At 50.7% G+C, this 101,401-nt stretch overlaps 7 protein-coding genes across 10 annotated transcripts; 3 read left to right on the forward strand and 4 right to left on the reverse strand.

Annotated features, from left to right (window-relative positions):
• The first annotated feature begins 18,280 nt into the window (after positions 1–18,280).
• Positions 18,281–32,190, forward strand: PMFBP1 (polyamine modulated factor 1 binding protein 1). The gene is made up of 15 exons (XM_063313285.1): positions 18,281–18,408; positions 19,608–19,765; positions 24,291–24,761; positions 24,863–25,066; positions 25,470–25,592; positions 25,706–25,826; positions 25,925–26,082; positions 26,177–26,381; positions 26,765–26,921; positions 27,005–27,149; positions 28,497–28,609; positions 28,740–28,814; positions 29,032–29,125; positions 31,674–31,746; positions 32,061–32,190. Exons 2-14 carry the CDS (start codon positions 19,658–19,660, stop codon positions 31,740–31,742), a joined length of 2,043 nt encoding a protein of 680 aa, XP_063169355.1. The 5' UTR covers positions 18,281–18,408; positions 19,608–19,657; the 3' UTR covers positions 31,743–31,746; positions 32,061–32,190.
• On the reverse strand, positions 32,010–42,531 carry DHX38 (DEAH-box helicase 38). 2 transcript variants are annotated; one of them, XM_063313284.1, is made up of 26 exons: positions 42,164–42,531; positions 41,902–42,068; positions 41,691–41,828; positions 41,412–41,583; positions 41,163–41,281; positions 40,995–41,071; positions 40,370–40,525; positions 40,033–40,194; positions 39,841–39,948; positions 38,703–38,821; positions 38,484–38,621; positions 38,018–38,204; positions 37,682–37,867; positions 36,051–36,191; positions 35,837–35,947; positions 35,645–35,761; positions 35,041–35,148; positions 34,847–34,959; positions 34,488–34,696; positions 34,247–34,401; positions 34,011–34,166; positions 33,797–33,931; positions 32,878–33,003; positions 32,674–32,769; positions 32,293–32,414; positions 32,010–32,209 (listed from the first exon to the last, which is right to left on the reverse strand). In XM_063313284.1, the coding sequence occupies exons 1-26, from the start codon at positions 42,514–42,516 to the stop codon at positions 32,125–32,127; spliced, it is 3,756 nt and encodes a 1,251-aa protein (XP_063169354.1). In that variant the 5' UTR covers positions 42,517–42,531; the 3' UTR covers positions 32,010–32,124. The 2 variants fall into 2 exon arrangements, with proteins under 2 accessions (XP_063169354.1, XP_063169353.1); XM_063313283.1 differs by having other exon boundaries at positions 35,645–35,947.
• Positions 42,532–43,543: 1,012 nt separating this feature from the next.
• On the reverse strand, positions 43,544–47,243 carry DHODH (dihydroorotate dehydrogenase (quinone)). Of its 2 annotated transcripts, XM_063312829.1 has the most exons (9): positions 47,179–47,243; positions 46,854–47,063; positions 46,567–46,766; positions 46,395–46,477; positions 45,879–46,066; positions 45,421–45,534; positions 45,097–45,250; positions 44,861–45,020; positions 43,544–44,256 (listed from the first exon to the last, which is right to left on the reverse strand). In XM_063312829.1, exons 1-9 carry the CDS (start codon positions 47,194–47,196, stop codon positions 44,202–44,204), a joined length of 1,182 nt encoding a protein of 393 aa, XP_063168899.1. In that variant the 5' UTR covers positions 47,197–47,243; the 3' UTR covers positions 43,544–44,201. The 2 variants fall into 2 exon arrangements, with proteins under 2 accessions (XP_063168899.1, XP_063168900.1); XM_063312830.1 differs by lacking the exon at positions 45,421–45,534.
• A 1,763-nt stretch (positions 47,244–49,006) lies between these two features.
• On the reverse strand, positions 49,007–54,744 carry IST1 (IST1 factor associated with ESCRT-III). Of its 2 annotated transcripts, XM_063313095.1 has the most exons (9): positions 54,483–54,741; positions 54,001–54,181; positions 53,771–53,858; positions 53,372–53,455; positions 53,041–53,151; positions 51,367–51,549; positions 51,102–51,194; positions 50,379–50,430; positions 49,007–50,014 (listed from the first exon to the last, which is right to left on the reverse strand). In XM_063313095.1, exons 1-9 carry the CDS (start codon positions 54,568–54,570, stop codon positions 49,815–49,817), a joined length of 1,080 nt encoding a protein of 359 aa, XP_063169165.1. In that variant the 5' UTR covers positions 54,571–54,741; the 3' UTR covers positions 49,007–49,814. The 2 variants fall into 2 exon arrangements, with proteins under 2 accessions (XP_063169165.1, XP_063169166.1); XM_063313096.1 differs by lacking the exon at positions 53,372–53,455 and having other exon boundaries at positions 54,483–54,744.
• A 227-nt stretch (positions 54,745–54,971) lies between these two features.
• ZNF821 (zinc finger protein 821) lies at positions 54,972–58,383 on the forward strand. The gene is made up of 7 exons (XM_063313097.1): positions 54,972–55,532; positions 55,627–55,689; positions 55,946–56,083; positions 56,188–56,307; positions 56,837–56,943; positions 57,170–57,336; positions 57,591–58,383. The coding sequence occupies exons 1-7, from the start codon at positions 54,986–54,988 to the stop codon at positions 58,243–58,245; spliced, it is 1,797 nt and encodes a 598-aa protein (XP_063169167.1). The 5' UTR covers positions 54,972–54,985; the 3' UTR covers positions 58,246–58,383.
• Positions 58,384–63,011: 4,628 nt separating this feature from the next.
• Positions 63,012–68,167, reverse strand: ATXN1L (ataxin 1 like). The gene is made up of 2 exons (XM_063313279.1): positions 68,077–68,167; positions 63,012–67,994 (listed from the first exon to the last, which is right to left on the reverse strand). The coding sequence occupies exon 2, from the start codon at positions 67,963–67,965 to the stop codon at positions 65,977–65,979; it is 1,989 nt and encodes a 662-aa protein (XP_063169349.1). The 5' UTR covers positions 67,966–67,994; positions 68,077–68,167; the 3' UTR covers positions 63,012–65,976.
• A 1,005-nt stretch (positions 68,168–69,172) lies between these two features.
• Positions 69,173–90,106, forward strand: AP1G1 (adaptor related protein complex 1 subunit gamma 1). The gene is made up of 23 exons (XM_063313023.1): positions 69,173–69,296; positions 74,960–75,163; positions 76,772–76,896; positions 77,393–77,534; positions 77,867–77,963; positions 78,053–78,129; positions 79,216–79,311; positions 79,408–79,488; positions 79,570–79,668; positions 79,944–79,999; positions 80,304–80,417; positions 81,474–81,614; positions 82,973–83,027; positions 84,955–85,077; positions 85,174–85,263; positions 85,397–85,524; positions 85,818–85,922; positions 87,067–87,208; positions 87,439–87,568; positions 87,651–87,740; positions 88,352–88,512; positions 88,720–88,818; positions 89,075–90,106. The coding sequence occupies exons 2-23, from the start codon at positions 74,963–74,965 to the stop codon at positions 89,174–89,176; spliced, it is 2,454 nt and encodes an 817-aa protein (XP_063169093.1). The 5' UTR covers positions 69,173–69,296; positions 74,960–74,962; the 3' UTR covers positions 89,177–90,106.
• Positions 90,107–101,401: the final 11,295 nt, after the last annotated feature.

The following is a 101,401-nucleotide window of genomic DNA, read 5'->3' on the forward strand; positions in this document are numbered from 1 at the left end:
GGACAGAGGAGAGAGGCCTCTATGCCGGAGGTGCCCCACGTTGGCAGCAGGCAGCATTCCCATCGTGGTGTTGGGGGGCATTGACCAGGCTCCTGCCCTGAGCCAAGCCAGGGTCTACCTTGTCTGGGGCATTGGAGGGGCTCACAGACCCTTGGGAGGAACAGGCAGCTACGCTAAATCATGGCCTCCAAAGAGGGCTGTGCCAGCACTCGAGGCGGAGCTGTCTTTCCCTAAACCAGCCTTCCCTCTGAGCCCCTCTCGAGAGGCACAGCAGCTTCTGTCTGATGCAAGAATCCAAACCAAGGGGAAGGTCAGAAGTGGTCTTAACCAACATTGCTGTTGATGCAGATGGACATGGCTGGGTCTGAGATAGTGCCCAGCTGGCCAGCAGAAATGGCCTGCTTAGGCCTAGGCCTTAGTCAAAGTGACCTCGGGTTGCGGGGGGCAGGTGGCAGGACACGACAAAATGGAACTCTTGCTGGTTGGTTGGTTGGTTGGTTGGTTGGCACTGAAAATCCTGCCCACTGTGAAACAGAACTTTTGACTATTTTTCATTTCTTTGGTTGGGGGGAGGGGGACAAGTCTGGATAAAACAGAAAGCATAAATGAGGTGAGGTCTCTAAACAGCCTTTGCAATGTACAAAAACTAGAGCAAGTGAAACCAAAAATGACGTTCTTGGTGTTTTTCTATAATGTTGTCTTGTTAGCTTTTTTGTTACTGTAATAATGCTGATCTCGAATTGTACCAAAATACATAGAGATGGACAAAAGCAGAACCACACAGAACTCTAAAGAAACCAAACAGATTTTGTCACAAAACACTTTGTTGTCATAGTTAAGTTGATTGTAGATGGTAATTGAATATACTCCTTTGAAAATATTTCATCAAGTATGTTTCCTGCTCATTGTGGTACATTAAAAAAATGAGCAAAAGCTCTCGTCTCTGCTGTGCCAGAGTATGCGTGAATGCAGGGATATATCTGCCCAATGGAAGAACCGCTCTGTGTTGGACAGAACAAGGCAATGGGGAGGGGTGCCTGTGGAGGCCAGCCTCTAGTTAAATGCACAAGAATTTCCAGGGTTTCTGCATGGTGGGGTGTGCATGCTCGTCAAAAGGCATGCACTCTGCATCTGTGGAACCCATGTAAACTGTTGGCCAGGGCTCTTGGATGCCTGGTTTTGGGGGAGGAGCGGTAAGTAGCACTGCTCAAAACTAAGCTGACTGTCTGAAAAGTGGGCTTTCCAAAATCAGAGTTTGCCAAATAGCTGAGCCAAAAACCTCAGAGCACTGAGACCAGCACTGGGCAAGTTGATGAACTTTGAATTGTGGTGAAGCAGCCCATATGCCACTGCAGTCCCTTCCTGTAAAACAAATCAGGGGACACGTAGTTCCCCTGCTGTGGAGCACTCCGTGGCTCTGTGGCCAGTTTGGCTGCATGCGCACACAAATGCACACGGGAAATAAAGAGGGAGACAATTGGATGCAGGGTGGTATAGCTCTTCCCAATTCTCTGAGGATTTCATACTCCAATTTCAGTGGCAGAAAATGGGGAGGGAAGTGGCAGCTTCCTTGGTGAGTTTGGAAGCAACAAAATTTTATTTATTTAATTTTCATTCTGTCTGTATTATTTTTATAAATAAGGTGGCGAACATACCTAATGCTCCTTCCTCCTCCTATTTTCCCCACAACAACAACCCTGTGAGGTGAGTTGGGCTGAGAGAGAGCAACCGGCCCAAGGTCACCCAGCCGGCTTTCATGCCCAAGGTGGGACTAGAACTCTCAATCTCCTGGATTCTAGCCCGTTGCCTTAACCACTAGACCAAACTGGCTAAAGTCAACTGAGGCATCCCAGAATAACCCATAGCGATGGGGAGGAGCCTGTTAGGAAGCCTGTGTCAAGGGAGCGGGGTGATTGTATGGAGGGGGTGTGGCTTGAGAAAGAATTGCAGATTCTTTGCTGGGTCCAGGGAGTGTCCCACAGGAGACCCCTCCACCTGGCTGCTGGACCCGTTCCAAACTGGGTTCTGTTGTAGCCCATGGCTTCTCATTGCTGGCTGCTCTGTGTGTATGTGGGAGGTGTTTGGTGGGAGGGAAAAACCAAAACCAAAACTACTATTTTTTTTTTCCAAATTGGGGGCAAAGGGGGCACTGTGAGACCAGCAAATCTAGATCCAAGGGAATATTGTTGAAAACTTCTCAAGGGCTTTCCAGAAGTCAGCATTCAACTAAAGCAGCTCTGGAATGGAATGGAAAACAGCTGCCGCTCCACTCCAGCCAGTGTGGACCCAGAAGCAAGCAGAGGCCTTTCGTAGCTAAAGCTGCAACTGGGCTTGAGGCTGCCTCCAGTTGTTTTTCTCTGTCCTGGGGCAGAAACGGACAAAGGCCATGAAAGAAGAACCGTGATCGACAGTGCTGTACTTAACTCCACGCATCGTGACCTGAAGGACTCTCCCTTTGGGTTCCTCCCATCCAGCAGAGAACAGAATGGCAGCTCTTTGGTGCTGCCCCTGAAATGTGTTTGTGCATGTTTTTCAAATACACACAGATTCCTCTTTAGGCAGCCCTGGCAAAAGATGCAAAAATTCATGGAAAAAATGAAAAGCCTCTACACCTGTCAAGAAACCATTATTATGCTGATCTGTCCAAGGTATGAGTTCCTCTGAAAATTAAGTGTTTCTTCACACCTGACTTAAACATTCTTAGCAAAGAGTGTGGTTGGGTAAGAATTGATGGGGGGAAGAGGTCTACATATTTAACAATCACAAGAATTAACAGCTCGTTTGTTTCCCTGGCTTCCTCCTCTTCCCCCCTCCCCCTGGCATCTGCAGGGGAGCAAGGGGGAAAGTGATGTGGGTGACATCATCATGCAGAAATGCCATGGTGTACATACTTGAGTCATGTGCTGGGATGCAAATACATAATGGTATTTGTATGGAGATGTATATATGTCATTGTAATTGGCTACACATGCAGCTGGTTTTGGCTCTTGGTAGATAAATCAGATTTGGAGTGGGGTGGCCCTTCTGCATGACCCAATTTCTCTTCCCCTGAAATGAATGCTACTTTCAGGGCAGTGGTGAGGAACAGGTTCGAGAGGGATCCTCCATGTGCAGGCACATTGGCCAGGAGGCAGCATGTTTTCCAGGGTGGGTGTGGACACACACTTATGATACGGACTGCACACAAACTAAAAGGTGGAATTGCTGCTTCTAAATTGGGAAGAATTCAGCCAAGCAACATTCAATGAAGAAAAATAAATGTAAAATAGGACAGTTTGCTGCACATTCTCACGCCCATATGTGGATTGCCATACTACTCCTAGTGCTCTTAACACAGATGGGCAGGAATTGGGAAAGTCCATAAGAAGTGAAAGGAAGACAGGGTGTATGTGGTGAGGTTGCTGGGATGCTAGTGAAAGTGAAAGGCAGTAAGAGCATGGTGGCTCTGTTCATACAGTACTGTAGTTTGCTTAACCAAGTTTAATGAACAGACTAATTTTGCAATAAACCATAAAACCTGGTTTAACAACCTGAATAGCTAAATCTGCACAGTGTGCTCAACAAAATTCAAAGTACATTATAAATTAATGTGATGCATAAATGGAACCATTAACTGGGAAACGAGTTAAATTTAGTTTGCTGCAGAGTAAAGAGATTATGTTTTATTTCCAGGTTGGTTACAGATAGTTAGAAAAATGCCACACGTACAAACATCCAGCCTTTAATTGCCAATTTAAACCTGACAAATGCTTCAAGCCACAATAATTTATTACATAAATAAATTCTAACAGCTGAATGGCTGCACTTGTCTTTAGGCATTCAACAGCAACTTTCCATCCAGCTCCAAAGCCTGGCCTGACAATGACAACCACTTTAAAGCTCAGAACTCATGTATATGAAAAAACACTACCAGGCATGAAAGCTGGAAGCTTAAACAGGAGTGTGCTTTGGATTCAGATAGTGGTGATGATTTGTTCTGATAAGCAAGGTGAAAGGACCACAAGACTGGGCTTTGAAACAAGGGTGTGGCAGGAGTGGCCATGAGAACAGAGTGGAGGCAGTGCTGAGTCAAGATTCTGAGGAGCACCCTGGGAACCTTGAAGGCAGCCTTGAGTTCCTCTGGAAACTGAGCTGAGCTGAGCTGAGCCTGCTCATGTCCCATGAAAAGGAATGGGAAACCGGGCCCCTGATTTCAAGTCGCTCAAGTTATGAGGCTGTTGTCCAGACGAAGCAGAACAGAAAATGAACTACCTCTGAAGAAAGAAAAGGAACCTTGGGAAAGAGCAATTTTACTGGGCCAAAACAGGTAAATGTGTAAGAAATGAATAGTTATTGTACAAAATCCAAAGTTTCTGTGAGGTAGATGAGCGGTGACACCGGGTCTGTCTTGGATGACGGCATGCTTCTGGATTGGGCCAGGGCTCAAGACTAGCAAATTTAGGTCAGTTGGACCAGCATGATGTAAAACACATTTTTGTATGATGAATCTTTTGCATCTTGAACCTCTCTGTGGCGTCCAGGATGCGTGGGTCCCAAAGTTTGGATCTTTTTGCATCTGGAAGGTAGGGTATGCAAGGGGCAAAACGGGTGACCTATGCCTTGCAGATGTGCCAGGCACCCACTTCGCCCCTTAGCACTCCGGAATGTGCTGCCCCAAGTGGACGCTGGTCTCGTCCAGTGTGGCCCTCAGGCCAACAGATCTTGTGTCTCTTGCTCGCTCTCAGCAAGGGAGAACGCGCCTCTTCATCCTTAAATGAGAGGGCTCCAAGCGGGGGGCTGCTCCCCGGGGGGGCCGCCGGGGAAGGGGGCGCCTCCTCCGCTGCGGGCGGGGCCCGGGCCGGGGGGGCGCGAGCGCGCCGGCTCCCCCAGCTGCGCCCCTGCGGCGGAGCGCGGCGGCGCGGCGGCGCTCTGGGGAGAGCCGCGCGACCCGCCCCCACCTGGCGGCTGGACCCCGCCCCCACAGCGTCCTCCCGCTGCCGGGCAACGGCGCTCCGCCCTCCCGCCGAGGCCTCCTTTCCGATTGGTTGGTGCGGACGGCGCCGCCGCCCAGGCGCTTCTGCGCGGCCCCGGCCGTTGGGCGCGTGCCCCGTAGGCGGCTCGGATTGGCCGGGCGCTGCGGGCGTCCGTTCTCGGCGCCGCCCCCGAGACCGCTGCCCGCTCGGCTCCCTCCGGCGGGCGCGGCGGAAAGGCAGGTAGGCCCCTCTGGCTCCGCGCCCCGGCCCGGGGACGGGCTGGGTTTCCTGGATCACCTTTTGGGGCGGGGTGCAAGAGCCGGTAGCTTGTGCGTCACTCCCTTCCTAGAATGGGCGTGCGGGGGTTGCGGGCTTCGGCTCTTGCCTTGGAGCAGCGCGGGTCGGCCTTCCCGCTCCTGGCCCGCGAAAGGGGCCGGGCTCTTCGGCGTCCCTGCCCGGGGCTCTTTCGGACTTCGTCGTCTCGCGACTGCCCAGCCCCGAGGCGCCCCCCTTGGCCAGCCGCGCGAGGACGCCCTCCCTCTCCCACGCCGGCGTCCGCCTTCGACGCCTTCCGGACACGCCACCCGGCCTTTAAAAGGCCTGGTGATCCCCGCCGCTCCGTGGGCCTGCCGCAGGACCTCCGCGACATCAGCCCAGCCCCGCGCGGGCGAGCAGCGGCGGCGGCGTTTCAGGTGTCAGACCGCTCCTGGTGCCGGCAGCTGCTGCTGAATCCGTCCCGCTGTTTTCGGGTCTGCGTGTCTTGCCCACGCGCTCTGCTGTTTCACGTGTGCAAAGAAGAGAATAGCGGTCGTGCAAATAGTCAGAGACAAATCGCATGTCATCAAGCCTGGGGAGTGCTCCCAGTTTCACAGAAAGGCTTGATGACTTCCTCTCCTGATTCCCGGAGAAAAGTTGTAATTCCGGTGGAACTCAAGTCAGCTGAGTTTGGTCTATGGATTTTGAGGGGAAACTTTTATCCCTGGTGTTGGGAAAAGGAGCTCCTGCAGACGGAGTTTTCCTGGCTGAGCCCAGAGTGGGGTTGGCATTGGCTGTGGCAACAGCCGGTCTGTGAGTCCTCCCGCCTGAATGCATGTGTGGATGAGGGAGCATGTTGACTTCCCACCTTTGTGGTAACTGCTCACAAGGAAGTAGACCTGTGTTTGGGTTCTCCTGGCTTGGGAGTTATCTGTCCCAAAGGCCATCTCCTCCCTTGGCACTGGGAGTTCTGTTAAAAACAGTAGCGGTTGTGCCTAATTGTACAGTACACATAGTCGGCTTCGGAGGCACAGTTGATGCCAATACCCCCAAAAGCTTTTTATTTTTTTTGATGGTGGCACTCACTATAAGGAACTCCCTTTACACTAGAGGTTGGTCTTAGTTTTCTTTCTCTGTGATCCACCAGCAGCTGAAGATTTTTCAGATGTGCATTTGGCTGTCTTACCACTTTGTTCATTTTTGATTCAGATTCAGTGTTCTTTCTTTGCTTGTTCCAAATGTTTAATGGTTGTTTATCCTAATAGCTTGCTGTCCCTGTTGACTGCTCCTTGCAGAGGAGGGGTGGGTGGGTCTGGCTGCTTTTAGTTTTGCCTTTGCTGCATAGTGTGAGGGCCAGGCAGAGTGCCTGCTAGTGACGTCCTTCTGAGGCTTGCCCTCTCTTGCTTCCTCTCTCCACCCCCTGGGCACTCCTGTTGAAAAGATCTGCAGGAGGAAAGCAGAGCCAGCAGCCTGGCTCCCCCAAGGGAAGGCCTAGAAGGCCAAACAGCTTGAATGGCAGCAGGCGAGCCTGGTTTTCAGGTGGTGAGCACACAGGGTTGCGCGTTCTTGGTGGCTCTGCAGAACACAATAACTTTTTTACATTAAGGATATAGCACTAATGAATACTAAAAATACTTGCAGCTTTTGTCTCTCTACCCAGCAAATAACATCCTTACTCTCTTGTTAGCTGTCTTTTTTCTTCCAGAAGCCTTGTTCATCTTCTTTCAAAGATTCTACAAATATTGCTAGATTATTAGAATAATACTATTTTTCCAAAAGTTGAGGAAGTCAGAAACTATCTATTCTGTGGTCTGAAATGTGCATTTGTAGGAAGCATTACTCAATTTGATAGGTGTATAGCAGAACAAGGCTTGCACCCCAAAAAAAATCATCCTGGATTTTTTGCAAAAAGAACTGTTTCACTGACCATTTTGGATTCCTCCCCTGCACCCGCCCAGTAGTTCTATTCACATAAAGGTTCCTTGTTGTGGCACCCCAGAAAGGTTAGGCAGTCACTGAGGAATATTTCCATTAAAAATAAATCCCAGTAATATGTCCATTTCCTTTGCAAGCCTTTTGGCTAACTGTCCTAATAATTTTTTTTTTAAAAAACTGCTGCTTTTTCATTTTATGCAGGTGTTTTATTATGCTTATTATGTAGTATGACTGATTCAACGTCAACTGTTTTGATATTTTTAGGTATTCACATTTGATAGACAAATAAAGATAGAGAAGATCTAGGGAATGCTGGGATTGGACCCTCAGATATCTTTTTGCACAGCTCACCATGGATATCCCAGTCTGGTTAGAAAGTAGGAGGAAGGTGTCTATGGGCAAATCTCCAAGCTCTGGAGGTGCGGAGGGGCCAGGTGGGCAGAGGCTGCTTGCCAGCTGTGCTGGCTTCATTTGGGGAGCACGTCAGAGAGGGAGGGAGAGAAGCCAATGCGGGGAGAGCAGGAGGCTCCTCTGGAGAGGCAGCTGTGGAGGGCCAGGGGTGCTGGCCACCACCCCTCTGGCCTAGCCCTTCCCAAGCCAGCCTCCTCTGGCTACCCTGACCTGCCACCCAGGCCTTTCCTCCGCTGCAGGATGGGGCGGGGGCAGAGAGAGGCCTGGCTGGCTCAGCCTTTCCCATTCTGGCCGCCGGCAGCCTCCATGGGCTGAGGCCTGCAAGACCTGCAGGTGTGCTGCCTCCCCATGATTCCACAGGACAGCTCCCTTTCCTCCCCTGGTTCCTGCTTCCCCCCCTCCCCTCGCCGCCCTTGCCCTGAGCTTTGGAGGTCCTTCTGAGTGTTTCCCTTTCTCCTTCTGAGGACAGAGCTCTAGGCCCCAGGAGAGGGTGCCAGAGCCTCTCCCATGGCTTGGCCATCTGCTTTCTCATCCTCCTGCAGAAAGGGGCTTGCTGAGGGGCAGCTGGGTCTGCTGCTGTCTGTCAGAGGATCTCTGCAAGGATGGCCCCCCATCGCCCCTCCACCATCAGTCGGACTTGACTCCTAGATTTTGCAGTGTTTCTTCCTTTTAAGTTGGCCTGAAGCAGCAGAATGGGCTGAGTCAGAGAGAAGCCAAGGGATCCAGCTTTAATGAATTTTCTCATAAGCATCTTTAAATGCTCTCTGTGCCCAGGAAGACCTTGTTCTGCAAGGGAAACGGTGCAGTTGCACCACCCTCCCCCTTCCAAAGGGATCCCTGCCCATAATTAAAGGGTTGGGGCGATTCAAGGTGGTTGAGCCGGAAGGGAGCAGGCCCTCTTGGAGCAGCAGGCAGGAGATCCTCTTCGACGCATGCTCCTTCCGGTCCAGGTGGTCCAGGACAAGTTTGTGGGCTGAGCCAGCTGGCAGGATGCTCTGGGTAGCTCTCTCCAGGTCTGCAGCTCAGCCCCCCAGCTGGCAGGCCCAGAAGTCATGGTGAGAGAGCAGCCGGATCACCCCTGGCTCGCAGCCCAGTGTTCTCTGGCCTGTCATCCAGTAAGTTCCTTGAGGGCCCGCTGCTCCCGACTGCCAGACACCAGGAGCTCCCTTGCTTAGCTCGGCTGCCCTCCCATGGTTAGAGGCCGAACGCCAGCCTAGGTCCCTCAGATCTGGTGAAGGAATTTGGTGAGCAGCCGAGGAGCAGGAGACCATGCACCACCTCCCCGAGGGCAGTTATTGGGGCCTCTGGGGTTACAGGGCTGTTGCAACACTGTGTGAAGGGAGGAGCCATCCTCCATGTTCCAGACGCCTGGGGTGGGGCTGGGGGTGGCCTGCCCTCTTTCTCACGCCAGGCTTCTGCCCTGTGATCTCTTCCCGCTTCTGAGTCCCCTGAGTGGAGGGCTCATCCTCAGTGATCATGTTAGGAGAAGTGGGTTCCGGGCCAGCTTGCTGCCGAGGAACCATTGCTCCCCCCATCAGTGCAACGGTCAGCCTGCTGGTCAGCAGGCACTGGAGGGCCCTTGTGAGTAGCAGGGCACACTTGTGTTTTGCCTAAAAGATTAGTTCTTTTGGTAAGGAATTTGGAAACAGCCCCTGTGCTCAGTCAGCAGCTGAATAATATGAGCTTTCATAACCTGTAGTTCACAGGAGTGTGTTGCCAGGCAACGGAAGGTACACAGCAGTGCATCCCGCGCCAGTCTCGAAAGCACATCATGGAGAGATGCGCATCTTCCTTTTCTTCACCTCCCCTCTGGGAATGATGGCTCTTCTTTCACACGCTGGTCTTGTGATCGTGTGGAAATAAATGTGGTTTATTTCCATGTGTCTACTGATGGCTGATTTGTGGTTGTAATAGTCTGTTGGTGGTTTCTGAGATGTTTTTCCATACATCAAAAACATCACAGAAACAACCAACAGACAACCACACGGCATCACCATAGCACACAAACCAACTAAAGCCCTCCAAAGCAGCTTAAGTACACCAAAAGACCAGCAGCCCAAGAAGAAAAAATGGGAGTCATCTACAACATACAGTGTAGGGACTGTCACAGCCACCGTGTAGGACAGGCAAGCAGAAGACTGGCAGAGCGCATCCCCAAACACCAATGAGCAGTCAGAAGGCACGATGAAAACTCCTTAATCTCACAACACATGGACAGACTCAACCACAGTTTCAGTTGGGAAACTGAGAGCATCCTAGACCAGGCTAAATGCAAAAATGCTGGGGAATTCCTGGAAGCTTGGCATTTAGATGTCAGCCATCAATAAACACACAGAGATAAACCACATTTACACACCATTCAAAAGAGAAAATAAAAAAGCTGAGGAGGAGACAAAAAGACCAGAACACATCCTCTCCAGCAGCCAACACCCAGATAAGCAGGGATTAACACCAAACAAGCAGAAAACAATACCCTAATCAGGAACTACCAAGGAGAAAACCACACTCCACCAACACTGGCAGGGCAAGCTACTAGATATAGACAGGGAGCAAACCCCACCCTCACCAGCACTGATGATGTCACCTAGTTGGGCAATGAAATGTCTGCAAGCAAACAACCAAGTTCAGAGAGCACCGAGGACTCCACAGTTAGTAATTCAGAATACACAAAATCTTGGTATGAGATGGGATTTGCTGCCAAGGATTGTGATGGCCACCGAGTTAAAGTCACCCTCAAGTTGGTCTTGATTCTTGGTGACTCTGTAGATGCATCCATGCAGTGTTCTTGACAGTAGTGGAAGTGGTTTGCCATTGCCTTTTTCTGTAATGGGTATTTTGTTTTGCCAATGTAATCTATAGCCCTGGAACGTCTGAGTGGTCTTCCATTCAAGGTATCAAGCCTGAGTGTGTTTAGCTTCCAAGCTCAGACAAGACCCTGATACATGAGACACCTTTGTTGACTGTAAGATTAAAGGACTATTGGTGGACATGGGTCTCTGTGTCCTTCAGTGCCAGGGAGGAGCTTTGGCTGGGTTGCCTTACCGGTCATGGGCAACACAAGGGAATTCTGCTTGTCTCCTGCTTGTGAGCTTCCCACTTGAGCCTCTTTTGGCCACTGTGAGAAAAAAGATGCTGGACTACATAAACCTTTCGTCTTGATCTAGCATACCTTCTATTATAACTAAACAGATGAGGGATCTTCATCCTATCTTTCTCTTTCTGCTCAAACTAAACAGACTTTTTTTTTACAGTAGAAGTTGTGAAGGATTCTCTATCTCCCTTAACATCATGAAGATCTGAAAACAGTAACTGTCTTGTAGAGCATTTTTTCACAGGAATTGAAGACGTTGCCATGAACCAGATGAATTTTTACATTCAACCCATGTCTTTACATGGATAAATCTGGCTCAGAAATTGCGATGTGATCTTCTAGTCTGTGCAGTAGAGAGATAACTGTTAGATAATTGTTCCAGATCTGGAAAGGGCATGCCTAGTATCAAGCCATGCATTTCCAGCTACCAGTTGCATGGTTTTCCACCTGACATACCTTTTTGCATTCCAAGAAATGGGGAGAAGTGGGATGGGAATCAGCCATTCAGCTTGAGCCTCCTGGGGCAGTTCTTAGGCCCAGCCATGAGCAGTGTTCTTCTGATGTTGCTGAGAAGCCACAGAGAGTGTCAGCCTGCCTGCCAGTGGCTGCGTCCAGTGCCCATTTGCCTCCAGGCCAGGCTGGAAATGGATTGCATGTAAAATTGGGTGGCTTTGGGCTATTTCAGGGACCAGGAGGCTGAAGACTAAGGCTGCCACTTGGCCCCTACAGATGCAGGACTTTTTCCTCTGACCATTTGTCCCTCCAGGACTGTTGGAGTAATGCCATGGCAGGCAGCATCCTTCCATTTCACCAGCTTGCTCTTTCTAAATCTTCCTGGGCTGAGCTTGAAAAGCTAAGCAGGGTCAGCCCTGGCTAATGCTTGGTTGGAAAACCACTTGCAAACATCAGGCTGTGGGCTACAGTAGTTTGGGAAGCTGAAGACGTATCCAAGAAGATTGCAATGGCAAATCACTTCTGGGTTGCTGAACGGATCCTGTGTCCAGGAGGAGCTGAACTCAAGGTGGAGGAGACTTTACATTTTCTTTCTGAAGGTTTTTGTCCTAGACTTTGCTACTATAATATATTTATTTTTGTTGTGAGTTAGTAAGCCTGCCTCCTTTGTGGTGGACAAGCTGCAGCTCCATTCCTAAGGTTGGAGAATTGGGGATTTGCTCTTCAGGGGTTTGTGGGACTGCAGTCATGATTCTTGCTGCAAGCGTGAAAGGCCCCGAGTCTGATTCCAGATAAGCCCAGGAATGGCAAGGAGAGCACAGCAGTGCCCCTGAGAATTGCTAGGAGGGAGAAGGAGCTTCCAGGCATCCTGGAAGGAGCTCTGCCCCCCATCCCCCATTTCTTGTGGGCCCAGGCCAGCCCCTCTCCATTGGGGCAGCTCTGTTTTTTGTAACCATCCCTGATCTTGAAGCATCTACACCTAAACCAGATTTTCCTGGCCTTTGCGGTGCTTGGGGGAGCTGCAGGTGATAGCATTTGATTCCCACCCCCCCTCAGGGAACAGCGCTTGAAAAGGCCAGCAAGGAGCTGCCTGATGCTTTGGCTTCAGTGAGAGAGAATCTGCTTCACCTGGAGAATTCCCCCCCCCCCCGCATGACTTACGGCTTGCCAGCTCTCCCCCACTCCGTTTTGGGCGAAGAAAGGTAACGCCGCTTACTTTCCCGGGGCTGGACCGCCTCTCCCTTTAGCAGCTGATTCGGCTTCTGGAAGAGCAACAGCGACACCTGTGTGTTCCGCCGCTGCGCCAGTGGCTGCCCGGCCCAATCCCTCCTCTCTAAAGTTCTCCAGTGGGGGGGGGCTTTGTTCCAATCCCCTCGTTTCCTTGGAGGGGCCCAGCCACAGGGCAGGGCCGTCCTGAGCGCCTCTGCAGGTGGATGCCCTCCGTTGAGGAGCTGAGCATATCCAAGAGCCCCGGAGGTGCCCCGTCACCCGCCTTCTTTTGCTGGGGCCAGGTCTTAGCCAGCTGGCAAGGAATTGCTTGGCAGGAGCGCCCAAAGAGAAGCAAGCCAAAGGAGGGAAATGAAGGGCCAATGGTTTGCTAAGAAGGTGGGCCAAGAAGGAGGGTCCTTGACACCTCCTTTGGGTCTGCTTTTGGTGTTTCCTGTTCTTCCAAAAGGGAGGCATCTCCGCCAGAACCCTCCCCCAGGAGCTGCCCTTTTCATTGTCCCGGAGCAGATACTCCTCCTCCCGGTATGGTGTGTCCCTCTGTTGATGTTCTGCTGCAAGAACTGGGGCCCTCCTGCACCATCTGATGCCTACAGACCTGCTGGTCACTGACCGAATAAATACCTACAACCGCGTGCCTGTGAACCAGAGGTGGAGCAAAGCCCCCGGCATCTGCCCTGTTCCGTTGCCTCCCATGCCTGCTCGGCTCTCCATCCCATGGTAGCTTGCCTTAACGTGACAACGTTTACAAGAGAGGAGGAAAGCCATTCGGCTGCCCGATGGTTAGATATCTGAGCCCTGCTGCCCTCGCTGAAGGGAGGGCAGACATCCTCCAACAGACGCTTTGCAGAGCACAGGAAACCAAGTGCTGAAGAGCAGACTGGCAACGAGGGAGCCAGTGCCCCCCTCCTGCCTTGGTCTGGTCATCTTTTGTAATCCATCCGCACAGCAGTTCGCCCTCTCACAGGGTTTCAAGAGGGATTGGCAAGACGACTCCTTATTAACAGAAAAGGTTCATTTGTTCAAAGAATGTTCAAAGGTGTTCCAAAGATGCCAGTGCCATCGATCCTGAGCAGTGCTGCTTGGCAGTAAATCCTACCCAGCATTTTCAGTGCAAAAAAAGGCACACCAATCCTGGCTTTTTTTCTGTTCCATTTTCTTTTCAGATAGAGAGAGAAAACCCTGGCTTTTCTGCTTTGTAAATTCCTGTTAAGCGAAGAGCCAATTAATATTCCCATGGCCTGGTTTTATTTTGGGGGTTTCCTCTTGTCTCCGGCGCTCGTTCCTGGCGCAGTGTTGGATGCCAGCTGAATGCCTTCTGGGATCAACAGCATCCGCAACATGAGTAAGCAGCTGTGTTTTTCTGCTCAACGACTTCAGAAATCTTGGCATGGAGGGGCTCTGGAGCTGGCTCCCCTCTCTCGTGTGCCCAGCATGCCTCCCAGGCACTGTAAAAAGCACCTTCCATCGTTCTCTGCCTTTTTGTTGGTGCAGATCTGAACACCATTCTTCCTCCCCGTATGCAGACATCCTTCGTGGTGGATGTTACAAAGGGCTTCCCATAGCCCCATTCATCTCCCTGGTGATAGCATTGCCTGGAAATAAGCCTGCAGCCATGGGGGCTGCTGGAAGGTGGGTGGGATCTTTGTAAATCTTCACCGTGTAGATAGAAGTGGGTCAAAAGTGGCAATCCATCTTTACAGGCAACTGACTGCCTGTGGAACTCCTCTCCCTTTTACACACAAAACTAGGTATTAATGTTTGCACAAGTGTGAACAAGTGCAAAACCTGAGTGCATGCTCCCCAGGTGGGTACACAAGTGTGCCTGTCTGGTACATACCTCATCTGTATGTTTTCATGCACGTGTCCACGCATCGGCTCTCAGGCACTATTGCAAAGCAGTCCAGAGCATCCTTCCCCCAAACGCTTTTTCTCCAAAGATGATGTGGCTGAGTTTCTAGCTGGAAAAGTCGTCTTTGCGGACTTGGCGTTTTTCTTGTGGGTCTGCTAGCTGCTAGTTATCAAGCTGGCATACCTGAGACTTTTGGCATTTCTCCATCAATGTTGGCTGCCTTGGCGCAAGTTTGTGTCCTTTGTTTTAGTGCCAGCTGGAAATGGACCTGCTAGGCAAAGAAGGCTGTACTTTCAGGAAGGAATCGGCTGGCATTCTGCCTTCTGCAGCTGTGTCAGGCGCCCAGGTGCCCCAGCCATGGCTGAAGAGAAGAGGCAAATGGGCAGGGCTGCTGCTCCTCTCTTGCTGTTTCAAAGGCATCGGGTGCCACCCTGGGCTTGGGAGCTGCCTCCTGGTAGAGATGGCGGCTTTTGTCTTCTGTTGCACTGGCTCCTCTGCGCTGTGGGATGCTGAAGGGGGTGGGGCTGGTGCGGAAGATCCAGTTGGTGCCTTGTGTGAGATCTCAAGAGCCAGGATTGATCCGGGGTTGTCCTCCTGGCACCTGTGCCCTGGGCTGCTGCTTACTGCCCACTCTGAGTTCTGGGCAATCTCCCTGGGCCCCTTCATGGTCCATATGCAGGATTCTGGGATCCTCTGCCCATCGCTGCTATTGCTATTACATGAAAGTGTGGCGTTGCCACTGAATGGATGGCACTGTGCCAATGAGTCTACCATCCATCCATCCGCCTGCCCTTGCAGCTCTGTGCCTCCCTTGCTCCCTCCCTTGCTTTAGATCCCCTCCTCCTCCTGTCAGCTCGACTTTAATTAACATGTGGATTAATTGATTTTTAAAGCTGAAGAATTACAGACATTTTGCGGGGGGTGCAGCCGCCTGCTGCTTGGCACCATCCTGTTGCTGGGGGGCGGGGCTGGGAGGATGGTGCAGAAGCACAGGCGCTGAGGAAGGGCACCCCCTCTTGCTGCCCATTAAAAATGCAGCCCCTTTTGGGGAGGCCAGGAGAGGAAGTGTCCCAAGCCCCCCTGCTGCTTGGCTCCTTCTCCATCTCTGGGAAGGGGGAGGGAGGGAGGGAGGCAGGGGGCAGTTCCTGCTGGGGGTCCCCAGCAAGTGCCATCAGGGTGACGGTGCCAGGAAGCGCCAACTCTTTCACCCTGAGGCTTGGGGGTGCTTCTTTCAAAAGACAGAAATTGGGGTTACCAAATGTGATTGGCCTTTCCATTTCGTGCTTCCCTTTTATTTCATTTGTGTATTAAAAAATGCAAAGCACCTGCAGCAGTGAATCAAAACTGTTGCGTGAGTCAGCCCAACATCTCATGAAATGTGAGCTGCCCACAGGCCTTTCTGCCACACGGTCACCCTGCTGAAGCTGGTGCCCGGGGCTGCCGACGCCCCTCCCTGGCCCTGCTGAGGCTGAGGCTGCGGCGCAAGGGCCGGTCCAGAGCTTTTCTGCTGGCTGAGGAGCGTTTCACCCTCTAGCCAGCACCTTGGGGTCCCTCCCCAGGGCCGCAATGGGGGGGGGCAAGCGGGACATGTGCCCCAGGCACCGTGCTTGGGGGGGTGCCAAAATGGGCGCGGAATCCATGTTTGCCACAGACCCTAGTTGCAGCCCTGTCCCTCCCAGAGGCAAGGATGTAGGCAGGGCAGGGCAAGGGGTTTGATGGGCGCAAGGCAGAACCTCTTCTGCCAATGGGCCCTACCACTGACGTGGGGCCCAGGAAGATGGTAGTCCCATGACTCCCTGCCCTGGGGGACAAGGCTTCCTCTGGATGTGCTGTGACAGAAGCCGCTTTTGATTGGCCGACCCAACAGAATGGCTCTGCGACACGGTCGGTATCTTTTAATTTATGAGATGTTTTCTGTCGGAAACCCTGTCCCTATGGGTTTGCCGCTTCTCCTTTGCAAAGGAAGAAGAAAGGGTCCCTGAGCCATTCAGTCCTGAAAACTGTGGCTGTGGCCTTTCACAGCCATTTCCAGCAAAGTGGCAAAGAGTGAGAAATCCTTCTGAAATCTCTGAGTAAGCTGCTCAGTGGATTAAATCTGGCTACTTGCTTTTAGTGGAAAGAATTAGCTCGGCTTCTGGAGAGGGAGGGTGGCACGTCTTGTTTGCCCCTGGCTTTTAGCCCTTCCTGCCCAGGAACCGGGTCCCGTGCGTGCTCATGGCTGGCCAGGCTGGGGAGCCAGAGGACCGGAAGGCAGGCGTGGTGGAGAGAGCGCCCTGGGGAGGCCTCTGTGCCTGCTGCACCCGCCTCAGCTCTTCCTGGGACTTGACCAGCTGCTCTTCATGCAACAGGCTTTTTGTACCTTTGAGCACATTCTGTAGCTTACAGGCAATGGGTCATTCTCTTGGACATCGGTTATCCTCTTGTTAAACTGGAGTTTTCTGGTCAGCTCCGATTGTCAACTGTGCTCATTTCTCCATACGGTTTCTTTGTTTGCAGCATTGTGGCTTCTCTCTTGCCCATTCTTTGGCTGTCCGATCCTTCAGGCAGGCTGCGAAACGCTCACCCTGCTTTAATCGATGAATGCAGATAAACATGCGTACCCATCATGCTGTTCCTTCTGGGGGAAAGTGGAATTATGCAAAGCACCAAAAGGGAGTTAGAAGTGGTAAGGGAAATGAATTAAATGGAAGAGACCAGAGAAAATGGATCTTTCTATGAAAGATCATCAACTGGGATTATTCTGCTTGTGATGGATCAGGAGAGAGATGGTGGGGGATGCCAGGTGGGCTGTCACAAGAGGCGGGAGATCAGCTATTTGGTTCTGCCTGCAAGCTGCACTGGCCTGTCTGCCTGGGTCTTGGTGGGCGGTTCACTCGTGCCTTAATCTCAAGTTGTTGATGACTGTGACAGGCCTGTTTGTCGTAAAACTGTTAATCCACGGCTGGTTGTGGATGAGTGGGCAAACCTAGTTCTATGAGGGTGGTGATGCCACTCTGTCTGAGATTGGCTCACCCAGCTTTGGGGTTTCTTGAGGGACACCTTATCTTTGAGTAGTGGCCCTGCTGTTAAGGTGACAGCGTACGAATGCCGGCACGTTAAGCTGGGCCTAGGAGACAAGGCGAGGCATTTGGTGTAGCATCCACCCTGCTGCCCAGCAGGACCTCTTCCCAAGTTCCTTGGCCTCTCCCCAGGCTGCTGTGGATGCTTCCTTACCTGTTGGTGTTAAGCAACCTCTGTCTCCACGTCCTGGGGACCGGGTTAGCAAAAGCGATGGAGCGCAGAGCCTCCAGGAAGACCATGCTTGTCCCGAACAGTCCCTGGCCCAGCAAGTACCAGCAGACATAAGCTGGGCCTTGTCTCTTCCTCGAAGCAGCTGCGCTATGATATGGATGGTGGGGGGTGTATTATGCCTGGCCATTTGCCGCCGTGAGAGCATTTCCTTGTCCGGCTGGCCTGGATTGCCACCCAGCGCCTCCCAAGAGGGGAGGGATCTGCTAGAATGGCCTGCGGGGCATCTTGAGTTGTGTGCAACCTGCCAGGCAATCTCATTGCTTACCTGGTCAATCCCTGGCATCAGGAGACAGCTTGGGCTCTTGAGGAGATTGCTTCCCGGCGGCCTCTTTGCGCTTGGTGATCCCAGGGCACCCCGTGGCATTGTGAAGTGCTCCAGCCCCGGGCCTCGGCGCCCTTCATTCCATGGCTGGAGGCCTGCATGGTGACCCCATCCAGCCCCATGCAGTAGGTGAAAACCCAAGGAGGAAGCACAACAGAGCTCTGGGCAGCACCTTGTCCTTCCCAGCAGTCCTTAAAAGGAAATAGAGGTGTGTGACACAATTATTTTTATTTTATGATCCATCCTCAAAATGCCAGGCAGGGCCATGGAATCGGAGCACCCCAATAAAGAGAGACGAGTCAGAGGCTGCCCAGTTGGCTGCCAGAGTTTTACAGGCCTGTTCAGTAATGGGGGAGGTGGAGGCCACCACGCTTGGGATGGTTTTCTGAAGGTTGGTGCTTGATGTTATATCCAAAGCTGGTCTCTTGCCCATCTCCTCTCCTGCCCTGTGCGTCTCATCCTGCTCAGACGTTTGGGTGTGTTTCTGCCTTGCAGGTTCTGAAGAACAACACTTGAATTCAGGAACTGGTACGGGCCATCCCAGATCACCACAGTGAAATCTCCTGGAAAGACCTGGAGGAGAAGCACCTTTGGGAAGCTCCTTTGCGTTCTCTGTGAGGGGCTAAAGGTGCCTGTGCTGTCCGTGGGGACAGGGCGGGGCGGAGTGGGGTGTGAGTTAGTCTGGGCCTTGGTTGAAAGGCAGAGCAGGCCAAGGAGGAGCAAGAGGCCCTTCCCGTACATTTGTCTCTAGGGTAGGGGGTGGGGGAACAGACTTGGGCTGTTCTTGTCTCTCCAGGCAGGTGGAGAAGGGACACAGTAACTGCACAGGGCAGTGGCTTCTTCCCGAGAGCCCAGTCCAAACAAGTGTTTAGATTTGTGCCTGTCCACATCCTCGTTGGCCAAGAAGGCCTTGTAAGAAAGATGCCAGGGAGCTGGGGAGGAAAGGAAGCGCCTGGGCACCTGGCCTCATGTTGGGCACCTGAAGCTTCTCATCCCTTAGTGTCCCCTTGTCTGGCTCTCTGAGACCTGGCCCTCTTGCAGCAGCTTGGCCCAAAAACAAGGAGGTTAAATCGGGGCTTGGCCACATGGCAGGAACAGGCAAGGAGAAACTGAACTGGACAGACTGAATGCCGCCCAGAGAGCTGCACCTGGACAATGGCTTGTTTGTGCCTCTGGAAATCTGTTACTGGCTTGGGCAGGACACAAATCAAAACAGGAACAGGTCAGGGAAGCTTAAACATACCATGCTGTTCTTGTAACCCATAACTCAACACCCAATTAGAGTAACAAGCTGCCCTCAGATACGCCTAATTCCAGCCTTGTGGCCCTGGCTGTGTGATTCCTGCCAGACAGGCTCCTTCATTCCCTCAGGATTCCCTGCAGGGTGTGGCTCTCCAGTCCCACCAGCCAGTACGGCCAATGTCAGGGATGGTGGGAGTTGCAGCCCGAAAATGGCCACCTGCCTCCGCTTGAGCCTGGAGACGGCCTGAGGCTGGGTCAGGCCTTGTGGTGCGTCTTCAAGCTTCCAAGAAACCCATCAAGTTTCATCTGAGCTGAAGGACGGGTGCCTTTCCTTGGAACTCGACCCCAGCCCTGCAGGCAGGCTGGGGCAGCAGCCAGGATCCACAGGCATTGGTCTGGATGCCTCTGCCTGGTCCACTCCTTGGATGGGGTTGTAGGACTGAGAAGTGGTGGCTAAGGCACTGTCCTCCTCGGCAGAGGCCATCTTCTCCAAAGAGGCTGCCGTATGGATCAGGGTGGAAGAAGCTTGGAGCTACAATACAAGGCCTGCTGACGGCCCCTTTTTTTCTGCCTTTCCACAGACTGAAAAACTTCTGGCTGGCCAAAAAGATTGCAAGAAGAGCCCAGATATGGAGATAGAAAATGCACATCCAGTGGGAGAGGAGCCAGCTGAGCCGTGTGGGAATTCGGTGGAAGGGCAAGCTGTGTGGTCAGGGTTCTGTGGCACCTGGTGGCAGGTAAGGCAGTTGCCCAGAGAGAGGCGGCCTTTCACATCTTTGACTCCCTGCTCTGAAAAACTCTGAAAGACCCTGTTGCTCTGTTGCTTGCCCCACATGGGGGGGCGGGGGGGAGAGGTTCCTCCAGCATGACTGGAAGCAATGACAGGAAGCCAGAGACCCTGTCCCTCCAGCACGAAGGCAGCCCTGCAGGCCCAGGCAGCCAGCCCACCGAGCACCGGTGCGGCCAGGGTGGCGCTGCCTCGCCTGTCTGCCTCAAATGCAAAGGGGCCTTTCCTGCCCCCTCTCATGCAGCCTCTCCAGGCAATTCACACGTGGTTTGGGAGGCCTGCTAAGAGAAAGTAGACCTGAGCGGCCATTGAGGCTTGCGATGGGTCCTGCCCACCTTTTGCACTTGTTATGAGGACAGCAGCGGGCAAGATCAAGAAAGCCGCCTTGGTCACAGCAAGCGCATCTGGGGAGGCCCTTTCTGGCCAGTTCGTGCCTTGGCTTCTGCCAGGCCAGTCCCCATGCAGGGAGCACCCTGTTCCCAGAGACTGATGCAGGTCCACTGGAGTCTCTGGGTTTTAGCTCCTCTCTAAGAGGTGCCCACTTCTCAGCTGCTCTGCCAGTTGGCAGAGGGAGCTGCTGTTTGTGAAAGCAGGGCCTAGTAGATACTTCCAAAGAAGCATTACAGGGGACCCTCTGTAGGTTGGATTCGGCAGTCAGGAGCAGGGCTTGGGGACAGAGGGCATTGGGGTGGCTGCTGGAGATGCCTACCTCCCACTTTTCAGGGTGGGACGCAAGAGGCAGCAGCCGCCTGCAACGTCGGGGTCTGCTGAGCAAGTTTTGTTCGGGCAAGAGGGGAAGAAGTCTGGCCCAGGCCAGGCCTTGTGCTCTCCGGAGCCCGAACCTGGGTGTTCTGTTGAAGAAGATGCCTCCAGACGGTCCAGAGGGGATGCCTCAGTCATGAGACTGAACTGCCCCCATTTTCTCTTCCTTCTGGGACTGCAAAGCCTTGAGGGTTGATGATTTATTTATTTCGATTTTGGCCCTGCCCAACTCTGTGGCTCTTTCTGAGTTCCCAGCCACGTTGCTTGCTCTTTTGTGCCTCTGTCCAGCATTGCAGCATCTCCCCAGAAACAAGGCAACTAGAACCACCCAGAGAACCCCAAATGTGTCCTTCCTCGTGCCCACACCCATCTTGGCACTGCCTTTGGCATGGCACTGCTGCGTTCACAGTTTTCTCTGGGTGCAGCAAGGGAGAGCTCCCCAGGCGGCCTGGGCTGTCCTGTGCCCTCGAGCGGTCAAAGGCCACGGCCGCTCTCTGGCTTGCTTCATTTTGAGCACTTCTCAGGCTGCGAAAAGTTTTGTGTTGAACTGTTTGGCGTCATTTCCAGACTTGTCGACTTCACTGCTGGCCTCGGGCTTCAGATAGTACCTGGATGTTAGAACAGTCCAGTTGTGTATAAATCTCTACTGAGGCAATTCCCTGCATGGGAAACACGTTGCTCTGCTTCTGCTTCTTGTTTTTTGACTGGCTGCTGTCTGATCCAAGTAAGAGTGCCCCATCCCAATGACCGGCTTCGCCAAAGGCTTTCTGAAAGTCAAAACTTGCCAGCAGCCCAAGCTTAACTTTAAGACCCGGTGCAAGAAATCAGTTCAAACTCCTAGTGAGAAATGCCCCTCTCTTCTTCGCAGCCTCTGGATTGGCAGGGAGTGCTGGAGGGGTGGTGGTTAAGGGAGAAAATGAAGTAGGAAAAAGGAAACATCACTGTCATAAATCCAATGTGAGCCTCAAGTATTTTTATCTCACGTTCCACCCATGGCTTCTTCCCACTCTGTTAGTCTCTGGCTTCCAACAGAAAGCAGCTGCTACCCTTCCCAACTCATGGTGTCCTCTCTGTGCTGTTGGCAATTTGCCAGCCCTCAGATTTGGAGTGAAATAATTCACCCCTCCCCTCCCCTCCTCTCCCTTCTTCATCCATTTACCCCCTTCCCTCCCCTTCCTGGGGAACTCCAGTGTTTGGTGATTATATCTGCACTGTTGTGTTGCCTTCATCCAGGATGTTAGTTAGATACTGGCCTTGTACTTGATCTGGGGCTTGTCAGGTGTGGGATGCACATTGGGAGGGAGTGTAAATGGGGATGAAGAGATCTACGAGGGTTATGGTCAGGATTGTGGCAACTGTGACCAGGGAAGGGGGAGAAGGTTGAACAAATGAACCTCACCCCCCCAGATGGCCCTCCTGCCCACAGCGCCGAGAACAGCCTGGTTGCTTTGGTGGCCGCTGGCCATGGCGCTTTGGAGGTCCCGAGGTGCATTCCGCACTCCCTTCCCCAGCTTGACCTTTCTCTGGCCACCTTGCCTTGTGGAGGACCTTCGGGGGCGGGTTTCCTTGAGGAGCCGGCCCAGAGCCCCCGGTGGGGAAGGGAGATCAGGGGCGTGTTCTGTGCCTTTCCTTCATTTCTCCAGGTCCTTGGATGGATCTCAGGGTGTGGACCAAGAGCAGGAGTGATGAAAGGCCTTCGGGCAACCCCCGTGGGCACTTCCCCCCCTCCCCAGCTGAGAGGCTGTCCCTGAGGCTTCAGGAGGGCCTCTCTCCCTGCTGGGTAATCCTCTCCTTTGCAAAGGCCTTGAGTGGCAAATGATGATAGGCTCTCAACAGAGCAAAGGCATTTTTAAGGGCTCTGGAGCAGACACTTAATGCCAGGCTGTCACTGCACCACAAGTAATCCATACATTTTCAAAGAGCTGCCATTTTGGGATCCCTCCACAGTGGCTGGCTGGGGAAAGGAGGGGAAAGGCACGGCCATGGGCGCCCCCTGCTGCCCTTGTGCAGCGCTGCAGGCCTCCAGCGTTGCCCAGTGGATGGACCCAGCAGGGCGGGGCTGCTTGGCCACTCCCCGGCAAGCAGAAGATCTCAAGCTCACCAGCTCCTTGCTTGGACCCCTTGCCCCCCATCCTGTCCCTGGGTTGCCGTCAGGGTTGAGGCCGGAAGCAGCCGGAGCTGGAGCCATGCGTTGCTAGGGACGCTGAGATGCACTGTGGACGTTGGGTCCAGCCTGAGCCACAGCCTCCTTTTCGGAAGAACTCTGAGCAAGAGATTTTGCCAGCCGATGTACCACCTGCGATTGGCGGGAATGGATCTTCCATTGCAAAACTGAACAAGCTGCTTCTTCCAAATGGTGTCCTGCCTGGGCAGAAGCTGGTCAACGAGCAGGTGGCGACTCCACGGCCCCTTTGAATAATAATCTGAAGGTGCATATTTGGCCCCTTCTCCAGTGTTGCTGCTCCCTTGATGCCACTCAGAGCCAGACTTTTGAAAGGGCGTGTGGAGGCTGCGGAGCCCGAGCCCCCCTCATAAGGCATTGCATTGCCAACAGGTTTTCCTTCAGCTGCCACACGAATGTGCCCCCCCGCCGTGAAGGGAAGCCCACTCCCCTCTTCCTTCTGAGGGAATGCGGCATCTGTGCAATCTCTCTCCTGCCCGTCTCCCCAGCTGGGTGCCACCAAGGAGGGCTCCCTACACTGGCGCTCTGCTTTTCAGGCATCTTCTGCCAGTGGAGTGGGAAGGGGAGGACTGGTGCCAGGGGAGGGGGAGTTCTGCCCACTTCCTGGGATGGAAGTGCGGCTGACATAGGCCTGGTTTGGCAACGCCTCTGAGACAGAAACCTTGCTGGCTTCTGACATCCTGTGATGTTCCCTTTGTGTCCTAAAATATGCACTCTGAGTTCTGCTCGACAGACAGCCCTAATCTAATCTTCATGTCTGCTTTCTAATTTTCATAGTCAGGGTGAAACAAATTGGCCCGCATTAATTGTCTGCACAGCAACCCAAAGCTTCGAGCTGTGATTTATGAGCTCAGAGCAAGCACTCTGCAACACATTTTTCTTAATTTATTTTTAATGAGTCTCTCAATTAATTTTCTGGGAAACATCTTAATGATGTTGGAGACGGATGTTAATAAGGTCTGTGCCCATGCGCCTTTCAGGCACTGAAGAGCCTCCTGTATGGCGGGTTGCAAAGGGATCCTGCCTGTGGTGGGATGGCAAATGGTTGCATCTGCTAATGGTTACTGATTTCGGGGTCCAGCACTTTCTTCTGGAGCTTATTGAGCAAAGCGGTGGCTGACAGATTTCCAGTGAGGTAAAGATTAAAAAGGACAGTAGCTCTAGAGCTGGGTCCATAGATGTGTATTATTTTTTAGCTTTATGTGTTTGGGTTTGTTCCATACATTTATTATGTATTATTGTTTGGATGGACATTCTGCTGGAGAGGCCCTCGGTTTTCCCTACCAGCTTCATGCCCACTGAGCAAACACTGCCTCCTTCCCTTCTCCAGCATTCTCTGCGACCCTGCATGTTGGACTTATACCAATGAATCATGGTTCCTGGGGAGGTGATCTCCTTCAGCCCGCTTGTGAGAAGCAGATGCCCTGGTGGGAGCCTTTCCTGTTGCTCAGGGAGGAACTTTGGGGTTCCCCCTCCATCCCAGAAGCAGGAGGCTCCCCATCTTGACCCCTGGATTATGCTGTTTTCACAGAGTCTCCCAGAGCAGCTGCAGGGTAGCCAGGTGGCTGTGGAGCAGCCACACAACCAGGTCTGGCCACAGCAGAAGAAGCCAAAGAGGGATGGCCTGAGCCAGACACAAAGCCTCGAGTCCATGATGGAAAGACAGCATCTGGCTCCGGAGAGGCTGCTCCAAGAATGCCAAGCTCTCAAGGCCCAGGTGAGCTTTGGAACGCCCCTCTCCCTCCCCTCAATACAGGTGGTGGCGGCATTCTCTGCCTCTGCTTACTTACAGCTCTGGCAATACAAGGCGGTGACCTGGGAGCAGGAACGAGAGCGCTCTCTTCGAGTCGAGCACGATCAGCACATGCGAGAGCAGTTTTGTCAAGCAGAGCGCTATGTCTGTGTTCTGGAAAGCAGCTTGGATCTGTATAAGAAGAAGTACCAAGCTGCCCTGGGCCGCGTTGCCAAGCTGGAGAGTCGAGTGCAGCATCTGGAAGAAGAGGTGATCCTCGCCAGGGCCGCCCCTCTTGGCAATGAGCGGGTTGAGGGCAGTGGGAGAAGCGAGGACCTTTCTGCTGTCCTCCTCATCCTGCTCTGTTGTAGGCCGGGAGGAAGGCCGCTGGGTGTGCAGAGAAGCAGAGCCTGCCGGAAGGTCCTCAGGGCAAAACCCAAGCAGAGGACAGCCTGGGGCAGCTTGAGGGAGAGCAGCACAGAGCGTGGGAGGTGGGCCAGGGCTGGCAGCTCACCTGCCAGCAAGACCGGACCATCCAAGAGCTGCAGGTACAGCTGGCTGCTAGCCACACCAAGGTAAGCTTGGCCTCAGCCCTTCTACTCTCTCAGTAAAGGGGAAGCTGGCGAGGTGGGAATGAACACCAGGTGGCACTCTGGTGTAAACGGCAACAGATGTCAGGCTTCAAGTCTTTTGTGAGAAAAGGACCTAGGGTTTAAACCCTGGGTCTGAAACAGAAAAATACAGGTGGCATTTGATTCCTGTGCTCTACAATAGGCTGGTCTTCTGTGGGTTCATAACTTCTTACCTGCAGTAAAGTCACATGACCTGTCTGTGAGGCTTTGGCAGTCTGCTACTAAGTGTGGGGAGGGGTTTGGGGAAGGTGGTTTATGGCCATGTCTGGTGGGAGACCTGGCATACTGCTGCATGCTGATTGTACCTCCTGAGAGTAGGGGATGCCTGATATAGGCTCTGCTTCAGCTGCTACAGCAAAAGGACGCCCTGGCCAGCTTGTGCCGAGAGTTTGCATCCTACAAGTTGACTCACGGCTGCTCCAACACACGACATAGAAATCAGCTGTTCAGCTGGGAGATGCTCCGGCAGGTAGGCCACGTAGTGGTGCTACGAAACGGGTGGCCTGGTAGAGCAAGGAATGGCGGACCTGCCACAGCAGGCGCAAAGGCCTAGCTCCATGTGTCTCTGTTGGACTTGCCTAGAAGCCGCAGCAGAGGGAAGAGGTGGGCTTGTGGTGGCAGGCGGAGAAATACCGGGCCTTGGTGCAGGACCTGAAGCTCGAGCTGGCCAGGGAGACTGAGCAGAGCAGCAGTACCTTGAAAGGTGGGGACATGGCCCTCTCCAGCCCCCCTCAGCCCACCCTTTTGCTCTAAGCCCAGCCTGGGGTGGCAGGAGTCCCATCTGGTTGGGCCTCGTTTCAGAACTTGCTCGCCTGGAGCTGGCTGCTCAGGGCCTGTGCAGGGAGGCAGCAGCCGAGCGGAATTGGCAGCAGCAGGAGCTGGCCGCACTGCAGCACCAGGTCCGCCGAGCGCAGGCACTGCTGGGGCAGAGCCACCGGCTGTGTGCACAGAAGGAGCGGGTAAGTGTGGCTGCTGACACTGCCCAGCAAGTCCGGCTGGGGAGGGCTTTGCCGGGGCACCTTGGAGCTCTCTCATGCCCCTCCTCTCCCCCAGGCAATCCAGAAACGGGACAGGCTCCTTCGAAGGGCATGGGCTAGCCACAGCATCTTTCAGGAGCAGGCCCAGGCCCAGGCCCATCCCTTGAACACCATCTCACAGGAGGCAAGGCAAGGCCGAGCAGCATGTGCCTTTTGGTGTGTGGGGGCACCAGTGCTGCAACAGAGGGGGCCCAAGAGCCCAGAACAGCAGCGGCAGGCTGGTAAGGAGACTGCCTTCTGGTGACTTTGTGCCAGGAGGGGCCAAGGCGACCAATTGGTCCTTCCCTCCCACCTTTCCCCTTGCTTGTTCACCAGCTTGCAGGCAGAAATTCTGTTTCATTCTTATTGATGCAGAGACATCTATCCCATTCTAACGCCAGTGCTATGTGCCCTCGAAGGGTCAGCTGCCATCAGTGGCAGTAATAAAGCCCAGCTTCTAAGATTCTGTCAGTGCAAAAAAAAATCCATGATTCTGGCCCAATCAAAGCATGCTAGCACATGGGCATCCAAGGGCCTGGGACCCATCATCCACCCTTCCTGATCCCTCTTGGCTCAAAACGCTTTAACTGCCTGGCCTGCCTGAGCCTTTCCTTCCACTCCACAGTGCAGGCACTGGGCCAGGAAGATGCAGCAGTGAAGATGGCCCAGGAGCAGCAGGTGGAATGTGACCTAGAGCTCCAGCATCCTGGGCGGGTTGGCTGCCCGCTAGAGGCTCTCCATAGAAGAGGGTGTAGAGCTGAAGCAGAACTGGCACAGAAAGGGTATCTTCCCTTGGCTAAAGTAGGCCGGGATGGGGAGGGATCTCACTTCTGGATGGGGAATGAGCTATTTGCTTTGTTCTTAGTGTCTTGGGAGGAGGTGGTCCTGCTGCTGCTGCTGGTGCCTCTGCCAGAGAATTACTGAAGGAACCAGTGCAGGAGCTGAGCAGGTCCACATGGCAACCTGTGCAGGCAGCATCTATGCCGGAGCTGGAGATGCTGCAGCGGCAGGTGAGCGGTGTGAGGTATAAGGAACGTGCCCTCCTCCCAAAGAAGCAAGAGCATGCTGATCTGTCCTGCCTCATCTGTGGGGTGACCAGCACTTGCAGGGCCAGGACGCAGGCAAGAATTAACGGCCATCTTCCCATGCAGTTACAGGAAGAGGGGTGGAGAGCACAGGGCCTGCAGGCCTGTGTGATGGAGCAGAAGGCAGAGAACTGCTCTCTGCAACAGCAGCTGACCAAGCAGACGGCTGTGCTGGGGCTGGTGTGTGGAAGCTTTGGGCAGGCCCGGCTGCAGCTGGAGCAGCAGGTGGCAAAGGTGAGCAAGCCCAGAAGGGTGAGGCACCAGGGCTGGGCAGCTGCCACATCCTGGCAGCACACAGACACCAGCAAAGCCACCACACGTCAGCCGATGTCAAGACCAGAGATCTCAGAATCCTCAACAAGGGCTCTGGCCTCTCCATTACCACCCCCAACCCATCTCTCTCCCAGCATGCAGGGTGGGGGGCGTTCTGTTGCCAGGGAGGGAGAACTGGGTCTAGGAGGGCCAGGTGCTGCCTGCAGTGCACAACTACTACTTTTTTGGCAGGCCCAGTGCTGGCAAATAGGACATGAGGCAGCCCAGCTTGTACTGGGTGGAGGGCAAGGGCAGGTAGGGGCAGTCCCAGGCCCCCTCTAGTTCTGTGTGCAGTGTGGCGTCTCTGCCCTTCATGGAGACACTCAGCTTTCACTGGCTCCTTGCAGGCCAGAAGCAACCCCGTTGGCCTTTCTAGCACCCCCAAGTCCTGGCTGCCCACTCTCCACGACTTCACCCCTTCTTCACAGCTTAGACTCTCTTCTAGTCTTGCTTCCATGTTCTGCCTGGCCTCCAGGAGGGCAACCAGGGACTAGGGAGGGAAATGGCCCCTCTCCTGGCCTCTGGGCTGGCCTCTTTCAATTTCCGCATTTCCCCTTTCCATGCCTGCTGTCCCACGCACACTGCTGCCAAAGAGGTCGGAAGGGGGAAATGGTGGCGATCGACCAAGGATCTTGTCACTCCCCAGTGTTCTTCTTGCCACTTGGGCTATGCAGCAGGCCTGCCTGGGTGTGGCCAGAAGTCAGACCAGAAACTTTCTGCAGATGGAACTCTAGCCCTTTTGTGTTCCTCAGAGGGTGGCGGAAGGGGTGATGGCCCTGAGGAGCAAAGAACAGCTCAGGCGCCTGACGGAGCCTCTGACCTTCCCCAGTGTCCCTTGGCTGGCCAATTGCAGCGGACGCCTCTCGTCTTTGGTGTGCTCTCATTTGCAGGGTCCTTTGTGGGAGTGCTCTGGATCACAGCATGGCAGCCCTCCTGGATTGCTCTCTCTCCTTCGCCCAGCAGATAGAATCCTTACAAGTCTCCTTGGAGGCATCACGTGCTGGCCACTGCTGGCTGCACCGGGAGAGTGAATTGGTGGTGGCCCATGTTCGCCAGTGGGTAAAGGAGCAAAAGTGCGTGTCACCCAGTCGCAGCAGTGTGGCGGGCAATCCGAGATTGCTGCTCTTGCTGAATTTACTAGGGGTGAATGTGGGTCAAGGGGGAGGTCTTTTTGGCTTCTTCAGCACCATCCTTTGGTTACAGGCAGGTGAATGAGGAACTGGGCCATAAACTCCGAACGCAGGTCAAGCAAATTGCCCAGCTCACTGGCGAGAGAGAGTGAGTGAGAGAGAAAAGCTGCCCTTTGGTGCTGGGGGGTGGGGGAGCATTTGTAGGATCCCTCTGCCACCTTGGTGGAGTTGGGCCACATGCATGCTTTCTTAAGGACGGATTGAAAAGTGGCTACGGGCACCTTTCCTTTCAAAGGCCTACATGGATCATGAGGGCCAAGGCGGTCCTGGAATTCTTTGCACCCTGCTTCCTCTTCCTCCCACAGCCTTCTGCATGAACTAGTGGAGAGACTCCAGCAGGACAACCAACGGTTGAAGAATGAAGCCGATGAGAAGCGCATTGTATGCGAGCGCATCAAGGTGAGTGAATGGCATCATCTGCTGAGAACCCACCAAAGAGACTGGCAGGCCATGCTTGGCCAGGGCAGAGTGGAGGATAACCATTTACAGCCTGACCCTCTGATTTCCTTGATTGGCCAAGCAGCAGAGGGAGCACGGTATGGCCTAAAGGAGGCATACTTCAACACGCTCCTGTGGAACCCTCTTTATTGCTGCTGGCTCTTAAAACACCCCACTGTGTGCTAGAAATGGCGAGGGCTGCAGTAACCAGTCGGTCCAATTCACCTGGAAGGAAGGGAGCCACCAGAGGGGACAGCGGCTGTCTCCAATTCACTGAAGGGTTTACCTCAGTGCTGATTGAGCATTTAAAAAATCCCATATTGCCACGTGGCCTTGAACACTCACGCATTCTGACTCTGTTGTTGCAGCAGCTTGGAGGAGTCCAGCCTCTGGTTTTAATTTATGAGTTTTTTTTTCTTTAAAATAAAAGGCCAATTGCTATTACTCAGGAGTGGATGAACCATCTTGGAAGCAGGCTCACACCTGCTCATTACTGCTCTGTAATTGGGTTACCATTCTTGAATTAGTTTATAACATTACTGTTACTTTTGTTAGCATATATAAACCTCCAGAAGCAAATCCATCCTCAAGAAACCGGCTCAAGCCGGGACTGCATGAATTGGAAAGGGCCTGAAAGTTAGCTGTTGCTGACAGACAGCCATCAGCCCATCTGAAAATCTTCAGCAAGGAGGCCACCATCATTCAGGCAGACTTGTTTCCTACTTCACAGCTGTGTCAGGAAATTCCTAAGAAAGCTTAAATGTCATTTCTTTTATTTACAGCCAGTCAGTCCTCATCCTTCGAGAGCTTTGCAGGGCCCTCTCATTGCTCCCCTCAGTTGTCTCTCTGGCAAGGTGCAGGTGCCCAGCTCCTTGAACTGTTCCTCATAGGGCTTGGTTTTCAGACTGAAGCATCCTGATAGCTCTCCTGTGTCCCAAACTGGGCATGGCATTCCAAGTGCCATCTAGCCAATGCAACATAATGCAACTATTATCTGCCTGTATTCCTCAAGTTGTCTTGAAAAATGTTATATGGCCACTTTCCCTAAAGGTGGCTGATGGATAGAACACATGCCATCAACTTGGTGTCAGCTCTTGGCAACTGCAAAGATTTTCTCCATAAGGTGGTGAACCCCTTCTGAAAAACAAACCCAATTGCCCATTCCTGGGTTATTTTCTGAGCAGATATTGGGGTAGCTGATATCCCTCATTCACTATAACCCAACTTCTTCAGCGCTCAGTTAGCTAATTTAGAAATGCATTGTTTACATCCTCAGCAAGTAATAGTAATATTCCAGAGTACTACTACATTACTTATTTTAGTCTTCTCCAGATGTTCTCAGCAGGATTTCCACATTCAGGGACATGAACGTCTTCACAGACATTATGGATTCTTTACATACGTACGCTTCCCTTTTAATTGTATCTATTGCCTCTAATCAAGGAATAGCTTCTCAGTTCTGCATTTCAGTTGACTGGGATACTGTTATCTGCAAGGCCTATTTGATTCCTCATCTCTCCAGTTTGTTACCTATGAGCCTGTTTGTACCATGGGGACTGTTTGCAGGACTCCCTCCTGCCACAGGATGAGGACTTCTGAATATTCTTCCCTCCATTGCTGTCGATGCCCAGCACTCCTCTACCTTCGTTCTACCCCCACCCAAGGTTTAGTTTAGCTTTCCTGATAAAGGTGGGAGCGTGCCAAAGAGCCCTTTCTATTGCTGATACAGACCATGGCCGAGGAGTCCAAATCTTTCTGGATGATGCTTCTAGAATACTCCTTTTCCTTCTTGTTATCCTCTGAGGCATTTCCTAGTTCACCATTGTAGGAGTGGAAGTGACTGGCTGCTTCGATGAACCCATGGCAATCCTACCACCCTGCCCAGTAGTGCTCCTCTCCCAGAGGTCTTGAAAAGTCACTGAGGTAGTGCATTTGAAGGCCTGCAGCAATCTGAGGAGACCAGAATGAAGGTTGGAGTATACTGAACAGGTCAGCAGCAGGGCTACCCACTGAAATTGGGAGCCTGCCACCGTTCCCTCCAGAGAGGTTTGCTTCAAATTTTGGTCTGCCAAGTAGCAGGCTGAGCATCTCCACTCTTGTGTGGACAGGTCATCCCATGAAGCTGACTGGAAAATATGTACAGCAGATGGTATTTCTTCCCACAGTGCACAACTAATCTATGGAACTATCAAAAGCACAAGATGTAATTGCCCATAAGCGGATGGCCTTAAGGGGGGATTGGAGTAATTTAGGGAGGGCAGGTCTATGAAGGAGCTCTTGGTCTTGACAAAGCCTGTTACTTCCAAATCAGGGGCAGCCTGCATCTGAAAAGGGGTCGCAAGGTAACTGGTGGGAGAGGAGCGTGTCTCCAGCTCCTGTTTGCAAGCAGAGACAAGCTGATTAGCCAACCGGGGGAAATAGGATGCTGGACTAGGATGGGTCTTGATCTGGGCTATGAGCACCAGTTAAGTATTGTGCCAGTATAAACATGAAGTCTCTTTGGTTGCAGGCTCTCCACAATAGTGATTTGGAGCCACGTGCTGTACTGCAACAACTCTGGCACATACTTCTGTGGTGAGCAAGTGAGTGCTTTTACTCCCATTACTCTCCCACACATGCCCAGGGGCCAAAGCCAGAGAGGGCAGATCTGTGGGTAAAGGTAAAAGATGGCCACAAGTGCTGGTGTGCAGCCAGCAGTGATCCCTTTGTGCAGACTATGAACAGAACACGTAAAAATGCCTCATCCTTACCTGCTATTGTGGCACGCCGCTTCTACCAGAGCGCCACCCTTGTTTGAAAAAAAGACCCATTCTGCTTCACACCAAAACAATAGCCATCAAAAAGGTCGAGGAGCAACAATGTTTATATAAACAATAAAACTGTATCTTGATCTCAGCTGAAGAAGGGCCCTGCCAACCGAGCCCAGCAGGAAGTTATGTACAATGCAGAGATGGCAGCAACTACAGGCCAAAGCGAGCTGGTGTGTGGCGAGGTGTGGCAAGCTGGCCTTGCTCCTTGCGACCTGGCGTGTAGATCTTCGTGGACCTGCAGAAAGGGATGCAGACGGACTGAGCAAAGCAGGCTACCACAGACGCTGGACTTCCCCACTGGAGCCCAAAGTGCCGTACCTGACGCTGCCCACCGGGTTACAACGCTCCTGCTCTTCTCTGCGGGCACGGAGCTGCTCTTCAGCTAGAGCCATCTCCTCTTCCATGGCAGATGCCTCCTCCTTGGCTCGCCGCCTGCTTTCCTAGAGCAGAGCAAGCAGCCGTGCAAAGTTTTCATCCACCTCTCATCTTCCATCCTGCTTTAAACTTACTAGGACATACGATCCAATGCAAACACTGACACTGGCCTGCTGTGTATATCTTGGTTGATGAGCAAGTGGCATTAATAAAAAATAATAATAAATCTGAATTGCCAAGCCAAACCTGCAGCTTGCCTCACCAGAGCTGGCTTTCTTCCTTTTGGAGCAACTAGATGCTGCCACCAGCAGCTTACTCCCTCACCTGGCGAGACTTGCCAGCATGCTTGATACTGTAGAACATGGGCCCCAATTCAGCCAGCCATTCACCATCCACAGCTGTGACACACTGCATGTATTCCTGCAGGAAAAAGGTGGGGGAGCTGGTAACCACATGAGGGAAGCTGGGGCCCTCCCACACCTCCCAGAGCTGTCAGCTATAGACCCTTCCTCCAAAGCATCCCCTTACCTTGGTGGTCATCACCAGTTCATGGTAAACAATATAGTCAGGAGTGTAGCCCATTCCAAAAAGTGAGCTGGTGGGGTGCAGGTGACAGCGCATCCCTGTGCGGATGTTGACATACTCCCCAATGCCCTGCAGCAGACAAGGAAAGTTAGCCTTGCCTGGCCCTTGTTCCTCCTTAGGTGCTTAACATGCTTTAGGACATTGGTTGGAACGCAAAAGCGGCCTGGAACAGCCAGAAGAGAAGCAGAGAAAAGGGGCAAAGGGCCAGATGCTTGGGTGGCAGTGAAGTGGAAAACCTGATGCAGTTAATCCTTCGTGGTGGGAAGGGCCCCTGGTTCTGGGAGGAGAACGCTCCTATTTTGGGCCTCCTTGGTGCTGGTGTGGAGCAGACCCCAGACTTGGCCTGCCCTGCTTGCCGCCCACAACTTAATCTGAGTGAGGACTGTGGGAAGGGAGATGTGGATTTCAGCAGTTCCGCTGGTTCTCAGGAAGGAGGGAGCACGTTCCAAGAAGGGAGACAAGAGGAAAAATAGTCCAGAAGGCAGTTGTGGGAAAACTAAGAAGTTCAGAATAGCCCCACCCTAGAGCTTTCCAAGGTTATTTCCTCTTACATTAGGTAGAGTAGCTTCAGTCTGGCAAAATTCTGTCTACACAATGTTAGCAAGTAAAGAACTGGAGTTTGGCTGGACTGATTCTTTGTCATTCTTGGGCTGGGCCTGACAGGAAATGAGCCTGGTATGTCTTCAGCACCGCCTAGCAAGTTGCAGGGCAGCCTTGGGGGGAGGGAGGACAAAGCTGGTACCCCAAAGGGAATAGATGGAGCAGGCAGATGTTCAAAAGCCCCTGCCCTACAGCCCAGCACTGGTCCAAGGGTTAGGGTTGGAAGGGGGAGAGAAGCGGCAGGAAACTGAGAGCCCCTCACCTTCAGTTTTGCAGCCTGGTGGAAATAAGCTGCACAGATGCACTTGCGAACCACGTCCCAATCAGTGCCGCAGGAAGCCAGGCTCATGTGCTGCTGCACCATAATGTCCTTCAGCTGTGCTCGCACCTCCCGCACCTTGAAGGGCAAGAACGTGGTCAGCTCCATGAACCAGTCATTCAGTGGTGGGTTTCTCTTGGGGCCACCCCATACCCACCTTGCGCATAGCCTTCGCGTGGATGAAGTGTTCATTGCACCAGAGTGCCGAATAGCTGTTGTTTTTCCACTGAAGATAAACATTCAGGTAGGTTAAGTGGTCGCTCTCCGGGACAGCAAACTTCTCTCGCACCTGGTCGCTTTCTTCCTCTCGGCCCTGCAGAGAGACAGTGGAGAAGAGCAACAGACCATGAAGTCCATTCCTGGGAGCCAAGACCACAAGAACCCCCAACGCACCTTTGGCCGGTAGAAGATGGCTGGGACGGAGAGCATGGAGACAATCAGCAGTATCTCGGAGCTGCAGCCCATGTCGCAGGAGACGATCAGCATCTTGGAGAGGGCCGGATCGAGGGGAAATTCCACCATCAGGCGCCCAGTGGAGGTCAGGCCACCTGAAGGGAAAGTGGTCTTCTCAACCAAGCCCCTGCAGGAGATGCAAGAGCCATCCATGTGCAGGGCAAGGGTTGCTCCGCCCTACCTGTGTTATCGAGTGCCCCGAGGATCCACAGCTGGTACATTGAGTTGAGCATGTTGTCTTCAGGAGGGGGGTCCATAAAGTGGAACTGCAGCAGGTCCTGCACCCCCAAAGACTTGAGAAGCAGCACCACATTGGCCAGATTGGTACGCTGGATCTCTGGGACAGTGGTGGTCAGGAGCTCGTTCTTGTACGCGCTCTGGGTGTACAATCTACTCAGGAAAGATAGCAACTGCCTCAGTGCAGCAGCCCAGACTGCCGCCTTGGCTGCAGCTGGAAAACAAGATTGCACAGCTGCAGCCAAGCATTATTGTGAGCCCCACCCACTGGAAAGAGACACCTTGGATACGTACAACTCCTACCTGAAACACTGACCTGGGCCTGTTCTTCCAGCTCGGCCAGAGCGCTGGTTTGCATTAGCCTGGCTGATTGGATAAATCTGCAGGGCATCCATGCCAATCCGTGGGTTGAAAACCTGAGACATAACGGGTAGGGTATGTCAGTGCTTCAGTTGCACCCCTAGAACATTATGCTTTCCATAAGCAAGCTTCCTCACCTTCAGTTTGCAATACCCGGAGTCGATCACAAACATGATCCCATCGACCGTCAACGAGGTCTCTGCAATATTGGTAGCCACAATACATTTCCTGACTCCATCTGGTGCCTGATGGGAATCCAAGTTTCAAGATGCAGCTGCCACTCCTCTCCACTGGCAACTTTGAAACACTATAATGAAAAGCATGCAGCTTCCCCAAAGGAAAGGCTATGAGGGAGCGGCTTTTGACTCTGCATCTTTGCTTTCAGAAGCTCACCCCTGCAAAGGCTTGAATCAACAACCCCTTTGATTGAAATGGCCTGTAGCCACAGCTCCTGAAAAAAGCTTCTAGTTCTACTTCCTATGAATAGAGATGCTTGACTTCTCAAGCCATGGCACAAAATTCATCTCTACACCCAAAACTCACTCCTGCTGCACTTCCTCCCCCTCCCTGTTCTGTATGGGTTGTCCTTGGTCCTGATTCAGCTTGCTGCAGATCATGCTGCTTGCCAACTCTTCTACTAATCTTTAGCTTGGGAAAAGTTACGATATACGCTTCAAGGTTCTAGCTAACACTGGCAAGTAAAACTAAGCCCATCACTAGTGGAAGGGCAGCAAGCTATACCTTCTGGAAGATCTTGGCCTGCAAATCTGAAGGCAGCTGAGAGTAGATGGGTAGCACAGCTAGAGCAGGTGCATTTTCCAGCTCTTCCAGATGTTCCACAATCTGCTCAGACGTGACCTGCAGGGTGAGGTGAGAATATATGCGTACTAGGAGGTTGACTAGGGCCTCAAAAACTCCTGCAGCAGGACTCACCTCAATGTCCTCCTGGCCTGGCATGAAAATGAGGATATCCCCAGGGGCGCTGGAGAGATGGACTTGCAGGGCCTGCTTCACTGCTGCCTCCACGTAGTCTTCCTGTGGAGTCTGAAAGGGCAGAAAGAAGGCAGATGCACCCATCTGGCTGTCATCTATAGTGGCCCTAGAGGGGAAGAGGCAGGTCAGGTCCAGGCCTCTGCTCACCCCATACCTTGCTAAAGAGGACATCAACAGGAAACGTGCGGCCTGGGATGTGGAAGATGGGCACATTTCCAAAGAAAGCTGCAAACTTCTCTGCATCCATGGTGGCTGAGGTAACAATCAACTTCAGATCTGAGCGTCGGGCTACCACCTATGAAAGGACAGTATCAGTGTCAAAGAGCAATATAAACATATTACCTTGCTTCCACAGTCACTCGTTTTGCATTCTTTCTCCATTTTGCCACATGAGAAGGTTTCAGTGGGAAAGCATTTGCCTCTCAGTTTTCAAAGGGCTCACAATTTCCATTCATCAGAGCTCCCTATGTAATAGTCACTTCTGCTCAGCTGCCTCTTCACAACCCTCATTTAACATTAACAAAACGTTGAAACGGGCAGCCAGTGCCAAGTCCGGGCAAATCTGCTCACCAATAAGCCTGAGGTGGAAGTCTAACCAGAGAATGGAAGGAGGGTGTTTCTACCCGAGCAGCGCTACAGAGATGGGGTGCACTGAGGCTGGCCTCGTTTACTTCACATGCACTTACATAGCCAAGAACCTCCTAGTCATTGGCTTAGAATAAGCCTACCGAAAGGTACAGCGGCCTGAACAGACAGGCAAATCTGCATCCTTCAGATGTTCCGAAGCACAGGTCCTGCAAACCGAGGCTGTTAGGAAAGGCATCTCTAGAGGGCACTAGGTTACTTACCTACAGCAATGTGATGTATACCTGCTGAGCACACTTCTGAACGGGTGATGGTTAAGGGAGACTGGCAATTACAGTCTAAGTAGGTAATGGCCCGGTGCAGACCCAGTGCCACTTTCATTTAAACACAAGGAGGAAAGCTCTTGATCGCTCAGCTCTCTAAGCCCTCAAAATGGCGGATGACGCTTCGTGTTAGCAGCTTTTTCAACAAGAAGCTGTTGGCCCTCTTAGGGTGGAATCAAACAGACTTCAGATATTCAAATGGGAATCTGCAAAATGGGCGTCCCTTTCAGGCAGCTCTGCACATCACAAAACTAGGTGGCGTGCTTCTGGGAGCCAATGAAGTGCTGGGATGCACGCTCAGCCCACAGCCCACCGAGAGGAAGAGCAGCTTGCTTGGCAGGAAAGCCAGCGCTGTCCCTCACAACTGCCTGGCAGTCTAAGCTCTACCGCCACCGTAGAGCAAATCCACACCCATGATGCCTAAAGGGGCCCCTACAAGCAGCGCTGGAGGAAGGACCCTCTGTTTCAACCAACTGCTCCACGTCCCTTTCCTTTAGTTCAAAAGCACGGCTCTGTTTATGCATTTTGCCTTTTTTATTGACATGACCGTTATTGCTGCATGGGGATCTCTGCACACATGACCCCCTACATCGATCTCAGGCAACGCAGGCTGAAAGAACGTAACTTGCCTAACATTACCTACTGAGTTTTTATGGCCTAAAGTCAATTTCAGTCTGGGTCTTACCTAGTCCTGTGTTCCCCTTGCTGTCTACTCTTTGATATGTCAAGGGAGTTTTATAGTAACACGCACACCAGTTTTAGGTTGTGCTGAACACAAAAAGTGAATGAGCCTCAGGAAGCTAAGTATTTTTTCACCTGCTGCAGGGACCCCCACCCACCCTGCAAGAAACCCCAGGCAAACCCACCAAGCACCTACTTCTCGCAAGAGGCCAAAGAGCACATCTGTGTTGAGTGAGCGTTCGTGCGCCTCATCCATAATGATGGCACTGTAGTGGTCAAGGTCAGCTTCACGCAGAGACTCGCGAAGCAAGATCCCATCAGTCATGTACTTAATCACAGTGCTCTCCGACGTGCAGTCCTCAAAGCGGATGGCGTAGCCCACCTGGCACAGACCCAAGGCCAACCAGCTGAACTCACCTGCAGGCTAGAGAGGGCCCAGCCTCCCCTGCCCCTCAGCCAGCCTCCAAGCAAAGGAGGCTGACCCCACAGCCCTGCCCAGACCGCTCTGTCTTTCTTGGTCTGCCATGCTCACCTCCTCCCCAAGGACAACGCTCATCTCCTCGCTAACACGCTTGGCCACGGACATAGCTGCCACTCGGCGTGGCTGCGTGCAGCCAATCATGCCATAATCCGTGTAGCCATCTTCATGCAGGTACTGCGTCAACTGCGTTGTTTTGCCACTGCCTGTCTCTCCCACCACAATCACAATGCTGTTGTCTCTGTCGGGAAAAGGCAGCAAGACCTATCGCTGACTGGAACAACACTGTGTGACCCCCCACCTCCTGGGATTTCCACTTTGTAAAATGCCCTGATATTTCATATAACATTTAACGCAGGCATTCTGGGCCTCAGTAAAGAAACCAGTACCCAGAATCGACTGGATTAACATCCGCATAGAACTGACTTCAACAGGTCAGCTACCCTCCCACCCCCACAAGCTCTCTGTTGCAAGAGAAGCCTTTGCGAAGGCTGGATGAGGGAGAAAGGGAAGCGCAGACCTGATAACTGTCAAAAGCTCTTGCTGAACAGCAAAGATGGGCAAGTACTGCCTCTGCTCCACAATTGACTTCTTCTTGGCAAACTCGCTGCTCGCCTCACTCTTCTCTTTCACGTGTCCAGCGAACTTCTGTTCTGTCCTGCAAGGAGAGGCTTCAGAGCTCTTCACCTCTTGTCAGGCCACTTGCCCCCCTGCCCTTCATCACCGACTTCCACCCTACCTGTAATCCACTGTGCCATCCTCAGCCAGGGCCTGCCCTGATTCATCCTCCTCCTCCTTCTTTATGCCCATTATGTTCCCAAGCTTTGTACCTGCCAGCTCCCAGTGCCTATGCTGGGCCTACAAGAGCAACGTCAAACATTTGTTTTTTTCTGGTCTGTTTTTGCATCATCATCTTTCGCGAGGATTCACAGCAGCATGCAATGAAAATCACAAGTCTAATAACAAAAACTAATGCAAGAGCCAAACCCAAGCAGCAATAGAAATCCCTTCTCAGACAAGATGAAATGAATAGACACAGCTAATGTAAATCTGTCATTTAAATGAGCGGTTGCTAGCCAGGTAGAAGCCCCAAACGCCTTTCTAAACAATGGTTCTGTTTTCAAGGCAAAGTGGGTCAGTAAGGTCAGCCATGTGGGCGCCTTCTCCAGCAGGAGGCGCTATCAGAGAAAAACGTTCCTTTCTTGCTGTATGACCGATCTGAAACAAATGGGCCTGCAGGTACCTGGCTGCCAAGCCCGGTGCGGCTCTGAAAACCAAATATGAGCCCTTCAAATTCTGTCTCAAAGACTCCTGGTAACCAATGCTGCACTCATAACATACGCACTATACAGACAGCAGCTCTTGCCTACTGCATCCTGTGCCATACCAAACGCAGAAAGTGAGCAACCTGCAGAGGCTGCCCCTCGCACAGGGCATTTGCAGCACTCTCACCAGAAGGTGGCAGAAGCACGACTGACTGCGGCCTAGGCTGCCTTCCCCAGACAAGGCTTTGGCTGAAGCCAGCAAAGGCTCCTCCAGCCCCCGCCTCTGCCAGCAGTGGCAAGCCCGAGAGAACCACCACGGCTCCACCGCTCCTCCTGGAGAGGGCTGTCCCACCTGGCGCAGGGGACGGTTTCCAGGCTTCGACCTGCCTCTCAGGCAGCAGAGCAGAGCTTTCCCATCCCTCAAGCGGGCCCCAGCTCCCTGCTGCAGCCTCAGCCTCCAGTTAAGTCACGTGGACCCGCTCGGACCGCCCCTCGTTGCTTTGAGGCGCAGTGTGAGCCGCTAGAGTGCTGCACTGCCTTCCCTTCTGTTTGCGGTTTGGGGGAGAGAGCGACCCGCAAGCATCCCGATGCAGGAAGAAACTGAGCGAGCACCTTCTTACGCTCTTTTTGCTCCCGGTGCTTCCGCACCAGCAGGCTACCCTTGCGGGCGATGATAGCCAAGTCGGAGGTGGCATCTTTGACAGGGATGACAGGCTCAGGCTGGAAACAGTGAACACAGGGATAGTTGTCAGGCAAAAAGGGGCCCCCCTTCTCCCCGTCCCCCCCAGCACCACCTCACCTGACCTGCTTGGTGAAAACAATGCGCCCGTCAAGGAAGGGAGGCACCAGGTTATGCACCAGAAGGTGCACTCTAGCAGCATTATCCTCTTCAAAGTCGTCCTCCACCTCCAGCCGGTGCACCACACCGCTCGTCAGCATGCGGTTGGTCTCCCAGCGCTCATTATCCTGCCAAGCAGAAGGCCAGATCATGCAGCAGCCCCCCATTCTGGGTGAAGCAGAAGCCTGGGGGCCCCACCAGCAGTGGCAGAGAACAAGCAAACCTGTTGCTTCTGGGTAACAGCCAGGCAGCAGGGGCATTTCACACCTGCCTATGCCCAGGATGCGTCTCCCCTCTTCTAACCTCATTAATCTGCCTGCGCTGAGCCGAGATGCGCTTCTGCTTTTGCTTCTGCAAGTGCTGCTCTCGCTTCCTCACGTATTCCTCTGAGGAGGCAGCCAGAGGGTTGTGGAACTCATCGTAGCCCTCGTCCATCATATACCAGTCCCGGTCCGCTTGCTAAGCACAGGCAGAAAAGGGTTATGAAGCCACCCCAAAAAACATAAAGTCTCTTTTACTGCACTGATCCAGTTAAGTGCCTCCTTGTGGCTAAGCCATTTTTTGGACCCTAACCTTAACCCCAACCTGGAAGTCCATCTCCTGACCTCACTGACGCCTCACCCTGAACAAGCAAAGAGGGATCTCAAGCTCCCACAGGGTAGGTCTCTTCTCAAGGACTTGTCATTCCGTAACCAGTCCCAGCTCAGGCCAAGGCAATGAAAACCCCAGCAGCCTAGTCAAGGAGCACTGCCCCACGCCTCCTGCTTGCAGAGTGCAAAGCAACATCAGGCACCTGGGTTTGGTCAGCCCGAGGTTTGCTTTGTGCTCCTTCTGTAGCTGCCCGCTTCGTTTCTCCCCCTTCAGCCGTTTTACCTTGAACAGCAGAGTAAGCATGCTGGCAGCCCCTGGGGACAACGCCACCACTCACCCGCTGATCGTCCTCCCACTGCTGCCGTTCCTCCTCCGTTTCAAATGTGATGCCATCTTCGCCATCCTCACACCTCCCTAAAAACGAAGCCTCGTGAGGCCCCAATTCTGCCTTGGATGAAGAAAGCCCAGGCTGCTCCCCGCTCCTGAACCATTCCACTTGTCTTACCCCTGCCTCTGGAGAGCCAAGGTGGTCCTGCCAGCCGCCTCTGACTATCGGCCCATTCGTTGTACTTATAAGTGGGGGTGGGCAAAGGAGTCTCTTCCGGGCATCTGTTCCTCCCAGACCTGCGAAGGCCAACCGCCGGAAAGGTCACACTCGCCATCACTCATGCCACCTCAGGTGACAAAAAACCGGACCTTGCTTGGGCTGCCTGTGCAGCACCATCAACCCTCGCGTGTGTTTGCCCCACCGTACCGTTCCGGATGCCCCTGCCTCTCGCCGTCACGTGGGGCAGCAGGCGATCGGCGGCTTCGCTCGGAGTCCCGGCAAGATGGGGCAGGGGAGGGGGATTCCCACTGGGAGCGGCGGGAACTGCTGTAACCGCTGTCTTCCTCCTCCCAGCCCGAGTGGGACGGCGTTGCTGCATCTGAACACAGGAAAGGGAAAGAAAACCACCTGAGCGAGCAAAAGCCACACACCCTTTGCCAGGGCTGAACCCCCAGCATGAAGTGCAGGGAGAAGAACCTGTCAAACCTTTGGGTCGGTGACGAGGACTCTCCAGCTCGCTCCGCTGGCTGCTGCTGCTGCTGCTGCTGCCACCGCCGCCCCTGCTCCTGCTCCTCTCCGAAGAGCCTTCATTCTCGGCGCGACTGCTGCGCCGGCCACGGTCGTCTATCGGAAAGGCGCCGGTCAGAGCAGCGGGCAGAGGGCCCCCACTGGGCTCGGGATTCGGGCTCAGACTCACCTCGGTCGCGCCGTCGCTCGTGCTCCCTCCGGCGCTCTTTCTCCTTGGAAGACGCGTAGACGCCCTGCTCCCGCCGCTCGCGCTCCCGCCGCCGGCTGCGCTCCCAGAAGCCCTCGCTGACGCCCCCCGGGTGCGACGGCGTCTCCGCCTGGGCCAAGCGATACTGCCTGCCGGGGGGAAGGGAAGGGCGGAGGGGCTCAGCCGGTCTGCCGGGCGGCTCGCGGAGCCTCCCCAGACTGGCGGCGCCCCCCGCCCCGCTTACCTGTCCCTGCGGCGACGGCCGCTCTGCCCCGCCCCGCCCCCCTGCTGCTCCGGCGACTCCCGCTGCGGCTCCGGCTGGCCGGGCTGCTGGTCCGCGGTCTCCTCGGCGGCCCGGCCGCGCAACCTCTTCCCGGGCCGGTCCTCCCGCTCGCGGCGCTTCTGGGCGGCCAGCAGGTCGAGGCCCAGCAGGGAGGTGCGCGGCGCCGGGATCTTGAAGACGTGCTGCTCCTCGGCGGCGCTGCGGCGCTTGACCAGCACCAGCCCCCCAACCTGCGCCTCGGGCGCCAGCCCGGCCAGCCGGTGCAGCGAGGCCTCTGCTGCTGCCGCCGCCGCCGCCGCCGCGCGCTCCTCCATGGGCCCGTGCGCAGCGCTTCCCCTTCCGGACGGAGCGGGGCAGGAAGCCACGGCCCAGGCCCGCCGGCGGTCGCCCCAGAATTCCCCGCGGCAGAGCCCCTCTGGCCCACCTTCCGCCATAGAGCCTCGGAGGGCCGCTCTCCTAGACGGCCGGCGCCTGCGCGCGGGCTTCGGGTGGGCGGAAGCCGCCTTCGCTGATAAAAACGCGTGCTTCCGTCTTTCCTAAAGATGCCCGTTTTAATAGTTCTTAGTAGCTGCTTGCCCTCAAGTTGAAACGCATGAAGCGCCAATTGAAATTGTACACACTGTTGCATCTTTAACTTTTGATAATATGAATTCTCTCGGTTGGCAACAGAGTATTTCCAGTATGTTCCAATAAGTGCCGGAGTCACTTTTGTGAGATGAACAGTTATATATAAGTATGAATAAATGAATGTTACTAAACCTTAATCTTGTTTTTTTGCATTGGACAACTTGCCTGGTTCTAACTTCGTACTTATGCACGCAGTGTAGTCTGCTAGTTGAGGTACTGGACTAAGAGCAGGGAATCCTGAATTCTAGCTCTGCCTTGGACATAAAGCCAGTTGGGCACCTTGGGCCAGGCCCTCTGTTACCCCTAGGAAGAAGACAGAGACAAGCCACTTCCAAAAATGCTACCTAGAAAACTGCACAGACTTGTCCATGTACTTGACAGGAGCCAAATCTGACTCAAAGGAAGAAAGTAGCCCATTATCGTTTACGATCTATTAAATCAACTAAAAGACAGTGATACTAAGATTTTTTGGTCCCAGGCCAAAATTCAGTTCAAATAAGTGTTTTGTTACCACTACCCCCAAAATAAATCCATATGTATTGTTACCAACCCAAGAAAATAGACAGATTAGCTTCTGAATCATTTTATCTGATGCAAAGAACACCCCCTTCACATTTGAAGGGGACTAGGTCACCAACTGCTGCTGCATAGACAGACACTGGGTGTGTGTGTGTTTCAAAACAAAAAAAAAATAAGCAAGTTCCAGAGGAAGAAAACCTTAATCAATAACTTTATTTTTAAAAAGCCAAAAGTACTGTCTGCTCCAAAACAATTTCTGCATCTCCCGAGTGGCAAAAAGCTGGTTTCCTCTACTTAAGTGTGGTACAAGCCTCCCAAGCTTTTTTGGGGGGGGTGGGGTGGGGGTGGGGAAACAAGACTGAGATTCAACAAAGGGAACATCAATATTGTGTTCCTTTCAGACTCTGTTATCCATATCTAACTTCTTTGTGCTGGAGTACTGCCTGTGTCAGTCTCAAGACATCAGGAAAGCTCTCTAGCTTCTACCCTTTCTCAGTGGAGGATATATGCCAACAACCAACCATTTCTCCCTTGTTACATGTTAATTTTTTTTAAAAAAGGTTCAAATCCAGCTTGGCCTACTGGCTGTGTCAATATTTGCTCATTCTGTGGCAGGGAAACAATGTTCTGGGTTGCAGAAGGACCAATTTAGAAAAAGGCCCTAAAATTGGGAGACGATGTGCTCCTCCTCCTCCCATGAGAGAAACTGTAGCTCAGTTGACATCAGAGAAGCACCCTTCATGAAGGGCAAGAAATAGCTAGCTGGATCTCAAATGACACATGCCCAGTCTTTCTGCTGGTCCAGGGCATTCAGAGGGTCCCTATTGTCACACTAAACCTGGGCCAGGAATCCTCAGAGGCAGTGATCGGCTCCCACAGCATCCTGAACACACTGGAATCCTTGTTCTCTGTTCAAGGCAAAGAGAATAATGTGAGGTCTTCCTCTGTACCTTGGGGATAAGAAGGAAAATCTCAACTCAAGTAACCTCCATAGATGCTGAAAACACCACCAAGCCCTTGGTATGGTTCTCTTTAGAGGACAGATCCTTCAGCTTCTGGGAGAAAGGAGTCCTGTGATCAACATCTACAAAAGCTCAGGAGGCAGCACCTCAATAGCAGAAACAGTATTACCTTGGCTTTTCATTTGGTCTATTATTCTTTGCTTGTGAGAGAAACGCACAAAAAGCAAGATGTGTCAATAAAAAGTAGCTAAAGTGAACTGTATATAGCAATCACCACCACCTGCTACAAGAGTGTCCTTGAATGACAGGGGGAGTGTAGATTTTGCCAAGAGAAGCAGCCAGAAGGAGGAAAGCCTGCTTTTCCGTTGCAAAGAAAGGTATCATGTGACACTGTTGATGTAATAATGTATTGACTTAGTCATGATAAAAGCTTAGTTTAGGAGTAACAGAATACATAACTTAAAATAATTGTGGTATTATTAGAGCAAATCATGGAGCTTAATATTTTAGTTCTAAACATGGGCTGAAAGGAACTTAACCTTCCACTCACCTCAATAGAACCTCAAGCTCCTGCTTTACGGCACCCACAACAGGTGGTCCATGGTAAGTAAGGGCTGTGTACATTTGGACCAAGGAGGCACCTGCCCGTATCTTCTCCAAGGCATCCTGGCCGGTGCAGACGCCACCCACGCCAATGATTGGTATGCGCCCTGGGAGAAAGAGCATTTACAGAAAGGGAAACCAGTGCCTCTTGCTGCCTCTCCCTCCTCCCCTTGATCCCATTACCTTGGGTTAGAGAATACATCTCGCTGACCATCTGGGTGGAGAGCTGTCGTAGGGGAGCACCACTCAGCCCTCCTGCTTCACTGCAAGAAGCCCCACGAAGGGTCTCAGGACGGCTCACAGTGGTGTTGGTCACCACCAGTCCATCGATGCCCAACTGGAAAAGGAGACAAAACACTGAATTAGAGCAGTGGCAAACCCACGGCTCCTAGTCCCTTCCAATGCTCATCTGCGTGTGAAGAAGATGGTCTCCAGCCAGCAGTGGCTGCTGGAGTGGGGAGCCCGTGAGGGAAACGACAGGCCCACCCTTGTCCTGGGGCTCAGTACCTGGCTCACAATGCTGGCAATGTCCTGTTTCTCTTGGCTTGTCAGGTCTGGTGCAATCTTCACCAGCACAGCCGGTTTGTGCTTACCTGGGAGGGAATCCCGCTCAGCCAGGACCTGCCAGAAACAGAGATGCTGCTGTGGCTCCAGGCCAAGGCCATCTCTCCAATGGGCAGAACAGGACCAGCCACGGAGTGACTCACACTAAGGTGAGATGCTCTTGCTGGGGGGAGCAGGAGGACAATATGCAAAAGAAGCTGCTTCCAATGCTCAGGAGACCAGATGAAGACAAAGACTGCCAGGCTGGGCAATGGGCATTCACTAACCACGCATGACCTGTTCCCTAATTAGGTTTTCTTTTGCACAGCTCAAAGCGTGTGCCAGGCTGCTGGGCACAGAACACGCCAGCAGGGTGTTCTAAGGAAGAGAACAGCACCGCAAGGCCCAAGTAAGGACCCTACCTTTGTAAGTAGGAGATGAAGGTCTGCTCTGCTCTGCAGGGCCCGCAGTCCTGGCGTGTTCGGGCTGGAAACATTCACCACCACGTAATCAGCCAGCGGACCCAGCGTGCGCACTCCTGCAACGTAGTCAGCAGCTGCATCCACAGAATACTTGTTCTTTCCCAGATTTATTCCAAGGGGCATCCCCGCTAAAAACAAAGGAACCACAATGGAGTGAGTATCCCTGAAGCCAGAGGCACCCTACTAGGAAGAGCAGCATCAAGGGAGCACAACAAAGAACTTTGCAGGTTTTTCAACTGATGATGGGCAAGAGCCTGGGAGCACTCAATAATCCTTTCTTCGGAACAGCTATAGGTAACTTCTTTGTTCTAAAGGCTATTCCAGCAGGCAGACAGGCTTTGGCTCCCAGACAGCAGCAACGGTGGCTTTGCAACAGCAACAAACCTGTAACCTCGGGGCAGCAGCAATTGGGGTAGGGGAGACCCAGCTGCACTGCAAAGGCCACTGCTGCCTCACCTTTGCTGAGCTGGTGCTGAGTGACTTGCCGGGCTCGAAGCCTGCGCTCCACCACAGCGTGCCCATGGCTATTAAACCCATACCTGCGAGGGAACAAGAGCTTCAGTGGGCCTTTCCTCCGCTAGCAGTTTCCTCCTCCCCCTCCCGCCTCTACCTCACCCGGAGCCCCCACCTGTTGATAATCGCCTGGTCTTCGGGGAGCCGGAAGACCCGGGGCTTGGGGTTGCCTTCCTGGGGCTCGGGCGTGACGCTCCCCACCTCCACAAAGCCAAAGCCCATCTTGTAGAGCCCGTCCACGGCCTCTCCGTGCTTGTCAAATCCAGCGGCCAGCCCCAGCGGGTTCCGAAATCGCCGCCCGAAAGCCCGGACCTCCTAAGGGGAAGTCCCGGGAAGGAAAGCTGACGCCCTGGCCGAGCGGCTGCGCCCCCCTCCCTTCGCCCGGCCGCCTCCCCTCCGTACCAAGATCTCCGGGTCGGCCGGGCCGGGCCAGGGCACCACGCCCAGAGCAACGAGGCGCACCGCCAGCCGGTGGGCGGTCTCGGGCCCCACCACGCGCTGCAGGCCCGGCATCAGCCACCGGCGGTAGAAGCGCTCGTCGCCCCTCGCGGCCAGGTGCGCGGCGAAGATCAGGCCGCCGCCCCCGAGAACCACGGCGGCCTCCTTCAGGCGCTGCGGGGAGAGAAGCGGAGCGTCGCTGCCCGTCCCGGCCCCCCGCTCCCGTCCCCTCCCCCTCGCTGCCTGGGGTGGGAAGGGCTGGGCGGAGGGGGCGCCCGACCTCGCTCACCCGCAGCTCGCCGGCCATGGCGGAGGCGCGAGACCAACTTCCGGCGGGGCAGGAAGGCCCGCCAAGTGCTCCGGCGCGTGCACTCTGGAGGGCGGGCCGGGGGTGGGGGCGCCCGAAGATCCCTGGCGAGGCTGGCCGGGCCCGCGCCCCGCTGGCTTGGCCGGGGTCCCCTCGCTCCCCCGCGGCGGCCGTGCCCGCCTTTCCCTTCCGCTGGGCCCGTGGCGATGCCCGGCGGAGCCTCAGCTGCCGTTCTCACCCCCCGGGTAGCGCCGCGAACTGCTCCTCCTGCCGCCGCCGCACCCCCCCCCCCTCACGGTGTCCCAGCGGGGCGGCGGCCGCCGTTCTCCAAAGCAGCGCTGGTGACTCCCCCGCACGCGCGTGCCTGTCCGAGCCGCTGTCAGGGCAAGTGGAGCATCTCCTTTTCCCCCGCCGCGCCCCTCGGCTGGACGGCCGTGTGAGCACCAGCTTTGCCTTCCCGGGGCAAGACGCCACTAGCCTCCGGCAGGCGAGCTGAGGCCGTCGGGCTGGGCTTAGGAGATGGGTGGCCCTTAGGCGGGGACCGCTTCCCTTCCCACATGCAGGACAGGGCCAGGTAAGTTCCTTCTCAAGGAGAGCAGCGCCTGCACAGGGCGAGCCGCCAAGCACGGCTCCCCTCTGCAGGCCAGCAAGGACCGCGTCAATAGAGCTGACGCAGGTAAGCTTCCACAGCAGACCCTCTGCCCATCAGCTGTACAGCCCCAGCGGAAGCGCGAGGCTGATGCCACTTACGCCCCACAGAAACACCCTTCTTTTCTGTGATGCTCCCAAGCATAGTGCATCCTCTGCTTCATAAAGGGATCTACGCCCAGCCAAGACTAAGGTTGCCTTTTTTCTGCATGTGAAGGACATGCAGGCTACCTACCCTTTTCTGATCCAGCATTTTCACCCATTTTTGCTTTAGCAAAAGGTGGCATTTGCTACTGTACCTTGTTTTCCTTCAGTTTTGGCTTGGTGATTCATTTTTCAGTTAACAATATTAGCCTCAACCAAAGCTATGATTTCAATTACCCACTTTCAAAACTTGCCTACAAGTTGACTACAAACACAAGACAAAAAGCCATGCTCTTATCCAATTTTACCACCTTTTTCTCTTTCTGAATGCTATGAAAATCTGGTAAAGATGGGCTGGCTCTTGACCTCTAGCCATTCTGAGACACTCAGGAGTTCAAATTGTGGAAAAGTCTAGCTTTGGAAAAAGAAATAAGCATCTCCATAAGCTCTCATCCTTGAGTTAAAACATCACACAGAGAGATCTGAGAAAGCATCCTTAATGTAAATGGGATGACTAGAAAGGCTAAAAAAGGAGTCCCAGATATGATGACAGGTATTACATTTCTCCCGTTCTTTAAAGATACGTAAGCTCTCGCATAAAGTAACTTCAGTTCGAAAAGCCAACAATCCCGAGATCTGTGCAGACTCTGAGCAAGGACCTCTCGTGTGGGGAAGGGCTTGGCTTAAACCAATCTGAAGAATACTTCCCCCCCCCCACTATTTGTGGGGGGGGGCATCATTATCTCCACTATTGTCCACAATAACATGGAACAAGATTATAGGGAAGCCCCTGAAGTACATTGCAGCTATTTCAGCATCCAGTTCAGTCTCTAATCTTGCAGCCATATTCTTTTCCTCAACTTACACATGAGTTGTAAGAGAATACAGGTGAGCAATGGATAAGGACCAACCATTATACCACTTGCACTGGAGGTCAGAAGGAACCACTGGAAAACAGCACAGCCTTCTCTAACAGCCCCTTTTATCAAGCAGATTGTACTCTCCAAGACAGACCCAGTGAAGATCACACTCAAGTTTATTCAGAGCAGAGGAGGCATGAACCATCAAAATTGTCCCAGAAAAGCCATGTGAACAAATTACATAAAGAGGCATTTCATGAGAGAGCAGAAGTTTCCTCTGGGCATCATAGCAGATGGTGCTGTGGTGGTGCTGCCATCAATGGCTTTGTCCCACAGGCCAAACATGGACAAGGTGGGGGTTGGAAACCTAGATGTGACACCCACCGAGCAATGGTCCCATACCCAGCCTGCTGGACCCTGCTGAGGCAGTCTCTTCCAGTCTCTCCGAGCCAAGCCTGCAACTGGTTTGCCTCAAGGAGCGTACCTCCGCCTGCCCACCTCACGCACACAGGCTGCTGCATCAGCAGGACCCTCAGATAGTCTTGGCTCTGGCTTCCCTCCCAGAGAAAAGCAGTGACTGCACTAAGGGCTCCCTGAGAACACACCAGGCAACATCAAGCTAGCAGAGGCCTTAAGGCAGCCCTTTCCACAGTATATATGCCCAGGAGGTAGGGGAGTGTGCCCCTGTTCCACCAAGTTGTCTAGACTCATCCAGCTACAGTTGCTGTCCTGTCTTTTATCCAAAGGAGCTGCTACTCACATCACCTCCACGCCGCCCCCCTGAGAAGAGATTATCTAGGGCCACCGAGGCAGCACAGGGGAATGGCTTCTTGCTCCCATCTGGGAAGGGCTCCAAAGCACCCACAGAGCAGCACAATTTGGTGTAAGTAGAGCAAGAAGAAAGGCCAAGAGGAAGACAAGGAAGTGAGGAAAAAGCACCCATTACAGCAACAGGGTATGCAGCTCTTAAGTTTTCTTTTTCAGCTCCTCGAACCTCCGGGACAGATCATCAAAGTCAATCTCGTCTGAGGCAGATGTGCTGGTGCCAGCAGAAGCAGCAGGCAGTGTATCTGGCACAGATGGCAACTCTGGCAACACAAAGCGATCGCCCGAACGGGGCATGGGGACTGGTGGCTGCCCCTTGGCTTCTGGCTTCACATGTGGACCTGTGGCAGAGAGGGCAGGTGAGGAGACATTACAAGCCCTGGGCAGGCCCAAGGCAACACAGAACAGGAGCTGCTGCTCCTAGGCCCAGTGGGGACTGGCAGGAATAGTGCCCAGACAGCAGGAGATGCATCCCTGCAGGCCAACAGCCTGCCCAGTGTAGGGAGCTGAATTCTGTCTCGCATCCAAGACAGTGAATGAAAGTGCTGGTGCTCTTGTGAGGCCTCCCAGGGCTATGTTGCACGGTGCAGGCTTTTGCAGCTCTTGGGGAATCAAGTCGCTGCCACTTCTTCCCAAGCCAAATGCAGCAGCTCAGCGTGTCTTACCACAGGATAAGCAAGGCTCCCTGACCTCCTCTGGACTTACCAGTCACAACATGTAAGGATGGCGCTTCCTTGTCAGTATTCTCATCATACACCTGAAACAGGCACAAATGGATTTGGCACATGGTCCTGGCATACGCTGCACGAAATACTTCTTCCAAAGGCTCTGCTGTAAAGCCATGTGGCTTTTGTCTATCTCCCCAGGCTGGGAGGACTGAGGAGCATATTTTTCTCCAGCTCAGGAGTCAAAGCCCAAAGCTCTGCTGCTGGGTGGGACAGAAAGGCAAAGTTTCTGCAGAACAGGATTATCTTTGGGGATGGAGAGAAAGGGAGCAGGGAACACAGACTTTCTCTAGGAAAGTATTTCATCACTATTGGAAGGGAGCAAAGCATGAAGGTAGGTAAACATAGCAAGTAAGGGGGAAGCCCTGAAAAGCAGCTTTGGTACCTCAACAAGCAGAAAAAGCACCTCTCACAGCCAGCGCTTGACCACAGCCCTAACCCAAAATTTCAGATGAACAGTTCCTCATAGGCATTGGGAAGGTCAGGGATATGCGGGGGGGGGGGGGGGGGGGGACACGACAATATGCCCCAGTTTTCTCCGCCTGGCTCAGATGCCGAAATTTAGTTTCTGCCAAACTGTGGCCATCTGTTTGGTAGAACTTGTGGAATGTGACAATTTTTCTCAGTTGTGAAATGTATTTTTCATTTCATGCACCATCTTAGAGGACACACATCACTGACATTTTCCTTGGGTGACACTTACAGATTCATATGTTGGAGGAATTGCTGGAATTGGAGGAGGATGAAGGCCAGTGAATGGTTGGTAAGTACCCACGGGTAGCCCATTGAAGCTCTCCTGCAGAGATTAGAAAGGTCCATTAGACCCCAGTGCCTAAGCAGATGCAGCTCATTGAGAGAAAATGAAGCAGGCCGCATCTTCAGAAAGAAACGCCGCTGCAAACTCTCACATCCCCAAGCAAAACTACCTGCCTCCACAGTCCTGTACGAATCAAGATTTAGTTAATTACCGGCCCCTTTGGACGTGGGTAGGAGAAAGGAGGAACTGGAGACGGCATCGGCAGGGGCAAGACTCCTTCGGGTCCAGGTAATGGGGCCATGAAGCCACCGCTGCCGCCACCACCACCTTTCTTGATGTCATCCACAAATCCTACATCGATCAAGTCTGCTTCTACACCTGCAGGAGCCTCAGCCTGAGAAAGGAAATGGCTCAGTCTCACAAGTGGGAAAGATGCTAATAATATACAAAGTCACTTGCTGAGATGGGTAGCTATGCAAACTAATTAAATAAATAAAAAGAAATACAGCTCTGTGGCAAAGTATTCCCCCCCTTTTCTTTTTTGAACATTTGTGTTATCTTTGCTACTGAATTTTAATAGAACTTCATAGGTGTCCTAACCATCCATGAATGACATCTTAAATGGAGAAATAAAACCAACGCTTTTACTTGTTTCCTTGATTACATAAAATCATCCAACATGATATACCACTGTGAAACAGTAATTGCCCACGTGACTCAGTAATTGGTTGCCTTATTCTTAGCTGCGGTTTCTGCAATCAAGCACTTTCTTAACTGGTGATCCATTTCTCTGTGGTGAACTGCTTCAGCCCAGTAACAGTTGAGGTTTTTCTAGCGTGAATTGCTGATTTTAGTCCCACCACAATGTTTCTGTGGGGCTTAGATGTGGCTTTAACTTGGTCACTCCAAAATACTAAATTCGTTCCTTTTCATCCATCATCTTGTAGACTTGCTTCTACAGATAACTGATTCGGTATGACCCATGTGCTTCAGATGTCAGAAAAATGGCCTGAAATTCATAGAATTTCTCATAGAATTCTGATATGGACAGAGTTCATGCTTTCCTCAATGATGTAAACCATTCAAGTAGCAAAACATCACCAAACCTTGACACCTAATAACTAGCGTAAGATCTAACTAGAAAGTTTGGATTCCACCAGATGTAATACTTGCATAGCCCCAACATTCCATTTCTGCCTCATCTGGCCATAGAGAGTTTCTCCAGAAGTCTGGAAGGTTATTGAGAGGCATACAGATCCCCCAAAACTGTTTGAGAGTGAGTTCCTGAACGATTTTATGTTGTACATTTGGGGAGGGATTTTTGAAGGATAACCACTCTCAAGGAAGAATTATCGTCTTCTCCAGTTCAAGGCTATTTCTCTAACTGCAGGACTGCTGGAACCCTCATACTTCAGAAATTATTTGGAAATCTTTTCCAGACCGATTGATGTCATTTTAAGAAATTTGTTTTCAGCAGAGCATGAACATGTATAGTGAAAATTTCACTGTGATGGGGCAAGCACAGGTTTTGAGATTTCTCTAGGACAAAGCAGTCCTGATTGTACTCACACAACTAGCTATAGCCTTCACCTTTAATTAGGTTGAGTGAAAGGAAGTACAATTATTTTTCTATCCTGACACGTTTATGAAAAAAATGAAGCTAGAATCAAATGCTGGTGATATTTGTTCACTCAGAGTCCATTTGGATATTACTAACACCCAAATGAAGCTCCAGAAATGTTCAGTGACAAAGATATTAAGAATCAAAGATATTAAAAACACAGGAAAACTGAATTTTTCACTCTCTTCTTCACAGAACTGTGTCAGCTGAGAGCAGACCCTCCACATCACACTGCAGTGAGAAGCCTACTACACTGCCACTTACCATGACCACAGAATCCGGTTCATAGGGCACATTGTAGTTCTTGGCAATCTCAATCAAGTACCTCTCCACCAGGATTTTAGGAGGTGCTTCTACGTTCAGCTTATGCATTAACTAGAAGATAGAGAAGAGGAAACGTAGTCAGTCTGTTGAGCTAAGCAGGGATGGCAGCTTTTACTAGGAATCACCCAAGGGAAAAAAAAATCCAAGGATAGACTCATTATCACCTCTCCGTATGGATCACCACAATTCCCACCCTGTGAAACTCCTTTCTGAGATACCCTTCATACAGCCATCTCACCATCAATTACATTACCCTCCCGCTTCTTCTCACCCTGTCATTAACCGTTCCAATCTGGTTGCTTCGGCATAGCTTGCCATATTCCTTGCTGTATTTAGCACATAGCTGATCAGCAACCTAGCACAGAAATAGCACATTTAAGAGACAAACCAGAACTCATTGGCCATCCCCTAAAGCGGAGCAGAGAAACACTATGGCTCTTTTGTGGTTAGAAGGCTTAAGCTTATAGACAGAGGAACCAGCTTTAAATCTCAAGCAAATCAAGGAAATTCTCAAGTGGTTTGGAAAGAATCACATCTGCTTAACTTCAAAGGAAAATTAAAAAAAAGCAAACTGTTTTGCCAACTAATGCCAACAAACTGTGCTGAGCCTTCCAGGAAATTGGGCAGCAGCCCAGAGTCCGTTTGTTCTCACATAGCTGGTACTACTCACAATTTTCAGCTCAGCCACCTCTGACTGCAATCGAGGAGCTGCCCAGATGAGGGTAGACACTGCTTCTGCCAGGCCAGAGTCCAGCTCTCTGCAGAAACAGCATAAAGTTATGGAAGAAGTCACTCCAAAACACCTTATATCTCTCAAAAAGCAGATCTTCATGTGAAAAGCAAAAAGTCTGCCAGAACACTGCCTTTCCCAGAAGCTTCTTTCTGCTACCTGGGCCTTACTTCATTGAATGAATGAGGCCAAAGCGAGCTAAAAGCAGGTCACAATACAACTCCAAGATCTCCATGGCTTCCACCAGGTAATCCTCCCGAATAATGTGCTCCACACGGATACGAGCCCGTTCATCCTTGCCAGCGGAGAGATAATCAGCAATTTCCTTCCGGGCCTTCTGGGCCAACTCAGCTGTAAAACAAGGAAGCAGGAAATAATCTGCTCGCCTGCTCTGGCCCTCTATTCTGGAGCCGGGATTCTGCCGCGGGAGAGGGCTAGGCAGGAAGTACCATAATGCCACGGTTTTTACCACAGCTCCTTCCGCTTTTCAGCACTTAGCTTCCCTCGCTTCAATTTCAACGCATAAGGAACCGTTTCCCTGGTTAAGACGGGCATCCCCAGACCCGAAGCTGCAGGAGCGGGGAGAGGCACTCGAGCACATAAGGGACGGGAACGGCAGGCTTCGGCCCGCCACAGACGCGCGTCCGCTTACTTTTCTTTTTCTCCAACAATTTCAGACGATTAATGACGAGACGGAGATTAACGCGCAAGCGCTCAGCCTTGAACCCGGAGCCCAGCATGCCGTCCAGGTCCCGTAACTTGGGGGCGAGGCAGAAACCGTCCGTCAGGTGCGCTCGAGACCGGCGCCGCCCGCCCCACCCGGCCAAGGACGCGGCGAGCCCCACCGCTTCCGGGAATGACCCGAAGAGGCGACTCCGGTCACTTCCGGCCTGTTTGGGCCCAGGCGTCACCCGAGGCAAACTCCCAAGCCCAGGGCCTGGGCCCAAAGCGGCCTCCGCCCGATCCTTCCCTCCCGCTCCGGAGATCTCAAACAGGAAAGAAGCCGGGCTAGGCCTAGCGGCGCCCCGGCGGAAAGAGAAGCTGGCGCCGGGGCTCAGCGAGCGCAGAGGCAGCGAGGGTATACGCCTCACCTCCGTCGGGTCCACTGCACGGAACTACGTCAAGCCGACGCAGGAAGCTGCAGCGCGCGCGTCTATGGCACTACTTCTCGGGCGGAAGGACCCGCCAGCAAGGAAACGGAAGCAGGGACGCTTTTCCGGATGGGCAATCTGCGTTACCGTCCTCGCGGCCCCACCGACTCCCGCGGCTCCGGATGCGAGGTTCCGGCGTCGCGGACGCCTTTACACCTGCCCCGCCTGGGGCGCTGTGCTGGGCCGGCGCCCTCCAGTAGATGGTGCGGCGGCGGCGGCGGCGGCGGCGTCTGCCGGGTCCCCCCGAGCGCTGCCGGAGAGCAACCGTGACCCCCTTCGGCTCCGCCCGCCCGGGCTTCGCGCCAGGCTCTCCGCGCCCTGCCCCGGAGCCCCCCGGTGGCTGCGGGACGGCCGGGCCGGAGCTGCGTCCTGCCGTCGGAGGGAGGATCCAGCGCGGCGCGCGCCCGCCGGCCGGTCCCCGTGCACGAGCCGGGCGCTCCCGCCGCCGCGCCGCCATCTTCTCCTCGGCGACCCGCCGGGTGGTTCTTTGTCCACCGCTGCTGCCACGCCGCGGGCCGAGCGCGGCAACGGAGGGCGGCGAGTGCCGCCAGGTGAGGGCCGGGCCGCGACGGGCTCCCGAGCGGGCGGCGGGCGGGCGGCGGCCCCTCGCGGCGCGGCGGTGACGCGGGGCTCTTCTCTCCGCAGGGGCGCCCCCGCGGGGGGAAGCCATGTCCCGCCGGAAACAGGCCACCCCCAATAAAGTCCGCTGTGAGTAATGGGCGGGGCTGCGGGGAGCGGGGCTCCCGCCCGAGGCGCCCGCTGTCCGAGGAGGAGCGCCCGTGGCCGCGGAGGGCGAGGCGCGGGCGGGCACCGGGCAAACTGGGGGCGCGGCGGTGCTCGCACGAGGAGACGGCCGGGGAGTCCCCTCTGCGCCTGACGGCGAGGGCCCGGAGTCCTTCCCGGGACTGCGGAGCCTCCGGGCATGGAGGGCGGTTCGAGTGATGCCCCCCGCTTTTGTTTTCAGGGGAGCAGGTCTTGGCTGGGCTGGAGGAGCACAAGCGGCGGGCAGTCATGAGGAAGAGCCTTCCGGGGCTGCTGGGGGTCCAGCCTCCCGTCATGGGGCAGGAGCTGCCACCGCCCCCAGGGAAACCATCCAGCAGCAGTGAGTTGCCTTTGCCAGCGGGCGAGGGGCACCAGTTTGTTCCTGCAGCGCTGGGTTCCTGCGTGCTGTTGGACATGCTCCAGAGCCATGGGTTTATGTTCCAGGTGACAGTGAGGAGGAGACCACCCAGGACGAGGCCTCTTCTCCTGCTTCTGAGGAGGACAGAGCAGGAGCAACTGTGAAGAAGGAACAGGGATCTGCTGAGCAGCTTGGGCACAGGAAGCCTGGGAGTCCAGGCCACGAGGCAAGTGCTTCTCCTGAACCTCAGTCAGGTTTTGGCAAAATGAAACCATGGGCCTTCCCCAGATATTGGCTAAGGCAGGTCCTTTGAGGGAGTAGCCTCAGTGCTCCATCTTGCTCTCACTGGGCAAGCTTAGCAGCAGCGTAGGGAGTATAGACTGCTAAGCTGGACGCTTTGGTTTTTGGACCTTAGTTTAGGCTACAGAATGAGAAGTCTCCTTTAAGCTATTAGCGCTAGATGGAAGAACTCGGGTCACGTAAGGTTGGGAAAAAGAACACTCTGGATTTCAAAGGATCCTTGTGAGCGGATGTTCTAGGGAACATGCAGTTGATTGCTATGGGACAAACAGCACAGATGAGCCTCTTTTATCCTGTTCTTACAATGCGCTTGATTTTCCCACAGAGCCCCACAGAGTCCAGACAAGCAGCAAAAGCACGTGTTGTGCTTCTTTGAGGAATAGCCAGAAGATCGCACGGTCCTGCCTTTTTTTCATTGGCTTTCTCTCTCTTTGTAGATGGGGTTACATGCTAACCCAGATGCCTCGATGGGACTCTCCCGCTGTCCTCTTTGCCAGCTAGAATGCGGCAGCAGGGAACAGCTTGTGACTCACGTGTATCAGGTATCTATCTGGAGGGGTGCCTGAGGCTGTTCTGCCAGCTGGACTGCCCCTGCCCTTGCTTCTCTCCAGGCTGAGCTTTCTCACTCTGGCTGGGGAAGATGTAGCATACGCGGGATGCCATTTCACCAGCCGTCCCAGGGAAGGCCTTGTGGGTGTCTCTCCTTCAGTCCCTCCCGTAGGGACAGGGCAGTCGAGCCTTTACCTCACAGCCCGGCCTCGTTTGCAGCACACAGCGGCTGCAGTCAGTGCCAAGAGCTACCTGTGTCCTGTCTGCAGCCGAGCACTCAGCTCCCCAGGGTCGCTGGGTAGGCACCTCCTCATCCACTCTGAGGACCAGCTGTCCAACTGTGCAGTATGTGGGGCGCGTTTCACCAGCCACAGTACTTTCAACAGGTGAGAAACTGCGGCAAAAGGCGTCTAGGAAGAGTTAGTATTGATTCTCCTTGGCCAGTGTGACCCAGGTTGCTTTAGGAGGTCCTAGTGGGGTCTTGGTGGGAGGTGCAGGAGAGGCTTCAGCTGAGGGAGCCTTTGGCTAGCTGCAGCAGGTGCTTCCCTCGGGGATTCGTGGTTGTTTAACAGAGGACGCACGGGCCATGAGGCCAACTCAGGGATTCTTCCTGCCCTTGCCGATTTTTGCTCTTTTGTAGTGAGAAGGTGCCAGAGGTGCTGTCTGGAGATGCTCTGCCTGTTCCTCCCCAAGAGGGTTCTTCTAGTGCCGAAGAGAAAGCTGCCACTCTCAGCCCTGCTGTGTATCCTGCTGGCATCCTCCTTGTGTGCAACAGCTGTGTGGCTTACCGCAAACTTCTGGAAGCTCAAGCCCCTGGGGTGCGCAAGTGGGCCTTGCGGCGGCAGAACGAACCCCTGGAAGCAAGGCTGCAGCGCCTAGAACGAGAACGCACAGCCAAGAAAAGCCGCCGGGACAACGAAACCCCAGAAGAGCGGGAAGTGAGGCGCATGCGGGACAGGGAGGCCAAGCGCCTGCAGCGGATGCAGGAGACAGACGAGCAGCGTGCACGGCGTCTGCAGAGAGATCGTGAAGCCATGCGTCTCAAACGTGCCAATGAAACCCCCGAGAAGCGGCAGGCTCGCCTCATCCGGGAGCGTGAAGCAAAGCGGCTGAAGAGGCGGCTGGAAAAAATGGACATGATGCTGCGTGCTCAGTTTGGCCAGGACCCCTCAGCAATGGCGGCACTGGCTGCCGAGATGAACTTCTTCCCGCTCCCTGGGGGAGGTGTGGAATTGGACGGCCCATTGCTCAGCAAAATGTCCTTTGAGGAACCAAGCCCCAGCACGCTGCACTGAGCACTCTGGGCTGGGCTTTTTGTGTGCCAGTGCACCTGGAATGTGGCCAGCACACCGTTCCGCTCTGTGGGTGCTACAGGTCGCCATGGAAATGGCTGGTTGTGGGGAGGAGAAAATAAATCACCTGTATGTGTCCCACGCTTTTGGTCTTGTGTGCTGGTTGCATCGCAGCCTGAGGAGGGAGACTTCAGGCTCTGGTGAGGCTCCAGACTACACCCCCCTCCTCCCCCAGTCTTAGCTGAGGTAGATGGGAACTGGAATTTAACATCTGGAGGCAGCCACTTCTTCCCTGAATAGTTTAGCCTAATGCTGGTGCCAGCCGAGTCAAGGGGAACTCTTGGAGGAGGATTAGGAGAAAGCTGCATGACCTGGTAAGCAAAGAGCAACCTGTGAATCAGGGAGCGCGCTGCTGCTTAGCACTGGGGCTGAAAGCGGTGAAATGGGGAACAGCCAACAGAGCGGAGCTGGCTTGACGGTCTCTCACTGCCCAGTGAACAAGAAGAAAAAGACTGACAATGCTGGATAAAATCCTAACCTGGGCTGGATCTCCCCCTCCCTACCATTGTTTTCCTCTAGGCCAAGCAAAGTGGCAAGGGAGGACCAGACCAGCCTCTGCCAGAGAATCCAATCTCCTCTTGGAACTTTGTGCTGGATTGGACAGAGCTATTTGCGCCACAGAAAAAGATGCCTCAACTCAGCCTGCTCTTGTGTTTTCTTTAGGAAGGGCAAATTGGATAGGAGGGAGGGGGATCCAAGGGCTGGCAATGACAGAGGCCCTAAGTCTTCCCATTTTCTGGAAGCGCTAGAATGTCCTGTGAATTTAAAGGAGTTAAATTCTAGGGCTGTAGTTTCACCTTTGTAAAATATTTGGCATTCAAGTTTTCGAAAAAGTATGATTAAGATTGCAACCTCTATTGTTGCATTCTTTAAAAAAATGTAAATTAAATGGATACTGGATGTTTCAAAAGGTTTTTCCTTGGAGGGATGGGTCATTTTGTGCACCCCAGTCCCCTGTAAAGGGTCAGGGCAGTACCACTATCCTCTTCCATCTCACATGCATAATTAAAGTTTGACCATGTACCATCAAGTTGGTATCAACTCTTAGCAAGCACATAGGATGATTGGTCTCCAGGCTGGTCCTTCAGGTCTCCCAATGGTGCACCCATCACCACTGTAACCAAGTCCATCCACCTTGCTGCTAGTCATCTTTTTCCGTTTTCTTCTACCTTTCCCAGGGTAATGGTTTTCTCAAGGGTGGTGATTCTCTGCATATGTCCAAAAAACAATAATTTGACCCTGGTCATTTGTGCCTCAAGTTTGACTGATTTCTTCTATGATCTGTTTGTTTTCTTGGCTATTTCAGAAGTCTCCTCCAACACCAAAGTTCCAGACCACCAGTACTCTTTGTAGTCTGCTTCTTCAAAGTTTATCTTTCACATCCAGAGTATCACAGGGATAAATAAATACTGCTTGTACAATTTTTTTTAATCCCACCTTGAGAGGGAGGTTCTCAACTCAAGGCAGTGAATACCTAGTACTCCTGCCTATTTTCCCCACAACCACCCTGTGAGGTGGATTGGGCTAAGAGAGTGACTGGCCCAAAGTCACCCAGCCGGCTTTCAGTTCTGATCTTGGTAGGTGCATCGTGGCATCTGAGTATCTTTTCCAAAGCATTCATTGCTATCTTACCAACTGCTACTTTGCAGCATATTGTTTTTGATGCTTATTCCTTTATTGTTGACAGTCAATCCTAAAAAGCAAAAGTAATCCACTACTTCAGTATCTTCATTGTCAGTTCTAAGGCTGGTTATTATACCTATGGTCGTTAGCTTGGTGGTCTTTATATTTAATTGCAGTCTCATTTTTTTCAGAGCTCCTTGACTGATTACTGAAGCTTGCAGAACATTTCCCTTTTTGGATATCCGAGTAGTGTCATCAGAGCACAGGTTATTGATGTTTCTTCCTCCAGTTTTAAAACCATGTTCATCTTCCAATCCAGTCTCCCTCAATAGATACTCAGCATATAGGTTAAATAAGGGGAGAGTATACAGCCCTGACTCCTTTGTTGACCTGGAGCCAGTTTGTCTCTTCATGTCCAGTGTGTGGCTTCCTGACCTGCGTGTAAGTTTCACATGAAGACAATACAATGTTCTGGGATTCCCATTTTCCTAAGCACATCCCACAGTTTAACATGGTCAAAGGCCTTTCTGTAATTGGAGAAGCACACGATTTCTTTTGGTATTTTTTTGTTTTCTCAATTATTCAGTGTGCATCAGAAGTTACTCTGGCTCTTGTTCCTCTGCCTTTTCTAATGTCAGCCTGAACATCCGGCCTTTCCCTTTCCATTCAGGGCTCTAATCTGTGTTGGATAATCCTAAGAATTATTTTGCTAAGTATGAAATTAAGAATACCGTGGGATAGTTTGCACATTCTATTGACTCTGTCTTTGGTACGCAGACTGACCTCATCCGATCTTATTCACTGTGTTCTTCAAATTTGCTGGAATAGTTTGATTAGAACATTTACTAATTGCTTCCGACTTGGTAATGATCAGAGTGCTAATCTAACTTAATCAGTACTTCTAGAACTTGAGGTTCTTGGAAATAGAGGGTATCTTCTAAAGTTTTTTTTATTGTTAATATCCTTACTGTACAGAACTTCATACACTCTTTCCATCTTTGTTTGGTATTCTTTGAATTGTTATTGTCAATTGCATCTTTAGCGTACCAATTTGAGGTTGAAACTTTGAGGTCAGAAATCTTTTGGAAAACATTCCTTGTTTTTCCATGTCTGTTTCCATCTTCAACGTCTTTACAGACATAATACTATCTTACCTCTTCTAACAACTCTCTGAAATTCTTTGTTAAATTCTTTCCTGAGATCTCTCAGGTTCAATTTCTCTTGGCAATTTCCACTGTCTGCTCTGACATCCAGGTTAGTTTCTTCTGTTTCTTTTTTTTTATAATAAATTTTATTAAATTTCAAGAAAAGAATAAAAGCTACAAAGAAAGAGGAAACAAACTAAAAAAGTGTAGAAACACAAAAGAAAAACAAATTACAGAGAGATAACGGCTTCCGACTTTTAACAGCAAGGATACAGAAAATTTTCATAATCTCTTACTCTATATTAAACCAAAACACTTTATTTCTATAGGTCATTCCACTTTTAACACATAATAAAAATCACTAAGTACAGTTGCTCCTCCCCCTTATATTAAAATTAAGAAAAAAGAAAATTCATATAAACCTCTTAAACATCTTTCTCCCCTCCAAATGATAAAACATTTTATTATTCCCTCCTACCACTATTCTATACATTTCTCTACTATAATAACAAATCAAAAAGCACATAAATTGTCTATTATATTCAATACAATTATAATAATCTCAATATTCAAAACAGTGAATCCAAATCTTTAAAGGAAAATAGCATCAGTCAAATCCTTAAAGCAAACCAAATAAACATTCGTCAACCCTCATCCCATTTCAAAATAAATCAGAGCAGTTACATGCTTCCAAGAAAATCAAACAGCCCAGCTGCCCCTCTCAAAAATTCCAGGTTCTTTTCACGGCATTCCACCAGGAGATCAACCCTATTTATGACTTGCAGATCACTCTCTCCCTTAGATTTCTCCAAGTTCATTATCCAATCTTCACCCAGCATTTTGATAAAGATCCCAATCTCAGTCTTTAAAAAAAAACCTATCACTCTTAAATTCCTCAGTTTCATATCCTCAACCTGATGGCACATTTTAGATCTCGTATTTTCCACACTGTCCTGGATGTCTTGCATAAAAGTTTGATAGAAGTCGGAAGAAATTAGTTTAAGATCCTGGTGAAGGTCAGAAAGTATCTGTTTCAATTCCTCCATGTCTCACGCAGTAGATTATTGCACCCCCTAAGGGCTTAGTCAGCGAAAGTCAAAGATATTAAAAAGTTGTTTACTTGAAGTGAGAGTGAATTCTCAGGGGAAAGTGAACAGAAAGCTGAAAGTTCAAATCAGACGATTCGACACGCAGGAAAACACCTGGCTTCTCCTCACTGTAAAAAGCCTCTCTTGGGATAATTTTTTTTTTAAAAGCAAATTGGTGATTTAGAAATGGGGTGGTTGTTCTTAGTGTCCTTTTAGGGCTACAGCGTGGCTTGAAAATGATGACGTCCATGCCTTCCAGGAGCTCTTAACCATCGACCGTGAAACGCTGTTTGCGTTCTCCTGGCTACAAACCACCGTTCCGGAGGACAAATGGGATGATTCTGTGAGTTCCCCCCGATCTGGAGAATGGTTCCGGGCTTCAAAAAAGCCTGCCTGAGCCTGAAAAAAAGCCACTGTGCTGCCTGCTCCACCCACCAAAACAGTGGGCACAGCCGCTCAGAACACCATTCCCACCGGAAGCCAGTTTCTTCTGTTTCTTGATCTTTGACAATCTTTTTTCACATTAATCTTTAATAACTTCTTTGATTTCATTATACAGTTCCTCTGGGTTCCAATCAATGAGGTCTTCAAAGCAATTCCTGATGTTCTCCTTGAAAATGGTGGGTATGTGGTCAAGATTAAACACAATACTCTTTAAAATATGAATTCTACTGTCTAGCATGTTTCAGTTCACAATCTGGGATTTAAACCTTTTATTCTCGGGTGGTTTTTTGAATCCCAAATGCTTTGACATTAGCTGTCTAAAAAATCCCAAAACAACTGCATGAACCAACTTGAATCTCTGATAGTCTTTTAAAACAGCCATGTTGGCCATAAGAAAAATCCCAAAATCCATCTTACAGGAATGTCTTTATTAGACCATCACACAAATATGCAAGCTTTTAAGAACATGGTTTAAAAACTCAGTTGTTTGGGGGCAATCCTAAGTGCTGTCAGTCTAAGATATTACCTGCTGTGTGCTAACAGAAAAATAAGCTCAGAGAACTGCATAGGTTTTGATGAGCTGTCCATCTTGATCATGTCAACACTAGTCTTTCCTCCTCCATACTGAGCATAGGATGTATAGTCAGATGACAGCAATAACCAGTGAATGTCTTTGGCATCCATATGTTGCATTTGGAGACTGGCTATACTAACAACATGGGGGAAACTAATGCAAAATTGGGGAAGGAGAGCTCTTCATCATCTTTCCCTGTGCAGCAGCACCCCTCTCTCCATTCATGAAGCTACTGTGAATATTGCTAACAGCCGCATTAAATTATTAAAATGATGCTGTTATAGTTGGCTTTCCAGTCCTTACCTTACCTGGGTAGAATTTGTTCCACAAAGAAAACAACAGACAGACATAGCAAAAGAAAAACTATTGGCATATAATTAGATATATGTGTGTGTGTTTGCGTGTGTGTGCATGTGCATATATACGTGTATGTTGTTTACATAGTCAACAAGTTAAATGCAGTACTTGTAAGAGCATAACAATAAAAATACAATCTGTGTTTACAGCAATATTAAATCGTAAAACAGGAAGAAGGATCTCACCCAAAATACAAATATACAGTACACATGGATTTATTTAAAACAGATACAAAAAAGCACAATAAAATAGATTATCCTCCTCAGACTGCAATGTGGCATTAAACATCAGGGAAGAGAAGAGCAGTTGGGAACTTGGCTAGTCCTAAGGCCTAAGTAAAAATAGTGATTTGTTGTAGGGCTGCACCATGTACAACTCTGGTGGTACATGGCATCCAGTCCCTGCCAGCCTAGGTGCTATCCATGGAAGGGGTTCCAGGGAGGGACCCTCAGAGGAGTTTATTTTGGGCCTGCCCTGGTCCCATCCTGATTAGTAGCAAAAGGCCTCCTCCCTTCATAAGCCCTTCAAGGAGCTCTCCTTTAAGGCTAAGGTGCCCTTTGAGAAAGGGGCAACAGAAGCAACTGGCAAGGTGAGGAACTCCCAAGGGCATCTGACAGATGCCCTGACAGAGATGAATTGCTCCTAGGGCTCATGGGCAACAGGACAACCAGGGAGATGCCAGTCCCACAGCATTGTGTATTAGGAGGCCTCCCCTGCAATTGCTAGAACTGGGCAAAATGACTTTTTGTAGTGTCACATGAGAGAAATAGCTTATTGCTCTAAGCAGCTGGCCCTCTCAGGTCTCCACGAGCCTCAGATGGAGCAACAACTAAAGATGCTTCTGCAACTTGTAACTGTCTTGTCAACTCAGAGACTGCCTTTGAAAACAGGAGGGTGAGCAGTCTGCCACATAGAAACAAAACTTTGGACCCACATGGGTGAGTTGTCCAAAACTGAGCAGTTAAGTTTCAGCAACAATGGACAACCAGCACTGCAGCCTAGAGACAGCTAGACATTTTGAGAGAAAGAAAGGATTAAGCTTTCTTGCAGCCATGGAACTACTGCCCATCTATCTGGCATCAGACAGAGGAGAACTCGGCACACAGAGATTAGTCAGGAGGCACACAAAGGAAATTCAGGGGACCCTGAGAGGAAGTTAAGAAAGGCAGGTATGTTGGACAAAAGGTGGCTAGGAATAGTGCAAAGTGCCAGGGCCTTTGGGAGAAAACAGCAAAGAACCCAGCAGAGAAAGCAAGGTCACCTTTCATCTAGAGAGTTAGGGATGGGCTGATGTAGAAACCCAGCACTCTGACCCACCAGAACTGCCAAGCAGTGGCACTGAAGCAACACTGGATCAGAGAACACCCATGAGAAACAAGCCAAGGTATCCATTTAGAATGATTAGAAGCGGTTGTTGTAATGGCTGTTTTGGAGGGAGATTTTATCACAATTACACCCAAGAAAATAGACAACATAGCAAATCTCTGCCTAGTTCCAGAGGTTAGAGCACAGTAACAAGACAGGAAGATGCTCAGCAAGGCACCGTGAAATGAGGCAATTTTGCATCATTTTCAGTGCAACAGACTTAAAATTGTTAGCCACTTGCAATTTTTACTCATCGCTTGCTAAAATACAAAAAGTCTAATACCTACTGCCCCTTTTGAGTCTCTGTTGAAGCTGGCAATTGATAAAGATGGGCAGTTTCCCCAAAACATAGCCTTTGCTATGCCTGCAAAAGCAGCAGCCGTACATTTGAACCCTGGCTCAGTGGTGGATGTTTCAGAAAGCACTGGCAGCCAAAACAGAAATGGAACACAGCTTTTGTGGAAGAAGAGTATTACCTGGGTGGGGATGTTACAGCAGAATGGATGCGGGCAGAGCCACCAAACTAAGGTGTCTGCCAATAAAATTTACACTGCACAAATCCTTGTTCTGCTTGTATCTACCTCCCCTCTTTTAAAAAAAAATCTTAGCTCTATGTGGCAACAGGGTTACAAAACTATGCATTGGGTAGCAGGTTTTCTGAACAGGGCTGCTAGATATTTCTTCTCAATACAATAAGGTATACAAATATCTCCCTGAGGAGAAGCTGAGACTCCCCAAACTGGACTACTGCAGTGCCCAGACCAAAATGTCTTGACTAAGACCTGAGCAGAAGACTGGACAATTCTCTTAGCCCCCACGCCGACTCTCTCTTCTGGTGAAAGCAGCTTGCTACATATGAGCAAGTGTCCAATTAAAGTGCTTGCATCTTAAGGGACCCTGGTGACCCCTTTCTTCATCTCACCTTGCAGAGCGCAGGGGGAGGATGGGAAGAAGTTCTGCCGGTAGAATGATTTAGGCACACAGCTGGGGGAGGAGCTGGACATCTCTTGGGTGTCAAGAGAAACTGATTAGTGGCCAGACTATCCAGCATGGCACTGGTTCGCCCTCCACCAGAGGTTCATTTCCCTGCATTCGAACGACCCTCTATGGACAACTTGACTTCCTGGGGAATAAATGATGGGCGGAGCAGGGATATACGAGGCTCCTCCATTAATTTTTGGAAGCTGGGACCTGCCCAGCCATATACAGAAATGGGTTCTAGATAGGGAGATTCTTGGGGCAAGCCTAATGCTGCTATTCTCCTCTGAAATGGACTCTTCTCCCTCACCTGACCTTGTGCCTCCCGAAGGATTTGCCCACTTTGCTCTGGTCTCTCTTGGATGGTGCCCTGAGAACTACTTTGTGGAACCAACTTCCCATTCAGGCTTTGTAAACTGATGGAAATACAAACATCTCCCACCTGAAGCTTATGACAAGGGAGGGAGAAGAGCAGAGCTGTCCTCTCTGGGCTGCATGATGACCAGCCCTGACCATACACAAAGAAAGGGTGCTCAGGGGGGACATCAATGCTCACTTTGCTCTGCTGCTCTCCAACTACAAAATGCAGCATTACAAAGCCCTGCCAAGGGCTTTCCTGAATGTCCACCACTGTGCTGGAATCGATCTTGAGGCCGCCACTCACCTCTGCACTACGCACAAAGTCCTGGGTTTGCAAATCCTCGACTCGCTTGAGTTCCCCAGTAGCCAACTGAATAATGGCTCCTTTCATGAAGTGGGAGGGCAGATGGCCCTGGGAGCGGGCAAAAGCTGCTTCCGGCTGCACCTCTTGGGGTAGCACGTCAGAGCTCTCTATTTCCAGGCCCTCCTGAACTGTAGGCTGGAGGGGTCCTAGGACCGGCTTGCCATTGACCAGGGTCAGCCCTCTGAGATTTTGCCTAGAGCAGAGTTGTTCCTCAGGGGACTTTGCAGACAGTCTTTGCAAGTGACTCTTCTCAGCAGTAACGTGTACTGGGCTCCTCCCTGATTCCTCTTTCTGCTCTGCAGCATTACGATGGGACAGGTTAAGAGGGCTGAAGTTGTCCTTCTGCTGAGCAGAACAAATAGAATATTCTGAGGAAGACAGTACCCCCACTACTCTCTGTACTTCTAGATCTGGAGTACTTGGCTGAGATGGCACTGAGACCTCCATTCTCAAGACTGGAGTACCTACACCATACTCCCCAGCAGTCCTTGGCCACTGCCCTTCAGCTTCGCTCTCTTTTGCCCCCACAGCAGACCTTTGCAGCCCATTCATTGTAAGTCTTTTGGGATCAAGCTGGTTCTCCCGCAAAGGTTGGTCTGAGTTCAGACCAACAACAGAAGCCTCAAATGCTGAATAACCTGCTGGCAGACGGGACATCTGGTAATAAATTGGAATCTGGCCCTGTGAAACGTCCAGAAGCTGGCCTCCAATATGAGGTTGCAGAGGGCCTGAAGGTGAAACTGAGGCAGAAGTCTTGCCAAAATTGTGGGTTGTCTGTGAGGGAGCAGAGTCATCGGACAGGAGATTTGGTGCGTAGGGCACAAAGTGAGGGATATGAGAGGCGGTGAGGCCAGCTGAAGAAGGCAGCAGGTGGCTGGGGAGGAAGCCAGGGGGCACAGCATAGGGCACTGAGTAATGCGACCCCACAAACTGTAAAGGGGTAGTAGGGAGCTGCGTGTAATGGATAGACGGATACGGGATTGCTGGATGCTGCTGCTGCAGGAGCTGCGAGGTCACGCTGTAGGCGGGGGAGAGCGGGCTCACGTTCACCACCGGGGCGAAAGTGGTCGGGGGCACAGTCACCTTGTACAACAAGCCGTACTGGTCCACAGTCAAGCTGGCCAGAGTTTCGCTGGGGCTGTCGCTGGTGTCGCCACCGCCGCCGGGCTCGCTGTAACGCGAAGGCGCGCGGCTTTGTTTGCCCGCCGCCGCGTGAGGCCACTCCGCCAAAGCCTCCCCGCCGGCCGCCGCATCGCGCTCCGCCGACCTACCCGGCTCGTCGCCGTCACCACCGCTGGCGGGCGCGGGCAGCTCTCGCTTCTTGGGCGGGAGGCAGCCCTGGCCGCGTTCCTGGGCCGCCCGCATGGCGCTCGCTTGGGGAAAGGCGGCCTCACCTGCGGAGGCAAAGAAACCGGCGCGTTAGAGGGAGAGGGCGGGGGGGCGCGGCGGCCGTCCAGCACCCCTCCGCTCTCTCACCTGCCTCTTGGGCGTCCGCCTCCCACAACGCCGCCGCCGCCGCCGCCGCCGCGACCGGGCTCCATCCCGCCGCCGCCGCCGCCGCGACCCCGCCCTACGCCTCCCTCGGCGCGCCGGAAATGCTTCGGACGTGATGCCAGCGAGGCGCGAGAGGGCGCGCTGCGATGACGTCACGCCCCAGCCGGCAGTCGCCGTGGCAACGCCTCAGGAAGCAGCCTGGCGACGTGACGCCACCGCCGCGCGCAGGAGCCTCCCTTGTAAGGGCCGCACTTTGCTTCGACCAGCTGGCGAGCCGCTCTGGTTCCCCGCGGGCCAGGTCAATCTGCTCGGCCGCACGGCTGTCATGGCTTAGGCTCTGGTCTTAAGCTCAGCCACCTTTTCGTAACAGTCACGCGCCGTCTAGGTTCGCTGCGAGCGCTCCCCGCCCCGGGGGAAGGGCAGTCCCGGACACACCCTACGTGCCAGCGGGAGACACGCGCACCCGCCCGCCGGGGTCGAAGCTGTGTTGGACATTTACCCCGCTTTCCTCCCGGAAAAGGCCCCCGCGGCGCCTTGCCTGTGACGGAGGATTCGGACCCAGGATTTCCTGCACCTTGTCCAGCGGGCTGGTCCGCCGCGAGGCTGCCGTTCAACGCCCGAACTTTTAACAGTAACGTGGTCGCCCCCCCTCCTCTGCCAGGCGCAGAGGTACCTGCCCCGGAGGAATCCTGCGCGGGCCCGGGGGCCCAAGCATTCACTGGCGGGGCCATCCGCAGCGCTTCGTCATACTAGCGCCGCTCCCACCCCTCCCGCTTCTTTGGAAGCCCGGGAGAGATGCATCCCCGGGCGGAACCTTCACGCTCGCCGGCGAGTTCCAGACGGACAGACATCGCCAGCACAACGGCCGCGGTGACTCGGCAGGCGTTTGACGTCATCACTGCCTGCCGCGGGGCGGTCGTCGTGTTCCCCACCTTGGATGCCTCCGCTCGAGAAACGAGTCCTGCAGGCGGCTGTTAGTCGCGCGCGCAGCGAGAGTTGCCGGCCCCGAAAGGGGGTCCTCCCGGGGTCTACCGCGTCGAGCAGTCGCAGTGGGTAACCGCCGCGCCCAGAGGGAGAAAAGCCAGCAAGTCCCGGCCGCAGGATTCCTCCGCCTGCGGTATCGGTGCTGAGGTTCCGCCGCCGCCATTTTGGATGCCAGGCTCCTGCCGCTGTCGCCGCCATCGCCGCAGGGACCCGGCCCGGTGAGTGCGCGCTCGGGAAAAGTTAGCGGTCCGGCCCGCCCCCTCCAAGGACGACTGGCGCGTCTCGATTCCCCTCCCGCGGCTGACTGAGCCTTTCCCGTCCGCCAGGGCCTGGCCGTTTCCCGTGGGGGAGGCGTGGGGCCCGGGCTTGGTTTCAGTGCCTGCCTCTCGGGTCGGGGCTGAGCTCGGCCCATCTGCTCCCTTCCGTCTCTGGGCCGTCGTGCCCCACAGAGCCGGCCCGGCCCCGAGGACGCCCGCCCAGGCCCACCTTCGCTTTCCTGATCGGGGAATCCTGAACGGCCGGCGGACCCACCACGGGGTCGACGGCCTCGCCGGATGGGCGGGCGAGTGGCTGGCTCTCCTCCGGGAAAGTCTGATGGGAATGAGGCCGCCAGCGACTTTCGACATTGAGACCGGCCTCCAGGGGTTGTCCTACAGAGGAAAAGCATTTTATGTCCTCTTCGATCTTGTTCGTCTGAGTGGCCTTTTTGCAAGCTAGAGTCCTTAACGTTCTGGCCTTTTCTCTCAGGCAAGGTGGTTCAGCCTTCCCCTCCCCAGTCATTCTGGTTGCCTTCTTCCAGCTCATGCCCTTTTCCGAAGTGGTGACAAGAGCTGTACGCAGTATTCCAGAGCAACCGATGAGCTGTGAACCTGAAAAGCTAAGACCCACAAGGAAGTGAGGGGGTCCCTTCCACAACCCTGAAGATAAGGGGAAACAAACAGGGAAACTACAAGAGCTCTTTCAAGCACACCTATAAAGTTAAATAAATTAGGGTTAATGTATTGGCCATGGGTAAATGTGTCATGCCTTTGGTTAGTGCTTTTGTTGGTGTTGCCATGTGGAAGCATCTTGTGACAAAACTTAATTTTAATTGCAATACTGGATGTTGTGATGTGAATATTAGGATGTGATTGTACTCCTCAGGTTCAGGTCTCTGACTTGAGCATTCTCTTGAATTCACAGCTCCCGTTAGAGTAGTAGGTACAGCCTGTGGATGGCGGAGCCTTTGCCCAGCTTCAGCTCGTTCCCCCAGTTGCAATTTTTTGGGACAGTGATAACTTACTTATATCACCTTGTGTTTTTATTACCACAGCACAGTCTACATGGGGCTGCCTTTGATGATAATTCAAGAATTGAATTAGTCCAGAATGTGGCAGCCTAGGTGACAGCAGGACCTAGCCACTCTGGCAATATAACACCAGTGCAGAAACTTTCCAGGACCAATTAAAAGTACTGACCATAACCCATAAGGCCTGGACTTCTATGTACTTTCAGGGCCATCTCCAGTTAGAATCAGCCTGACTGTGTGTTCATGCTGATGGGGAATGCTTAGGGACCATACCACATACGAAGGTAAAACGTTTGGGGGGCCCAGAGGCAGTTCGCAGTGGTGGCTCCAGTATAATGAAACAGTCTGCCCCCTCAGGTGCATTTGTCCTGCAGAGCCATAAAGACAATGTTGTGTGTTGCTGAGCAATTCAGACATTAATTCCTGCTTTCATCTCTCCTCCTGCCTGATGCTGTTGTCTGTAGCAGATCCCTTTAATCCGTTCCTTCACACAACTGTCCCTATGGTATTATGTTGTTATCTTTGCTTTGTTCTCTGACTCAGCTGTAGTGTAGTGTCATGTAACTAATCCTAAATTAACCACAACAGAATAAGTCTTTAAATTTCCATTGGGGGTGGGGAGGTCCTAGAAATGTGCATGATATTTTTCAGGAGCAGGAAAAGAGGCTTGTTGTAAGGAAACTCCTCTGAAAAGAATTTGTACTTGAAAATTTGCCTGTGCATGTGAACATGGCTTATGTAAAATCCTTCGTGGGTTAATTCATCACAATACATTGCTGGCTTTTAGCAATGGTTTAGTGAATTTACAACATGCTACAACGACACCAAATAACCATAGCATAACTTACTACATTGTGTGAAACATCCTGCTGACTTTCTACATAGGATTCCCAGTAAATCTTGTAGAAGCAATCAAGGTTGCCACTTTTGTGTATCTTCAGCAATGCTGCATCTGCTGAATGGCTTCCTAAGTCATACACTGGACCTAAATAATGAAAATTGTTTTGAAAACTTCTAATACAGATGCCTTTGAACAATACATTTTGACTGGGGTTAGCAGAGCCTTGTACATGAGCAATTTGCCATCTTAGATTTAAGATTTTGGAAGCGTTAATCCTAACCCTAAAAAAAACTTGCCTCTGGTAGCTGTGGGAGGACGGGTTGATAAATAGCAAAGCTTTTAGATCTCATGTCTGTCTTCCCTCATACCAAAAAACAAGCAGCAGTTTGATGAGTTTACCCTGATGATATGAGATCTGTTCACAGGAAGTGTTGAGGATGCAGCTATATGTAAAGAAGCATGGTTGGAGAATATGAAGTAAACAAATGAAGCTGAGCAATAAAAATATGTACTTTTAGATTTCAGACAAGACTTCTGTAGTTTGGTATTGCTTTCTGGTTTAGGAAAATTGCTAAACAAGATAGTCACAGCTAACTGGTAATAACCAGTATAAACACAGAGAAATAACTTATCCATTGAAATAACCCTAACTGTGGATTTAATTTATAGATACCTTTAAGCTGTATTCACACAATATGCTTAGTCATAAAGTATCCTGTCACCATTAGCCTGGTGTATTGTGTTAACTCAGCCTGGGTGGTTAATTTATGGTTCAGTGTACAGTGTCTTGAACCATAAAATTAAGTTAATGCGGTAAGCCATTATTCAGCTGATTGTGGCTTAGCATGTTGCAGGCATCCTGTATTGGTGATTGTACTATGTTAGAGGTGATTACAGGGGTGTTGTATTTTGTTTTAAATCCCCACTTACAAACAGTTATTTAGGATATTTGGTTCAAAAACATTGTAGTCAGAGGTAAAGTTGTACTAATAAGCGGTGATTCCTGCTGTCTCTTCAGCCCTTGGGCTGATTCTGAGCAGGGCTGGGTGTCTTCGGTTAGCAGAGCTTCACAGTGAAATTGAATACAGATGGCAGGAGTGGAACCTCTCATTGAACATGTTCTAAAGCAAGAGAGAGGAAGGATCTCCAAGATTTCTCATAGCCGATGTATGAATATAGAGTTGGCTATGGAGAATAAGCTTTCTCTTCTTTCTGTGTGATGGTCCCTCAGATGTTTGAAATCTGCTATCATATCTCTGCAAAGTCATCTTTTCTGTAGGCTAAATGTGCCCAGGCATTTAACAATTTCTCATAGGGTTTGAATTTCTGACCCTTCACCATCACCAGCTACATGTCATCTGCATCTATTACAAGTGACAGTTAACTCTCTTGTCCAAGACATTGATGAGAATGTTGAACAGCACAGGGTCCAAGACACAGCCCTATGCTCCTCACTTGATACTTCCCTCGAAACTGAAGTGGAGACAATAATGAGGACTCTTTGGGTGCAGCCATTCAGCCAACTATGAATCCTTCTGACTGGAATAATCTAGTCCCTATTTTATCTTTTTATTAAGGAGAATATTCTTAGGCACTCTGTCAAAGGCTTTGCTGAGGTCTACGTATACTCTGTCTATAGCATCCCCCTGAATTTCCAAGTTACTAACTGTCAGGCGTTGAGAGTAGTCTGGTATGATTTCTTTGTAACAAACTCATGTTGGTTTCTGTTAATTGTAGCATGCTTATCCAAGTGCTCACAATCACGCTATTTTTATTTTTATCTTTATATCATCATCATCCTTTTTTATGTATAACTCAAGGTGGCGAACATACCTAAAACTCCTAATTGTTATTATGTTCAAAGATTACCCAGTCTAGGCATCAAGTTGACAGGTCTATGGTTTCTACAGCTCTTCACAATGTGTGGAGTTCTTGGTGCTCTCTGAGCTTGGTTGTTTTCTTCCAGACGTTTCATTGCCCGTCTAGGCAACATCTTTAGTGCTAGCAGGGAGTGGGGTTTGCTCTCTGTTTATATATAGTCGTTTGCCCTGACCGTGTCAGGGTTAGGGTTGTCAGGGCAAACACACTGTATATAAACAGAGAGCAAACCCCACTCCCTGCAAGCACTGAAGATGTTGCCTAGTCGGGCAAAGAAATGTCTGCAAGAAAACAACCAAGCTCAGAGAGCATCAAGGACTCCACCGTTCAACCTTGAGCTACAGAGATTCTCTTCGATTGGTTCTTTACAATATATCCTCTTCTTGGCAGACTCGCTCTAGAAACACAGGAGTCCATTTAACTGGCATTCATGCACTACAATTGAGCCATGCATTTGGCTGGGATGTTGCTAGGAATCATTCAATTGTTCCTTTTAACGGTACAATAGATTTGACTTCTTGTGCTGTTTGATTGCTCTTGTTTTTGTGAGGTTGTAGAAAAAATAAACATGGCTTATGTTGTAAAATACAACTTTAGAACAGGTTGTGTTAATGTTTCCTTTAAGACATTCCTAATGGCTCTGTAACAGCCCTTGAAATTGGGTGTGAGGAGGATCTTATTAAATCAACTTGGGGAACCAATGGTTTTGCTGAAGAAGGAATTGGAATTAGTAAGGATGGGACTGGTGCTAGCTCTGAAGTTTCTTTTTTAATAAAGTACATCAAGCCAACAAGACATGTTGTAGAATTATAGAAATACTTACTTGAAAGGATTAGCATTTCTGGCAGCTTCTTGCACAATTTTAAGAAATGTATAGTCTGACATTTCATGACGTCACAATTACGTTATTTCCAAACCTATGGTATCGTGACTTGTATTATTAACATAATTTTGAAATGTATCTATCTGGAGCTTTTCGAGAGCTGCTTAAAAAAAAGTAGCATTCCCCCTTATTGCTTCCCATCCCAATAGCATTTATGTTATTTTTCTGGGGACAGCTCATCTCCCATAGGAGAATCTCCATTACTTAAAAAGTTGTGTGTGAAGTTACATGGAGTCATTCAGGATTACAGGTAGTCCTCAGCTTACAATGGCAATTGGAAGCAGAATTGCCATCACAGAGCAGCGTGGTCATAAAGCATGATGTCACATGACCACACCGGCTTACGATGGCAGTTCCGGCAGTCCCTGATTAGCGTCATTAAGTGAGGACTGCGTGGGTCATTGCTTCCACATTGACTTTGCTTGTAGGAAGCTGGCAGGGAATGTCAGAAATTGCTATCACATGACCATGGCTCACTGTGATGTAATCTCGAGCCACACGCTGAGTGCCCGGATCACAATCACATGACTTCAGGGACAGTGCAGTGGCCGGAACTGCAAGGACCGGTCATAACTATCACTCGTTCAGCACTTTCTTAAGTTTGAATGGTTGCTGAATGAGTGGTCATAACCTGAGGGACACCTGAGCATATCCATATTTTGGGTTGCCATGAGTACAGAAGAGTGCATTGCCTTCTACTTACAAGTAGGAAATACAGCTATGTTTTATTTTAATTCTAGGTGTATTCATAGTCAGCAATAGAGTTACTGTTGTTTCCACACATCCATGGGGTTGCACTCTGTACAGTACTCCTTTATATAGTAGCTTGAGACTGCTGGTTTGGGATGGCAACCCTGGATTAACCATAGGAAATACTGGGAATGGAGTCAAGATTAGCAAAGAGATTCTTATTTGGGAAATTCTCCTGCAGGGTACATTGAAGGTCTGCGTCCATTGATTTCACCTGTTCTTCTGGTCCTCCTTTTATTAGAGGATGCCAGCCCCCATCAGACTCCGGGAGTTGATCCGGACCATCCGGACTGCACGTACCCAGGCAGAAGAAAGGGAGATGATTCAGAAAGAATGTGCTGCTATCCGATCATCCTTTCGAGAAGAGGACAACACATACCGCTGCCGGAATGTAGCCAAGTTGCTGTACATGCACATGCTGGGCTACCCTGCCCACTTTGGACAGGTGAGCCACCTTCTTTTGGGATGGTAAACAGGTGAGCACCCTCTGCCCTTGAAATCCAGACTTTGGACATACAGCATTCGCATTTGATGAGCAGCCAAGTGCCTTACAGTCTTTACCCTTGTGAGTGTGGGAGAAAGCTTCTGGAAACTCCTGCAGGAGAGGGATACTAGAGAGGAAGAGGATCTCACAGTTTCCATTGATGGCCAAAGAATATTTCTCCCGGTTATATGACATGGATTTCGTTTTGTGGCAGCTAATGTTACTTCAGAAAAATAGGATGGTGTGTATTATTCAGTCAAAAGGCTCTTCCCCAGGTTGATAGTCTCCAAATAAGACTTCAGGTGTTGAGTCAGCTTTTATCTGACTTGGGACAAATAGTAACCTCTCCTGCCCCAGGTGTGAGATGCTGCACCTTTACCTGTTCCTCGTGCTATACCATTGTGCAGAGTTTGTCTAGCACATTGAAACTGGCTTGGAGTTTGTATAATGGGAGAAGCAGAGGCAGCTGCAGACTCCTTCCATCATTACACAATTTTTCCCTGATACGATGATCTCCTATTGCCTGATTGGTGTGGCTGCTCCTCAGGTAGCTCCTTCAGAACTGCTCATGGAGTGCACAGTGAATCCAGCTTTGCAATGTTTCTATAGCAACAGCTACTGCAGGTAGAGAAAACCAGTGTTGTGGCTGCACATTAGGCCTTTAAGCCCCACTTGCCTACTCCTGCCAGCCTCAGTTATGCCAAAACTGCATCCGTATGCAGTTAAGGTAACTTAAAGCTTTCTCATTTCACCAAATCCTCCTCTTAGATGTCTCTCAAAGTGCTTCCAGAATAGTTGAGATCCTGTGAGCCCAGGGGCAGCATGGGCAATTCACATTTCTGAGTTAGTAATCTCTATGTGGATATAATCATTGTGTTGTGTGATTTAGATTTTTCTTTTTGCTTGTTTGGTTTATCTGGTTTTCTTATATCCTATGGGGTTTTTTGCAGGGGGGGATTTGGCATTCATGCTTGTTTTTTCTTTTTTGTAGTTGTGTATTGAAAACTAATAAAAGTGAGCTTTTTGTAATGTTGCATACTGTACTTGGGCTAGGATGGGGGTTGAACCAGAAAGTTTATAGTTGGTTGGTCTGGTGCCTGGTGGGAAGGGTTGTTAATGCTGTTTTTATTGATTGTTGCGAGCTGCCTAGGAGCTCTGTGTGAGATAGGTGGCCATATACAGTAAATCCTATAAATACATACATAAATACTACAGAAGTCTACAATTTTTATTGGCTTGCCAAGGCAAGTGGGGAGTGTGCTGAGTTGGAGATACCTTGAGCATTTCCATACATTTGCAGCCCAACTGCCACTCACATTATCCTTTTCTAAGGGGAATGCTGTTTTTTTGGTCACCACTGCCCTATGGACGCAGATTTTATTTCTCCTACAGCAGCCCAGGACTGGCCTGGGCATTTGAAGCACAAGTATATCAGGCAGCTAATGTTCTCCAAGCTTCTTTCCAGCCTTGAACTGGGCAGGGATCACTTTGGTCATGTAGGGACCTTCATGTAATGAAAGTGCCAAAGCTTAAAAATGGCTCCCACTGACTTCTCTGTCCCACTTGCAGCTGGAGTGCCTAAAGCTGATTGCCTCTCAGAAATTCACAGACAAGCGCATTGGATATCTTGGAGCCATGTTACTCCTGGATGAGAGGCAGGATGTTCATCTCCTCATGACCAATTGCATCAAGAAGTAAGTCTGCTTGCTTTCCTGGGATTGAGGGTGGAAGTAAGAAATCTTTATCTAGTGTTTGGAACCTGATTCTGAGCAGTGTTTGTTCTCCTACTTCTTTGAGTACCTTAGACAGAAAGGAGAAGTATGCTGTTCCTGCATAGTCTGTAAGAGACAGCCAAGTAGTTGAGGAGTTGAACTGGGCCTATTGGAGATGCTAGTGAATTGCCTGTCTGCCTGGGACAGAGCACAAACTTCCTACTCTCTATCTGTAGTCTTCTGGAGTATTCATTATGTGCACCAGGTGACTTGGTGATTAAACTAGGGATTCCAGAGGCTTCCAGAGGCTTTAACCCTCTCTGTTGGTTGAGAAGCCATTTTATTTGCAATGCGCACATTGGCAGGTGAACATTCACAGCTGAGTTGTGTTGTCCAGAAACAACATCTGATGCACTTCCTCCTCAGTTCTTGGCTTCTTCCTGGCAGTTCCTGAACCTGTTGCTTTCTTCATCTGCAGTGACCTTAATCACAGCACACAATATGTTCAGGGCCTGGCACTCTGCACCCTGGGCTGCATGGGTTCTTCTGAAATGTGCCGGGACCTTGCTGGGGAGGTGGAGAAGCTTCTGAAGACATCTAACTCCTACCTAAGGAAAAAGGTATCTCCTTGAGGGACTGAGTTTTCCTGAACTTGGTAAGGGTTTTGCTGCCATCAGTGGCTGGTGAAGTTCTCTTTCTTTTCTTCTTACATGCAGACTTTGGCTTACTTCATTTCAGTTGTCAGGGGAAGGAGGCTGTGCCTATGGAGCATTGCCCTAGATTGTTGCCTTTCTCTTGGCAGTGTATGTGTCCTATGCATGCAGGCTTCTGATCCTTCTGCCCAATTTTGTAAATCCCAGAACTTGAATAAAATCCAAATAAAGCAGCCTGTTTCTTTGGGGAGCGCTCAAGAGGTGCTTAGAACATGCTGATCCCTCCCATTCATTTACAGGCAGCCCTATGTGCCGTTCATGTCATCAGGAAGGTGCCTGAACTGATGGAGATGTTTTTGCCAGCCACAAAAAACCTGCTGAATGAGAAGAACCATGGTAATAATTCTTTTCAGCCGTGGCATCTTCCCACAACTTTGTTGCGCAGTGGCCACATAAAAAGTGGGTTCATGTGCTCCTTCACACAGGTGTCCTTCACACTTCTGTGGTCCTCCTCACTGAAATGTGTGAAAGAAGCCCAGACATGCTTGCCCACTTCAGAAAGGTGAGACCATTGCAGTTGAGTTCCTGTCCTTGTCCTTTAAGTGACAAGAATCAGCTTCTTTTCCTGGCTGTGGCAAGATGGTCCCTGAGCGTGTGCCAGGATGTGTATTTCATGCTCTGTAGACCCCCATGATAAATGACACTCCTTTCTGCCTGTTAGAGTATCTTTGGCTTGTTCTGTTTTATGAACAAACTGCCCATCAGAACTGAATAAGATCTGAGCCAAGGCAGGAGCTGCTGCTGCTGCTTCCACTGCTTAGCCTTGAGGGTGGAGAGGACTAGCCTCTGCCTGCTGTCTGCAAATGTGGAGAGAGCATGGGGGTGGAGTGGAGTGAAGCTGCTTTTCCCCTGGGGAGGGTTGTGGTTGAGGGAGGAGGACCCTCAGTATCTCAAGTGCCCTGGCTGCCTGATGTGTTGGTGATGGTGGTTGATGCTGCTAGCTGAGTCTTCTCTGCCCAATACTTAACTTCATCTCTTTTGTCCCCTTTGTCTGCTTGGAATCCTGCTCTGGTGGGTTAGAATGAAAAGGTAAGAAGGTGCTCACATTCCCTGCTCCCCCCTCCCCCACTGCAGTGCATGCTTGCTGTGGGTTGGTAGAGGCAAATGCCCTGCCTGTTGCTGATAGGCATGGCAGCTCTTCTTCTCTGTTGGATTAACCCTGCTTGTCTACACTTGGAGGGACTTGCGTTGCTATAACCACAGCACTTTGCTAAACAGAGAATACCCTGTTGCTGGTGTGTTTTCATGGGAAATTTGTGGTGGAAAAAGAGGCAGAGATAAGGATGGGCTGGGTTCCATTGATCTCAGTGGGCTTCTATTAATGGGAGCCACCCTGAGCCTATTCGGAGATTTTGGCCTTCAGTCTCGCCCCACTCCACCACTACCTCTTGCAACTGCAGCCTTTTTTGTTTTTGTGCTGATGCATGGACTAATGCCACCATACAGTACTGCAGGAAAAAACACCCTGAGTGTTAAATGTGCTGGGGAGAAGCTCGGCAAAGGGTCTTTTCTTTGTGAGAGGTTCGTCAAATAGAACTGCAAGTCATAGAGCCCAAAATCCAACTCCTGATATCTGTGTTCTTTTCAGCTGGTGCCCCAGCTTGTTCGCATTCTGAAAAACCTTATTATGTCGGGCTATTCTCCGGAGCATGACGTTTCTGGGATCAGTGACCCCTTTCTGCAGGTCAGTTGTTCCGGAGGCAGGGAGCAGGATTTGTTTGCTCTGTGAGTTGTCTTCAGGACCCTGAGAAGCTCAGACCACAGACATGATCTTTTGCAGGTTCGAATCCTGCGGTTGCTGAGAATTCTGGGCCGAAATGATGATGACTCCAGTGAAGCAATGAATGACATTCTTGCCCAGGTGAGGAGACTACGGGCAGGTGGTGCTTAGGAGGTCCTGGGCTGGAAACCCAAAAACTGTAAACCGTCCTCTGTGTTCCAGGTGGCAACGAACACGGAAACAAGCAAAAATGTGGGAAATGCCATTCTTTATGAAACTGTCTTAACTATCATGGACATAAAGTCTGAGAGCGGTCTGAGAGTACGTCGCTTTGGCTCTGTGGGTTCCCAAGGGGCAACAGCTGCCACATTGGAACATCGCTTTCCCAGGCTTCCTCATGAGCACCAGAACATTTCAGAAGGAGAAGTCTGATTGGGGCATCAGCAGGGTGTAGCCTGTGTGCTTCAGTTCCTTGGCCGACCAGTGTTCTGCCTTGCTGCTCCCGCTTCCTACCCCCTCTGGGCACTTTTTGTTGGAGAGCGGAAAATTCTGGCAGGAGGCTCTTTGTGACCTTGCCTGTCTGTCTCTCCCCGCAGGTGCTGGCCATTAACATTCTTGGTCGGTTCTTGCTCAACAATGACAAGAATATAAGGTAAGCCTGTCAATGCGTTTTATGGTTGAAACAGGCCTGGCCACCGCCTCACATCCTGGGTCAGCACCAGGCATCTCTGAGGTGTGGCTGGGAATGTATTTTCTGCTCAGTCCAATGCAATAGTTAACTCGAGTTTCTTTTTCATGCCGTGGTGAGATATTTCTGTTGCTTAGCAGACCAAAGCTGATTCTGGGAGCTTTTCTGAGTGGACTTGTCTGCCCCTTTGCTCTCGGCAGGAGCCCTTCAGTATGCTGCAATGCAGAGCAGCTGCCATCATCTAAAGCATTAGTTTCTTGTTTCTCAGATATGTAGCTCTGACATCCTTATTGAAGACTGTACAGACTGACCACAATGCTGTCCAGCGGCACCGGAGCACCATTGTGGACTGCTTAAAGGATCTGGATGTCTCCATCAAACGGTGAGTGAAGCTGGAAGGAAAGGTCAGGCTGGGATCATAAATGACCTCTGGCTGCCCAGCATTTCTTCTGCTTGGTCTTTTTCTTTTCTTTTAGCTAGTCTTTTCCAGGGAGCCAAGAACTATATCCAAAGTATTGCTTTCCCTGGGATGGCCTCTGCAGCATTCTGCATCTTTTTTATGTCAAGATGTAGATCTCAATAGCCCTGGAGATCTTTGGAATAGTCTACCCACTGTAGTAAATTTCCTTGTCCTTTTCTCTGGAGGAAAAAAAAAAAAGATGATGTGCCCTAAGAATAGATTGCTATTTTGCTTATTGCTTAAATGTTTTGGTGTTGTGAATAAAATATTCATTGAAGAACTTAATGTCAGATTTGGAAGTCTTGGAAGGCAGGGTGGAGTTGTGAGAGCCAGCAGGGGTGAGTGAGTCAATACTGATGGTGGGGCAGTGGCTATAAATTTCATTTTTTCAAATCCCACAGCATTTTGTAGATGCTACCCACATTTTTTAAAATGCAGTTCCACAATTGTAAGAGTTAAAAATAATCTTTACACTCTCAAGATTCATCACTAATTATCAGGTTAGGTCATATTTGCTAATGTCTTTTTCATCCTTTCTAGCATTGAGGAGATTGCTTTTGCAGCAAAAAAGAGAAATGTCTCCTACAGAATTTCAGTTTGGTGGAATTTTGAGTCAGTCTTGGGATAGATTTAATAAATTTACTCTTTGTAGGTAGAGATTTAGGATTTCAAAAGAAAGAAGGGCTGTCTGTAGCAATAGAAGGGACAGCATCCACTGTCATGGAGTGTTGTTATTGAACATGAATGTAAAACAGAATGGATTTCCTTTGCAGTTTTAATCGATCTCTTAATTTTTCAGTGACTAATTAACGCAAGTTCTATTGGGTGCTTATATCCTCTCCTGGGTGCCATGGTTCTTACAGGGCCCCAGCTTCTTCCTTCTGCATTGGGTGAAGCTGTGATGTCAAAGGGGCTATGAACCATGTGTCAGTTCCTGGTGGTGCACCATGGCCAATGAATCACTTTCATCTTTCCCAGGCGTGCAATGGAACTCAGCTTTGCTCTTGTGAATGGGAACAACATTCGGGGAATGATGAAAGAGTTGCTGTATTTTTTGGATTCTTGCGAGCCAGAGTTCAAGGCAGATTGTGCATCAGGAATATTTCTTGCAGCAGAAAAGTAAGATATGTTAAGAGCTTGTATTGATTCATTTCTGTCCAGTCTTGCCACCCATTCTAGTCCCTCCATCAACATTTAGAGGCTGTGTTGTAGGAAAGCTTGCTGTCTTAACTGGTTGTTTAGGAGGCTTCTATCTCAGAATATCTAAAAAGGCTACCTTGGGTTTCACAGGTGTCTGGATCAGTAACTGTTCACTGGAGAGACCTTTGCACTAAGCAGAGGATGGCACAAAAATAATGGAGTTCTTTGCCCTTCTCAATGACTTTTAATACAATGGAGCTCTCTTCTTGCTACTCCGCCCCATTCTTAGCTGCTGTGTTGACTTGAACAGCAATGAAAATTGGACTTCATTGAGGAAAGGGTGGTACCAATTGAAGAGAATATTTGTAGCTCAGGGTTGAACTGTGGAGTCCTGGTGCTCTCTGAGCCTTGTTGTTTTCTTGCAGATGTATATTTGTTTGTTTATTTTTCAGATTTCTATCACTGCCCATCTCCCCCAAAAAGGGGGACTCTGGGTGGTTTACAATAAAATTGACAAAACCATAAAAGACATAAGTTATAGTACAAACAACCAATATAAATAGAAAATAAAATAGGTATAAAATCCAAGTAGCGATCAGATCTCGTTCAGTGGGGAGGGCTCTGTGGCGCCAGCCACCCCCAGGAAGAACTATTGCCCTTCCCATCCCAGGTGAGGCAGCAGAACCAGGTCTTCAAATTCTTCCGGAAGGCCAGAAGCGAAGGGGCCTGCCTCACCTCCGGGGGCAGAATGTTCCAGAGGGTGGGCGCCACTGCAGAGAAGGCCTGTCTCCTGGACCCCGCCAAGTGGAATTCCCTTACTGACAGGGTCCGTAGCATGCCCTCTCTGCATGACTGGGTGGAACGGGTCAATGTTATGGGGATGAGACGGTCCCTCGGGTAGCCTGGCCTCATGCCATTGCTGTTTCATTGCCAGACTAGGCAACATGTTCAGTGCAAAAAGGGGGTAGGCCTTGCTCTCTGTTTACTCCCTTTTCGCAGTGTCTACTTCCTTTTCGCACTGAACATGTTGCCTAGTCTGGCAATGAAACGTCTGCAGGAAAACAACAGGACTCAGAGACCATCAAGGACTCCAAAGGGTGGTACGTTTGTATGCTGGAACCTTGCCTTTACGCCATCCTTTCTGCAAGATTGCCCAGGTGCCATTGTGCATTGAGCCAAATAATAATGGTGACCATCGCTTCCCCAGAAGTCCCCCTCTGCCCCAGTGTAGGGATTAACTTCGGTTCATAAATGTCTGCAGTGCAGTCCAGATGACTCCAGTACTGTGCTTTAATATGTCATGCAATCCTCTCAGAATATGTTTGTTGATTTTCCAGATATGCTCCTTCTAAACGCTGGCACATAGATACAATCATGCGAGTCTTGACAACGGTGAGTGCTGTCTTGAGCACAGCTTCCTCAGAGGCACGCGCTTTGATTTCATGTGTGCCAGGCAACAGGCCTCCCAGTGCATTTGTGTTCAGTGGGTGTAGAACAGGATCTTGTTCTGCTCTTCATAGTCTGATTGGCTGCTGCTGTGCGTTTGAAGGGGACTAGGGACTACTATTGCTGCATGCGGGCAGGAAGAACCCAGCCAGCCAAGGATGCCACAAGTAACATGAACTGCACTTGTTGCCAGTTTGCTTCTGGATGTGATTCAAGTGCTGGTTGCTACCTACATGGAATAGGACTTTCCCTACATGGCATAGGACTTTCCTTGAGGACTGCCTGTCTCCCATCGTATCTGCCTGACGGGTTCAATCTGGCAGGGTTGGCACATTCCAAGTTCTTTCAATTAAACAGTTCCATCTATCAGGACCCCAGAAGTGCGCCTTCTCTGTCTCAGTGCCTGCCCTCTGGAATAAGATTGCCCCCAAGATTTGAATGGTCCTCACCCTGCTGGTATTTCGAAGGGCCCTGAAGACCTGGCTCTTTGCCAGGCCTTTGGCAAGTGTGATTGAAGCCCCCTTTTCTTTTTTTTGTTTGTTGCCATCTGGGTTTGTTACCTCTGCTGTCTCTGTTCTTTTTTGTTTTGTGTTGTTTTCTTGATTTAAATGTTTTTAACAATTTGTAAACTGCCCAGAGTCGCTGGGAATCAGGTACATATAAATTGAATAAATTATTATTATTATTATTATTATTATTATTATTATTATTTGCAGTGGCCATCTATTTGGAGACCACTTTAAATAGTTCATGCCGGGTCAACCTGTTTTAGAAGCCTTCTCTCCCTCTCTGCATTGTAAGGCCAATTAAGAACTCTTCAGCACTTTCTCTGTTTATCTTACTAATGTGCAGTAAAACCATCAGTACAAAACCCTTTCTCTGAGGGTCTACAGTTACAAGTAGTCCTCGATTTAACAACGCCAATTGGGACCAGAATTTCCATCACTAAGCACGACCGTATTGCTTAGCGATGGCAATCCCTGCAGTCCCAGTTGCCATCATTAACTGAATCCCATGGTTGTTAGGTGAGGCAACTTTCTGCCGGCTTCCCACAACCAAAGTCAGTGGGGAAGCCAGCAGGAAGTTGCAAGTCCCAGGCCGGTAGGCAGGTAAGTGACTGCTGCCAGGTGGAGGAAGAAGCGAGGGGGTGCGCGAGAGGCGCGGCCAGGGTCGGGGAGGGTTCATGAGGGTGTGAGTGATTGGCGTGGCGCAAGCGCAGAGGAACTGAGGGAGCGTGCCTGGGTGGGGGAGACTTACCCCAGTGACTTGCAACCTTCCCTGCTGGCTTCCCCATTGACTTTCTGGGGACGCCGGTAGGGAAGGTTGCAAATGGCAACTACATAATCACTGAGTGCTGCATCTGGTTGTAAGGACAAACTAGTTGCCAAGTGCCCAGAGTGCAATCATGTGACCATGGGGGTGCTGGGACAGCCAGAATTCTAAGGACCGGTCATAACCACTGTTTGTTGAGCTCCGTCATAACTTTGAACAGTTGCTGAATGAATAGTCATAGGTTGAGGGCTACCTGTACCTCTCCTATGGCTACAAGACTATGCTCCTGTGTCAGTTAGGTTTTAGAGCTGTTTAGAGGAGAGTTGGACTGTGGAATTTTGCAAACTATGTTATGCTGGTATAGTATTTTATTTGTTTAATAACATTTATCTGACTACCTGAAATCAGTTGGACTCTAAGTGGCTTACAGAGTACTAGAACTTTACATTCTATTGTATTTTTATGGAACTCCTCCTGACCTTAAAAACAGAGGTATATAATTGGCTGGCCCAACATCTGTTGCTTCCCCAATAGAAATCTCTTCCTGCGTGCCAATCCCTGGCTGTGGTGTAACACCGTCACATTCTCCTCCTCCTTCCAGGCAGGGAGCTATGTTCGTGATGATGCTGTGCCCAATCTTATCCAGCTCATCACCAATAGCATGGAGATGCATGCCTACACTGTACAGAAACTCTACAGAGCCGTCCTGGGAGATTATTCCCAAGTAAGTACTGTGGGTGTGGGCATGGGTGGGAAGAACCTCTTGATTGTCTCTGGCCAGAGGGCACTGCTGAAGTCTCCTTTCCTTCTCCTCTGCTAGCAGCCCCTGGTCCAGGTGGCTTCCTGGTGCATCGGTGAATATGGAGATCTCTTGGTATCTGGTCAGTGTGAGGAGGAGGAGCCAATCCAGGTCTGTGGACCGGAGAAGGGGAGGGATGTCCTCCTTGAAGGAAACAGGCTGGTGTGGTCCCTGGGGCATCAGCTTTTGGCCAGTATTCCTTTCCCAGCTTTCTTACTCTCGCCTGCACCCTTGGTTTGCCCAGGTCACAGAGGATGAGGTCCTCGACGTTTTAGAGAGTATCCTCGTCTCCAACTTGACGGCATCGGTTACACGGGGCTATGCCCTCACCGCTATCATGAAACTGTCAACACGGTTCACTTGCACAGTCAAGTGAGTTCCTCCGGGGTATGGGTTTCCTTTACAGCCAGGTCTCGGAGCTTGCTTAAAAGCTTCTGGAAAGAGGAAACTGACCTTTGGGAAAGGAGTCTGCAGTGCTCTCTTCTCTGTTGAGTCTCAGAGGAATAAGTTGGGACAGAGGTCGGGCATTTCCATGGGTAATGTATTCAGGGCCACGGTAGTTGTGTCTACCCCCTGCTGCAGTGAAAGGGTTGAGACCAGCATGCCTGCTGAATTAAGCTCTTCTCTGTGGCCCTTCACCATCTCTCTCTTCTCTCCACCTCCAGTCGCATTAAGAAGGTGGTCTCTATATATGGCAGCAGTATTGATGTGGAGCTCCAGCAGAGGGCAGTGGAGTACAACGCTTTGTTCAAAAAGTATGACCACATGAGGTGAGTCCTGGAGCTCCAGGACGGGCCTTGCTGCCTTCCAAGCCCTTCGTTGTCAGGTGATGTGCTCTGAGACGCACATGTGGAGCTTGAAGAGTTACGGCTGCCGAAAGGCAGATTTGACCAAAACTCCTTGTGTGTTATCTTTGCTTGATGGGGTGGGAATGGCATCCAAGAGTCCACTGCCTCATTCTTCCAAAGCAAACTATGGCAAGGTCGAAGCCTAGCAGTTACAGAGTATGTTTGTGATGTCTTCCAACATCGGTAGGCCTCTTGTCCGTAAGCAGCAGCCTGTCTTGGACTGTTCTCGCTAAGCCATTAACTTACCACTGGGATTTTGGAAATACATTGTCCATTCCCCTGAAATATATGCCTCTAGGTCTTAGACACAACTTTAATTTATCTTTGAATCATTCTGAGGCCAGGAATGTCCTCTCTCTGAACTAAGAATACAGAAAAACACTATCAATACAAAATGTATATTAAAAGGTTCTGATCAGTAGGTAAACCTAACATCTTCACAGTCATAATGCATTTTTCATTGAATGTAGAGCTGGTAAAAGAGCTGTTTGCTACTGTACTGAAATAATGAGCTGCTCTATTGAAGAGCAAAATGCTTCTTTGGACTATAGTTAATTATTGTCTTCTAACTAGTTTGTAAGTCACATTTCATGTTTGGGCAGATAGTAATAGATAACACGAGATAAGGTTATCTAAGAAATGTGTCTTAAATTTAAGGATATTTATCCTGAATCTCTCAGAGTGTTTCAACTGTAACTTCTTCACTTCCTAAATTCTTTGGAAAACTGCATCTCTGGCTGGGTTCACATAGCCTAATAAACTCTAAAACCAGATAAAGTAACACTGTTCTTGTGCTTATATAAAATACATTGTGCCTAACAGACAACCCATGTTATTGATCTATTAGTTATCTCCTAAACACACATCACAAGTGCCTGCCACCAGCTGAAAGAGGTTAGCTGATGGCATATTGTGGCTCTGCTACAGAAAGGCATTTTTGGCCATACTTGTTCCTGTATCAGAGAGACCCTCTCTTGAACAGGGGCAGTTACCTCCTACCCCAGCCTTCCATGTCAGTAGAACCACAGGATCCTCCCATCCAGTGAGTTACCGTGCTCCCTTGCAGGTCAGCTCTGCTTGAACGTATGCCGGTTCTGGAGAAATTGGCAGCTAATGGTCCTACGGAAGTTACTCAGCCCAATGGCGAAGCAGAGCCAACAGTCTTGGAGACCAAGCCTCCCCTTTCCAGCCTGCCGCCAGCCAGCCAGGTAAAGAGAATGGGACATTTTGTGGAATTCATGCTCTTGGCACTGGCTGGTTGCAGGAGCAAGTTGTGTTACGCTACCATTAAGTTGATAGTTTTTTTGCTGCTACTCTTCAGAAACTCCGCCTTCCATGGTGCTGGACCGAGCTTGGCTGCTTCCGTGGCTATTTTCTTCTGAGTTGCAGGCTCCTTTTTCTAGGTGTGTTAATGGGCTGGTTCCATGTTTTTCATTAGGCCAATGACCTTCTGGATCTTCTGGGAAGCAATGATATCACTCCTGTCATATCAACAGCCCCTTCCAGCAAGGCAGCTTCTGCTGGTGGGGAGCTGCTGGACCTCCTTGGGGATCTCAATCCAACAACAGGTGAGATCCTGTGTTCAGGAGGGAGAATAGGATGGTGGGAAGCCTGGCTTTTGAGACCTATAGTGCTTTGTTGTTTTTGTAGGTCTTCCAGCTCCTGCCCCACAGATACCACAGCCTCCATTTCTGCTGGATGGACTTTCCTCACAGCCCATCTTCAATGACATATCTTCTGGTGAGAATGTAGAATGCTCTGGACTTGAGTTGGGCAGATGTGTGGAAAGGAACTGCTAACATCTAGAATTGTATATCCCTCCTTTCCATTGAAGATATTTCTTAGGATAACTGACTGTAACCTCAATTAAAAGCATTGCTGGTTAAACCTACTCCAGCAAACAGGCCAGGTTAACTTGTGGGGTGATGGTAGTTGTGGTGCAATATTGATGAACATAGCCTGGCTTTCTAGAGCCAGTTTGGTGTGGTGGTTAAGGTATCAGGCCAGAAACCAGGAGGCCATGAGTTCTAGTCCCACCTTGGGCACAAAGCTGGCCAGGTGACCCTGGGCCAGCCCCTCTCTCTCGGCCCTAGGAAGGAGGCAATGGCAAACCACTTCCGAACAACCTTGCCAAGAAAACTGCAGGGACCCGTCCAGGCAGTTGCCAGGACTCAAAAACTGAAAAACACCACGAAACAAACACCAGGTTTCCTCCTGCAGCAGTCAGTGGCGGAAAGGAGAAAGCCCAGTTCCTCACATCTCCGCCTGTGGGGGTGTTGGAATCTGAGCTTCTAAAGAGTAAGGGAGGTTGCAGGCAGCCCCGGGTCTTGAGCAACGCTGCATCTCCACAGGCATTCCTCCAATCACGGCCTACAACAAGAACGGGCTGAAGATTGATTTTGCTTTTGAGCGCTCCAACACCAACCCCAGCATCACTGTCATCACCACACGGGCCTCCAACAGCACTGACTCGGATGTGACAGATTTTGTTTTCCAGGCTGCGGTACCAAAGGTGGGTCTGGTCTTTCAGGTGGGAGTAGGGCTAACCTGGGCCATGATTTTAAAAAAGGGAAATGGCCACCAGCAGACTGTGCACTGCAAGCAGCCTTGAGGACTTTCTGATAGGTCTTGCTTGGTGGTGCCATGGAGTCCAGGGCCTTGCTTCCCTGGGAAGGGCCACCAGGAAATCAGCACAGCTGTGTTACTTGCTCCCCTCTAGACATTCCAGCTGCAGCTCCTGTCTCCCAGCAGTAGCACCATCCCAGCATTTAACACGGGGACCATCACGCAAGTCATCAAAGTCCTGAATCCGCAGAAGGTAAGCGAGCGGCCTGCAGCTGAGGCAGCTTTCCAGCCTCTAACTGCCCTCCCATTCAGATGGCCTTTAACAGAGGTGGTTCAGTTGCACAGGGAGGCATGGAGGAAGCGAGAGAGCCTTGAGCCAAGGAAGACACGGCATTCAGTTCTTTCACTTTACTGTTCTCTGGTCAGCTGTGTGTCTTGGCATCCCATCTGGCCAGTTGGGCATTGCTCCCATCCACCCCCTACTCTGTTTTCATTTTTTTTTTTTGTAGCAACAGCTCCGCATGCGGATCAAGCTGACATATAACCACAAGGGCTCAGCAATGCAGGACCTGGCGGAAGTCAACTGCTTCCCCCCCCAGTCCTGGCAGTGAGCTGTGGCCCTGCTCTCCTCACCCTACCTGGTTGGCCAAAGGAACGTTGGGCAGAGCCTGTGACTCCAGAGATCCCCCAGCCTCGCCACTGCTGGGGGAGTTGCTGCTGCTGCAGAGGAGGAGGACTGACCTTGCTCATCCTGAAGCATCTAAGAACCTTGCGCACCCCCCCCCCACAAACTGCTGAGCCCCATCCACCACAGAAGCCACGTTCCCTTGTTTTGGGAAGAGGGGGCACATTGGGGCATGTGCTCTTTCCCCCCTTCCCTGTCAAGAAGGGAGCTGCTGCCGCCACCTTGTCTCCAGCAGATGGGTGGGTGCGATGGGTTTGGGTTTGGCTTGGCTCTTTCTTACCTGGTTACCATCTTTAGATGCTTTTGTTCAGGTTCAAGGATGCTGGTGCCCTTCTTTTCTCCTTGGGTCCCCTGATGTTGGGGCCTTTTCTACATGACTGCACCCTTGGTGAGCAGTGGCTTGAGTCCCATGCGGATCTGCTGTTCTGGACAGAAGCACTGCTTAGAGGATTTGGCAGGACAATGAGCAGTGAAGCCAAGCCCATTTTGGGCCAGTGCCTCTTTGAAGAAGCATCATGATGGACGAGACTGACTGCTCTAGCAAGTCATTTTGCAATGTGCCCCCACCCCAAATCTTGGACCTCCTTTTGTGTGTTCCTTGGCTGCCAGCTGTGGTAGGATGAGTAGAAAGGAAAGGTGTGTTCCTGGGCAAACTGCTTAGAGATGGAGAGGGGGGGGGGCACCTATTAGCTGCAGAAAGACTCATCTCAAGACTCCACTGCAAAGCTGCTTCCCCCCCCCCCCTTCATTTCCTGAGTCTGTCAGTCCTGGATTCCATTTGAATTTGCTCTTCTGGGACATTTGTGTTGTACCTGTAATACTGGCACTGAAATAAAGACCATCTGGTTTAATGAGATGTCCTGCTTTTAAAGCTGGTTTTGCAACTTCATGTCCAAGATTGAGTAGTGCAGTGATCTTATTTTGGCATTAGATCCAAAAATTCAGCTACTTTTCACAAGAACTAGTCTTAATGCAGAAGTGAAAGACTGGGAGAAGTGTTTATAAAGGAATCCTTTGAGTTCCTGTCCTGGATCCCTGCCTGCTTTACAGAGAAAGGAGTGGAACCTGCCTCTAGTGAGCTGGGCATGCTCCCTCTGAGCTACAGCATAGGCTCTAAGCCAGGCTGGATCAAAGGCACCAAAAGGCTATACGATAGTCTAATGGGCTGGAAGGAAAGGACTCTGAAAGGGTATGATGCTGGTGTGAGTTTTGCATATGCTAGGCAAAAGCACAGCTGGCTGGTTGTGGTTCAGTGGATGTCCACACCCCAGCAAGCAGGATGGTTCAGCATGTCCTGCAAGTCCACAAAACTCTTGGCGGCCTAAAGCTTGACTATTAATCTTGGCTAAGCATGTTGGGCAAACTATGTTAAGTACTGTGTGCTGCAACTGGAGTTAAGCTTTGCAGTCCTGCAAAACAAAGTGAGTTTCTGAAGAGTAACAATATACTTGATAGTTTTACAAATAGTTCTATTTATAAATGAAACAGAAAAGGAGAAATAGGTCAGAAGGCCCAGGAGTCTGCAGATGGGCTCACACCTTTCTTCAGCTGTTGTCATTTATAACATATAAATGCATAGCACAAAGTATAAACCAAGTTCTCTGATCTTCTAAGAACTTGTGCTATGTGTTTAAGGCAGGCTGGGCTGGTGCCTTTTAGCCAGTGGCCTGTCCTATCTTCACGTGGCTCTGTAAATATGAAATTCTGTTCCACCAGATGCTCAGTGGCTAAACACAGCCCCCTCAGTACAATCTTTTCTTGGATAATGTTGCCCCTGAGTGGTCTTTAGCATTGTTGTCTGCTCCCCCAGATTTTGTGAGGCAACAGCAAGGGGGCAGCTTGGAAAATATGGGCACAGGTTCCCCAGAAGGGTAAAGGAGCGTAGATCTTTTGGCCATCCAAGCTGGGAAATGCTGTGTAAGCATCTGCCTACAGCTCTCTTTCCAGCCTCCTCTCCCTCCACAGAGTCTCATCAGGGTCGAAAAAAGGAGCAGAGCTTGGCTACAGCAAGATCCTAAAAGATTTTATTTGATTAGCCCAATGTTAAACGAGGGATAGGCAGCTCTTAGTTTCTAGGGGAGGGAAAAACAGTAAGTGGGCCAGCTAAACGCGCTGGCTTTGGACGCCGGCGCCCGCCAGGCACGAGCGTAGAACTGCTTCCCGGAAGGCTCCTTCTGCCGAACTTGGCTGTCCCGCGGCTCGCTCTCAGGCCGGGCGAGGTCTCATCTATCGGCGTGGCTGGGACGGAAGCCTTGGCCCGCCAAAAAAGCGGCAAAAAGAGACCACGAGGGAAGCCCCGTGAAAAGCCCCACCGCTACCGCTGCTCTGTGTAAACTGCAGCCGAAGCCGCCGTAGTAGCCGTTGAGCGGTAGCGGCTTTCTCGTTCTCCGCGCGTTGCAAGCGAGGGCACAGGCGCGTTCAGGACGGCCTCCGCTGTTAGCCGAGCCGGGCTCCGCCAAGGCAGGCACGCCAGTCCGGCTAAGAGCCGCAGGCAAGCCAAGGCCACCGGGGCTCCCCCGACGGCCGCGGCTGCTTGGGCTGCGGGCAGCTTCAGCCGGGGGCCCAGGCGTCCAGCTGCTGGGCTCTCTCCCCTCCGGCTCCACTGAGGCCGCCGAGGGCCCCTCCGTAGTGGCAGCAGTAAGTGCTCCCCAGGCTGAAGAGGCCAGTGTAGCCGCCCACGGAGCTGGAGGACGCGGAGCTGCAGACCGCGACCAGCACGCCGAGGAAGAGATGCAGCAGCCGGCCGCGGGGCGGAGGTCAGCCTCCGGGGCGCCGCCGCGGGCGCGAGAGCATCCCTGCCGAGCGCGGGCAGCGGCGCGTTCCCCGCCCTCCAGCGGGGAGGGCTCGGCCCTGGCCGCCCCTGCTCAGGTAAGACCGGCTGAAGGCCTCCCCTGGGCCTGCGATGAGTCGCCCTCCCCCGTCGCGGTCCGAGAGGGGCAGCCGCGCCCCTCGCCTCGCGACGGCCCCCCACGCAGACGGACCCGAGAGGCCCAGGCGGCCGGCCGCTTCCCCCAGGCGCCGAAAGCCGTCCTGACCCGCGGGGGGCGCGCGAGCTCACCTCGGGCCGTGCGAAGCGAAGGCACCGCAGCACGTCCAGGAGGGGCCAAAGCCTCTCCTCCGTCGGGTGTCCGGAAGGCTGGCGCCGCGCCCGCTGAGCGAGGCAAGCCCCGGCGCCGGCGCGTCCAGCCAAGGGCAGGGGCGGCGGCCACTGCTCGCCGCGGCCCACCCGGAAACAGGTGGCTCCGGCTCCTCCCGGGTAGTGGGCGCGGTAACCCGGCAGCTCAGCCCACTTGGAGCGGCGCGGGGCGCTTTCGTGCTGCTGCTGTCGCTCCTTCCCCGGCCCTTGCCCTAACGGTACACTGCCTCGGACTGCGAAGGCTCCACGCAGCTCCCCCTTCCCGCCCGTCCCAGTTTTTCCCGCGCAGAACCGGTGCGATTCCTCTTCCGCCAGGCAGTGCAGCCGCCCGCCCGCTCGCTCGCTCGCTCGCGTGCCTCCCTTCCTTTCTTTCCCCGGCGCGACTGCTGCCGCTTCCGCCTTTCCTTCTGGACAGGAGAGCGCGCACCTGTTGCCGGGCTTTAAGAAAGTTCTGGAGATCTCACGAGTTGAGAGTCATTCAGGAGACCCCGTCCAGCAAACGATGGAAGATTTCTCGGCAGACGATGAGGTCAAGCGGGAAAGGCCTACTGGCCGGCCCGCCTGTCCACGAGCGAGGGCGCTGCGCGTGCAGCAGATCTCCGCCCGTCGAAGCCTCTGCAGGGAAAACGGGCGGGGCGCGGCCCAGCAGGCCTTCCGGGGTGACATCGGAGCCAATTCGAGGCGACCGGTTCGGCGTGCTCCGGGTTCCTTGCACGGAAGAGTGCCATCTTCCCGTACCCAAGCGTCGCCCCTGCTCTGTTGCAGCGCCTCCCCTTTGGAATGGGGCGCCCCGAGATCCGGGTGGCGTTCCCAGCGGCCCTAAAGAGCGGGCTGTTCTCCCAGACCTCGGGCGCCCCCTCGGCTTGAGGTGGAATGTTTTGGGGGGCTGCTGGGTGTGCGCTCGTTTCGTTTCGGTTGTGTTGTTTGTTGCTTCTGATTAAATTGTTTTTTTATATTCTCTGCCGCACTGCAAGCCACACAGCCATTTGGAGCTGGGTGGCATCAAATTCGTTCATTCAATCGATCAATCTATTAATTTGCCGACTGCTGCGGTTGAGCCTGCTCTGAGTCAGAGGCAATCAGCTCTTTGACCACATGGAAGAAAATTGCGGCCCAAGTGGTCCAGTTAGGTGGTGGGAAAATGACTGTTTATCAAGTTGCTGCAAGAGAAGACAACCGCCCCTACGATCCAACATGTTCAGATTAGAGCAACAGAAGCTCTGAACACAGAATTGCTTAATTTGTCATAAAAGCTAAGTGGTACCAGTGCATAATTAGGTTGAGTGCAAAATAAACCTTTGTGGTTGACACTTCTAAGGCATATCTGGCTGTTTCAAGCTTTTTAGGGTGCATGACATTCTGGGCACACAATACCCTGCTTCAGCTGTTGGCCACCTGCACTTTTCTCAGATCTTCCAAAACATTTATTCTTCTCCAGAATTTCTAGTTACTTGCAAAACCACTTCTCTATGCCACTTTGGTCACAATCAACCCCGAAGTGACATGTGCTCCAAATCAATAAACGGATTAAAACCCAGTAACAGAAATTTCAAGAGGACTATGCTGAGGAGCGGCATGCCCTGAAAAATAGCAGAGCCATCACTTACTCTCTCAAGTCAGTCCTCGGAGGCTTCCAAACATAGCCAGGCAGGTCTTGACAGCCTTCCTAAATGCCAGTTGGGTTGGTGCTGATCTCTGTCTCAGCAACAAAAAGACCACTTCTTTACCCCCGGTACCTGATTAAGTGGAAGGGTCAGCGATTTTCCCAACCCTCTGGCAATATACCAGAAAAGGGATGAGTCTCTCATCCTGACTGATTGGATAAGTTTCTGCCAGGACTTCTTCAGTGCTGACTTTTTCTTTTCTTTTAAGAGGGTTTTTACTGAATTTTTAAGTTCTTCAAGAGAGATATTTGGTTCTCTGAAGGGAGGTTTTTACTATTTCTGTATGCCCTATTGTATGCACATTTCATCTGTGCACACTCCTGATCAAAGCAATTTTTGTTTTTTTGTACCCCAATTTCTGAGGCATTGTTGTGTTCCTTTGTAAAAAAGTGATTTGAGGTTAGCCATTAACATTTCATACCATTCTAAGTATGGGCTTTGGGAATTATTATTTAACAGGTGTGCACGAATTTCTATAGTTTCTGGGGCTACCATCCAATTAGCAACTGCCATGGCATTATTATCATTCCATTTAATTCACACCTTAGTGTTGTTGTTTTCAAACATTGGGGGAAAGATTATTTCAGCTCTAACCTGTTTCCAGAGATGCGACATGGTTAATGTTAAGGGACGGTGATCATTTTCTAGTCGTGAGTCTACTTCCTGCCACTGTAGGGCTTTCAGAAGATCACATGACAATCCAGTAATTGACTCTTGAGCTCTTTCCTGCCCCCCAATAGGTATAGTCTGCCAAGTGGTCCCCTTCTACAGAACCGTTAAGAATGAACAGCTCTAGTCGAGTGGTCATCTGTCTAGCACATAGACCTGCCCAGTTAAATTTTGAATCGCTGCAGGGTATTTATCTACACAGGTAGGGATAAAGTTTTCTATACTCATCCGTGTGATATTAATCTGAGCTTATGTTTTAAAAGGGGGAATATAAATATTAAAAAGCAAAATTTCAGCTTGGTTGAATGAAAGCATAGAGGCCACTACTCATGGCTTCAGCGAAGGCAATGATACACATTTAAATTGCAGAGGTGTACTAACTAAGGTCACAATACCACCCTTAGGTCTCCCTCCTGCTTTGCTTTTCTCCTTTTAAATTCTGCTGGTCATTGACCGAATAAATATGATTTGATTTTGATTCCCCCGTGCCAGCCTACATGCCTGCCTCCCCAGGCACCTCAGGAGAAGACCATGGTTCTGCACTGTCTTCTGCAAAGGACTTGGAGCAGGGGCTGCACTATGTGAATGGCTCTCCTTGGATATTAGCCTTCCATGCATAGCTTCAGTCTTCGGGAAACTTGAAACTTGAAACTTGAACTGTTCCAGAGAGCGTGCCTTATGTTTATACTTCTATGGTTTTCGATATAGTCTTTTTAGTCTCACCTAAATTTTCATTGCCTTGTGTGTATTGATGTTGTATTGATTACTGTAACCTTCAAGAGCCTGGTTGATTGCAGCGGGTATAAAGTTGATAAATAAAAGAGTCCTTGTTTCTGCCCTTCGCCCCCTCCCAGATGCATTTAGTTCAACATGGCAGATCTTGGAATACTGGACTGGGTGAGCCGTGGCCAGATCCAGCCCTCCGAGGGGCTTCCCTGAACAAAGCTCCCAGTCTGAAATGACAGGGTTGCCCCAGCTGGGAGAGAGGGAGGCAGGGAGAGCCTCGGCGCTTGGGAGAACTCTGAGCTGATGGCAGATGAGGAAGTCCCTGGGATGTTTGCTGTTCCAGGCACCATCAGATAAGCCAGTCTGAGCAGGTCATGGGTGAACCCTTCTTAATACAACACATCTCTGACGACAGTTCATCAGACCATTTGGATCCCTACATTTCACTGTTCAAGTGAATTAGAAAACTTCCCAACATTCACATTGGTCAATTGTCAGCTTCTATCAAGATCAGTTTAGGCTATTGTGAGGCAACTCTATGTTGCATTTCGTCAAGACAGCATCACAAATCCATGAGCCAGAGATGCCTCAGAATTGTTTACATGGCTCATGCCCAAGCTGCTGCTGATTGGTTCTCCTTAGTTCTTTTTTTGCCCTTGTTACTCTGCTGTTTTGAAATATTAAGTACATCATGTATCCTTCGTTTCTCTTTGTTCAACTAAGCACAGGCATCTTATTTTTGTTACATTTTCTTTTATGCATTTTCTTATATGCACGACAAAGCAAAAAAAATGTCTAAAAGAAAGCAGATTTTATACATTTTCCAAAAAAGCTGATACATTTTTCCCTGCAAGTTAGAAGAGGGAAGCTGTCCCAATGGAAGAATGTCATAATGGATGGTGAAACCAAAACATTGTGTAAGTAGGAAATGACATTATTTAATATCTATTAAAAAACCAGGAACTGTATTTCCAATAAACAATCCTGCTTTGCTACTCCCTTTTCAATTTTCTCCAGTTTCAGCATACATTGTGTGTCAAATTCTCAAGACCTAGTTCTGCACTATATAACCTAATGGCATTTTCCAGTGCTTAGCCAATGTTGTAATTGCTGTCAGTAAAAGAAAAATAATGTCTTTGTAGAAGAATGAGTCTCAAGACTTTTAATTCTGAGAACTAAGCCAAAGATGGTTGAGTTGAATAGGATGTTGAATTATGTCCAAAAAGAATAACTGACATTTGTTCCCCAAAAGATTTATGAAGTCCACCCCATGGGGAGCTTTATTCTTTGCATCCTCCCCTGCAGAGGAAAGGAAGTATCCTCTTAAAATAACCCATCCTATAGTACAAATTTCCATCTTTCATATCTTCCAACTTTCCATATTAGAAAGTCACAGGAAGAATTTCATGTCAGGTTTTAACAAGGCTTCCCCTGTGGTTATTGGCTGTTCATTAAAGGTGGAGAGGGCCTACCTTTTTCATCCTAAAAGCTGATGGAGCATGTGTATTTTCAGAAATAGTTAATGATCAAATTGGCTCTTTCCTGGGCAGTCTTCTGAAATCAGCTCACTCAGTGGCTTGCAACAGGTTGGCTTCCATGCCAGTGTTTTTCTCTTCCAAGTGTCTTCTGTTGATGATCACTTTGGAAATATATTTACTAAGACCATCCAAAATGCCATGAAATTATGCATAGCCTTTGAGTTATCCAGAACTCTTCATCAGGAAAAATAATACCAAAAACAGCCCAGAAGACACTCTGTTCAAGTAATTGTAGAAGCTGTACTTTTGAATATTTGCCTGAAGAAAATCTGATTAGTAAATCCATACCAGCGTCTGGCTCTGATCACAACCTTTACATCTTACATTGCATGCAAAATAATATTTTATTTTCCAATTCTTTGATTTTGGACCTTGAGTGGAGTTTGGAACTGCCCTATTTTCTCACCCTAAGCTAAATATTTTCTGATTATGAGACTTGCATGGTCCACATTATGACAGTTGTAGTTCAAAAGCTGTAGTTCAGTTTCCTCAGTTCAGTATAATTTCTGATGTTTCCACCTGGGTGCCAGAACTGTGAGGGTGACCTTCATGTAAGAGTCAGATCTTTTGCGTTAATATGGCAAACCTTGTTTTAATAGGCGAATGGGAGGATGAGGTGACCGTTCAACAGTGCTCAATCCAAATGGGTTTTTATCCATGCGTTCTTTGTAGATGTTGAAAGTGAAAGGCCCCCTGTGCAAGCGCCGAGTCACGTCTGACCCTTTGGGGGGACGCCGCTTTCGCAACGTTTTCTCGGCAGACTATAGTGGGGTGGTTTGCCATTGCCTTCCCCGGTCGCCACCTTCCCCAGCAAGCCGGGTGCTCATTGTAGTTGTTAGGTATGCATAAAATGGGAATACTATTTTACCCTTAAGCAGAGGCACAAGGTGCAGACAGAAGTTGTTCACCCTATCCATAGTCCACTAAGTGTGAAGCCCATTGCCTCGAGGATTTAGTGCACCTTGGATGTGTCTGGAGGGTCCTGTCAACATTTGCATGGCACTCCCAGCAGGTGCAGTTAGTTGGTTCAGAGAGCTTGGTAGCTTCCTGTTACTCTTCATAGTCTTGTGCATCACAGATTACATGGGTGGTTAATTCTAGATACTCAAGTAGGTCTGTTTAATAGAATGGTGAAAAGCTCCTTTATATTAATTGACAATTTTCACTAGAAAAAAAACACCCTCTACCTTCTGGTAGAGTTATACAGTATTTACCGGGATTTTATAATTAATGAAATAATGCTCACAGAAGTTAACAGCAAGATGGTAAGATAAAATTATGAAATTATGCTGACAATATAGGAGCAGGTCAGTAAGACCCCAGTTCAACCTAGTGGTTCAGCTGCAGGTTAAAAGCCAAAGACTATACTTCTCCAAGTTGCTTCTGTTGCTGCTTTCTTTGATCATTCATTTTTGTTATGGTGATTGTAAGCCTCTTTGGGCATGTTCTGCAGCAGATGAGGCAGCAGACAAGACATTTTGATAAACAATAAGGGAATGAGAATGTGTGTGTCCCTGTTTCTGGAAATGAGCCCTATTTTTCCTATTATTCCCAGGACTAGGAATAATACCCTTGGTGTACTGCAGCAGTTTAAATCAGTGTTTTCCACACTGATTCTAGCAAATCAGGCATTATTATAAGCAAGAGGAGTAAACCCCAAAGGGTCAGTTGCCCTAATTCTAACTAACGTTTTAAAAAATCTACTATGGCTTAGAATAAAGTGGAATGCAAGGTATCTAGTCTTAAATATTTGGAATATTGAGGGGAAAGTCCTCTACGTGCACTTAGACGAACCATTTCCTCATTTCCCATCACTTCTGGAGTAGGTCATTTTATGCTACCAACCTACTCTAGGGTGACAATGTATGCTCCTTGTTTTATTACTGTTCTGTCCTACAAGCTATGTTTACAGACAACTCTCGATTAGATTAATTGTGCTTTACACAATCAACCAGTTCAGTCACCAGACAGGCTTGGTTTGCATGACAAACAGATGTCTGGTTCTGTCTGCCATGCCAACACATCCTTTATAGGAACTGGACTCCCCTTCTAATGCCTTGTTTTGATAACATCCCAAGGTTTCTCCACACCAATGTAGGCACGACTGCTTCCACCCATGTGTGGTCTTGGAGGTTTACTTCACCCACTTCGTGAGATCTGCGGTTGCTGTTCTCTGTTTCTGCTGTCTCCCTGATTGCTGCTCAAGTTCAGAGGTGTGATTCAACTGCCCCTGTTCCTGGGAGTCTGAACATATGCAGTTGGCTGTTGCAGCATAGAGCCTCTGTGGGGAGAAGAGAGAGCAATGGTGAAGAGTTTTTTACAGGGATTGTGCAGTTCACTGTAGGAATTAAGATCCATAAGTTTGCCAGTGAAATCTATTAGAAATTCTTTCATTCTTGAACTAAATGGGTGAAGAAGCAGGTTTGTGTCCTATAAAACAGTTTGTATGTCCTGAAACAGCAATTTTATTGTTTTTGAAGTTATTTTGGTTTTACAGAAGGGCATAGCTGGAATCACTCCAGCATTTTAACAAGAAAGATAACCAGCCCAAACCAGAAATACTTGTTCTCCCCACCCCACCCCAAAGTTAGTTGTGTGTTAGAAGAAAACGAGGTTTCAAAGTTTTCTGTGTGGCCAAACTCAAACCAACCATCATCAAATTTGGGATGCTTCTGGAGTCACCCATTGGTCCCTGCCTATCAAGTTTAATGAATTTGAAATATAGTTTTTATTTTATAAACAATATAATTTTGAGGACATGCATAAAAATTGCTCTGATTTTATTTAAAAAGAGAGATGTTTAGACAATGTTTGAAAGGGGGGGTATTTGTGTGATCACACAACATGGGTTTTGTGTGTTGTGCCTTGTAGGAAGAGAGGTGTGTTGGTGGCAAAAAATCAGAAGGGGTCCGCACCTCACAAAAACTTATACTTTTTAATAAAATCTGTTAGTTGGAAACCACACAATATTTTTCAAATATGCATTATCCTTTCATGAAAATATCTTGAATACTTATCAAGCAGATAAGCTTCTGTTGTTGACTGCTACTGCAGGGACAAATATTTCCAGCATCCATCTGCTCCCCATCAAGGGCTGGGGAGTACTTTGGGCTAAAACGTCCAGCCCCTTGCCAGCCAAACAACAGAGAGTTGGGGGTGGGGGGCTGTGAACCAAAAGTTCTGATTCCATGAGTTCTCTGCTTTCTTCTGGTTCCCATTGTGGCTCTGCTTGTGCTGTCAACCCACCAGTGGCTGTTCCCAACATCCTGGGAGCCATTCCCCTTCTTCTCTGAACGCTGTCTGTGTTCATTTCCCTTCTCTCCCCTGTTGCTCTCCGCTCACCTTTAGCAGAAAATAGTCACCATCTAGCTTTCTTTCTGTAGGTGAACTGAAAGAAGGCATTTTAGAGCCAAAATTACCAAGCATAAGATGAACAAGTCCTGCTAAAGAAGACTTAACCTGAGTTCTGCAAAAGTAAGTCAACTTTCATTGACTTGTTATATTTTTTCAGAGTATAACAGGTACTGTGTATGTATAGGGTTAATCACCTAGATTTTATTTTTCTTGTGTTTTCACAGTGCTTTGACATCTCCTGTCTACCACAGTAGAGATGTCTTGTTAACTGTTTTTTTTTTTAAAGATGTGTGAGAGTTCTCACACAGGCAGGGAAAAACAAGATGATAACAAATCTGATGGTTACAAAATCAAAGTTCAGATGGAGACAAAACAGACCACTCAAAAGAGGAGGCCAGTCGGGTGGGGAGAAAACTAAGGAGAAGAGGGTTTGACCATTGTTTTCACCCACGCTTATTCTTAAATCACACCAGTTGCTTAAATTCTTTGTCTGGGGCTTCCTAATATCCTTACTTATCTGTAGTCTATAGAATTCTTGAGAGCTTGTCTTAAGTGGTTCATTCCTGCCCATGGGGTGATGCCTGATGACATATCCTCATGATGTAGCTTCTGCTTTATCTGCTGGTATAGGAAGGCACAAGGGCATGACCTGCAGCTGGGGTAAAGTGTCCATATCTCTTATCAAAAACCTCTGATCAGAATTAACATTCTTGTGATAAGAGAAAAAGAAACAGGTCAGTTCTCATAAAAGGGACGTTCCCAAGGATTTGTATTCGGGCTGATGTTTTTTAATTTGTTCATAAGTGACTTGGAGATGTTTTACTCCCAGTAACAAAAGGAACTCTAGCCTAACCCTGCTGGTAGCTATAACATCACATTACCCAGAGTGTTCATTTTCAGGTCATTTCCCCATCTGTTACTCACAGTGTGGCCCAGCCATCACAGATACAATGCAAATCCTGTCCTTATTACAATATTATGAACTCAGGGTTGTTTGGCTATCTCTAGATGTTGCTAGGAGTTGCCAATGAGGATACTGAAAACCATAAATTGCCCATCCAGGG

Source organism: Candoia aspera, chromosome 11 (assembly GCF_035149785.1).
Source record: "Candoia aspera isolate rCanAsp1 chromosome 11, rCanAsp1.hap2, whole genome shotgun sequence".
In the NCBI taxonomy this organism is placed as follows: domain Eukaryota; kingdom Metazoa; phylum Chordata; class Lepidosauria; order Squamata; family Boidae; genus Candoia; species Candoia aspera.

Excerpts from the sequence above, each read along its gene's own strand:
- ZNF821 (XM_063313097.1), top strand. The coding sequence starts at position 54,986 with ATGGCACTACTTCTCGGGCGGAAGGACCCGCCAGCAAGGAAACGGAAG. Across the intron at positions 55,690-55,945 it reads CACCCCCAATAAAGTCCGCT|GGGAGCAGGTCTTGGCTGGG; the intron begins GTGAGTAATGGG and ends TTTTGTTTTCAG. Across the intron at positions 57,337-57,590 it reads AGCCACAGTACTTTCAACAG|TGAGAAGGTGCCAGAGGTGC; the intron begins GTGAGAAACTGC and ends GCTCTTTTGTAG.
- AP1G1 (XM_063313023.1), top strand. The coding sequence starts at position 74,963 with ATGCCAGCCCCCATCAGACTCCGGGAGTTGATCCGGACCATCCGGACT. Across the intron at positions 79,489-79,569 it reads TGAATGACATTCTTGCCCAG|GTGGCAACGAACACGGAAAC; the intron begins GTGAGGAGACTA and ends TCTGTGTTCCAG. Across the intron at positions 85,525-85,817 it reads CGGTTCACTTGCACAGTCAA|TCGCATTAAGAAGGTGGTCT; the intron begins GTGAGTTCCTCC and ends CTCCACCTCCAG.
- DHODH (XM_063312829.1), bottom strand. Across the intron at positions 46,478-46,566 it reads GACCAGGCGATTATCAACAG|GTATGGGTTTAATAGCCATG; the intron begins GTGGGGGCTCCG and ends GTTCCCTCGCAG. Across the intron at positions 45,021-45,096 it reads GATGTATTCTCTAACCCAAG|GGCGCATACCAATCATTGGC; the intron begins GTAATGGGATCA and ends TCTTTCTCCCAG.
- IST1 (XM_063313095.1), bottom strand. The coding sequence starts at position 54,570 with ATGCTGGGCTCCGGGTTCAAGGCTGAGCGCTTGCGCGTTAATCTCCGT. Across the intron at positions 53,152-53,371 it reads TTGGAACGGTTAATGACAGG|TTAATGCATAAGCTGAACGT; the intron begins GTGAGAAGAAGC and ends TCTATCTTCTAG. Across the intron at positions 51,550-53,040 it reads AACCGGATTCTGTGGTCATG|GCTGAGGCTCCTGCAGGTGT; the intron begins GTAAGTGGCAGT and ends TTCCTTTCTCAG.
- PMFBP1 (XM_063313285.1), top strand. The coding sequence starts at position 19,658 with ATGGAGATAGAAAATGCACATCCAGTGGGAGAGGAGCCAGCTGAGCCG. Across the intron at positions 28,610-28,739 it reads CAGTGGGTAAAGGAGCAAAA|GCAGGTGAATGAGGAACTGG; the intron begins GTGCGTGTCACC and ends CTTTGGTTACAG. Across the intron at positions 28,815-29,031 it reads CAGCTCACTGGCGAGAGAGA|CCTTCTGCATGAACTAGTGG; the intron begins GTGAGTGAGAGA and ends TTCCTCCCACAG.
- DHX38 (XM_063313283.1), bottom strand. The coding sequence starts at position 42,516 with ATGGAGGAGCGCGCGGCGGCGGCGGCGGCGGCAGCAGCAGAGGCCTCG. Across the intron at positions 41,282-41,411 it reads AGGCAGGGGCATCCGGAACG|GTCTGGGAGGAACAGATGCC; the intron begins GTACGGTGGGGC and ends TGGCCTTCGCAG. Across the intron at positions 33,932-34,010 it reads ACGCGAAGGCTATGCGCAAG|GTGCGGGAGGTGCGAGCACA; the intron begins GTGGGTATGGGG and ends TTGCCCTTCAAG.
- ATXN1L (XM_063313279.1), bottom strand. The coding sequence starts at position 67,965 with ATGCGGGCGGCCCAGGAACGCGGCCAGGGCTGCCTCCCGCCCAAGAAG.